Source organism: Rattus rattus, chromosome 6 (assembly GCF_011064425.1).
Source record: "Rattus rattus isolate New Zealand chromosome 6, Rrattus_CSIRO_v1, whole genome shotgun sequence".
Lineage (NCBI taxonomy): Eukaryota > Metazoa > Chordata > Mammalia > Rodentia > Muridae > Rattus > Rattus rattus.
Genome location: NC_046159.1, coordinates 158,821,437 through 158,965,615, shown reverse-complemented (window position 1 = coordinate 158,965,615; position 144,179 = coordinate 158,821,437). Strand labels below are relative to the sequence as shown.

At 41.0% G+C, this 144,179-nt stretch overlaps 2 protein-coding genes and 1 pseudogene across 2 annotated transcripts; 2 read left to right on the top strand and 1 right to left on the bottom strand.

Moving 5' to 3' along the window:
- The first annotated feature begins 25,146 nt into the window (after positions 1-25,146).
- Positions 25,147-125,173, top strand: Ube3c (ubiquitin protein ligase E3C). Its single transcript, XM_032907206.1, has 23 exons — positions 25,147-25,215; positions 37,062-37,115; positions 39,756-39,830; positions 40,656-40,802; positions 45,271-45,386; positions 47,243-47,400; positions 49,128-49,281; positions 49,601-49,821; positions 50,655-50,806; positions 52,942-53,129; positions 64,300-64,386; positions 68,235-68,392; positions 68,548-68,780; positions 76,266-76,370; positions 77,827-77,914; positions 80,441-80,538; positions 82,617-82,749; positions 91,822-92,069; positions 103,754-103,966; positions 109,336-109,524; positions 109,644-109,710; positions 112,725-112,855; positions 123,271-125,173. The coding sequence occupies exons 1-23, from the start codon at positions 25,150-25,152 to the stop codon at positions 123,439-123,441; spliced, it is 3,252 nt and encodes a 1,083-aa protein (XP_032763097.1). The 5' UTR covers positions 25,147-25,149; the 3' UTR covers positions 123,442-125,173.
- On the bottom strand, positions 31,282-31,490 carry LOC116904247 (DNA-directed RNA polymerases I, II, and III subunit RPABC5-like). The gene has a single exon (XM_032907205.1). It carries the CDS (start codon positions 31,488-31,490, stop codon positions 31,287-31,289), a length of 204 nt encoding a protein of 67 aa, XP_032763096.1. The 3' UTR covers positions 31,282-31,286.
- Positions 53,571-58,342, top strand: LOC116903649 (annotated as a pseudogene).
- Positions 125,174-144,179: the final 19,006 nt, after the last annotated feature.

Below are 144,179 nucleotides of genomic sequence, written 5' to 3'. Positions count from 1 at the left end.
TATCTGTTGTAGGATTGGTAAAGATCTTTTCCCAATCTGTTGGTTAAGGCTAAACTTCTAAGTCTGATGTACTATATGCAGATCATACAAGATGAATATGAAGACACACACATTGGTTGTGCCCAAAAGGAGGAGCTGAGTTGCAACTGAGGGTGCCCCTTCACCAATGGCCTTCCATGGCATCTCACGGTGCCCAGCCTCAGCTGCTCTTCATGACCCCTCCATGCCTTCAAAACCAGAACCACCTAGTTGACTCTTATCAAGATCCTTCCTCCAAAAAAAAAAAATCCTTCCTCAGGGGAACCTGGCCACCCCTTCATTCAAGATGTTCTGGGTCTGTAAACTGGCTCAAGTCTGGAAACTGATTCACTGACTGAGATTGCCTTTTGTCATGATCCAATGTAGCCTTTCTTTCATTTGTTTGAGAATTTTTCTGTTTATACAGATCAAACAGATAAGCAGTAGGATTCCTATCTATTTCATGCCTGGAAACACCATGAGTGATTAGCCAGTACCAAAGGTCCGAAGGAGTCATGCCATTATAAATTTCACCTCTCCTGTGCTGGTCATTATGGGCTATGACATTATAAACATTTTGTCTATGCTGCATTATAACTACGATCACCTTGTCTCTGGAGATTCAATGCTGCCACTTGGCCCTTGTTACCTTGGGGCCCAATTAAACCCATTGCATTTAATTCATCTAATTGAGCAGCAGCATCTCCAACCCTAAGATCTGGCAGAAGGAAAATGGTAAGAACAAAACTCTTCAAATGTGCTGGTCCCCTCTCACCAGTTTGCATCTGCTAGGATTCGTGAAGGGCATGTCTTCTGGCCTTCCCATTGTGGAGGATTAGGTTTTACACAACATATTCACTCTAGCATTGCAATTTCCCTAAGCCTTAAAATCCCTTAGTCAACACTAAGCCAAGGGATATCAGGTATCTCCAACTCCTTTTCAGTAGGCCATCATTTGATAAACGCTTCAGCCAGCCATTCAAACAAACTTCTGACACTTTTTCTAAACTGTGTGAGCTTCCATATTAAATCTAGAATCTTCAGAGGGCCCATGTCAATAAACTCAGCCTGATCTGTTTTATGTTCCTTCCACCGTTATCCCACACCCCTAAAATCCATTCCCACACACATTCCCCAGACTTCTGCTTGAATGAATTAGCAAACTCATTAAGTTCCTTAGTAGTATAGCGAATTTCCTCATGGACTACACTTCTTTTCTCCCCTCTAGGGGCCTGTTTTGCCTTGAGTCTGGTTATGAGTCTAGAAGAAACTATTGGTGGGCCTTGAAACACATCAACATTGTCTTGTCTGGCATTTTCTTCATTGAAAGTCACTGCTGGTTTATCAGACTCTGAGAGATTAATTTCCTCATGGGGAAGAGGCATCATTCCAAGGGGTGGGGCTGAGAGCACTACTCCCTTAGGTAGCTAGGAGGAGGGTCTACAAGCCCACCCCCCTAGTGACACATTATTAAGTTAATTGTTTCAGATAAATGTTGTAGTAATGCAAAGCTGACATAAAAGAATCTATACTGCTTTGCAGTGAGCTATTCTTGTTAGTATTATTGATTGATTGATTGATTGATTGATTGATTGGGGGTATCTTGTTAGGGTTTTACTGCTGTGAACAGACATCATAGCCAAGGCAATCCTTATAAGGACAACTTTAATTGGGGCTGGCTTTCACATTCAGAGTTTCAGTCCATTATCATCAAGACAGGAGCATGGCAGCCTCCAGACAGGCATAGTGCAGGAGGAGCTGAGAAGTCTTGATCCAAAGGCAAACAGGAGAAGACTGACTTCCAGGCAGTTAGGAGGAGGGTATTAAAGCCCACCACCACAGTGACACACCTACTCCAACAAGGCTACACCTAATAGTGCCACTTCCCGAGCCAACCATATACAAACCATCACAGGGGGGTTGTGTATGTTCATGTATGTGTTCACATGTGCATCAAGTGCACATGTGTGGTACATGTGAAGGCAGAGCTCAAGACTGAAGTTTTTTCTTCAACCACTCTCCAACTTATTTTTTGAGTCAGAGTCTCTCATTGGCCTCTCAGTGAAGGACCAGTGTTAGCTCTACAGCCAGGATACTGCTTACACTGGTTAGTTTTTATCAACTTGACACAAATAGAGTCACCTGAAAAGAAAGAATCTCAATTGATGAGTTACCTCCATTAGACTGGTCGTGGGCACACCTGGTGCATTTTCTTGATTGATGTGGGAGGTCTCAGCCCATTGTGAGTGGTCTCACCCCTGGGCAGATGATCCTGGGGCATATGAGAAAGTAGGCTGAGCAAGGCATGAGGAGCAGGCTAGTAAGCAGCATTCCCCCATGGTCTCTGCTTCAGTTCCTTCCTTCAGATCCCTGCTTGGCTTCCCTTGATAATGGACTTTTAACCTTTAAGCCAAATACATCTATTCCTCCCCAAGTTGCTTTTTTGTAAACTATAGGTAAAGCAGCATGGTACGTGTGCTGGCAATCCAAGTCAGGTTCTCATAGTGCACTGGAAACACGCTACCGACTAGACCATCTCCTCCACTCACCTATCGTCTGTTTTGGAGGGGGTGGGGTGAAGGAGTGGAGATCACTTTGAGACAGGATCTCATGAAGCATGGGCTAAACCTTCAACTCACCATGTAGCCAAAGATAATTGTGAATTTCTTGATCCTCTTACCTCTACCTGCCAAGTATTGGGATTAATGATGTGTCCCCATCACCCTGGGCATTTTAAACTTTTCTTCTTTTCATTACTCCTTGTTGATAGTTATTCATTAAGACGTTGTTGTGGATGGAAAAGCAACTAGATCAAACTTTGTTTTCAGATATATAGCAAATTTAAGGTTTTGCTTTCCTGTCTATGACTGATGAAACCAGAAAATAAATTTTGCCTAAGCATTTTAGCTTTATTTTACTGGTAAGTATGTGTCACAAAGAATTGAGAGGCCAATGTCCAGCGGATGCTTTCCCACTGATGCCTGTAGCAGCACTGCTCCTGATACTGAAAACACGGCAGGAGGTAACTCAAGTGTGTATCAACAGCTGAATAGACAGACACTGTGGCATGTCCATACGTAGTGAAATGATTCCATGTAAGGCAGGAAGAGACCTCTGAAACATGCAACCACACTGGCAAATCCCAAGACATGATGAGGGAATTAAGGCAGCTCTTTATTAAATATTAACTACTAAAAAAGCAGACATAAGAGTCAAATTCTGCATAATTACACTCATAGGATACCCAGACTGGTCAAGTTCAAAGACTGTCACTGGTGGAAGGGAAATTGGGGAGTTAGTATTTTATAGGTAGAATTACAGTTTGGGAAGAGGAAACCATCCTAGGGGTGTATGTATGATGGGGACGAGTGCAAGGTAATATGGCTATACACAATGCTACTGAGCCACACATTTTAAAATGGTTAAAATGCAGTCAGGTGTGGTTGTTGCCCCAAATGCCTGGGAGGCTAGCACAAGATCACTTGAGCCCAGGAGTTTGAGGCCAGCTTCAAAGCAAGAGTGGTGTTTGTACCGGAACATCATTGGAACAGTGCTCCACATGTCTGTTCCTCAGTTTCATTTTCTTGTTGGAGTTACAGTTTCTCCAGGGTATTTCCAGCTCCCTGGGCTGTTCAAGGACAACTTCATGAGGAACTGGCACCGTAGCCAATTTGGGTTTCCTAAGAAACATTGCACCTATCCATTTGAAAATTAAGGAAACCCTGAAGTGGAAGGCAAAAGCTGCAATCATTGGGCTGGGAGAGACTGTTCATTGGCAGATGGTGGCTCTTTGCTGTGTGATCCAAATCAGCATATCACCGCACACCAAGATTTCTAATGTGAATTGTAACAGTTTGGTAGTTTGCTTTATTTTCAATTTGCAAATTATTTTACTTTCACAATTGCAAGTTATATTTAAGCACCAGAAGTTTATAAGTCTCTTTATATTTATGTAAAAGTGACCTTACAATAGCAAGTCAATAGGGACCATAGAAAATTTTAATTCTCCCTTTAATGTGACCTGGTGGACAATGAGGCTGTCTCCAGGTCCTCCTGTTTGTGCTTTACTGTCCAAGTAAGGAGTTAGGGAGGAATCAACCAATCCTCTGATGCAAGGGTCCCTTTGGTTAAGCCCCAGCCAAAGTATGTGGGCTTTCCCAGAATATTGACGTGGTTTGCAATGGGCTCAGGATACCATGGGAAGAGAACAGATCCAGGAGGGTATGGGCCTGCTCTGGACCTTCCATTAGACCTGGATATCCTCACTCTCTCCCTTCCTGAGATATGTAGGTGAGACCTGGAATCACAGTTGCTGTTTTACAAATGTGGGAAACAGGGGTTGGGGATTTAGCCCAGGGGGAGAGCGCTTGCCTAGGAAGCACAAGGCCCGGGGTTCGGTCCCCAGCTCCCAAAAAAAAAAAAAAAAAAAAACAAATGTGGGAAACAGGTGAGAACAGAGTGTGGCCTTTCTGGCCATCTCTCCTTCTAGAGTTCCTAAGTCCCTTTGTTGATTAGGTCTCTCTGCTGGAAGGGCCAACCCCACAGATTAATGGCATAAAGAAACAAGAACTTGAGTAGGCCCTTAGACTGGTTGGTCACTGTTTCATCAGCTTCATCTGGGGCCTCTCAAGCTCAGCAATCAGCCCATCAAAAACACATCCATGCCCCTACCATGGGTGCCCTTGTGGATGCCTAGGATTTCTCCAGCATAACTGAGTTCCTAGGACTGCTCTTCTCTACCTTACTAATGCTTTGACGATTCAATACAGTTCCTCATGTCATCCTCATCTTCCAACCATAAAATTACTTTGTTGCTACTTTATAGCTGTAATTTTGCTATTGTCATCAAGTAAATATCTGATATGCAACCCCCAAAGAGGGAGAACCATTGTCTTAGGAGGAGAATGGAAGATTCTCCCTACTGTCTATCTCAGACAAAGTCTCATGTAGCCCAGGTTAGCCTCAAAGTCATTCTATAGCATAGGATGACCTTGAACTTCTGGTCCTTCTGCACCCGTCTCCTGAGAGCTGGGATTACAGGCATGCACCCCTACAGTCTGTGTAGTTCTGGGGTCAGAGTCCAGGGCTTTGGGTATGCTAGACAAACACTGTACCAACAGAGTCCCAGCTCTAACCCTGGTAAACAAAATTTTAAAGATTTTTGGGTCAAAAGTGAAATTAATAAATAATAAAATTGTCAATCCTAGTACCTAAACAATAGTTGTTTAAATAATAGTTGTATAAAAGTTAGGGAATGGAAAAAAGGTGTGAGGACAACCAGGGTTGGGACATGGTAACATGTGTCGCTGTCTCACCATACTGAATCATCGATTGTTACAGGGATTGAATAGTTAAAATAAGATGAAAAGTAGTAAGTAATTTTGAAGCTGTGAAGTTCTATCCAAATGATGATGATTGTTCTAGTTCAGTATTTTGACATTCAAAACCAGAATGGGAATGCCGATTATACACGTCCAGATGGTGTCTCCTGGCTAGTCCTGTGCCGGGAGTGATAGACAGCATGGCTCAAGGCTCCTGCAGGGAAGGAGGTCAGATATGGCCATTGATGTCAATGCTTTATTTTCAGGTTAGAGAATGGCACATTGGAACTTCATATTTTATCTTTTTAATCATTTATATGTCTGAAGTATTTCATTATAAATTTGAAAAAAATCAATCCTGGCCCTGCCTTTCCAGTTAGTTTATTAATGGCATTTGGCAGCAAGAATAGCGTTTGGATCCCTTCCTATTAACTGAGGAGTTTTTAGCATATTGGTCTTGTTAGCTAGGTTTATCTTTGCTTGTTAAGTGGCCTGTCTGTGGCTCAGCACTCACAGAGGGTGCATATAGGTCTTTGTGGATGTCTGTGGCGGGTCACTTCCGCTCTCACCTCCCAGGCCTTAAACTATTTTACTTCCCTTTCTTCCAGTGGTTGTGTGATCCTGGATGCTGTGAAACAAGCTTTGGCAAAAGTCTGCAAGCAAAAGTGTTGTGTGCGGCTTTGAGACAAAGCATCCAGTGGCTCCCAGACCACAATGTTCTTGTCCTTTTGTGGAGAGCTGTCACCTGTATAAAGGTGATAAGAGTCTCCAAATCCAGGCAGCTAGAGTTCCTGTGTCCATCTGGCAGTTACCTGTCATGGGAAGTAATTAAGCCTTACAGAAGGCTCTGTATGAAGACCACTAGGCTGTCGTAATTCTGAGTAGCCATAGTTTGGGAGACTTTACACCTACACTTGACTTAGTGGGTCCTGACCGGTTCCTGTTATGCAATCCCTAGAATCTGCTGCTGTTTCTCAGACGCTTGTGACCTGGTGCTGCACATCCTTTACGCTAAGCAACCCAGTGAGAGAACACCCAGATCTTGTAATCCGAATTCCCTTGCTCAATCACTTTTGTACTTGTGGATCTTCTGCCCCTTAGATTCAGACTCCTAAATTGAATGCACTTCCACTTTTGAATTGAATCCTGAATTTCTACTTCAGGAAAGCATTGGGCCTGTGGACATGTTTTAAAAGCTCACCAGATTCACATAGATAATATTTTTTTATTTTTACTATTTACTTACTTACTTATTTTATTTTTTGAGACAGCATTTCTCTGTGCAGCTCTGACTGTCCTGGAACTTGATCCATAGACCAGGCTGGCCTTGAAATCAGAGATCCGCCTGCCTCTGCCTTTCAAGTGCTGGGATTAAAGGTGTGTGCTACCACCACCGGCTAAGATTTAACCACACCTATAAACTGTCAAGCATTAAGCTGGACTCTTTAATAAATTAGGAACAGGTTATCATCTAGAGTAACACTTGACAGGTAGGTCCTAAGGATGCCTGATGTGTCCCCGTACTGACTCGTTTGATGTCAACTTGACATAACGTATAGACATCTGAGAGAAGGGAACCTCAACTTGGAAAAAATGTCTCCAAAAGACTGGACTATAAACAATCTTTAAGGCATTTTCTTAATTAGTGATTGATAGAGGTGGGCACAGCCCATTGTGAGTGGTACCTGGGTTGTATAAGAAAGCAGGCTAATTTAAAATGTGTGATGCATTATATACATGTACATTAATATATAGATTTATAAGTGCATAAGTTTATATTTATATATGATAGTGGAATGATATCCCAGGTCCATGTGCTCCTCTGTCATTAAGCTAAGTTCTCAGGGCTACCCTACATTTTTTTAATTTAAATTAGTCTATATAACTAACTACATCTGTTAAACAAAAATCATGGGAATCTTGAATCTTGAATCTTGAATTGAATTCCTTCACTAGATACCAACACACCAAACCAAACCAGCATGAACTCACCCACACTTATTGCCACATAATCCAAATGAGATGGTCGAGAAGGAGACACCAGAACAGACTTGTTTTTCCAGAAAACAGAAGATCTCAGTCTCTGTGACACAGAATCAAAGCAAAATCCCTTCTAGTGACCTGAAGAAACTATTGTCAACCCATCAGCTTTTTCATATGATTCTACTTCCTTGTTCCTGTTTTACAAAACCCACTCTTCTGTTACTACCAAAGGTAAACTCTTTTTATTTTGTAGAATAAATATTGACCCAGATTTATAAATTGAAGACAAAAATTAGATATTAGATACACAACAGAAAGAAAGAAAGAAAGAAAGAAAGAAAGAAGAAAGAAAGAAAGAAAGAAAGAAAGAAAGAAAGAAAGAAAGAAAGAAAGAAAGAAAAAGCAGGCTAAGCAAACCATGATGAGAAAGCCAGTAAGCATCACCCTTCCACAGCCTCTGCATCAGTTTCTGCCCTGCTTGAATTCCTGTCCTTTGGATGTACGGTGATATGGAAGTGTCAGCCAAACAAATCCTTTCCTCCTTGTCTTAGTTAGGGTTTTACTTCTGTGAACAGACACCATGACCAAAGCAACTCTTTTAAGGACTACATTTAATTGAGGCTGGCTTACAGTTTCAAAGGTTCAGTTTACTATAATCAAGCCTGGACCATGGCAGCATCCAGGCAGGCACGGTGAAGGAGGAGAGTTCTGCATCTTCATCTGAAGGCTGCTAGCAGAATACTGGCTTCTAGGCAGCTAGGATGAGAGTCCTAAAGCCCATGCTTCACAGTGACACACATTTTCTAATAGTGCCACTATCTGGGCCAAGCATATACAAACCATCACAAGTCTCAACTTGCTTTTAGTCATAGTGTTTTAGCACAGCAGTAGTAACCCCAACAAAATAACACCCAAGTCTTTAATTCTATAACAACAATGGTAACCTTAACAAGACTAACAAGACAACCCCCAACTCTTTTTTTTAAGATTTTTTTTTCAGAGCTGGGACCAAACCCAGGACCTTGTGCTTGCTAGGCAAGTGCTCTACCACTGAGCTAAATCCCCAACCCCAGATTTATTTATTTTTATGTGAGCACACTGTCACTGTCTTCACACACACCAGAAGAGGGCATCGGATCTCTTTACAGATGGTTGCGAGCCACCATGTGGTTGCTGGGAATTGAACTCAGGACCTCTGGAAGAGCAGTCAGTGCTCTTAACCGCTGAGCCATCTCTCAAGCCCAACCCCCCCAACTCTTTAATATCAGATTAACCTGTCTTTTTTCCTCTTTTTCTTCCCTCCTCCTCCTCCTCCTCCTCCTCCTCCTCCTCCTCCTCCTTCTGGGTCAAATGCTCTGGCCAGTGGCCTATGATGACCCTGAGTGTCCCATATTCTCTCAGACTTAGCCTGTTTCTAGACCATTATTACCACCACTGGGACAGACTCTCCCCTGGGGTCTCACTCTCAGGGCCTCTATTTCCACCTGCACCAGGGTAGTTCAAGACTCTAGAACTGACCGGTGGGTTACATTCCTTCCTAAGAAACTATGATGAGAAGCAGCTTAGTCCCTCCCTCTGTTCCCTGCCACCCTGTCCATTTCCATACTGCCCTGTGCCACTGTGGCCTCTTGGAACAGTGAACAACACACTCTTTACTAGTGGTCATTGTCTTAGCCACTAACCTACTTGCCCTTGAATCACATCTCGAAGAGTGCCATGCCTGGCTCTGTCCACCTCATGTATGCATAACTAGGACCTCAGGAGATCTGAGCCACTGAGACCTTGCTCAGTCACCATCGGCCTACCACATGGCCTGGGCACACACAAAATTATTTTCCCCAAAGTCTTGAATATTTCTAGATTTCAGCAGCTAGTGACTATTTTAGCAACCAATGCTGCTTCTAGCCTTGGCTCTTACATGAACTCCTTGAATCATAAGAGATTTACTGCCCTACCTCTTCTGTATCTCAATTTAATGAAAATGTTAAAGATACTTTGATGGTCTTATACCAGTGTAATTTTAAATAAAATGTCCTCATTCTTTGGCAGACTCTGCCACCCGATGTTTAACTATCAGAAAGTACTTAAGTGAAGTGCTATTTCCAATATTGTGTAAAGACAATCAGTATGTTTTATAGCATTTCTCCCCTCCCCCTCAGAGTAAACAAAAAACTGTTTTGTGGGCATCTTTGAGACAAAGCCTCATCTCTATTGCTAGAAATTGAATGCAGGTTTTTGATGGGTTCACAGAGATGTATCTTGAGTGAAATGCCAGGCCCTGGAGCTATTGTGTCAGCTTTGTGTTCCAGCTATGCAGTCTCTTGCTTAACTCTTTTTCTGAGCTTTCTTCTTTTTAAAAGGTGGCAGTCCTATTAACATCCTAGGTGTGCTGTTAGGGAGAAGCAAGTGACAGTAGCTACAGCCTTAGTGGAGCCTAGCATGACTCCAGAGCTCCTGCCTTGGCTTTGATTGATTCCCTGCTTTGTTTATCTTCTCCACTTCTCTAATTACTTCTAGGTGACTTTGAGCAGAAGCCTGTGCACATCTTCCCAGAGTGCTATGTGCTCTGAAGTTCAATGCAGTGTTTGCTCCTTGATGGTCCTATATTCCAAAGCAGGTGAAGCAGTATGGGGCACTTGTGCTCTGGCCATCTGTTCCCACACATGGAATGGCTGCCAAACACACTCTTAATTGGCTAGTCTTTTTAAGTGATTAAAATTTTGTTGAAGTCAAGGTATAAAAATAGTATTAGTACATGTGGTAGTTTGAATGAGATGTCCCCCATATTGTCAAGTATTTGAATACTCGATCTCCACTTGGTAGTGTTATTTGGTTAAGCTTAGGAGGTATGACCTTGCTGGAAGAACTATGTCACTGGGGACTGACTTAGAGGTTTCAAAAGCCATGCAACACTCTCAATTTGACCTGTCTCTTTCCACTTCCTGCTTACAATTTAAGATGTGAGCTCTCAACTCACCATGTGTGCCTACTGCCATTCTTTCCTACCATGATGGCTGTCTTTGTTAGGGTTTCCTTTGCTGTGAAAAGACGCTATGACCAAGGCATCCCTTATAAAGGATAACATTTCATTAGGGCTGGCTTACAGGTTCAGAGGTTCAGTCCATTATCATCGTGGCTGAAAGCATGGCAGTGTCCAGACAGACATGGTGCTGGAGGAGCTAAGAGGTTTACATCTTCATCCAAATAAAACTAGGAATAGACTAGCTTCCTGGCTGCTAGGAGGAAGATCTCCAAGCCTTCCCCCCAACAGTGACACACTTCATCCAACAGGGCCACACGTACTCCAACAAGAGTATACCTCCTAATAGTGCCATCCCCTGGGCCAAGCATATTCAAACCACCACAATGGCATCCTAATCCTTCCCAAACAGTACCTACCAACTGCAGATCAAACATTTACATACATGAGCATATCGGAGTCATTCTTATTCAAACCACCACACTCTACAGGCTTATGGCAATATCATAATGGAAAATGGATTTAGTCCAACTTCAAAGGGCTCCATAGTTCCTCAGTCTCAACATTGTTTGAAAGTCCAGAGCCCAATGTCTCTTCCTAACTGTAATCCCTAGTGAAATAAAAAAGCAAATTACATAATTCTAACACACAGTGGCACAGACTACATATTATTATTCCAAAATGGAGGAATGTGGGCATAACAGGGTAAATATTGGGCCAAAGCAAGATTAAAATCCAGCAGGGTAGTAGGGTTGTTGTGGCAAACCTAGCACTCAGGATGCAAAGGCAGGGGGATCTCTAAATTTGACGCTAGCCTGGTCTACAGAGAAAGTTCCAGGATAACCAAAACTGCACAGAGAAACCCTGTCTCAAACAACAAACAAACATATCAAATCCAGAGATGCAAACCCTAAATCCTGTAGCTCTGTGTCTGATGTCAAAGAGATTAGACGGCTGTTCCAGCTTTGCTGACTATAATACACTTCCCTCTCTTGGGTTGGTTCCACTCCTTGTCTGCAACTCTCCTTGGCAGATATCCCATGGCCCTAAACAACATCTTGGCATCTCCAGTACAATTCCAATTCACACCATGGCCTCTAAGGAGCTCTTGATCTCTAAGGGCCTTTGCAAGGGAGTTCCCTGCCACACATTGCCTGACCTCAACAGCTCTCCTTAACCTCTGGGGAAGAGTCTTGTGGGATAGGCAGGAGAAAAGTTTGAAGGAAGAGGAGGAGACAGGAACGGAAGAGGGGAGGGGGAAGAGAAGCTGCGGCAGAGACAACATGGAAGCTGATGTTAAAATTTCATGCTGTACCCTTACAGGTTGTTATAAATGTTCTTAAGGGATGGATGTGTACAGGGCTTTGCATGTTTAGGTGGGCCATTATATCTTACCAATTGGACCAAAGGTTATTGTGTTGTGTGTTCTTTCATGTGCAGATTTAAGAGAGTGTGTAGCGGCTGGTCTGGGCAGTCACAGAGTTGGGATGTGTGTTTCTGGCATGGAAACCTTGGGAACTAGATAGGTAGAGAGATTGCTGCCAGGCTCAGAGAGAGGCCTTCGGCAGTGTGGTATGGAATGGAGCAGAGCGGGTGAGAGGCTTTGCTGATTCAGACCAGATATCTAACAGATATCTTGGGGCACTGCGGTGATGGACCTAGTGGGGGATAAAAAGACTGTTTTATTTTTTATATTTCTTACAACAACAGAGTCCACAACCCCTCTATTTGTGTATCTTTCATGACTCTAAAGTCAGAACCACATGGATGACTCTATTCAACCACCAGAGCTTGGGTGAAGCCTGGTACCCTTGAGTCTCATTTGTAACAGCTTTGGTGTTTTCGTTGTTTTTTAGGAACAAAAATTTCTCTAGACCTATCCATTTCACAAGTTGGAAGCTTAACTAGGTAGGGTATGGCTCTAAGGATGCCTTTCCCTTAATTCCAAAGTAGATCAGGCCTCACCATAATTTCAGGATCTCTTTTAGCACAGGCTTTGGCTCCAACATTCAATTTCCTGGTACTCTTTTGCTCTTCAAACTGTACATTTTGTGTTTCCTTTTTAAAATTTTTTTTTTTTAAGTTCTTATTTTATATGGATGGGTGTTTTGCTTGTATATGTCTGTGTATCACACACATGTAGTACCCACAGAGGCCAGAAGAGGGCACTGGATCCCCTGGAACTGGAGTTACAGTTGGGCGTGAGCTGCCTTGTGCTGGTCTCTGGAAGAGCAGTGAGTGGTCTTACTACTGTATCATCTTACAGCCCCTTTCTTTCTGCCCACCTTGCTCTTTTTCATTGCAGAACTACAGGAGCGTGATCACGAATAAACATTCAACAGAGTCAGTAGTAAGCTGTCTGAAAACCTCCATAAAGAAATGAGTCTATTACTTTCCAATTTAGCCTCTGGAAAATCCTTAGGACAGGGCAAGAAGGAAGCCAGATTATTTACCAAAATACACAGGAATTTCTCTAGCTGTGTTGCTGTTAAAGTCCTTGCTTCTCTCTAAAGCAGCTTTTGAGCTGGGCCTCCACAGTCCACAAGTCCCATAAATCTACTTCTGTCTTCCAAGATGCTCCTGAGATTGCCCATTAAGCTTACCTGCTTTCTTAGCCAAAGTCTCAAAATCTTCCACATCCATCCAGAAACAAACAAGCTCCCCATCCCCCAAACCCACATAGTCAGGTCTGTCATTTGGGGCATCAACTTATATATTAGTTTCTTTCTATTGCTGTGATAAAGACACTTCATGAAATTCACAGGCAAATGGATGGCACTAGAAAATATCATCCTGAGTGAGGTAATCCAGTCACAAAAGAACACACATTGTATGCACTCACTGATAAGTGGATATTAGCCCAAAAGCTCAGAATATCCATGATACAACTCACAGATCATAAGAAGCTCAAAAAGAAAGAAGACCAAAGTGTGGATGCTTCAGTCCTACTTAGAAGAGGAAACAAAATAATCATGGGAGGTAGAGGGAGGGAGAAAAGAGGAGGAGGAGAGAAAAGGGGTCAGGTGTGGGAGGAGACAGGGTTGGGGGAGGAGTACAGAGGGTCAGGAAATTGAATGGAGGTGCATAGCTGTGGGGGATGGGGAACTGGGGGTAGCCACTAGCAAGTCCCAGGTGCCAGGGAAGCAAGAGGTTCTCAGGACCCAACAGGGTTGAGATTAGTCAAAATACCCAACAAAGGGGAGATAGAACCTGTAGAGACCATATCCAGAGGTGGTTAGGCATGGCCCCTGGTTGGGAGATCTCAAACATTTTATCCCAGAATTGTTCCTGTCTAAAGGAACTGCAGGAACAAAGAGTGGAACAGAGACTGAAGGAAAGGCCATCCAAAGACTGCCCCACTTAGGGATCCATTTGCAGACACCAAACCAAGTCACTATTGCTGATGCCGAGAATCACTTGCTGACAGAAGCCTGGTATAGCTGTCTCCTGAGAGGCTCTGCCAGCACCTGACCAATATATATATGTGGATGCTCACAGCCAACCACTGGACTGAACACGGACCCCAATGGAAGTGTTAGGGGAAGGACTAAAGGAGCTGAAGGAGTTTGCAACCCCATAGGAAGAACAACAATATCAACTAACCAGACCCCCCAAAGCTCCCAGGGGCTAAACCACCAACCAAAGAGTATACATGGAGGGAACCATGGCTCCTGCTGCATATGCAGCAGAGGATGGCCTTGTCTGACGTCAATGGGAGGGGAGGCCCTTGGTCCTGTGGAGGCTCAATGCCCCATGTAGGGCAATGCTAAGAAGACAGTGAGGTGGGGGGAGGGAGCACCCTCACAGAGGCAGAGGGAGTGGGATAGTATGGGGGATTTGTGGAGAGGAAACCAGGAAGGGGGACAACATTTGAAATGTAATAAATAAAATAACCAATTAAAAAAACCCACTATGACCGAGGAAACTTTATTTTCTTTTTTTCTCTCTTTTTTAAAATTGGGTATTTCTTATTTACATTTCAAATGTTATTCCCTTTCTCGGTTTCCTGTCCATAAGCCTCCTAACCCCTCCCCTTCTATTACGGTATTCCCCCCCCCCATCCACCCCCTCTTACCCCCACCAATCCCCTACACTGGGGGGTTCAACCTTGGCAGGACCAAGGGCTTCTCCTTCCATTGGTGCCCAGCAAGGCCATCCCAAGGAAAGTATAAAAGAGGGTTTAGTTGGGCTTAAGGTTCCAGAAGATAAGGTTTATGAGGGTTAAATGAAGCATGGAAGCAGGTAGCTAGAGCAGCAGCCTAGCGCTCACGTTTAGATTCACAAGTAGGAGGCAGGAAGGTCATGAAGAATGTCATGAATCTCAAAGCTAGCTCCCAGTGACACAGCTTTTCTAACAAGGGCAGATTTCCTAATCCTTCCCAAACAGTTGCATGTACTTGGGACCAAGCTGTCAAACACGAGGGCATTTTCATTCAAAGACCACAATGGCTGGTCTTATTGTATGACTTTGACAGCTCTAGTGGACAGGTAGTTGGGCACAACTTGAGTGGCTATGGTGTAGTAATTTCCTCAGAGTTAAAACATTGTATCCCTGGAGGGAGGTTCCTTAAGTCTCAGAAACTTATATATTGAAGCATTCAACTCTGGAGGGTGGCTTTTTAGGACTTAGGTGGTGGGATGGTAAAATGAGTCAGTTCGTAAAGGCACTTGCCTGACAACCTGAGCTCCATCCATGGAAGGGGAGAGCCGATTCAAGGCCAGCCATCTTGCATATTCCACCAACATCTCAAGACAAGTGTGTAAAGATTGTCACTGATTGCCGTGGCTTCTAAAGGCCAGCCTCAGCTATTGGAGACAGTTGGTACCATAAGCCTTAGTGAAGTAGCCTCCCAGATGCTGAGTATGGTATGCTCAACCATAGCAACAGCAACCACTGAGGTGTAGAGAATGTCAGCTAAGGTTGCAGCTTACCAGTTGGACGGCAACTGGAGCCACCTAAAGAAGGCTGAAGGCTGAATAAAAAGAGAATCTTTCGGCTCAGTGGCCCAAAAGGTCCAAGAAAGCTGTCAAAGTATCAGACAAAAGGTTTCAGTCTCCTACCTGAGGTCAGCACAGAACGCTGGAGATCTCTCTACCTGCTGCGTCCTCTGTGTGCCCACTGCTCACTACTGTCAGACATCAGAGGAACTGAAAGCTTCCAGACACCAGCTCTTGAAAAGTTTCTCCTAGATCTCTCCAGCTTCTATCTAGAGGAGCAAAAGGAACATGGGCCACTGATTTGTGGCAATGGTTTGTGCTCACAGAATTTCTCTCTGTGTCTGGCTTACTTCACTTCGTGCAGTGACCTCTAGGTTCTCTCATGTGGCAGGATCCTCTTTTTAAAAGTTGAACACTGAGTGCTGAGCAGTGGTGCCAAGAAGCAGAGGCAGGCAGATCTTGGAGTTGAGGCCAGCCTGGTCTATAGAGTGAGTTCTAGGACAGCCAAAGCTACACAGAGGAACCCTGTCTTGAAAAACAAACAAACAAACAAACAAACAAACAGTTCAATAGTGTCTTGATGCACTCATCTACTGGTGGGCATTAGTTTTTCCCATAGCGTATATAGTGCTGCAATGAACACAGGTATTTCTCTTTCTTTTCAAAACATTTGTTTTTTTATTTATGTGTGTATGTGTGAACACATGCATATAGGTACCCTGAGAGGCCAGAAGAGGCAACACACTCCCCTGACACTGGAATTACAGGTTTTTGTGAACTGCCAGATGTAGATGCTGGAAACTGAACTTAGGTCCCCTGGAAGAGCAGCAAATAAAGTGCCACTGAGCCTCAAGAGAAGTGATTTCTATGATGGAGCTGACTGCATGGCTTTTGGTTATGTACCCTGAAATGGGCTTACTAAGTCATTTGGTAATTCCATTTTTATTTATCTTTTTATAATGTATATGCATACAATTTTATCTGAGACCAGTCTTTCTATGTAACTGTGGCTGGACTGTAACTGCTATGTAGACCAGATTGGCCTCCGATTCACTGTGCTCTCCTGCCTCTGCCTCCTGGGTGCTGGGATTAAAGGCGTGTGACTCCATACTCTGCTCTGCATGCAATTTTCCATAATGACTGCACGTATTTGTTTCTCCACCTGTGTGTGGCTCCCTGCAAATTCTTACAGCTGGCAGAAAAATGAACTGAGAGAGAGGCAAGAAGGAAATCCTGCTCAGCACAACTTAGTCTGGTGGGTTGAAACTTTTAGAGACTGTCTCTGGACAGTTTACTTTGGACACATTTAAGGACAGTACACTTTTTGGGAAAACTAATTTCCTGGAAGCAACAATCTCAATCCCAAGTGTGTAATAAAGCTTAAGGTGTGATGTGGCCTCCACCGTGAAGGTGACTGGATCTATAGCTTAAGTTTGAATAGATAGCATAGAGGTCACCAGGCTATAAAGTATGCATGACATCTGCCATAAAGATTGTCCTCTTGACTAAAATGCAGGGCTCAATATAAAGGTATAGGGAGAGAGAGTCTGGGATAAATATAACAATGTAGGTGACTCGGGTGTGGAATGCTCTACAGATAACACAGTTTATCAGGCTATTAGCAACATCACTCCCAGCCTTGGGGCAGGGAGGGGGGGTGCTGGCATATGTTTCCCTTCCACTGAAGAGACAAGCCTGTGTCTTTAACAGTCTTGGTTTCCCTAGTGTTTACCTGTGAGTTTGTGCCTTCTACACCCACCAACAGTGTGCTAGGTTTCTTCTCTTTACACTCTCACCAGTACCTGGTCACTTGTTTGTTGTTGTTGTTGTTGTTGTTTTTGTAACAGCCTTCCTCACAAGGGTGGTGGGGTGATGTTCCCGAGGCGAGGCTTTGATTATACTTCCTGGCAATGGTACTGAGACCCTGTCATGTTCCACTTGAACCATGTCAATGTCCCTCCTGAGGGCACAGCTCACACTCATGTGTAAAGCTGTAGTAAAAGGGCACCAATGTATATATCTACTGATCAGTGTGCTGTATTAAGTTATGACAGAGCCATATGGACAGGATAGGACTCAAAGAAGATATAACTATTAGTACAGTAAATTTCTAGGTACTTTATCAGAGGACATCTGTGGTACATATCAAAGCTGGAACCTCTGGAAGAACAGCCAGTGAGTGCTCTTAATCACTGAGCCATCTCCCCAGCCCTACCTATAGTATATTTTGATATAAAAAAAAATGGGAGGAAAGGGAGAAATATAATCTCATTTAAAACAGGAAACTCCTATAGAGATAAGACTTTATATATACTAAAGGCCCTATAAAAAGATCCACCTACATCTTAGTGCTTAGAACTGAGAGTTGTGGCAGGAGGATGACCCTGAACTATCTTCAGAAACCTCAAATAATCGTAGAATCTCACAAGAAAGAGGCAGAAAGGTCAGTCAGAGGAAGAAATCAGAAGACAGACACAAGGAGCAGAAAGGTACGACCAATGGAAGGGGCCTCAGATCTGGAGCACAGGAGTCTCCTAGAAGTTAGAAGAAGCAAAACAACAAATTTACCTTGCAGTCTCCAGAGGCAATTCTGTAGCCATGTAGTCTGAGCTGTGCAAGACTGTGGCCTCCAGAATAGCAATATCATAAAAGACTGTTATTTCAACAGCTAAGTTTGTGATTATTTGTTCGCATGTTTGTGTGTGAGCAAGAGGCTGTGCTTGCCTGACTATACGCATGTGTGGAGGCCAGAGATCAATACCTAGTGTCTTCTATTGCACTCAACCTTATTTTTTGAGACAATGTATCTCATTGAGCCTGAAATGTATGGTGGGGAGCGAGACAAGGAAGCAAAGCAGCAAGCAGTATAGGAGCAGCAGGAAACTGAGTGGTCATATCTTTAAACTCAGACAGGAAGCAGTGAGAGGTAGAAGCAGGGTGAGGCTACATACTTTCAAAGGCCACCCTTTTGTGGTATACTTGCATCATCAAGGCCCCCACCTCCTAAAACTCCTCAAACAGTGCCACCAACCGGATGTATGACTGGTGCTTGCCAGCCAGTTGTTTAACACAGACATATATGTAGGGAAAACCACGTAAGTGTTCAAAAATCTGTCCTCTGAGAGGCATTTCTTGTTCAAACCACTGTCTCACAGACTTCCATACACTAGAAAAGCTAGGGCTCTTCAATAGGGCTCCTATTTATTTGATTTGATTTTGAGATAAGATCTCTATGTAGCTGTCTTGGAAGTCACTAAGACCAGACTGGCCTCAAACTCACAGAGATTGTCTCTGTCTCCTGAGTGCTGGGATTAAAAGTGTGCACCACTATGCACAGCTTGTGATAGTTCCCTTATCTAGCATGTATCAGGCTCTTAATCTAATATTTCCTCAGTACTAAAGAAAAAAAAAGCAAAAGCCCACAATAGTTTAAAATGGGCTGAGAGAAATTCAATAGAGTTTGTATTGTTAGAATAAGGAATATAACTCAGCCACAGTAAGGAATGTGTTGCTGTAGAAATAAGCCTACAGGAAAATCAGGGTTGAGAGTGAAGACACAACCAGCTGCAGAGGTGAAAGGGCAAAACCAGATCCAGAGAAGGAAGTGTGGATTCAGGTCCACATGGGGAAGCAGGTAGACCAGGGGACAGCAGTCGGATAGGCTGTATCAGTAGTGAGGGACCGAGCCACGCTGGAACCCTGCAGAAAAATGGGAGTTCTCTGCCTGTTGATCTTTCACCCACACACTAGGAGTCAGATTGGTAGAGCTGTGTCATCACAGTGCTAGGTGTCTACCACTTTATCAGATGGTGAGGGAGTTACATCCTTTCTGCTGTCTGACACATTGGGTAAGTTCATAGACCTGGTTCTCATATGATTTTAATCACCTACAGTCCAAATTCACCCTCATAAATTTATAAAATGACTTTTTCTACTCCCAGGAATAATTAATTTATGAGTCTGTGTTACATCGGAGGTATCAGACAGATGGTGGTGTTTGTGCATTCACTCAGGCCACAATCATCCTCCACCCTCAATCCAGAGTCAAAAACTGCTTATAAAACCAAACCAAACCAACAAAACACCTTACACAATACGGAATAACTTAGAGGAAGGCACAATCTGATCTCCAGGAAAGTGATTACGGATACTGGTAAGGGTCACTTTTGGTATCTGTGATCTAGAGACCTGGAGGGTCAGGTGGTGTGATTCAGCTTGGACCAGAGGCTAGGGGCTGATGCAGCCCCTCCAAGTAACCATGAGCCTGGAACTCCAAGATGTGGACGACAGGAGATGGGCTTCCTGGCTTGAGAACTAATAGGATCTGCCCTCCCTCACCCCTTTGTCAGACTTGCAGTGGCTAGAGGATGCCAGCCCACAGAAGTGAGCAGATCTTTAAACTGTCCTGTTCAAATGCTAATCTCTCCTGTAAATGCCTTCACAGACACAACCAAAATAATGTTTTACTAGCAGGCAACATCTGGACATTCCTTAGCATCTAGAAACATAAAATGAACCATCCCCATATTCTATACACATCACCTGGCATGCAGGTGTAAATAATTTGTTATTATTTTAGGCTACATTAGAATGTGTTATTCTGAGTCAGATACACACATCCACAGCATGTTGCAAGAATACTGCTTGCTACATAAGCGTGAGGACGTAAGCGGGATGCGTTTGTAATCTCAGATGTCTTGGAAATCCTGAATCCAGTTTCTGACTATGATTATATCTTAAATCACCATGGCCCAATATCCAAACCAGGTGACACTGCATTTATATAGTTATCGGTTGTTTTCTGTACAACTGATATACAAAGAACGACTCATGCTTTGGTTCCTGAATCCATGAGACTGTGTCCTCAGCGCCTCAGTGTAACTCTGAAAGCATGGATAGTACTGAACCTTATACATACAGTGTTTTCCACATACTTGATGGACTTGCAAGTTTTCCCTAAAAAGAGGCATTTGACAACCTCACAAGCATTAAGTGAAAACTGATATAACAAAGATGACTACTAAATGTCTAGTGAGAGGGAAACAAATACAAATGTGGATATCAAATGAGGGCATCATTCAGGTTATAGGAAGAACAGTAAAATTTCATCCCATTACTTAGAAAAAGTACCCAACTTAAAACTACTTGTGAGTTTTCTTTTCTTAATAATTTATTTATTTATTTTATGTATACGAGTACATTGTAGCTGTCTTCAGACACACCAAAAGAGGGTATCAGGCCCCATTACAGATTGTTGTGAGCCAACCGGTGGTTGCTGGGAATTGAACTCAGGACCTCTGGAAGAGCAGTCAATGCTCTTAACTGCTGAGCCATCTCTCCAGTCCTCTGAGTTTTTTTTTTTTTCAACATCTGGAACTTTCCATTTAATATTTTTGCCATAACTGACTTAGGTACCTGAAATGATGTACAAGGAGCAGGTGCCTACATTTAATGCTTACTGAATATTTTTGAGCATACCCCATGATATCACTAACATAAACAAGGTAACAACACATTCAATGTCTCCCCCAAATAGTTCTGTATCACCCAAATTGACTTGGGCCACCTTGTCACATATGTACTTTTGTGCAACCATTATCACAACCATTGATTTTCTTGGCACTAGGGACCATTGAGTTCTCTTCTACCCTGTCTGCAACTTGCACACCATGGCTCTGTTCTAAATGGAATTTCATGGAATGTCACCAGCGACCTTTGGGCACTAGTGTTTTTCGTCAGTGTAACATCCTGTCCTGGAGGGCTATCTCAGGTGTTGTGCAATAGTTACTCTCCCTTCGCTGTTTGTTTGTTTCCAGATTTGGGCAATTATAAAGCTCCTGCAAGTGTCATGTGGTTTCAGTCACAGCCCTCCTTGCTTTTGGACAAATGCATTAGAGAACAATTGCTGGTTCATATGGTGAGAATGTGTGTTTAAATCTTTATTGGAGAAACTGCCAAGGCATGTTGCAGGTACTTCTGCATTTATTCTGAATTCTTAATCGAATGAAAGGTCTGTCTCCATGGACTCCTTAGTGTGTGGTAATGTCACGCCATCTGTTAAGTAGGAGCCTGTGTTTATAGGTTTTTGATCTACCTCTTCTCATGGCCTTTTAGTCATTACATATTTATTCAGACAGTACTTTGGGCTCTGTCACTTAGTGCTGCTGCCAATATGAAACCTGAGGTTGGCAAGATGATACAGCAGTAAATGTACTTCCCATCAAGCCTGATGACACTCTTGAAACCACATGGTAGAAGTAGAGAACAGACTCTTACAAATTGTCCTCTGACATTCACATATGTATATATGTGTATACACACACAGAGCCAGTGAGAGGGGGGAGATAGGTAGATAGATATAGATAGAGAGCTGGTAAAATGATTCAGTAGGTGAAAGGTAAGTGTACTGGTTCCTTGTTACTAAGCCTGATGACTTGAGTTTGATTCCTGGTACCCATATGGTGGAAGGAGAGACAAATTGTACTGTGACCTCCACATCATGGCACTCACCCTATCTCAAAAACACTAAATAAACTAAAATGTAATACTTTTTTTTTAATTAAAAAAAGGGGGGGTTTGGGGATTTAGCTCAGTGGTAGAGAAGGCCCTGGGTTCAGTCCCCAGCTCCGAAAAATAAAAGAAAAAAAAAAGGGAGGGTGGCTTGTGTGGTGGAGTACTTAGAGGCAGTGGATGGAGGATCTCTGTGAGGGCCAGGCAAGCCAGGGCTGTACAGTGAGGCCTTATTTCAAAAACAAAAAAATTAAACTGTGCTGGAGACATGGCTCATCAGTTAAGAGTACTTGTTACAGAAGTACTGGGTTCAGTTCCAGATGCTACATGGTAATTCCATTTCCAAGAGATCTGATGCACTATCTGGTACCAAGCCCACATGTAATGCACAGCATACATGCAGGCAAAATATTCATACATATAACATAAATAAACCTTTTCAAAGAAAAAACAAAAAAACATGAAGATAATGTTTTCAATCATGTGCACATGATGATACATGTATATGTGATATATTTATGTACCTGTATATGTCATGCATACACAATATACATAGCATATATGTATGCAGAACATACACTATATAATATATACTTTGCATGTATATGACATATATGTGGATATAATATATATTTCATACATGCCATGGCATATATTTGTATATATTTATCAAACTATATGTATATGCATACTGCTTTATGCATATGTATACATGTGTATATGCATGCATACATAATATGTATTTGCATTGCTTTGTATGACATATATTTGTATACGTATATGTTATATATGACATAGATTCATTTACATTGTTTTGTGTACATTTGTTTGTGCTTATGTATATATAATAGCACATGTTTTTATACATTTTAGACATGTATGTAAGTGTATAGATATATGATAGGGTATATTTGTGAGTTATGTATATATTTATGATGCATTTATACATTTGGCATGCATTTATATATATTAACTATTCATATATAGTGTTGTATTGACTGTTGTGTGTATTTGTGCAGAACTGGTATCTTTTTTTTTTTTAATCTTTATTAACTTGAGTATTTCTTATTTACATTTCGATTATCATTCCCTTTCCCGGTTTCTGGGCCAACATCCCCCAACCCCTCCCCCCCTCTAGATGGGTGTTCCCCTCCTCATCCTCCCCCCATTCCCACCCTCCCCCCAAATATCACGTTCACTGAGGGTTCAGTCTTGGCAGAACCAAGGGCTTCCCCTTCCACTGGTGCTCTTACTAGGCTATTCATTGCTACCTATGAGGTCAGAGTCCAGGGTCAGTCCATGTATAGTCTTTAGGTAGTGGCTTAGTCCCTGGAAGTTCTGGTTGCTTGGCATTGTTGTTCATATGGGGTCTCAAGTCCCTTTAAGCTCTTCCAGTCCTTTCTCTGATTCCTTCAACGGGGGTCCCATTCTCAGTTCAGTGGTTTGCTGCTGGCATTCGCCTATGTATTTGCTGTATTCCGGCTGTGTCTCTCAGGAGAGATCTACATCTGGTTCCTGTCAGCCTGCACTTCTTTGCTTCATCCATCTTATCTAGTTTGTTGGCTGTATATGTATGGTCCACATGTGGGACAGGCTCTGAATGGGTGTTCCTTCTGCCTCTGTTTTAAACTTTGCCTCCCTATTCCCTGCCAAGGGTATTCTTGTTCCCCTTTTAAAGAAAGAGTGAAGCATTCGCATTTTGGTCATCCTTCTTGAGTTTCATGTGTTCTGTGCATCTAGGGCAATTCAAGCATTTGGGCTAGTAGCCACTTATCAATGAGTGCATACCATGTGTGTTTTTCTGTGATTGGGTTACCTCACTCAGGATGATATTTTCTAGTTCCATCCATTTGCCTACGAATTTCATAAAGTCATTGTTTTTGATAGCTGAGTAATATTCCATTGTGTAGATGTCCACATTTTCTGTATCCATTCCTCTGTTGAAGGGCATCTGGGTTCTTTCCAGCTTCTGGCTATTATAAATAAGGCTGCTATGAACATAGTGGAGCATGTGTCTTTGTTATATGTTGGGGCATCTTTTGGGTATATGCCCAAGAGAGGTATAGCTGGGTCCTCAGGTAGTTCAATGTCCAATTTTCTGAGGAACCTCCAGACTGATTTCCAGAATGGTTGTACCAGTCTGCAATCCCACCAACAATGGAGGAGTGTTCCTCTTTCTCCACATCCTTGCCAGCATTTGCTGTCACCTTAGTTTTTGCTCTTAGCCATTCTCACTGGTGTGAGGTGAAATCTCAGGGTTGTTTTGATTTGCATTTCCCTGATGACTAAAGATGTTGAACATTTCTTTAGGTGTTTCTCAGCCATTCGGCATTCCTCAGCTGTGAATTCTTTGTTTAGCTCTGAACCCCATTTTTTAATAGGGTTATTTGTCTTCCTGCGGTCTAACTTCATGAGTTCTTTGTATATTTTGGATATAAGCCCTCTATCTGTTGTAGGATTGGTAAAGATCTTTTCCCAATCTGTTGGTTGCCGTTTTTGTCCTAACCACAGTGTCCTTTGCCTTACAGAAGCTTTGCAGTTTTATGAGATCCCATTTGTCGATTCTTGATCTTAGAGCATAAGCCATTGGTGTTTTGCAGAACTGGTATCTTAAATGTGTATGTTAGCTATATATCCATGCATATGTTGTGTGGTATAACTTACAGGTGTTGGTGTGTATTTGTGTATCTATGTGTATGGTGTACATTTATGTGTCAAATGTGTGTTCAGAAATACTTTTGTTCGTGTGTAATGTATTATTCTTCTCTGAGTCATGGTGCAAATTCTCTGCATTAGTAACCTGTTCCCCCTCACATCTAGTTGGACGGTGGGTGTGGCCTCTTCTGCAGGTTTCCTGTCTCCAGTAATGCGCGCGACCCCGACCCCGACGGCGTCAATGGGGGAGGGGGGTGGAAATCGGCTGGCGGCATGACGCACGCGCGGAAGAGAGGTGCGCCCGGCGGAGCCGCGCACGCAGGCAAGCACAAGGGCTGCCGGGAGGAGCACTGTGTTATTGATGATGACGCCAAAGCCGGCGCCGGCATTCGCAGTGGCTGCTGGGAGGAGCGCTGCGCCGTCGATGACCGGACCGCGCGCGTTCACGGGACCGCGCGCGCAGTGCGGGCGGTCACCATCTTGGTTCCGACGGCAACGCGGTGCAGGCTCGAGTCTGAGCGCCCCTCGCTCGGCGGCGGCGCGCCGTGGATTAAGCAGCGTGGACAGGCCGGCCTCCAGCGTCGCCGCGCTCGCGCCCGCGTGCAGGGCGGAGAGCGCTGAGCCGCAGGCGGGGCGGCGCGGGACAGCGAGGCCGCGACCCCTGCCGGGCCCCGCCCAGCCCGCCGGGCCCGCCCCGGCCGCTCTGTCGCCTGCCGGGCCGCGCAGATGGGATAGGCGGCGAAGATGTTCAGCTTCGAAGGCGACTTCAAGACAAGGCCCAAGGTGTCTCTCGGTGGCGCGAGCAGGAAGGTGAGGCAGTGCGGCCCGAGGTGTTAACCGAACCCGGGCCTGTCAGCACCCGGGCGGCGCTGCTCCGCAGTTCACTGGAGCGAGCTCCGGTCGGGTGCGGCTGCTGTGCAGTCCTGACAGGTCTGTGAGGAGGCTCCAGAGGAGCGCTGTCGAGCCTCGAACTGAGTGGCTGGGTCATTCATTGCGGCCTCGCCGCGCCTGCCCAAGGGCCGCAGTTTTGCCCTGGAAACACGTGCACCGGCAGTCTGTGGCTGGGGCGTTACACGGTTAGCTCTCCAGCAGTGCGAGGCAGGTACTCCCCCCTACCCTCGCTTTAAGAGCTCTTTACAAGTTATAAACTTGATATGCCCGCTACTCACAAGCTCGGAGTTCCCTGCCCTCAAGAACAGCTTAGAGAAGAGTCCTTCATGTCTATGAAGTGAGAGGGGACAGGTAGGACAAGGTCTTTGTAGCCTGCGTCTCGCTTTAGTCTGCCATACTCGGAGCAAGCAATACAGAGTTGTGCCTGCCTGGGGCCTGGGTCTCTTCTGGATCTTTCCCTTGTGAAGGTTTTGACACTGCTTGGCTTTCTGGGACAGTCTGAAGGATGAGGGCAACCGGCCGTAATGCTGTAGGCAGAGTACCGAATCCAGACAGGATCCCTAGAGTTAAAACGATTTTTTTTCTTTTAGGCAACATTTTAAAGCTTTATTTTAAAAAAATTATACGTATGAGTGTTTGTCTGCATGTAACTATGTGCACCACAGGCTTGCTTAGTTCCTGCAGAGGTCAGAAGAGGGTTTCGGATCTCCTGGAATTGGAGTTAAGAACAATTGTGGGTTGGCATGTGGGTAGTAGGAACAATACCCAGACCCTCAGCAAAAGCAGTAAGTGACCTTAACTGCTTAGCCATCTCCCTAGCCCTTTAATGTAAATTTTTGTCTTTTTCCTTTTCCAAATTATTGTATGTGCAAGAGCAGTGCTGCTGGGCCTTTGCTCCAGCCTCATTTTATAAAGGATTTTTATCTGGACACATCCATATGTAAATGATCGCTCCTGATAAAGAATGTTCCTGGCATTCCTATCCACCGTTGTTCTTCACCAAGGAAACTGCTTTTCTGACCTGTTACTACTGATCAGCTTTAACTGTTGAGCTTGGTATAAACTAGGTCAGATGAAGTGGGTGCAGCTTGGTCAGCCTTTGTGCTTTGCTTCTTGAGCTAGATGTTTTCTTTGATAGATTCTCCCATCCCACTGTGTCCCCGTTAGTCAGGACATGAATAAAACACAATTAACCCATTCTGGTTTCCTTGGGTGCTTATTACATGTATCTTGGTGGATGTTGCTTACACATGTGTTCTTCTAGTGCACATTGCCCGTTGCTTCCCTAGCTGATGTGCTTACTACCCTACAACCATCAGAGTCATCAGAGGGCACTGTTGACTCACATCCTGGCCAATAAGTGTTATTGAGAGTCTTTGGAATTTTAGCCATTCTGGTATATTTGAAATCTTTTCCTTCTTGAACTTAGTGGAAAATTGTTTGTTTAGTCTTTTCCTTTTTTAAAGTTAAATGAATATTTTTATGTTTATTATCTGTAAGAGCTATACACTGGAAAAGACATGATGAGTTTATAGTCTTGTTTTGGGGAGATAAGATTTACACCTTGAAAAGTTATGGTGTAATAGTGACTGGTTTTTTGTTTGTTTGTTTTTGTATTTCTCTCAGACTAATACAGAAACACAGAATTGGTTGATTTAGAAAGGTGGGAAGTAGGATAGGAAGTTTGAAGCAGGTGTGCGGTGGGTTCCACTGCTTTAGTTCTAGCACCTTCTACTTGTATATTGTTATATTTGAGACAGGACCTTATCCTGCAATCCTGGCTGGCCTGGAACTCACTGTGTAGCCCACGCTGGTGTCAAATTTATGTACAGTCCTTCTGCCTCTGCCCAGCTCCAAGTCTGTGCTTTTGAAATCAGGATACATCCTGATAGAAGACTATCTTAGCAGTCATTTGATTGCAAGTACAAAAATCCACTGGAACTAAGTGCAGAAAAGCAAATGAACAAAAACTGCCCAGATTCCTTGCGACCAGCACCAAGGTAGTTTAGCTCAGCTATTCTCTTTGAGTTGCATTCCTGACTTTGCCTCTGTATATAGGCCTGTCCACTTATTTCATTCTAGCCAAGCAGTGGACATGTTTCCTGGTTGAGTGGCTTGATCTCCATACCTGAATGTCTGGAGAGGAAATCTTGGCTGGGTCATGTTTTCTACCTTTGAGCTGAGTCTCAACCTTTGAGGGATGAGGAGAGGGAATCTTTCAGCACAGATGATTCCAGGTGTGTGCTTAAGCTAGGGGAAGACTCCAGGGGAGCAGAGCTTGAGGAATGAATGCTGAAGTTCCTGTGGGGTTCAGGCATGTGTGGAACCAGAGGAATCTGAGTAGACATGGGGTATGAGTGAACTGGCAGCTTAGTTGCTGATTCAAGTTTGGGACAGGAAGTATCACACCTTGGAAACCTAAGGAGACTGATGTCTGGGGGAATGAGTTTATAGAAGGAAGAAGTGGGCCAGAAGTGTTGAATGCTGAATCGATGCCTCCAGATAACAACATAATCTAGATTTGAGACTGGAAGACTGTGACTAGTGAGTGTGTCCCTTAAGGTAACAGGATCTGAAGTCAAGACTTCAGTTAGGTGAGGAATTGAGGGGGTGTACAGTGCCTCTCTGTAAAAGACTAGAAGATTGAATGGATGGCAGGGAGAAAGAATTTGAAGTCTGAGGAAGGTTTGGGTGATAGGACAACTTGACCAAGTTTTACAGAATGGGACAAGGCAAAATGAGGAGAGGCAATGAATAAAAATACAGGGAAGAGGGCTGGAGAGATGGCTCAGCAGTTAAGGGCACCCGACTACTCTTCCAGACGTCCTGAGTTCAATTCCCAGCAACCACATGGTGGCTCACAACCATCTGTAAAGAGATCCGATGCCCTCTTCTGGTGTTATCTGAAGACAGCTACAGTGTACTTATATATATAATAAATGAATAAAAAAAATACAGGGAAGAGCCTGGAAAGACCAGGTGTATATGGTTGTGAACTACTTTCAGATTGAAGTGAGAGTATATGTGGGTGTAGAAAAGTTGTAGGTAGGAGGAATGACTTTAACATTACCTTTGCAAGTTTGCACAGCTACTTAATCTAATAGTGGTAGTTGAATTATAGTCATTTCAATGTTTGCTCATTGCTTTATCCTCCAAAGCAAGCTATAGACAGTGGAGCAAGTGGTAGAGTCCCCATGTGTTGAATTTGTTCCTGTGTAACATTGTCCGCTGAAGTCTACAGGGCTCTGCATCTTAGGATTCTGATAAATGATTACTATAATGACCTAACCCTAACCCAGCATCATACAGAATAGTTCCCATTGCCTTTAAACCCCATTGTTCTCAGCCTCGACACTGCCCTTCCTCTGCTTACCTTTGTCAATTCTGTCTACATAGCGTTGCTTTCCCCCAAAATGTCAGTGTTGGAATCCTAAAACACAGCCTCTCAGAACAACTTCTTTCACTTTTATATGCATTTTAAGGTTCCTCCATATCTTTCCATTGCCTTGCTAGCTATTTTATTTCAATCTTAAAATAATATTTATCTTATGTGTATGGGCATGTGAGTGCCAGAGCATTCCTGTGGACATTGTGTGGAAGTCAGTTCTATCTTTCTTCTGTGTGGTTCCAGGGATCAAACTCAGGATGTCAGGTTTGGCTACAAGTACCTTTACCTGCTGAGCCATCCCACCAGCCTGCATCTTATTTTGTATTAATAGTATGCTACATACATTAACAATGGTTTAAGAAAAATGGGTAGAAAAAAGTTCTCAAATATCCCTTCTATTTACTGCAGTCTTTTTGGTTTCTGTTATTGATGTTAAAAACATTTTCTGTGGGGGGTTGGGGATTTAGCTCAGTGGTAGAGTGCTTGCCTAGCAAACACAAGGCCCTGGGTTCGGTCCCCAGCTCCTAAAAAAAGAAAAGGGGGAAAAAAAAAACATTTTCTGTGGTTTGACTTTTATATATTGTCTTTTCTTTTCTTTTTTTTTTTTTTTAAATATAAGCTCTCCCTATGTAGCTGAAGCTGGCCTAAAACTTACTACTCTCCTACTTTAAGCTTCTCATGTGAGCCACCACACTTAGACCTGCAAATTGACCTTACACTTAGCAGCTTGCTTATGTTTTGTAGCTTGAAAACACTTCTCCCATTTAATAATATTTCATGGTATGTACCAGTTTGTCTTATTCAGCTGTATTGAAAGACTCATGATTGCTTCCAAATTTGGGGCAATTATGAATAAAGCACTAAACATTTGTATGTATAAGTTTTGAATTTGGGTAAATATCAATGAGTACTCTTTTTATTCATAATATTCCTTTGCAATGTTGGGTGGGGACTGAACCCAGAGTGTTGTATGTGGTAGACTGTATCTCCAGACCCTGGTTTTTTGAAACAGATTTTTGATAAATATCCAGGCTGTCCCTTAACTCAAGATTCTTCTGTGCTGGAATTAGATGCAAGTGCTAGGATTTTAAGTGCCTTAAGTACACCACCACACCTGGTGTATATGTATGCCATATGTATGTTTTTGATCAGGTGTCTGAGTTGTTTGATTTCTTACTGTTAAGGTCCTTATTTCCATTTTGTGAGTGCTGTAGATACAAATCTGTTTTCATATGTTTTCTGTAAATATTTTTTCACACTCTTGGTTCTTTCATTCTTTTAATGATGTCTTTCATAAAGCAGAAAATTTTACTTTTATGAAGTCCAATTTATCTTTGTTTTCATGGTTTAGGTTTCTTTTTTTTTTTTTTTTTTTTTGTTCTTTTTTTCTGTGTTGGGGACCGAACCATGGTTTAGGTTTCTGATAAGTCTAAAATTTCTTCACCAAAGTTATATCACCCAGACTTTGTCTTATTTCTTTTATCTTATTTTTTAGTAGTATTAATGAGCTTGTATTTAAAAGTCTCTAATCAAACTTAAAGTTTCAAGAAAGATAAACATCACTCTTGCACATATTTATGGAGCACAGGGCCATTTTAGCACATGCAGAGTATGGAGCTTTGCCGGTCCCTTAGTTATTGGCTGGCTTCTTCTAAATGCTATTGAGGATCAAACTCAAGGCCTCATAAATGTGCCAGGCAAGTGCTCTAACACTGTTGTTATATTCCCAACCATCTTCCTCATTTAAAAAAAAATTGTTCATTCATTTTGACTTTCAAGACAGGGTTTCTCTGTGTAAGAACTCTGACTGTCCTGGAACTCACATCTGCCTGCTCTGCCTCCTGTAGGCTGGAATTAAGACAAGCACCACCAGCACTGTTTGTCCATCTGTCTGTCCTTCCTTAAAGGATTTTTATTTATTTATTTTATGAGTATACTTACACCTGTCCTCAGACACACCAGAAGAGGGCGTTGGATCCCATTACAGATGGTTGTGAGCCACCTTGTGATTGCTGGGAATTGAACTCAGGACCTCTGGAAGAGCAATCAGTACTCTTAACCACTGAGCCATCTCTCCAGCCCCTCTTTTACTTTTAAAAACAAAATTTTCACATTCTTTGTGAAGTGGCACATGATTGGAAAGTCGAGCAATTTCTGGGTGTCAGTTCTATCGTTCTGTCCCATGGATTTCAGGGATAGAACTCAGGTTACGAGGCTTGGAAGCAGGCCTTCTCAGGCACTCTCAGGTACCTGAGCCTTCATACTGACCCCTTATTATTTTCTTATATTTGGAGCCTGTGAACCCTTCTCTTCATGAAGTCTATAAGTCTATAGTGTATTGTCACCACCTAGAACTTGTTCTGTTGTCTGTTTTTCTCTTTCCTTACCATCTGTTCTTCTGTACTAGTTATAATTTCCTTTTTTTTTTTTTTTTTTTTGTGATGGTTCTGCAAAGGTCTTTACTTTTAGTAAAGTTCCTTCCAGGGTGACAGGACTTAGCCACAGGGCCACAGCCAGGCAATACACCCACATCCCCCAACACCTTAGTTTGAATACAGCATGACAGATTGCTTGGCCAGCTGAGGAGGGGAGGCTCCAGCAGTCACTTCTCTAGGGGTGCATAGTTCAGCAGTTTCTCAATCAGGTCCACGTGTGCGAGCAGCATGCAGCGGCAGCAGTAACGCTTCAGGTCCAGAGTGTCCAGGGCATCCCCCTCGGTGTACATGGCCTGCAGCAGACCCAGATAGGCTTCCCATTTGTTACTAATGATCTTCCCGCAGGTGAAGCAGCAAACTGGGATGATCATGGCAGCGTCTCCAAATTTACTTTTTAAAAATGAAATATTTGTTGGGTTGAAGAGATTGCTCAGAGGGTAAGAAAGCACAGGTTCAATTCCCAACCCCCAACCTGGCAGCTTGCAACCATCCATAAATTGACATCTTTTGTGGGTGCTAGGTATGTACATGGTACACATACCTAACATTGAAGCAAAACACCCCACACATAAATACACCTAAATTTATTTACTTACGTCTTTTATTGTCTGTGTGTGTTCACCTGAGTGTATATATGTGCACTAAAGCTTGCAGGAGCCTGTGAAAGTCAGAAGAGGCATCAGACCTCTTCTCCCCACAACTGAAGTTAAAGATGTTGTGAGCCTCCATGTAGGTGCTGGGATTGGAACCCAGGACCGCTACAGGAGAAATAAGTGCTCATAACTGCTGAACTACCTCTCTAGTCCCTGCCCTGGACTTTTTTCTTTTTAAAGCATTCATATGTGTGAGAGAACTTAACCATATTTGTCTTTCTATGTTTGTTTTATTTCATTTAACATGTCTTCCAGTTCCACCCATTTTTCTTATAGATAGGATTTCATTCTTCTTAACTGAATAATATTCCTTGTGTATGTATGTGTACCACATTTCTTTTTATTCATCTGGGATAGGCACCTAGATTGGTTTCCTTCCAGGCCCTTGTGAACTATGCCACAATAGGATGACTTGTAGGCATTTTTAATATGCTGGATTTCATTTCCTTTTGCAAAATGTGATACATGGTAGTGTGTATGTGGTAAACCTGTACGTAATTTTTGAGGAACCCCTACACTGATGTACATAAATGGCCGTACTAGTTTACATACCCACCAACAGTGTATAAGACTTTTTTCCTGTCTTTTCATTAGCATTTATTTATTCAGTCTTTTGACAATAGTTTTGTAACTGGAGAGAGTGTATTTGTTCGTGAGTTTTTTAAATTTGATTTCTTTATTTTTAATATATATTAGAATTTTGCTTCCATGTACATGCCTTCTGCTTATGGAGGCCCAAGATAGTGTTCGATATGTTGAGACTGGAGTTGGTGGTGTTTGTGAACTGCCAGGTGGGTGCTGGGAATCAGCCTTTGCTTCTCTGAAAGAGTAACCAGTAATCTTAGCCAATGAACCATCTCGTCAAAACTGATTTGTATTTCTTTTTTGGCTAGTAATTGATAGTGAGCAGTTTTTTACTTTTTTCTTTTCTTTTCCTCTTTTGTGTTTTTGTAAGTTTGTTTTGTTTTCAAGACAATTTCTCTGTGTCTAGCTATCCTGGAACTTGCTCTGTAGATCAGGATGGCCTCCTAACTCAGAGATGCTTCATCTGTCCCTGCCTCCTGCCTGAGTGCTGGGATTAAAGGCATGTGTTGTGAGCAATTTTTTCGTATGGTTGTATTTTGAGAACTGTCTCTTTAGATAATCTGCCCATTTTAAAAATTGTATTTTGGATTTGGGTAGACTTTTTTTTGGAATGTATATGTTCTGAACATTAAACCTTTGTCAAATATTTCTTCCTTTTCTGTAAGTTGTTGCCTCTTTTTGTTGATGGTTTCTTTTGCTGTACAGAATTGATTTCATTTTATTTTAATAGCTACTTATTTATTTTGGATATGTGTATAGCGTTGTGTAGCAGTGTCCTTGTATTGGCTTGTTTTGTGTATCAACTTGACACAAGCTGGAGTTATCACAGAGAAAGGAGTCTCCCTTGAGGAAATGCTTCCATGAGATCCAGCTGTAAGGCATTTTCTCAATTAGTGATCAAGGGTGGGAGGACCCATTGTGGGTGGTGTCATCCCTGGACTGGTAGTCTTGGCTTTTATAAGAAAGCAAGCTGAGCAAGCCAGGGGAAGTAAGCCAGTAAGTAACATCTCTCCATGGCTCCTGCTTCCTGACCTGCTTGAGTTCCGGTCCTGACTTCCTTGGGTGATGAACGACAATAGAGAAGTGTAAGTTAACCCTTTCCTTCCCCAACTTGCTTCTTAGTCATGATGTTTTGTGCAGGAATAGAAACACTAAGACAATCCTAAATAAAATATTCCCATTCTAGAGGAAGGGTCAGTAAGGTGAGGGAAATAAAGAACTCACAACTCTCAGGAAGTTTCTTGAACCTATAAGATGTACAAGGTCCCTGTCTTAGTTAGGGTTTTACTGCTGTGAACAGTCACCATGACCAATACAAGTCTACAAAGGACAACATTTAATGTTGGCTTACAGGTTCAGAGGTTCAGTCTGTTATCATCAAGGTGGAAGCATGGCAGTGTCCAGGCAGTCATGGTGCAGGCAGAGCTGAGAGTTCTATATCTTCATTTGAAGGCTGCTAGCAGAATACTGACTTCCAGGCAGCTAGGATGAGGGTCTTAAAGCCTACACCCACAGTGACACACCTACTCCAAGTCCACACCCACTAATAGTGCCACTCTCTGGGCCAAGCATATACAAACCATCATCGTTCCTTGCTCCTCAAGGTTATATAAATATTAAGGAGACTTTCTAATTTGTTGAGTGGCCTACATGTCCTGCAGAGCACTCCAGAGGTGCCACTTTTGTGAAGGTCCATGATGGATGAGGTTTTTGGTAAAGCAGCTGTCTTTGAGCTGTCCATATTTTTGTAAGCAATCTAGTAAACTAATTGGTTCATCAGTTTGTTGGTAGAGTTGGGTTTATTTGTTTGTTTGTTTGTCTCTTGTTGGTATCCAATCTTGAGTGAATAGACATTTGTTCAGCTTCTCCAGGAAAAGTCATACAACAGTGTGTATATGTATGGTGTGTGTATGTAGGGGGTAACAGTGAATATGTGGAAATCAGAAGATAACTAGTTTGAGGCAGGGTCTCTGTTTTTGTTGCTTTGCTGTGTATTCCAACCCCTTGTTTAGTTTTACATAATCCTGTTTGTCCACTGTTTTTCCTTAAGATTTTTAAAAAACGTTTGTGTGTTTTCCTGCGTGTATGTATGTACTGCATGTGGGCTTTGTGCCTATGGAAGTTGGAAGAAGGCTTCAGATCCTCTTGGTGTTATGGATGGCTCTGAAACATGAAGGTGCTGAAAAACAAATCTGGGTCCTCTCAGAGAACAAGTGCTCTTACTTGCCAAGTCATCTTTCCAGCCCTAGTATCCTATCTTGTAAGAACTATTTTTGTAATTTTAATTTTAATTTATTCTGTATGTTTTGCTTGCATGTATGTTTATGCTTCATATGCATGCTTAGAGCCTGCAAAGCCAGACAAGAGCATTGGATCTCCTGGCATTGGGGGAGCCTCAGGGCATTTCCTTTGGAACTTGCTTATTTCTGTTTGCTTGTATATTGCACTAGACACCTGTTACCCTCAGCTGTCCCTTCTGCAGGATGCTTTCTCTCACTGACTCTTCTGTGAAGCAGACAGTGTTCCACAGAGGAAACAGTCCTGGGTAATTGAACAGAATGCATGCGTATTGATACCCATCAGCAAAAGGATTTTTTTCTCTACATAGTGGAAACTGCCAGAGCCCTTCTTTGTTCATGAGGATGCCAGGTTTCAGGACTGTAGGGTTTTGTCTGGTTTATATTGTTTTGTTTTAGTTTTATTTCTAATCCTTCTATCTCCCAACTGGTAATGTTACATACAGTTTGGGAGCTGGGATGGGGTGTGACAGCTCAATTGAAAAAGTGCTCCCCATATAAAATTGAGAACCTGAGTTTGATCCTCAGTCATGGTAGCAATGAATAAGCTTGCAATCCCAATACTGGTGAGGTGGAGATTGACTGATCCCTGGGACTTGGTGGCCAGCCAGCCTAGCCAAATCAGGGAGCTCTAGGTACTACTGGGAGACCTTTAATCTGCAAAGGCAGGTAGATTGTTGTGAATTCAATGTGATCTTGGTCTACATAATGAGATCCTGTCTTAAAACAAAGAACAAGCAACCAAACAGACAACTACCTCAAAAAAAACCCAAGGACAGCTCCTATAGAATGATACCTCATACAACCCCTATTGATATTTAATTTAATTAAAAATTATCTTACTAGGTGTGGTAGTGTATATTTTTGATTCCAGCGCTCAGGAGGCAGAAGCAGGTGGATCTCTGTGAGTTTGAGACCAGCCAGGCCTACATAGAGGGAAACCCTGTCTCAAAAAAACAAAATTAACAACTAAGTTATTTTGGTAGTACTGGAAATTGAGTTGGGGACTTCATACATGTTATAATGGCAGTAGGATATATATCTCCAGCTAGCCTCACCAAACTTTTTTTTTTTATAAGATGAATTCTCACTAAGTTACCCAGGCTTGCCTTGAATTTACCCTCTTGAGTAGCTCAGATTATGGGCCTTTGTCTGATCTAGTTTAAAATGTAATTTTAAAGGTAATCTATTTTGTTCATGTGTTTATTACAAGTGTACATATTACACCCTTGAGATATAAAGTCTTTTCTTCAAATAAATGCATGTACTTTGTCTTTGGTAAGACTACCAGAATAGTCACATTGTGTCTTCTGGGCTGTTCTAAGCTGGAGTTGATGGCCCCTGAGGTTTTATTTTGTAATGTTTGTTTCTCTGATACTTGGGTTGGTGTCTACAAGTTTTCTTCATTGTGATTTGCTATCTTTCCCTTGGTAATTGTGACTATCGCGAGATTGAGGCCAGGGAAATTCTCATTCCCACGCTTTGAGGAGTTGGTATTAACATGCTTCAGGGGTTCTTACCTGCAGCAGTTACTGCCTGGTGCTTAAGACTGTTCTGTCGATTGACTAGTTGTAGTGAAGACTGATCCCCACCCCTCCCCTCTTATTACTTATTTGTGTAAGTACAGAGTCATGGAGATAGACCTGGTCCTATGGATTAAAATATAATGTCTATCATTCTTGTGTGATGTCACTTGAATCATGAGAGAATGTTGGAAACTAAAGCTGGTAGATAGGATCAAGACATAAATTCAAGACAGGAACTGTTATGGTGAGTGTTGTAGTTGGCTACCACGTGCTATGAGGGATGTTGAGTGTGATTTGAGAGCAGATAGAGTCCACTAGTGGAAAGCTTGTGGAGTTAATGTTGAACTTGTGTTTAGTTGCCTATTCAGAGTTTGGTTGTATAGAAAAGTGGAAAAGATTAGGAGCTCAATTTGAAAAAGAACAGTTTTTGATAGAGATACTATTTTTCTAGCTTTTCTTTGTCTAAAGAATTTAAAAGGCCAATTTCAAGAACAACTTTTGGTAAAAATGGGGAATCTTTTAAACTTTAGTAATGCTTTAAACTTTAAACTTTAGTAAGTTTAAAGCAAATCGTCTGGCTTTTGGACATGTGGTAGATAAAGGCTTATTTGAAGTTTTCTGTGCTGAAACTATAGTTCCCTTTAGCTTTACATATAGATGGAGAAGCTTAGTTCTATATATTGTGTTTGTATGTCAATGTATATGCTGATTGTACAGTACTCATTTGCATATGTGATTCTCCATATGCCAACAAAAACAGGGAGTGTTAACTTTATGTAGATTTTTGGGAATCCTTTTTTCAGCCACAACATTCTGTGATCTTTGTATGATGATGTTTTCAGGCTTAAAATTATCCTGATCTTATCTCTCTTTGGGTTTAGGAAGAAAAGGCTTCTCTTTTACATCGCACTCAGGAAGAAAGACGCAAGAGAGAGGTAATGGTTTTGATTATTTATATTACTCTTTATAAACCCATTTTCTGTAGTTTTTTTTTAAAGTTTGTGTTACGTGTACATATATGTATGTTATGTATGTTTATCTTTTGCAATAGTTTTAGATGTGTTCAATTTTTCCAGTAAGTTTGTCATTCTTGAACCACTGTAGGAAGATAGACTTGAGACTGAGTTCTGGGTAGAGAGATGGAGGGTTTTGGTTATCTCCTTTGTTTGTAAGGTTTTCAGAAGGTCTAGAAAGGCTCAATGTACATTGTTCACATTACTTCATATAATTGTTTTTGTTTTGTTGTTTTGTTTTCTTTTTTTAAAGATTTATTTTTATTTATATGAGTACACTGCAGCTGTTTTTAGACACACTAGAAGAATGCATGAAATCCTGTTGCAGATGGTTGTGAGCCACTATGTGGTTGCTGGGGAATTGAACTCAGAACCTCTGGAAGAGCAGTCAGTGCTCTTAACCACTGAGCCATCTCTCCAGCCCTGTTTGTTTCTTTTTTAATGCTTGTTTCCTGTCCTTCCTGCCAGCGTAGACATGTAGCCTAGGCTGGTTTCAAACACCATTTTCTTGCCTCCTGGATTGCTGGAATTGCAGTTGTGTGTTATTAGTGTCTGATTTTGATGTTACATCTTTTGGGGATAGTTTCTTCAAATACCTCTGGTGGTTAATCACAACTTCATTGTAAGGCCTGCTTTTCTAGATAAGAGTTTTGGGTCTTGTTATTTTACTTGTTTGTTTGTTTGTTTGTTTGTTTGTTTGTTTTTGAGACAGGGTCTCTCTAAGTAGTCCTGGCATGGGTCTTTGTAGCCTTGGCCATCCTAGAACTCTTAGATCTCCCTGTTTCCACCACTGCCTTGGGTCTTATTTCAACAATTCATTCCTGCATTTAATAGATGTCTGAGAACTTGTGGTTGTTAGGTACTGTTGTGCTTGCTGGACATACTTACTAATGGTAGACAGATAAAGACCTCACTCTGTGGTGCTCACATAACAGCCAAGGACTAAGATGGTCTTGAGGTCTGTTAAGACCACTGAGTCATTACTACTCATTGAGGATGCAGGGGTAAATGGGCACTGAAGGTAGGATCCTGAGAGAAGGGCAGTGTGGATGTGAGTGATACTGAAGGCCTAGAGGTTGCTGCTGTGCAAGCTGAAGAAAGAACATTCTTAGTAGCAGAAACAAATTTCCAGCCTCATCACTGTTGATATTTTCAGCTAGGACATTTATCTGTGAGGTTTGTCCTCACAACAGCTTTTCTTAACTCCAGTTAGGAAAGATAACCAACCAGTTGCACAGGTAAACTCACCTCAGTTGATACTCAAATGCTGTACCAGGAAAGGCATTTTCTTGTTGGTGTTTCCCACTGAGGAAGTTCTGTAGTATGTCTGACACTCAGCTTCCTATGTTCTTTTCTCTGTGTTTTTTCTTTCATATATCTATGATGGGATTGTAAAATGGTGGTAGCTATCTTGAAAACAGTGTCATAGAAATGTTAATTTCATCTTAGGTTTGTACTCAAAATATGCAAGCCTATTATCTTTCAAAAAGATGGACATAGTGTTCATAGCAGGACTGTTCATAATAACCCACTGTGGAAACAGAGCAATTGCCTACCAACTGATGAACAGATAAACAGAATATGAGACCTGTATATGATGAAATCTTATTTGGCCATAAAAAGAAATGATGTGCTAGCACATGCCACAGAGTGTATGAACACTAAAAACACCATGCCAAGTGAAAAGGATCAGAGAAAAGACTGTGGATTGAGTGATTCCATTGTATGAGATGCACAGGCTAGGAAACTCTATTGAGAAACATGAATAATGGCTTGGAGGTCTGGGCAAGGAGTGAGGGTAAGCACTAAAATAGGTAAGGGGTTTCTTTGTTGGAACGATGAAAAGCCCTGAAATAAAATACAGTGCCAGATGATGGTATGCATAGCTTTAATCCCAGCACTCAAGAGGCAGAGGAGGCAGGCAGACCTCTTAAGTTTAAAGCAAGTCTGGTCTACAGAGTTTTGGAATAGCCAGGGCTATACAGAGAAACCCTGTCTTAAAGATCAAAGCAAAACAAACAAACAAAAAAGATGGTTGGTAATAGCTACATAATTCTCAGTGCATTAGAAATATATTCAATGATGGGAATTGAGAGATGGCTCAGTGTTCAAGAATTCCCAGTAATCATGTTGGGCAGCTTACAACCACTTGTAACCACAGCTCCAAGGGATCCAGTGCTTCTGGCCTCCAAGGATACCTGTACTGACTGAAATGCACATACCCACATATAGGCACAGAAATAAAATATTAAAAAATAAAAGTGCTGGGCATAGTGACTCATGCCTTTAATCCCAGCACTTGGGAGGCAAAGACAGGAGGATCTTTGTGAATTCAAGGACAGCCAGAGCTACAAAGAGAGACCCTATTTACAAACAAAAATAATAATAAAAATTAACCATTAAAATATGCACTTAAAAGAATGAATTTTGTGGTTTTTGGGGCACATAGCTAATTACCAAAAAAAAAAAAAAAAGTAACTAAATGTCATTTTTTATTGATTCTAACCAATTACTCTTTCCTACCTTCTTTCCTAATTCTTCTTTCCTACCTCCACTATTTAGGAAGAAAGGCGAAGATTGAAAAATGCAGTGATAATCCAGTCATTTATTCGAGGATATAGAGACAGGAAACAACAAGTAAGTTTGTACTTAAACTGAGGAGTGGACAGGAGAGATGGCTCATCAGGTAAAGGCACTTGTGGCTAACCTTGACAACCTCTGTGACTTCACACGGTAGAAGGAGACAACAACTCCTCCAGCCTTCTCATAACATGTCATAATATAAGAATACCCACACACATAGAAAATAAACAACATCAAGAAAAATGAATTGGATGTGGTGGTACACTCCTAGCACTGGGGAGGTAGACACAGAGACAGGCAAATCTTTGCGAGTTCAAGGGTAACCAGGTGTATATAGTGAAAGCTAAGGGCTATCCTGTCTCAGATAACAAAACAAACGAGGAGGAGGAAGAGAAGAAAAAGGAAAGAAAAGTGAACCAAGATTTACTTCAAGAAAAAGAAAACTGAGAGGGAATTAGAAGGCTGCATAAGAACTTATTTTAAATACAGTATTTTTTTGTGTAAGTGATATTTGTCTTATATGCATTTTTGCATGCCTATTTTATAAAATTTAGTGTTAATAATAGTATTTTCCTAATAAATATTTTTGTTTTTTTAAAGACTTATGAGTAGGTGAGTTTTGTTTTTTTTTAAGGAAATTTTAAGTAAGACAGCTGGTGGTTACAAAGAAGAAAGGAGGAATGGTTTTGTTGGTAGATATTTTAGATCTTGAAGCATCCCAAGTTAAGTTTTTGTTACTAGCTTGTTTTTAATCTTTAACTGATGGTCCAGGAACCACTTCTTAGTTGTTGGTCATCATACCTATAAATCACTCAGTGCATATTTCTATCACAAGAACTATAGAGAACTTTGTTGACGTATGACTTCTTGTACTTCTAGTACTTCATCCAAAGAAGTGCATTTGACCAGTGTGCAGACTCGGCTCAGCCTGGTGGCACCTTCTGCCTTGCTGATGGTCCCAACCTTACTCTCTTGGTAAGGCAGCTTCTCTTCTTTTACAAACAGAGTGAAGACTCCAAACGTTTGGTGAGTATAGATAGATTTTTTTACTTAGCTTTTTTTTTTTAACCTATTTTCTATCTCCTTTTTGGGGGGTAGAAATGGTGAGATTGGGATGCCAGATAACTTCTCCCTAAGCCTTTGTGAGCTTTTCTTTTCTTTTTAATCCATCTTTAACAGATGACCTCGTGTTGATGTGTTTTACTTTTAAAGTCCATAATCATTTTTAATTGATTTCTTTGTTATAGAGCTTTTGAATGTTAATAAGGGTATGCCACATTCTGTTAGTGTGGTCTGATTTCTTCTATACATCAGCCTCTTTGTCCAGCTGCTGTGAAGTGTACCCTCAGTATTGATTGCATGCATATATAGTAATATTTTACTATCTGTTTTTAAATATAGCATCTCTTTAAAAACATTGTAACCCATTTTTCTAAAATACCGGAGGCTTTTGTTACTGCTAGTGATGGATAGGGAGCTGTTGTGTCAGTCGACTGTGTTTTTAAAAAGTGGAACTTAGAGTTAGGTGGATGGTTCATATCTGTAATCCCAGCACTTGAGTGATGGAAACAGGATCAGGAATTCGAGGCTAGCCTGGCCAACATTAGACGTTTCCAAAACAAAAACAAAAACAACTTTATGTAACCTTATGTTCTGTTTGCCCCAGGAGATACTATGATATTTGAATATAATTGTTAGGTTAGACATTTTTATTTATCTGTAATTGAATTTTCCAAATTGCATTAAAAGGAGATATACAATGAAAACTCCTAGGCAGAGCCCCCAAATGGAACAAGTCTAAGGCAGAGGGCTACTTTATAGCATACTTAGAGTTTTAACTGTAGACCTAGCTCTGCAGCCCGAACTTGAGCTAGGCTGGGGCATGAGAGAACTTTGTGTAAACTGAAGCTGATCAAGAAAAGTACAACAGGAGCTGGAAAAAAGGCCCAGTGCTTTAGAGTATTGAATACTCTTCCAGAGAATCATAATTCAATTCCCAGCACCCACATTGTCTCTAAAATGTCTGTAACTAGTCCCAGGGATCCAAGGGCTTCAGGCGCATACAGAAGAACCATGCATATGAAATAAATATTTTTTTTAAAAAAGGAAAAGTAAATGTCAGTTAATTTACCAACTATTCTAGACTTTGCTTCTGGGCAGCTATCTGGACTCCTGTTTGAAGTCCAGGAGAAGAAGAATAAAAGGCATAGTAACAGGCCAAAGAAAGATTGCCAAGGAGCAGAAAACATGTAGGTGTTGGGAGTTCTCCAGAGTACCTTGGTGTATGAGAGCTGTTTTTTGATCTGGTTCTAAAGAGGCATGCAGAGATTTGCTTTAGAAGCTGGCAGTGAAACCTTGGAGTGAAATGGGGGGATTTAACCCCAGCCCCAGACAAATGTAAAGCAAATCCTGAGTAGAGAAAAATGTCAAACACAGTTTATAAAAGAAAAGTGAGTTTAAAACAGATGTGATGATGAATGCCTGTGTCAGCAGTATCTATCTATCTATCTATCTATCTATCTATCTATCTATCTATCTATGGATATGAATATATATGAATTATATGGATATCCAATAAAACTACATATAGTTTTATGACATATAAATGTTAATATATACAATATATGATATAGTTTATTATTAAATATTTCCCCCTCTACATATGTGTGCACATACACACACACACACACACACACACACACACACACACACACACACACTTGTTTTTTTGAAACAGGATTTCTCTGTGTGGCCCTGGCTGTCCTGGCATTTGCTCTGTAGACCAGGCTGTCCTCAACCTCACAGAAATCCATCACTTGCCTTTGACTCCAGAGTTCTGGGATTAAAGATGTGTACCACCACTGCCCAGCAACTATATTTCTTTCTTTTTTTTTAAAACTATATTTCTTATTGTGATTTTAATATGGTCCTCTGCCAACACAGTAATGTGCTTTTTTTTTTCTTTCTGGAATATAGTTTACTTTTAACTTTACTTAAGTTAGTACTTGCCTCAGTTTTTTATTGATTGGTTTTCTTGAATCTCTTGATCTCTTCTACCTGGTGGCAGTTCTATGCTCCATTCTTCTCACAACTTTTCCTAAGACTTGGGCTGTCCCTGCCTTCATGCTATTCTTTCTAGCAGTCTTAGGCCTGGTGTTATCCTGGGGAAACCTTTGCTGTGTTTTACCTGATTCCTCTGTCTCGTTTCTTGGCTTATTGTTTTGTACTACTGATATTCATTCATTCTTGGTTAGCATGTAAGATACATAAGGACAGTTTGGGGCTCTGGAGATAGAGCTCAGGATAGAGTGCTTACCTCAGTTATGTGAGACCATCCTGTCTTTTTTTTTTTTTTTTTTGAGCTGGGAACCGAAACCAAGGGCTTTTACTTTCTAGGCCAGCGCCCCTCCACTGAGCTAAATCCCCAACCCCCCATCCTGTCTTCATTAGGGTTTCTGTTCTATGAGGGACAACTTGGGAGGAGTTTATTTCCATTAACACTATCATATCATAGTTCATCATTAAAGGCAGTTAGGTCAAGCACTCAAACAGAACAGGGACCTGGAGGCAGGAGCTGATGCAGAGTCTATGAAGGGGTGCTGCTAACTGGCTTGCTCCTTATGGTCTGCTTAGCTTGCTTTTTTATATGTAGAACACAGAACCACTTGTCCAGGGATGACCCCACCAGCAATGGGCTAGGCCCTCCTTCATCAGTCACTAATTAGGCAAAGGCTTGCCTGCAGGATCTTAGGGAGGTGTTTTCTCAATTGAGTTTCCTCTCAGATGACTAGCTTGTGTCAAGTTACATAAAAACTAGCCAGCATACATTATCAACATTACAGAAACAAACACAAAAAAGCAAAATAGTTTTAAGTTTTTATTCACTTGTCTTTAGTAAATAACAAAAATTAAGCAAAGTAGTTAAGTGTTTTGGACAATAGTATATCTGTCACTAGTCAGATTCAGGGATGACAAGATAACATAGTGGGTTAAAGGTATTTGTGTCCAAGCCTTCTGACTTGAGATGGATTCCCAGGAGCAACATGGTGGAGGAGAGAACTGACTCCTACAGTTACTCCAAACCGTATACACACACCATGTACACATACAACACATAAATAAAAGTTTTTAGAGAAGATTGTCAAATGTAGAACAGAAATGAATTCAGACAGTGTTGGAGATAGAATAGTCCTAGTGCTTTGAAGCTTTAAAATTCACTTCAAATACCTAGTTAATAAGGTAAAACTTTATTACTTGGAGTTCCTACAACTTTTTTCTAGCTTTTTATCCTGTATAGTTTTTTTTTTTTCTTTTCTTTTCTTTTTTTTTTTTTTTCCCCCGGAGCTTGGTAGGCAAGCACTCTACCACTGAGCTAAATCACCAACCCCCTGTATAGTTTTTGTATGTCTTATTTTTATTTGTTAATAAGAGTCACAGAATTTTAGATAGCCATGTGTCAGGTAATGTGGAAGGAAGGCTTGTGTATCATGTCGATTCCCATGAAGATGGACAAGGGTGGCCCCAGGTGCCTCAGGAAACTCTGTGTACTGACACATAGAAACTGACATTGTGTGCCACAGAATTACTTCCTCCTAGCTTAGGATTAACTAGAATTTGCTATAAAGATACTTTCCTATTATTTCCAGTGTTTTAAAAACATATTAAAGAAATGTTTACATTAAAGAGAAACTACTTAAACATAATAGTCAAAGAAAAGCTCATTTGATATGTTCATAACCCCCTGCAATTCAGAGTAATCTACTTTCAAACAGTATAAATAATAGGTCTTATGAAAACAAAATACAAGTAGAGAAAATAAAAGAGAGGCCTTGTTAGTTATCGAGCTCTCAGAATCATTTATGGCAGCCACATGGGCACTGTTTACAGGCGAGCCTTGTGAACACATTGACAGAATCTGACATTCCACTCTACTTAACTCACAGGCCAGCGATTGTCTCTAAAAGAGTGGACACCTCTACCCAGTCCAGTTATGTGATTGCCTTTGGACTGAGGCCATGTGATTGATTGCCTTCTTATGAGGAGTGTGTGGGACAAATTTCCCTTTAGTAAATCAGTATATATAAAATAAAAACAACAAAAACCTAAAAAGTAACACATGGAGTTAGAGAAAGAAAACCAAAAGACAGGATGCTGAAAGAAACTGTAGGCTGGCACAGGAGGGCAGAGAGCTCAGGGACTTCAGTTGACAGCTATATTTTCCAAGTGTTCTTCTGGGTGCATTGCTGACTTTTGCATGTGAATTATTGTTTCAAGTAGAATGAGCTTTATGTATTCTTTGTTTAGCGACTAATGTAATAATGTAAATTAATATTGATGTCTTGCTAAGAATATCCTGACTTAGAGAAATTGTTCCTTATTAAGTTTCAATTAGATTTAAATGTGGAAGCTATGTAAATACATTTTTAGTATTATCTAAATAAGCAAGCAAATGTTTACGGATTAAATGTTGTATTTTTATGTTTTACTCTTACAGATATGGCTTTATCAGAACTTAATTAAACACAGCTCTCTGTTTGTCAAGCAATTGGATGGATCAGAAAGACTGACATGCTTATTTCAATTAAAGAGGTTGATGAGCCTCTGTTGCAGGTAAGTTTTGTCGTAGTTGGAAACTTAGAGAACGTGTGAGATATCTTTAGGGTTTAAGTGCTTTGGGAAGCAGTTTTGTTTTGATTTATTGGTTTCCTGATTTTTTTTTTATATGTGTATGGGTGGTTTGCTGTGTATATGTCTGTGCACTATGCACGCACATCTCTGGTATATACAGAGGCCAGAAAAGGATGTGAGATCCCTGGAACTGGGCTTACTTATGGAGATAAGCCATCATGTGTGTGCTTGGAACTAAACCCAGTTTTCTGGAAGAGCAGCCAGCGCTCCTAACCACTGAGCCATCTCTCTAGCCCCAAATCAGTGCTCCTAAGAGCTGTCCTCTAGCCTATAGTTTTCTGATCTTTTGTATGTATGTATGTATGTATGTATGTATGTATGTATGTATGTATGTATGTATGTCAGCCCAGGCTGGCCGTGTATCTTTCCTGCCTTGGCCTCCCAAGTGCTGTAATACAATGTAGATACCTTTGTAGGAAGATGTAGATGTTAGTAAGTACTAGGGGGTGAGGTGGGGGATTAAAAAGGAAAAGAGAAGTTATGAGGTAGCCTAATGGGAAGATCTTAGTGATCTTGGAGGTCAGAGCCAGTGCAGATTTTTAAGCATCTTGCCTTTGTATGAGCAAGTAGGGAGTCAAAGGAAATTTTCTCCTAAAATTGTCAATATAAGAGTAGAAAAAAAGGGGGTTGGGGATTTAGCTCAGTGGTAGAGCACTTGCCTAGCAAGTTCAAGGCCCTGGGTTCGGTCCCCAGCTCCAAAAAAAAAGAAAAAAAAAAAAAAAAAAGAGAGTAAAAAACAATGCCATATGAGGTGCTCATTGCCTACTGTCTTAAGCCAGCAGTTCTTTTTTGTTGGCTTGCTTGTTTTATTCGAGACTGACTATATAGACTAAGGTGGCCTGAGCATTAATAAAGGTGTGCATTACTATGTGCTCTAGTCCCCAGATACTTCCATATCCAGTTTGAGAAAGAAGGGTGGCTCTACAAACTCCAGGACCTACAGATATTATGAGTAATCTGTGAAAACTGTAAAGATTGGTGTTGCTTAAATGCAGAGAGGCTAGGCACTTGGGTGGACAAGCCCAGTAGGAGCTCAGTAGTAGGCACTGGGTGAAATGCTGAGTCCAGTCTCAGGTTCCTGCATTATAATCACACACAGAATCTGTAAGAGTACCATTTATATCTACAACCAGAACTGCACCCTCCAACACTGGCCTCCAGTATATGCTTCAGTGACATTCTGGAGATGACTAGAGTGTAGTGGGAGGGGTGAATCTGAAAGGTAGGGGCTACAGGATAGTCTGAACAGGCAGTAGTGAGGCCTAGGGTACTGGTAAAGGGGAGTTTAAAATACACATGAGTTTTCAGTAGAGCCATTTGAAATGAATAGGAGAGCATCAACCTTGATAGGACTGCATGGATTGTGTTTGCTTTCTCTTCCTGGATGAAACCTTTGCTTTGAACATCCTGTTTAGTATTTGGTGGGAGCCATGGCTCTGCTCCCAGGAGCCAGTTTGGAGCTGTCTCAGGTATTCATTTTTCCCTTGGTCTGATGTAGCAGTGGAGTGTGGGGTGGCAGGACCATCCACGAAGCAATAGATGGAACAGATTGAAGGTAGAAGTTGGGGGAAAAAAAATCATACCTGGTCTTGAGGAATTAGCCGTGATGGTACAGAAGGAAGAATTGAAGAAGTTTGAACATTGTTGGTTGAGCCCCACCTGTTTTCAGAGACCGTGGTAGTGGTGCAATGGCTCACAATCTTATCACAGGACTTGGAGGAGTCAGGGAAACTGGCAACCCTGGCTTTCTCGTAAGTGTGTAAATTTGTTTTTAACAGGTTGCTGCAAAACTGTAGTGATGACAGTTTGAATGTTGCACTTCCAATGCGAATGCTGGAGGTGTTTTCATCTGAGAATACATACTTGCCTGTTTTACAAGATTCTAGCTATGTGGTGTCAGTGATTGAACAAATTTTGCACTACATGGTGCACAGTGGTAAGTGGGGAGGCAGACCTGTGGAGGTGGGCATCATTGTGGAGGCATGGCCAGGCTTGTGTGCTCTTGAGGAAATGGAACTACTCTGAACTAGACACTATGATTGTCAGAACAGAAGCTGTGTATGTCTGTGAGTAACAGCAGCAACTGAGTCCAGTGTTGGTCTCAACCTCTGGAAATGCAGAAGCCTTTTCACTGCCTCTACTTAATAATTCTTTGTTTTAGAAAAATAAACAAGTTCATCTGGTTAATCTTAAAAGGTTGTTGGTTGTTCTTGAAAGCCATAAGTTACTTTAAAAAATATAATAGTTTGCTTTGTTGAAATACAAATACAAATACACACACGCATATATGTGTGTGTATGTGTGTGTGTGTATAATGGACTCTAGCTGATATAGATTAAAGCTACAAACATTTAAAATCTTATGCATTTTTACTGTTTGTTTAGCTTAGTAAGTGTAATCAATCCAAAACTTGGTTTGTTAAAAATTTTAGAAAACTACTAATGCAGTAAAAATTATAGTGAAATTTATATAGTTTCATTTTCTAGGAAATAGATTGATGATGGCAGTGAGTTTGAATGAACTGATGGTCCAGTTCAGGCTAAGCATTTGATGAGAATTTTGCTTTTCCTGTTTTCTAAAACTTTTAGTAAGATAACCATGAGCTGTGCCTTCTTTGAAATATTTCTAAAAATAAAAAAAATCTAAAAATCTTCCACCAAAACTGCTGCTTCTGTTGTGTACACTGGCATAGCTTTCTTTCGGTTTTAATAAATGTTGGTATGGTGTTCCATACATTTGAGCTTCATTCTCAGTGATACTGTGTATTTAGATGCTTTCTACAGTTTAGTACAAAACTTAGCACCCTAGACATGCCTTTGGTTACTATGTCTAATATACACAAAAGTTTTACTCCATTTTTCATAAAAATTAGTTCACAGTTTTATAGTAAAACTGAGCCCTCCCCACAGGCTGGCTTGTGGTTCCACTGGTAACAGCGTGTGCCAGGCAGAATTGGAATGGCTCTCAGCCATTCTCTTCTTGGTTCTGATTTTTAAAACAATCATAAGATTGCCACCCAGACATTAAGTACAGTTAAGGGTGGAGAGATGGCTCAGTGGTTAAGAGCACTGACTGCTCTTCCAGCGGTCCTGAGTCCAATTCCCAGCAACCACATGGGGGCTCACAACCATCTAATGAATGGGGTCTAATGCCCTCTTCTGGTGTCTGAAGACAGCTACAGTGTACCCACATACATAAAATAAATTAATCCTAAAACTAAAAAAACAGTACAGATAACTTACTTTTAGTAGTTAACTAAGCAGTGAACATGGGAGTTTATGGGTCATTCAGGTTTCAGCGAAATGACTGTGGTTGGATGTGGTGGCTCATCCATGTTACCATAGCACTCGGGAGACTGAGGAAGGAAGATAGCTATGAGTTTGATGCCAGACTGAACTACAAAATGAGACTGTCTCTTTCTCCTCTTTTAACCCATATACCCTTATAAAGATATTTGAAATTGATGATGACATTTGAGATGGCTCAGTGAATAAAGGTACTTTCTGCCAAAAACTTGATGATCTAAGTTCAATTTCTGGGTTCAACGAGGCAGAAGCACAGGTTCTTTCTACATTGTTCCCTGGATCTCCCCAAAATAAATGTGCTTAAATTTTTTAAAAGTATTTCTTTATCGTAATAAAAAGGCATCCCCTTTTTTTTTAGGATATTATAGATCTCTCTACTTGTTGATTAATAGCAAGCTTCCATCAAGTATTGAATATTCTGATTTATCTCGAGTTCCTATGGCAAAAACGTTGCTGGAGAATGTCCTAAAACCATTGCACTTTACGTACAGCTCCTGTCCTGAAGGTGCAAGGTGGGTGAACAGAGACTGGTGGTTTATTAGTATGTCTTGGGTCACAGTGTGGAGTGTACTTTTCTCTGTCTTGCCTGTGCCTAACATACATTTTAATTCTGATGATCTGGTTATTTATTCTTTAGTACCTGTCAGTGGAAAAAGGATTATCTTAATAAAAAAGATATAAATCAAATTCTAGTCTCTACTGAATGATTAGCTTTATTAATTTAGAATATAGATTATTTACTTAGAAAGACATATGAGGAAGTGATTTTTAACCTGTGATTGATTTGATGGGTAGTATGTGTTGATTCTCTTGAAATCCCTTCTTTTCCAGGCATCAAGTTTTCTCAGCCTTCACAGAGGAATTTCTGGGAGCACCTTTTACTGATCAGATTTATCATTTCATCATTCCGGCCTTAGCAGATACACAAACTGTGTTCCCTTATGAGCCCTTTCTGAATGCATTATTGTTACTCGAGAGTCGAAGTTCAAAACGGAGTAGTGGAGTGCCGTGGCTCTTCTATTTTGTTTTAACTATTGGCGAGAATTATTTAGGTATGAAATATAAAATGTATCTCTCCTAACTCCCTGTAAAGGCAGCTGAGCAGATGAGCTAGGAAAAGACTGTGTAACATTTTTGCAAGAATTTCACAAATTGCTAGAAATCTTGAAAATCCAGGCTCTTTTTCTAGTTCACATGATACAGTTCTATGACCAAGATACAAGTTTGGTTCTGATACTGGCTGCTTGGAGAGAGGGACAGTTACTATAAGTTAAGGCCGAGTCCCATGAAAGTGCCTGCACTTTAGACTGTGATGCATAAAATGGTTTGTTACCTATGCTTCTGACCAGATAATAAAAACTGGGGTTCCCTTATGAGCCCCAGTTCCTTCAACCTGATAGTTTACTAGAGTCTGAGAAGTATGTTGAGCATTATATCATACAGGTTACAACTGACAACTAGCAGTGATGATATACTAGTCAGGATCTGAGGGGAGTTGGTGGTGCTTGAACACTTCTGCACAGGGCTCAGAACCTTGTTTTAGTTTCAGTAGCCCTTCTGATCACCTCTCCATAGAAACTGGGGTTTGGTTTAAACATAAAAGTCTTGCATGTTCATCACTTTAACTGTCTAGGTAGTACCCCCACCTTTACTGTTTTTAAGCCTTCAGTAACTTCTAGTAAGAGATCAGTGGCTGTTTTCCAGAAGGAGCTTACAGGAGTGACCAGAGATACAGCTGGTGTTTTGGGTCTTAGGTTCCCAGAGACAAAGATCAAATACATTGCATGTGCAACAATTTGAATTTGATTAAAACAGTAAGGCCTGTTCTCTGATGAGGAAAGCGATGCCAAACTGTCTGAAGTAACAAACTGATTGTCTTTTCAAGGAGCGCTCTCTGAGGATGGCCTGCTGGTTTATCTGCGCGTGCTTCAGACCTTCCTCTCTCAGCTACCTGCTTCACCCACTGGTGTAGGCCGTCCTGATTCCACCAGTGACTCTGAGGATGATAATGAAGAGACTGACCAACCCACCAGCCCTGTAAGCTACTGTACTAGACATACTCTTCTAGCTTCTCAGTCTTAGTTCTGCAGCCAGGGGAGCAAGCACCCCTGTTAAGCTAAATTGATTGGCCCCAAGCCCTTTATACCCATATTTCTAAATCTAATTCCAATCCAAAATCAACCGGAGTGGCTCAGGTTTTCAACAGAAGTGAGAAGTAAATGCTGTGCTCAGATAGCTTCCTCATCATTGCATGACCGCCCTCAGCTCCCTTTGAGAGGCTAAGGAAGTAACATTGTATACAGTCTGTTTCCTTTCTATGCTAAGATGTGGGTATAGCTTTGTTACAGAAAGCACTTCCTGTGGCCAGGGGCCAAGATTTAGGAACAAAAGCATATATAAGTTTCCTGCCTTACTGCTCTTTAAAACTTTAAACTTGAAATTTGTTTTGTTACTGTTTCCATCTATGGAAAATGATAGTCCACTTTAGGTCTTCCTTTCCCCATAGTACACAATAGCTTGGGGGAAGAGGGTGTCCTTTTATCCAGTTTTACGCTCTTTCTCCTGTACTGGAGATTATTCTTCCTTCCTATACACATCACACTTCGGTTGAGAACTAATCGTCCAATTCTAAATAAGCCAAGAACCTTCATTTCTGGGTCAGATTTTTTAGCCTGCCTTTTTTGTTTGTTTGTATTTGTATGAGTTGTTTTGCTTACATGTCTCTGTGTGTACCACATGCATCTAGTGTTCTCAGAGGTCAAAAGCAGATGTCCCATGCACCAGGGACTGAAGTTAGAGATATTTGTGAACCATCATGTGGGTACTAGGAATTGGACCCAGGTCCTTTGAAAGAGCAGCTTGTCCTTTTAACAGTCCTCTCTCCAGTGCCCCTTTTCAATTTTTTTTTTAAAAGACAGGATCTCAGTGTGTAGACTATATAGTCCGGGTTGACCTTGCACTTACAGACATCTCACGTTTCTGCCTCTTAGATCCTGGAATAACAGGTATGGGGCACCACACATAACGTTTTGGGGGGCTTAGGGGAAGAGCACAAGGTCTCACTGTGTGGCTCTGGTTGTCTCTAAACCTGATAAAGATCCCCCTAATTCTGCCTCCTGGGTGTTGGATTAAAGGTCCGCACTATCATATACCTGCTAAAGCTAGATTCTTAGAATTCACTTATTTTGTAGGATTCCACTCATGGCTTTGAGTATGCTGGGTAAATGCTCTATCTCTGAGCTACATCCCTAGCTCATCTGAGTCCTTTTTAGTTCTTAAGAATTTAAGTATATTTTGTTGGTGCTTAAGGCCCAGTGGCCAACACCTAAGAATCCTTGTACTTACAAGGCAGAAGTGGGCAGATCTCTGAGTTTACAAGAACAGTTCCAGGACAGCCAGAGCTACAAAATCCTGTATTGAAAAACCAACCAACTAATCAAAAAGAACTACATGATGGCACTAGGACTCTTGCCTAACAAATGCTCTAGGTCCTGGGTTTCATTCCTACAGTGTCCCCAAGAAAATGAAAAACAAAACAAAACGAAACGAAATAAAACCTACTTTGGAATAGGGATAGATAGATAAATTATCATCATTTTACTGAGTTGGTAACTTGGGACAGTTTGTCAATAGTAATCTTGTTGGGCCAAAATGATAGTCACGTTTATTTTATTGCCCTTTCTCCTGATACTTAACTAAGTAGATCTTAATTTAATTGTAGGATGTTTCCAAGGTCAAAGTTGGTTTATAAGCTAGCTTACTCCTATAACCTTGGGAAGTTGAGGCAGGAGGATCTCATATTTAAGACCACCCTGAGTACCTAGTGAGTTTGAGGGCAGCATGAACTGTATCTAAACCCCTCTTCCCTCCACTAAAATGAATTTTTCTTAAGATGTAAATGCTTTAAAGAATGCTGAATTGTAGACAAAGCCTGAGGATTCATAGTTGCTATATTACCATGGTAACAGAGTTGATGCCTGACGGTGAATGTGTCTCTAAAAGCATTAGAGGTTTGTTAGTGACTGTAGTGGGAGGTTAATGGGACATGGCTAACTTTTTGATAAGGCTCTATGTTTTCTCTTCAGAAAGATGTAACATGACAGGTGACTGCTGGGTAGGCAAGTTGCAGCAGCACTCCACTCACTCAGACTCATTTTTTCTGTTGTCTTTAGGAGGATGGCAGGGTCTCAGCCCCATACATTACTGAAGAGTGTCTAAGAAAACTAGATACGAAGCAACAGACCAACACCCTATTGAACCTGGTGTGGAGGGACTCGGCCAGTGAGGAGGTTTTCACAAGGATGGCTTCTATCTGCCACACATTGATGGTGCAGCACCGAATGATGGTGCCCAAAGTCAGGCAGGTCTCTTGGGGTTGGTGTGCACAGGTTGGGAGCGTGCCATCTCTCTGATTCATGGCTTGTGAACCGGGACCTGTTTGTCTATTTTCTTATAAAAGAGGACACAGGATACTAGACTTGCCAAACCCTTCATAAAAAAGAGAGTCTATTTTCTTTTTGGAACCATTTATTATTATTATTATTATCCTTCCTGGCACTGTATGAGATACAATAGCAAATTAGTTCAGCTAGTTTTACTTGTAGTAGTGTCTTACATATGAATGTTTAGGCCTCAACATTCGTTTTAAAATTTAGATTCATACATATGTGCCAGAATGTTGAATTTCTTTTTAGATTTTTTTCATAGTGTCTTTTAGTCCATGATACCTGTGGCAAATTACTATAGTCAGTTTAAAAAAAAAATCTAAGACACATTAAGCTTTTGGTGATGGTGGTACCACATGACTTTAATCCAGCACTTGGCAGACAAAGGTAGGTAGTTCTCTGTGAATTTGTAGTCAAGTTTAGTAGAGCAGGTGTTAGACTCAAAGGCTCCTCACCTTGATTAACACAAACCTTGTTTTGGATGGTAATTGTTGGACATATGCCTTGGTTGTGCTTCATTCCAAAGGTGTTTAAAGGGTAAAGCAACTTTCTATGTTGGGCCAGTTTATGAATACAGCCTGTTCCTTTGAGCTGCTATTCCAGAACTTTTTTATGTTTTAAATATAGTAAGGTTTTAAATTTTAAGGTAAAATTTAAATTTAGATTTGTTTTTTGCAGCTTGTGTAACAGCAGACAGACATAGGGACTTTAACTGCTTTCTGTCTTTTTTTTAAATTTGTGTGTGTGTGTGTGTGTGTGTGTGTGTGTGTTTTGAGTATTTTCTATTTTCTGAGCTGGGATTGATGGCTTTAATTTTCATTTAACATTGGTCATCAGGATTATAAAGGTCATCATTGGTGGTCCTTTTTACACTGGTAGAGATTTCTGAGACAAGCATGGTTATGAAGAAAAGAGCAAGAACTCTGTACATAAGGACACAGTTATGCAGAAAATTGGAGAAAAGGATCACTGTAGTATTCTATGTTTATATAAAGAGATTGACTGTACTTAGAAAAACTGAGGGAAGTGATAGCTAGCTGGTATGTTCAGAGGTAGGGAGAACTCTTTAACTGTAGTTTTATGTTAAGTTTTGCTATCAGGTCATCTACTTTCTTTTCCTTTGAGATGGGTTTCTCTGTGTAGTCCTGGGCTGTCCTGGAACTTAATCTGTAGATCAGGCTGGGTTCAGTCTTATGGAGATCCTCCTGTCCCTGCCTCCCAAATGCTAAAATTAAAGATGTACATCACCACTGCAGAAGACTGGTCTTTGCTATTTTTAAAATATGAATAAATACCATCTGACTAAATTATAAAGGTGGCAGAAGACAATGCTGCCTGAGATCTGAAGTTAGTGAGGCAGTATCAGCAGAAACATGAGGTGCTCCAGCCTTCCCCTTCTCGCAGCACAGAATGGACCTATGGAAGTTTACATAAGTGCTGCACTGACATGAGCTTCCTGGCCTTTGTTTGAATACCACTGCCCATCCAGTCTGCAGAGCTGCTTCTCTTGATATATACAGGTGGCCAAGCAGGCCCCTCATCAGCTTACTCAAGTTTGCCTGCCTCACTTAACAATTATAGGCCTACTGTGTATTTCTTGAGACTTATAGAAAGTATCTATTTGCTTCTGAATCAGGCTAGTACCCAGACTAGAAAATGACTCCAGCTTCCTGGCAGCTATATTCACTAGTTACCAACCCAACCCATGCTCTTTTATAGAGCCTAACATCAGTGCAGCACCCATCAGAGGGCAGAAGCAAACCAGATCTAGAAGAGCTACATACTATTATGCAGTTATTCTTATTCTTAGTAAGTTCATTAAAGGTCTCAGTGAGGACTGTCTGGCATTGGGAGGTTTGTTTTTTTCTGCTAAAGTCTGGCTTATCGCCTCAGTGTATAGAACGTATATAAACAGCGGCCTGATGCAAAACAGCATTGCTTTGGCTGGATTCACAAGACTGTTCCCCCTATATTATCCTGACCTCTTTTACATGCTTTCCTTCATAGATACTGTATTTTCATTCTATTTGGTGGTAGTTTGTTTTTTAAGTACTTGGAGGCTTCTCTTGCTTAGTTTCCCTCAGGTTCTTTTTCTGTTTTCACTAATCGTTTCAGCTGCTACTCTGGCTCTTAAATTTCTGTCTTTCACTTAATAACTATAGAGCTCGAAAATCTTGTTGACCTGCTAGAGCCATGTCATATGTAACTTAATTGTGTTGTCCACTAGGAATCCCACATCTCCCAGATACTTGCTTTCTTCCTCATCCCAGTAAAAATAGGCTCATTTACTTTGCTGTGGCCGAACATTGAACTACTCTCCCCTGCACAGTGTAAGAGCATAAGTAAACTCAAATCTTCAACCATACTAGTCAGTGTGGTTGAGGATCACTGCACAGACAGCAGATGAGACCAAGCCCTTCCTCATAGGAAGCCCATTGCACACACTTGTCCTAAGGTTCAAGTTGGATGTATTTTCCTTAGTGAGCCCTATGCGTGTTGAGGCAACATACTTTGTCAGAACTTAATTCTTTAGGCTATCTTTTGCCAGATAGATGGATTATCAAAAGCAGAAATAGTTTCGTAGTCTTGCATAAGGCTTACCTGTGGATCCTATTTGTTTTCAGGACAGTCTCACATTCCTTGCATTGTTGCCTTGCAGGGTCATCTTTTCTTCAAGCATTATCAGTTACCTTCCTAACTTTACTTTTGTTTACTGAATGCTTTTGCCTAAACACCCTTAATCACTGGCTTGTTTTCTTTGATTCTGTCACTCTGTGCACTTAATTTAATCTTTTGTTTATTAATGATTGTAATTCATATAGGTATATGCCCAGTGTCTTCTCAGCACTATTAACACTTCTTAACATTGCATGGGCTAACTACATTTTGCGTTTTGTTGTATATGAGGCATTAACTATTATATTGTTTGCGTGATTTATAAGTATTTCCATAATACTGTGAAAAAACAGTAAGGGTATAACTGGAGATATTTTATTTCTTTGCCTATGATTTTTGTGTCTTTTAAATTAGGTATTGTGAACTCCTTATTCTTTAAATTTTACATTCTATTTCATGAGTGAAGATCATATAAAACTAATAAACTTTTAAACATTTAACAATTCTATTTTGGATTCATGTAGAGTTTAAGCAAATTTCAAATAGTTTATTGTTAGATACAATAATTAATAGAAATAAGACTTTTGTCAAAGTTAGCACTGTGTAGTAATGTATTTATTATGAATTTTGAAACTAAGTATTCTTTAAACATTTATGAGAATTACTCTTAAGACATAATTGCCATTGTGGTAGCACATGCATATAGTGCTAGCACTGGAGAGGTAGAGGCATGAGGATCAAGAATTCAAGACCATCCTTGGCTCTGAGACCGTGCTTTCAGTAGAAAAAGAATGGGAAGATTCGGCTTCAAGCGATACTCTTCTGGGAAAATGGTGACTCCCGCTCACCCTCGAGTCGCCTGCCATCCGCCCTGCTGGGAACCCAGCCTGCTATGCCATCCGCAGCTGCAGCTGGTGCACCATGTGCTCTGCAGTTTCGAACCCCCAGCTCCTCTGAGGACTTGGGATAGAGCCGCAGGAGAGGTTGAGGCACCAGGAGAGACTTGTGCAGTAAAAAATTCATTTGCAAATTGCCTGACAAAGGTAAAAAGATCTCCATTGCCAAACTGAAAGCTGCCATTTCAGAACGTGAAGAGGTTAGAGGGAGAAGTGAACTGTTTCATCCTGTTAGTGTAGACGGTAAGCTAAGGCCAAAAGCAAACATAGGAATTGATAGTGACATAGACAAGGCCCAGAATTCTGACTTGATGCTTGATACTTCATCATTAGTTCCTGAATGTTCCTCAGTAGACATTGAATCATTTAAAACAACCTCAGAAGCACAGGGACCTCTACATCTCACTCACAAAGGCAATGAGACTTTGGAACCTGGCTACCCGCTCATAGCGCAGCAGGCACCCTCATCTGAAGTTAATGTGCATCTCCCACAGCACCCTGTTTCAAGTCAAGTGGAAGAGATTTCCAGCAGCATCGACAGCAAAGCCAAATTACTAAGTTGCAAAAGATCACAGTTGGAGACCAGAGTGAACCCTCAGAAGAAAACACCAGCACTGCAAACTTTCCAGGACTGCAGAATGGGACTCCTAAGAAGCCTCATTACATGACAGTGCTAGAGATGCGAGCCAGAAACCCAGTGCCCCCCTCTCATAAGTTTAAGACCACCAACGTGTTATCCGCACAACAGAGTGACTCTCCAAGTCACTGTCAGAGAGGTCAGCCTCCTGCTTCCTCAGAAAAACAGTCATGCAGGGCTAGGCTTGATGATGTCACAGCAGCAGACCTTCTTCTGATCCACCACCTGCCTGCACAGCTGCTCTCCTTAGAAGAGTCGCTGGCCCTGCGAAAGAACAGAAGCAGAATTATGAGGAGATGCAGGCAAAGCTCGCAGCACAGAAACTAGCAGAGAGACTGAATATCGAAGTGCAGAGCTACAATCCAGAAGGAGAGTTTTCAGGGAGATACCGAGAAGTGGGGATGAAATCGATGCCTAGTTCTCGGATGAGTGCTGAAGATGAGTGCTGGGAGATCCCGGGAGCTGACTGTTGAGCTCACATTGTCTCATTGAACTTCCTGTCAAGAGCAGTGTCAGACCTTGTTGAGGGACAGCAGTTTTTTAAGTTGTAAAAGGTAGCTACAAAATAAGAGCCTAGTTCGTCTTTCAGAAGATGATCTTCACATGCTTGAACAGTTTTGAATATTTGAATATTGTGTTTGGCCATGTTGTGTTACAGCTTTGCAGTAAATTGTGCATTGGTCTGATATTTTGGTGTGAGTAGAGCAAACTTTTTCTTTACGATAATTGCTTTTTTCTTACTTGTTCTCTTATCAGATAGCATTGCTTACACCCCTTCTGGTAAAATACTTTGTTATCCCAGGTACTTAAAGTAAATCAGGAAGGCCTGGTTCTCTCACTCAAGAAATAAGGGAGCAGTCTAAAGAATGGTATGCATGCTTGTATGGACATGTTCCTGAAATGCTGGATATGAAATACTGCAGACAACACTCAGAAACTTTGCAACCGGTGTATCTGCTACTCCTGTCTTTTCTTGGGGTGACTGCTGTCTTTTTTTTTTTTTTTTTTTTTTTTTTTCTTTTTTTTTTTTCGGAGCTGGGGACCAAACCCAGGGCCTCGCGCTTGCTAGGCAAGCGCTCTACCCTGAGCTAAATCCCCAACCCCTGACTGCTGTCTTCCTATGATGAGGTTAAGGAGTACATGGAAGAAGTACTGGGTGGGGAGGGTCTTCTGAGCTGGTATGGGGAGCTGCTCCTGGCTGCCCTCGGCTTGAACTCATTGCTGTCTTAGATGATAGGTTCCTGTACAGGATACTCATACTTGGTAAGGAAACCAGTGTTTTTCTAAGTGTTATAGTTGAATTGTCAGTATATTGCTTTTTTCTTTTTTAAACCCAAAGAGGTGTATGTTTATAGGCTGCAGAAACCTCAGTCATGTATGTACATACACATTTGTGTTGTTTAAAATAATTATATGATCATTTCCAGCAAAGATAACAATATGTTATCAACAAGCCTTTGTCTATTATGTGGAACTTGTAAAGAAGAAATACCAGTCAAAGCAAGAAAAAAAAAGAATGGGAAAAGAACATAAGTGAATTTGGAAGAATTGTGCACCAGAGTCATTTTTTATTGCCACCCCATTTAAAGTTTAGTGTTAACGAGTGGTAAAGACTTGGGAGCACTGGGTGGACAACATCTTGGGTGGTGAACACGTCTCTAGTCAACTAATCAGCTGTATTGGGGGGTAGCTGGGTGTGTGTTTTGATTATTGTTTGAGACAGTGTCCTTTTATGCTCCCCCTCTTGATTTATTTTTATAATTATGTTGGGGAGAGGTGCTCAGGGAAGCCAAAAACGGGTCAGATTCTCTGGAGACAGAGGTGGATGTAAGCTACCAGTGTAGCTACTAGGATCTGAACTTAGGTCCTTTGCAAGTGCTCTTAACTTCTGAGTCTTCTTTCACCCTTAGGGTTTTGTTTTCAAGGCAGGCTTGAAGCTTCCCATGCAGCCCAGGTTGGCCCAGAACTCACAAAGTTCTCTGATTCCCAAGTACTCAGCTGTGAGTTGCCAAATTTGGCTGGGAAAGTATGTTTTTAGAGTCTACTAATCTTATAAAAAGAAAGCCAATTAGTTGGAAAGGGAAACTGTCTGGACAAATTATGAGTTTGGTATTGAGTTGTCAATCTAACACAGCTGGGTATTTAAAGATTTTCTTTAAGCTTCTAGTTTGTGTGTGAAGGTTTTCAGTAGCTCATTCAAGATGAACTGTTTTACATTTTTTATTATTTCTGAGGATACTGGGAATTTGCCTATCTCAGAGGTGAATTGTTATAAATCTTATTTTAATACCTCTTGGCCAAGAAGTGATACTGTCATCAGCAAAATGCAAAGAGTGGCATTTCTACTTACATGCTAGAAGGATTGCAGATGTCATCCTATGTTTCTAAAATCTATGAGGCTGCCACAGAGGGGTTTTTTTTGTTTTTTTGTTTTGTTTTGTTTTTTATCTTTATTAATATCCTTATTAACTTGGGTATTTCTTATTTACACTTCGATTGTCATTCCCTTTCCTGGTTTCTGGGCCAACATTCCCTAGCCCCTCCCCCTCCCCCTCTAGCTGGGTGTTCCCCTCCCCATCCTCCCCCCATTACCGCCCGCCCCCCAACAATCACGTTCACTGGGGGTTCAGTCTTGGCAGAACCAAGGGCTTCCCCTTCCACTGGTGCTCTTATTAGGCTGTTCATTGCTACCTATGAGGTTGGAGCCCAGGGTCAGTCTTTGGGTCAGTCTTATTATAGTCTTTGGGTAGTGGCTTAGTCCCTGGAAGTTCTGGTTGCTTGGCATTGTTGTTCATATGGGGTCTCGAGCCCCTTCAAGCTCTTCAGTCCTTTCTCTGATTTCCTTCAACGGTGGTCCCGTTCTCAGTTTAGTGGTTTGCTGCTGGCATTTGCCTATGTATTTGCTGTATTCTGGCTGTGTCTCTCAGGAGAGATCTACATCCGGTTCCTGTCAGCCTGCACTTCTTTGCTTCATCCATCTTATCTAATTGGGTGGCTGTATATGTATGGGCCACATGTGGGGCAGGCTCTGAATGGGTGTTCCTCTGCCTCTGTTTTAAACTTTGCCTCCCTATTCCCTGCCAAGGGTATTCATGTTCCCCTTTTAAAGAAGGAGTGAAGCATTCACATTTTGGTCATCCTTCTTGATTTTCATGTGTTCTGTGCGACTAGGATAATTCAAGCTTTTGAGATAATATCTACTTATCAATGAGTGCATACCATGTGTGTTTTTCTGTGATTGAGTTACCTCACTCAGGATGATATTTTCCAGTTCCATCCATTTGCCTGTGAATTTCATAAAGTCATTGTTTTTGATAGCTGAGTAATATTCCATTGTGTAGATGTACCACATTTTCCGTATCCATTCCTCTGTTGAAGGGCATCTAGGTTCTTTCCAGCTTCTGGCTATTATAAATAAGGCTGCTATGAACATAGTTGAGCATGTGTCTTTGTTATATGTTGGGGCATCTATGCCCAAGAGAGGTATAGCTGGGTCCTCAGGTAGTTCAATGTCCAATTTTCTGAGGAACCTCCAGACTGATTTCCAGAATGGTTGTACCAGTCTGCAATCCCACCAACAATGGAGGAGTGTTCCTCTTTCTCCAGATCCTCGCCAGCATTTGCTGTCACCTTAGTTTTTGATCTTAGCCATTCTCATTGGTGTGAGGTGAAATCTCAGGGTTGTTTTGATTTGCATTTCCCTTATGACTAAAGATGTTGAACATTTCTTTAGGTGTTTCTCAGCCATTCGGCATTCCTCAGCTGTGAATGCCACAGAGGTTTCTTAAGAGGCCAGAGATGCCTTGGGTAAAAGCCATGTCCTTTCTCTATTCACCTCTGTGCTTTCATGTGTCCAGAAGCACTGGTTTGAGTTTGTAAAATTGTTGTTCTTCCCTAATTAACTTACAAGGTTGTTACAATGAATATAGTATAAGATAATCTGTCTCAATACATAGAAAGAATAAGTCACTTCTTTACCTCTTGGGAATAAATCCCTAAAGTAAATTATCTTTAGTAATTTAATTAAAATGTCTAATCGTTTGTTTTATTATCATTGCTCATTGAATAAGTACAAGAATCCCAAAATTAACCTTAAATATAACTTGAACTATGTAGCCATTAAAATGATGTTTCAGAAAGATGTTTAATTTTAGTAGCATTGCCATAAAATGATGTTTAGGAAGAACATCTAGTATAAAAGTATGAACAAGCGTATATAACAGAGCAGAATATTCTTATTATTTCTGAGTGGATGAAGTGAAGTAATTCTTTATCCTTGTTCTGTTTTGACTTTGTTTTTTTCTTTTCAGATAAAACTCAAATGAAACATGCATTTTGAAACAAAATTGGTATACTTTTTAAAATTTTAATTTCTTATGTTTTTGGTTTTAAACCTAGCCTTTAACAGCTGAGCGATCTCTCCATCCCTAAATTTTAATTGCTTAAATTCTTAATTGAATCAATTTTTGATTGAAAAGAAATAAAACACAAAATATTGCCCATTAGAATGTTTTCATGTAGAAAGTTTGTGGGTTTTATTCCCTATTTATTTGGGAATAGCGCCATTTGTATATCATGTAGTGCTTGAGAAAGAAGACAGACAACCTGTGGCAAAGAGTCAGATCTCCTTCCACTATGTAGGTCCTAGGTCCAACTCAGGTTGTCAGGCTTGGTGGCAAGCACTTTTACCTACTGAGCCATCTTATTGGCTCTTTGGAAAGCATATGATAACTACTTTAAACATCTCAGAATCAAGGTGTATTAACATTCCTAATTTAGCTCTAATTTTCAACAGTATGATTTTTTTTCTCTTCATTTTTTGTCATACTGTAGCTCAGACTATCTTAGAACTTATTGTGTGGCTTAGACCAGTATCAAACTTGATGCCAAGCTTTCTTCCCCAATGTTAGAATTACAGACATGAGCTACCATACCCAACCTGCTTTTTACGTTTACCTTTTTCATTTAGTATAGTCTTTTGAAGTAACTTTTTGAGGAAAATAGTCCCAGGAGACAATGTGCTTAAAGGCTTAGTTAGTCTCATGGGTTTTTTTTAATTTGTTGGGTTGTTTGTTTGCTTTGAGACAGAGGATTACTATGTGGCCCTAGCTAGCCTAGAACTTTCTATGTAGACCAGCCTGTCCTCAAACTTACAGAGACCCACTTGCTTCTCCCTCTCAAGTTCTGGGATTAAAGGCATGTACCTCCATGCCTGCCAACATACATAATTTTAACATTTTTCATTGCTTCCATAGGATTTTTTAAGATTTCAGTGTAATTTTGAGTCTCACCCAGGTATTTCTCAATGTGGAGTTAGTCAAGTGTTGATACCACTTCATTATGAACCTTTGAAAGAAGTTTTTATAAGTTTATAATACTTTTGAGGTGGGTAAGATTTCTCTTTCTGATACAACCAGATTGTGAAGGGCACTTGTGATAGATAATCTTAATAGAGCATTGCCACTTCAAGATTTTTATGATTTTTCAGTGTTGGGGAACAGGTTTAATATCCTAATTCTCAGGCAGCCGACATGGCAGACCTTCAGTTCTTTGTGTTTGTTTGTTTGTTTTGGAGACCAAGTTTCTCTGTGTAACAGAGCCCTTGTTGTCCTAGAATTTGCTTTGTAGACCAGGCTGGCCATATTCTTCCCTGGTTGCACTGGTATGTTTGTTTAGACAGGATTTTGTAATCCAGGTTGGTCACAAATTTATGAACACTAGGCTAGCCTCAAATTGCAAATCTGCATGCCCCTGCTTCCCAAATTGCGGAGATTAAAGTGTGTGCCACAACCCTACCTGGTTTCACTGTTTTGTTTTGTTTTTATGAAATTTTAATTTTGATTGTATGTGTGTACATGGTGTGTATGGTAAAGCACTTAACCACTGAACTATCTCTTCAGTTACATTAACATTCCTGCAAAATTTAGTCAATTAAGTATAATCAATTGAAACATCTTTCACTAGCATAAATTGTGGTACAGATTACTAGTTTTTTTCGTTTTTTTGTTTTGTTTTTTGTTACTTGTTTTTTAATCACCACACTTTCCACAGGAGGAACAAGAGGCATCTGGAAAGTCTCTGGGCAGGTGGTTTGGTTCTAAGATGGTCAAGCAGAATTAACTCTGTGCTTGCTCTGCCACAAACTGACTTGTGGATATTTGGATTCTCTGCCTCTTGCTTTGTATGTTAGGCTCAGTGTATGATAGGAACAGAGGAGCCATAGAAAGGACATGAGATTACAGTGTTGATATTTAAAATAAACATTCTTCTCTTGTGATAGTGCTGCCTTTACACTTTTATCTCATGTTCATTCCTATTGTATCTTTAATTCCATTGTAAAAAAAAAAAAAACCATTGTTTCATTGTGCTTACTCATCCAGTTATTTTCCTATTTTGTTCTAACATGCAAGTAATTCAAATTCCTGTCTTACCAACATGTTTTTCTACCATCATAAGTCTGTGTTTTTGTTGATTTCATCTCATGTGGGGTTTGTATTTTTAGATTTAAATTTTGTTTTCTGTGTTTTTTGTTTGTTTGTTTCTGAGACAAGGTCTCATGTAACCATGACTGGCCTTGAATACTTGGTCTTTCTTCTTCCCAACTCCTAGGATTAAAAGTATTACTGTATTTTAGTAAGCCATATTGTGAAGAGGGCAGCCTAAGCTTGAGTGAAAGTAGCCATATGTCCTCAGGGCTGCTGGATCTTGGACCCAGTCTCAGGGCAATAGATGAGAGCCAGGCCATCCTGCAGTTGAGGTACATGACTCTTTTCATTTCTTTACCAATGGGATCTATGTCAGATGTGAGCTTTTGTGTATTAATATGAGTTCTCTAAATTGTGTACTGTCTTTACTGTATAGTTGTATAGCATTGTTTTTCTAAGTAATGATTTAAGTGAATAATTTCTTACTCTTCTGTTTTTCTTTTCTTTTCAGGCTTCTCTACAGTTTAGCCTTCAATGCCAGGTTTTTGAGGCACCTCTGGTTTCTCATCTCTTCGATGACAACACAGATGATCACAGGGTATGTGCTACACAGGCTTACAGATTGAGCCTAAGAGCATGGAAAGTGTCAACCTAAAAAAAGGGTTGTAACTAATTACTGCTTACTCTTGTTCTGTCATGTTAGAAAGGTGTATTCTGAATGGCCTTAATTCACAAATACATACCCTCTACCCCACCCCACCCCAAAAGAAAAATTAGTGCCTAATTTTACAGTTAGATTATCTGTAAACATTTTTTTTTTTTTTTTTTTTTTGGTTCTTTTTTTTGGGGTTGGGGTCCGACCCCAGGGCCTTGCGCTTCCTAGGTAAGGGCTCTCCCACTGAGCTAAATCCCCAGCCCCTGTAAACATTATTAGAATGTGGCTTTATCTGAAGGGAAATTTTATTTTCAAAAATTCAAACACTGGCGTTTTTCTTTTTGAAAATTTATTTCAGTTTATGTGTGTAGGTGTTTTACCTGCATATATGATTGTATACCACATGTGTAACTTATACCCGTAGAAGTCAGAAGAGGATATTGAATCTCCTGAAGCTGGTTGTTGTTAGCTGCCTTGTGGATACTGGGAATTGAACCCCAGTCTTTGGAAGAGCAGCTAATGCTGCTAACTGATAAACCATCTTACCAATTCCTGATCCCCTGACCTTTTTTTTTTTTCTTCAAATAAAGCAAAAAGAAGCAGGGTTTTACTTAGTGCAGCTAGCTAGTAGCTTGAAACTTTAAAGTCCTGTGTTAGCTTCTAGAGTACTAGGACTATGGGTGTGCACCCCTTATATCCAGAAAAAGCCCTTAATGGTAAGGAAATTTCCTTTAATGCTTTTATGTTTAATTGAATCTTAATGATTCTTATGTGAATAAGAGTTTTTCTCAGCTCACTGTGGCTAGTGACACTCATGAAGGCTGAGTGACTCATCTGGAATCAACAAAGACTAGAGACACCTAGGTTAGATTCATACTTAGAAATTTAAAATAAGAAGTTTTGGTACATTTTAATTCTTCTGACTTGACCTTTACTTTCATGAACAACTGTTTACTTAGGGCAAGAGGAGATTGGAGATCATTAGAACAGGAAATTATCATTGACCTATGAGTACCCCAGCTTAGCAACAGAGATACTGGTATGGTCTGTTTGATAATTTTCTGTTTGTTTATGACATTTGTCTTTTGGTGAGGAAATGGAGTCATGATGTGTGAAAGAAAAACGATACTGTTAATTACATTAAATTATTAATACTATTTTACAGTGGATAAGGTTGGAGGTTTTTTAAAGCAAATTTTAAAAGGCAGTTGAGAATTTTGAATTTGTTGCTTATTTAGTTTATTAAATAACTTCCTTCCAGGAACCTAAGCAATGTATTAATATATTCCCACTTAACACCTTATCATACTACTTTCAAGAGCAAAATTAAAAATGAAACACCTGATATTTTGAAAATGACAGTAAATTTAGTTTGAAGATAGTTTCACAGCAAGACTAGCTCAGCAGGTCCCAAGACCTTTGTCAGACTTGGGAGTCCGCCTCATCATCTCATTAGTAGCCAAGAGGTTCCAGACCCAACTGAGATGCAGTCTGTCCCTCACTCCAAGCATACAAATCTAGGGGTAGGCAGATGTTTTTAGTGGGTTTGTTTTGTTTTTCTAAATGGGGTTTCCCTGTTTAACAGCCCTAGCTGTCCTGGAACACTCTCTATGGAGGGCTGGCCTTGAATTCATAGAGATCCACCTGCCCTTTCCTCCCAAGTGCATGGCCCACTGGCAGATGATTTGCAAGCCATGGTCTTATTCCAAGTGTGTTCTTTCCAATATTTCCCATTGAAACGAGGCCGTTTGGTTTCTGGCTTACTGAAGTTGAAGCAACTGGCAGCCAGCAAACAGACCACTGTTCACCAAAGGTAGCCACAGACTACTTCACTGTGATCACTGCACTGAGGGACTTAGAGTGTCTGTAACAGGAGATTATTCAGCAGGAAAAGCTGAAAACTCTTTAATGAGGAGAGGGACTATTCTCCACAGACAGGTGCAAATCCTTATTCTGAGGGTGGTCACAGGTGGCAGGGATTCATATGAAGTTCCATTGGTTATCTGTTATTCAACTAGCTTTTGGTGTCATACCTATCAACCTTAAATTGTAGACTCTTTGGTTCCAAGTCTCTTGAGATTGACTTGATTTCAGAAGGATAATTGAGTAGATGTTTCTAAGTGTCTTGTGTTTCATTTGTCCCTGGCTGCAGGGTGCACTGGTAACTCTTCTTCCAAATTCTACTTTCCATCATTCAAGTGAAAATAATTAACTTCTTTTGCTCACCTCATGAAATTAAGGAAAGAACAAATAAGTTAATGCTGGTTAACAGCATTGTTTGCCTGTATGATTTCGAGGTGGCTTACGGTAATGTAAGGACCAGGATTCACAGCAGGAGTGATTTTTCAGTGCTAATCACTGCTTAAATGTGGAAAATACTGGCCACACAGCAACTGTATAACACTTGTTCTCTTACATATTACATACTCCTTAGTTATGTGATTTTTGTGGCTCTGCATTGATAGGCCTGAGATCTAAAGGGTTATGACCATTATCTTTACTAATATCAAAAATATATGGCAGTGAATTAATTACTTTTGTGTGTCTCAGGAGAATTTTTGTAAGTGGCTTCGTAGCACAGTAAGGACTCACTTAGAAAGTATATGCTGGGTTCTCTTCTCGTCGGGTTGGGCAGGAGACGAAACCACTGTTATACATGCTTAAGTCAGCTCTCAGCTTTCCTGACTTTGGTAGTGGAGTAGGACAGTATTTCTGTCTGCATGGAGGCAGTACCCAAGGAGCCTGGAAGACGGCATTGGCTCCTTTGAGAGTGGAGTTACAGATTGTTGTGAGCTGCAGAGAGCTCCTGTTCTCATTCTAGACCTTTTCCTGAAGGCAGCATCAGGCAGATGCCTCATCTGCATCTACTTCACTCACCAACCCAAACCCTAGCACCCCCAACCCCTGGTAAGAACAGGCAGATGTCTACTCTGCCATCCTGCATGTATGGTGTTAGTTTCTCCAACTTCATTCCTGCTCCTGTCTCCAAATACAACTTTTGGGAGCTGGGAGTGGTGCTGCAGACCTTCAATCCCAGCAGAGGTAGGTAGATCTCTTAAATCCCAGGACAGTCAGGGCTATCTTGTCTCCAAAAAACACCCATAACTTTTGTGGACAATATCTACAGAGAGTCTAAAGGGGTGTAATAGATACCCATGAGTTTATCTGCAGGTCTCATTGCAAAGGGCACACAGTGCTTTCTTGTTTGGAAAGAGCTATGTGTTCCATATGACAGACTTCCATGAGAGAGAAAGGAACCAATCACAGCTTGTAGCAACTGAAAGTTTTCTACAGGCAGGCAAGGGAGCTACTTATAAACATGGACAGAAGAAGCAAGGCCCCAAGGAGTGGAAGATGAAGGTTCTAATTTGGCTTCAAAGTAGAGGTGTAATAAACCTACCTGTAAGCAGGGGCTAGGTAAAATGTTCTGTCCTGCTGCATATATTGGTATCTGTTAAATGGAAGTTGAGGGAGAGGGGATAGTTTCCATGCAGGAACCAAATCTTCATCTCCAACTCTCCAGCGCTTTGGCCTGGGACTCTGTCCACTCTCAGTAACTGCCTTTTTCCACAGGTGGCAGGGACAGGCACACATCAGAAAGGCTGGTCTGGTGGTCTCTCTTGTCTTCTCTGGTGCCAGTTACTAACTTGTGTTGTCTCTGGGGGAACTTTTCCTTTTTTAAGTAGTTTCTTTGTTGATGTAAATTTATTTTCATTGAGTATATTATCTGATGTCTTAATTCCTAAGCCTCATCTTAAAAGCTGTTTTGTTTTTCCCTGCCTTTCCTTTAGGTCTATGGTGCCGTTGCTTCAGGTGATATCAAGGGGTTCGCCCATGTCTTTTGAAGATTCTAGTCGAATCATCCCACTCTTTTACCTCTTCAGCTCCTTGTTCAGTCATTCACTGATTTCCATACATGACAACGAATTTTTCGGTGACCCCATAGAAGGTAAGAATTTTGAAAAATGGGTTTGATGGCCTATCAGTTTTTAAGGGTAATTGAAAGGCTTTTTTTCTTTTTTCTATTTCTTTTCCCTTTGCTGTGTGTAGTGAAAAAAACAAAACAAAACAAAAAACCACTGGTTGAAGATTGTGTTGTTTTAGTTGTAGGTCAGAGACAATTATCCATGATGCCTTTCACTCTGGAGGAGTTAATCCTGCTGTCAAGATGCCTTCGAGATGCCTGCTTGGGGATCATCAAGCTAGCATATCCAGAAACAAAGCCGGAAGTTCGGGAAGAATATGTCACCGCATTTCAGAGTATTGGGGTCACTACTAATTCTGAGATGCAACAGTGCATACAGATGGAACAGAAACGATGGGTTCAGTTGTTCAAGGTACGTGGCATGTCAGAATGGATCCAGCACAGATTTGTTTTTGTTTAGTTTCTTTTAGAAGAATAGAAATTTGGAGGTTGGTTTTAGGCATAATTTTAATCTACAAAACCTTTAAAGAAAAACCTTATCTTTATTTTATATCTGATTCATTTTAAAGCATTGCTTTTGTGCTTTTGAAATGGCTCATTAAATAAAGGTTCTTTCTACCAAACCTGGAGACCTGAACTAAGTCCTGTATCACACACAGTAAAAGGAGAAAACTGACTCTCAAACATTGTCTTCTGACTTTTTAGCAGAAGGTGAAAAACAAAACCCTCATAGTTATCAATATGTAAAATGTCTTAAGGCTATCCTTGACAAGCTAAAACAGTAATAAAGGGGTTTGGGGATTTAGCTCAGTGGTAGAGCACTTGCCTAGCAAGCACAAGGCCCTGGGTTCGGTCCCCAGCTCTGAAAAAAAGAAAAGAAAAAAAAAAAAAAGTAATAAAAAATTTTAAGTGTTTTCATTTTTATTTTTCATTAAAAGAAAAATCTTGGTAAAAATTATTTTTAATCTTTTATAAGATGGAATCAAAAAGGTAGAATGAGTCAGTTTTTAATGCATGCTGTATATAAATTACTCCAGAATGAATTCATTTCTAACAATGGAAAAAAAAAGTTATGGGGTACCATGGCTGGAATGCTGGCAAGAGTGGGTGATGAGGTTTAAAAAAAAAAAAAAAGAGCAGGAAAAAGGTGCTTGACTCTGACCCCTATGCAATTTCTGCTGCAAACACATCTAGTCAGCTAAAATTGCTCGTTAAAGGGGAGCAGAAGAAATGCATCTTCCAAATTGAATGCTAGATTTACAGGCCGTTTAATACCAGCGACCTCTCAAACACTAATGTTCCATGAGAGTCATCAGCTGTCCCTTCAGGTCTTTTATCACTGCTTTTGTCAAGCTATCTGTTTAATTGAAAGAAGTTAATTGAATGAAAATGATCAACTAAGTTTGTATTAATATTGCTAATGGAACTTTCTTCTTGGCCATGTTTGGAGAACGATGTCAAGCTAGACTTTAGGAAAGACCCATTAATGCTTGCACTTAACCTGATGGGCTAATTAAGGACTGCTTATTCATCTTACAAGTCCATGAGAGTCTCTCTGCAGCCCATTCTGCCTGATTTTACAACACATTTCACTTAGAAGCATAAGCATTAGCAGTAGTGAGAGTAACTGATAATGTTTTGATTGCACAAATACAGGCCTAATGCATCACTGAATTCATAATTTGTGCAGACTGGTGTGATACATGTTTGCACAATTTATTTTAATCACCTTTTTCTCTGTATTTCTAAGTAAACCTTAAAAGTTGCCTGCTGAGCCCTTCCTTGAAGATGGGCTATCTTGCACCTTTTCTAGCTGTCTAGAATAAACTATCTCACCTACTTCAGACTTGGAATGCTTGTGTAAGTGTTCATGGATTTGAACCATATGGTAACATGTATGTTTTCTTATCTATGGGTAATTAAGCTCTGGGTTCTTTGCTAGTAACACTTCCCTTAATGTAGGACACCAGGTTTTGTGTACACTGGAAGATAAAATTTTACTGTTCCTACTGGATATTTTATAATTTTGTATGACAGTCTTTGGGGCTTAGAAATATCTGAAATTAATAATACTACATGAGATTTTTTTTTATCCTGATCTTATTTTGTTTTGCTTAAACATTAAATAAAGATTTTGTGGAGCCAAATGCAATAATGCATGCTAGTGATCCCAGCTCTCAGCTTGCTAAGAATGATTTACAAGTGCTCTAGTGAGTTCAAGGTGAATTAAGCAAGACCCTGTCTCAGGGAAGAGGTAGGAAATCCTGCTTGGTACGTCTTTGTGTCTGACTACCACATTTAATGGGCCCTAGCAAAGGCAGTAGGTCAGGGAGGCAGGCCCATCTACATGCATTGTGTGCTATGGTAGATGATTCTTGCTCTCTGTTGTATATGGAAGTGAAAGAGAAAGATTGAACTCAGGGCTTTGTAAGCATAGACTGTGCTACATCTAAAATCCTAACACTTTGCTTTTTTTTTTTTTTTTAAATATTTATTTTATACATATGAGTATACTGTAACTGTCTTCAGACACACCAGAAGAGGGCATCAGATCCCATCACAAATGGTTGTGAGCCACCATGTGGTTGCTTGGAATTGAACTCAGGACCTCTGGAAGAGCAGTCAGTGCTCTTAACCGCTGAGCCATCTCCCCAACCTTCCCCCACTTTTTTTGATATGGGATGGGTTTAGCTTTTTAAATTGTGTTTTAACAAAGACCTTTGACCTTAGAATAGAAAGAACATGTACCCCACCAATTTTACACCACCTGCTAGACTCTATAGTCTAGAAATCATACAAACCAGTATGACTCATGAGTGATGATCAGCTGCTGTTAGTGTTTCTTTCTTTCTTTTTTTTTTTCTTTTTTTCATTTTTTCTTTTTTTCGGAGCTGGGGACCGAACCCAGAGCCTTGTGCTTGCTAGGCAAGCGCTCTACCACTGAGCTAAATCCCCACCCCACTGCTAGTGTTTCTTATAGGAGAAAATGACATTTATATCAAATAGGGTGTTGTCACTTTTTCCTAAAAGCAAGCATTGTCTGTCTGTTCAGTGGTAGTGATTCTGTATGGGAGGTGTTAACTGTTGTCCCTGTACAATGTCTGTACCATTTATGTGTACTTCAGTACCAAATTAATTTGAAGCATTCACAGTAAAATCACCAAAGGGGGTAAAAAGCATTTGCCATTAATTTCTTGCTTTTTGTTGACTGACAGAATTGCAAACACTGAGGCTAGGCTTTTTACTTCAGAGCAGACCATTTTCATTTTCCAGTCTAAGACCATCTTGAATTGAGAGGCTTTGTTGACTGGTTACAGAACATAGAATCTAATTGCTCAAAGTCATCTTTACTTGTCACCTTAGGAACTGAGATCCATTTCTAACCTCTGCACCAACACAGTTAAAACATGTAATGCATTTATCAACTTTATAAGCTTCTTCTTTTTTTTTTTTTTTTTTTTTTTTTTTTTTTTTATTTTTTTTTTTTTTTTTTTTTTTAAAGATTTATTTATTTATTTTATGTATGTGAGTACACTGTAGCTGTCTTCAGATACACCAGAAGAGGGCATCAGATCTTATTACAGATGGTTGTGAGCCACCATGTGGTTGCTGGGATTTGAACTCAGGACCTCAGGAAGAGCAGTCGGTGCTCTTAACCACTGAGCCATCTCTCCAGCCCCCTATAAGCTTCTTCTTGAAGTATAATTTATGGCTATAATCACTTTAACCCCATGGAGAAGCAGGAAAACTTACTTGCTATATCTTTGTACTTGGCTACCACATTTAATGGGCCTTAGCAAAGACAGTGGGTCAAGAAAGCAGACACATCTATATACATTGCCACATAGAAAGGAGAGTGTGCTAGATGATTCTTAACCTCTTGATTGTTGCTTTATATTTTCCATTTGAAAGAAAAAAATATTCTGGGTGTGGTAATGAACCTGGTACATCTCAACATTTGGAAGACTGAAGCAGGAAGATTGTGAGTTTCAGGCCAACCTGAAATCTGTACACATTTCTTAAAACCTAAGGCCAGTTTAGTCATGGGACAGAAAAACAAAATTGAAACTTGACTTTTAGCTTCCTCTCTGCTAACTAGCCCTCATACTATATATAGACTTAGTCAAAAGGGCATATCCTGTGCCATAGTGGGAAAGCTACTGCTCTTTGCTAACTGAACATAATGTATAAAATCACATTACCGGGGTTGGGGATTTAGCTCAGTGGTAGAGTGCTTGCCTAGCAAGCCCAAGGCTCTGGGTTCAGTCCTCAGCTCCAGGAAAAAAAAAATCACATTACCTTTTAAATACCAGCCTATAGAATAGTGCTGTTGTCAGCTTTGGTCAGAAAGCTTCTCGTTGCAGTGATCAGCAATTAGTTCCAGAGACTTATAACTGGCCAAATTACTAAGAATAAATGACTCATAAATGGGACAACCATACCTGTCTTAGGGTTTCTATTGCTGTGAAGAGACACTATGACCATAACAACTCTTATAAAGGAAAACATTTAATATGGGGCTGACTTACAGTTTAGAGTTTTAGTTTTGAGTTTTGCCATTATTGTCGTGGCATGCAGGTGCTAGAGAAGTAGCTGGGAGTTCTACATTCACATCAGAAGGCATCAAGAAGGGAGTGCCACTTGGGCCTGGCTTGAGTATTTGAAACTTCAAAGCGTACCCACAGTAACACACTTCCTCCAACAAAGCCACACCTACTCTAACATACCTCCTAATAGTGCCACTCCCTGTGGGTCTATGGGGGCCATCTTCATTCAACCCATCACAATATCCAAGGCTGTGGCAAGAAAGGGAATAGGTGTGGAATGCTGATTTTTCAGGCATGATGTGGCTGCTACATTTTTTTAAAAATTATTTATTTATTTTATGTTGTGAGTACACTGTAGCTTTCTTCAGACTCATCAGAAGAGGGAATCGTATCCCATTACAGATGGTTGTGAGCCACCATGTGGTTGCTAGGAATTGAACTCAAGACCTCTGGAAGAGCAGTCTGTGCTTTTAACTGCTGAGCCATCTCTCCAAACCTGGCTGCTGCACTCTTGAACTCATATCAGCTATGCTTGTCTTCACAGTGTTAGGTCCTTCAATAACCTATCATTGAATGGGTAGGGCTCCTGAGATAAGATTTAAAATAGGCAATTCATGAAAGGGAGAAAAATTTCCTTCACTGTTATAGCCACTGGTAAGGTGCTCATGATTCTGTAACCTATCATCTGTGCTCCTGTTAACAACTGTAACAAATCTTGCTGGAATACACACACTCACACTCCCCCCCTCCTCTCTCTCTCTTGCGCGCGCGCTAAATCCCCAACCCCTACTTATATTTTTTTAAAAGTTGTTTCATATTTATGTGAAATTAGCACTTGAAGATGGTATAAATGATATGTGTTTACACATTTATTTGGGGGAGGAACATGCTACAGCACATGTATGAAGGTTACAATACAGCTTGTGAGAATTGGTTCTCTGTGGGTCCATGTTCTGCCTCACCGCAATTGCGGTTTATGAACATAGCTGGGGAGGTGTTAGGCTACAAATATAGCCTAAGATGGGTACCCCAGCCTGGATGAGAAATAGGAAGGCAGGCTGATGTTCCCAAACTCCTGGATACCCAGACACTGCTGTGAACCACAAGGAGTCAGGATTGAGCAGTGGATTGGCATTGAACCTGGGGCCCAGAATCTGGTTTAAGTCAGGGGTGAGTTGTCTGGAGTGCGGAGAGGTCTTCTGTAGGAGACTTAGGTTACATGGCTCTATATGACGAAGGCTTTCCCCCACATCAGTTCTTGATGAGTCCTTACTTGTTCAAAGTGTTTATTGATAGTGGAAAATAGTTGTATACTTACTCAGGGTGGACCAGAGATTAAATATCTTTTTCAGGAAGGAATGTCCAAGAAGGACACTTATGGGCTAAACCCTAGGGGTCAGCCCATCTAGATACCTCATTAGTATGCAGAACTTTGTGCTCTGTGCTACCTGGCTTCCTGATCCTCATGTTGGATGTCATGATCACATGCTCCAGGACAGGATCCTGGTAGGGAGTAGATGAAATGCCTACTGTTCTCAGATATGAGAATTTACTGTGGTTTCTGAATCTATTCAACCTTCCCAGTTTTTGCCTGATGACACAGTTCCACTTGCCTCACAGTTCTCTACTTCTGTCATGTGGTTCCTTGGGAATTAAGCTCTTGTCAATCTTGGTAGTAAGCATCTTTATTTACTGAGTAATCTTGCCAGCTCTACAAAGCATATTTCTAGATTTTTTTTTTTTGTTTTAGATAGTACTGGTAGATTTCTTTAATCTTACCAATTACTTTTGATCCCAGATCAATTCCTGAAAACTCTCAGGTCCCTAGGTAATTTGTAGGCCATCTTCCAAAGGAGCTAAAGCTAAAGGAGTATGCCAAAGCAGAGCTAATGCTTTAAGAACATTGAAAGGATACACATAGCTGTGATGTTGCAGTTGGAGAGAATGGCCAACCTGAGAATTACACCAAATAGGAGACTGTAGAAAATTGATCAGCTCTAGAGGCACAGGCACGGTATGTGGGGAAAAATAGAGATTTATTAGGATGCTGATTCACTCACATCTTTCATGTGGTATTTCTCAGAAAAACTAATTCAACATAGTAACAAGATGAGCTTCATTACAGCCCATGTGAGCTATACACTGCCAGGATTCTGTCTTAAAAATTCTAGCCAAGGGACTAAAGAGATGCTTAATGGTTTTGAACACTTGTTCCTCTTGCAAAGGACCCAGGTTCAGTTTCTAAGCCCCACAAGGTATCTCACAACCACCTATAACTTGAACTCCAGGAGATCATGTGCTGTCTTCTGACTCCCAAGGATACCAGTGCACGCATGGTGCGCATGCACACATGCAGCTAAAACACTCATGCACATAAAATAAATCTAAAGAGGGTGCTATGAAAAAAAAGAATTCCAAAATGTGGTCACGCAGGCATGTAATCATTGACACTTAGGAATTAGCAGGAGGATGTAGACTGAGCTGTATGAGACCTTGCTTGAAAAAAAAAATAGAAAACAGTTTTACTCAGTTTATAATAAGTAAGTGTGTGGGTAATGTGTTGTGTGGTAGCTACCCCTAGAGACAGAAGAGGGCATCAGATCCCCTGGAGCTAGAATTAGAAGTGTTTGTGAGCCACTTTATATGAGTGCTGTGACTGAACTTGGATCCTTTACAAGAAAAGGGAGTCATTCTTAATCATTGAGCCATCTCTCCATTCCTCAGACCCTAGCTTCTTGGGCTGCTTTGCTGTGCTGTGCTGTGCTGTGCTGTGTGTGCTGTGCTGTGCTGTGCTTTGCTGTGCTGTGCTGTGCTGTGCTGTGCTGTGCTGTGCTGTGCTGTGCTGTGCTGTGCTTTGCTTTGCTTTGCTTTGCTTTGCTTTGCTTTGTGTTTTCCTCCTCTTTGGTTTTTCAAAGTAGGGTTTCTTTGTGTTACCCTTACTGTCTTGGAATTCTATAGACAAATCTGGCCTTGAACTAGCAGATCCACCTGCCTCTGTCTCCCTGGTTCTGGGATCAAAGGTATGCGACAGCACCCTGTGACTCACAGGTTCCCTTCTTCTAGGAGAGAACTGACCTTTGTTTATTTGTTTGTTTGTTTGTTTGTTTGTTTCAAGACAAGGTCACCTGACCTCATTTTTAAAGAGTGTGTACACTTAACGTTGCTTTTCTGTTTCTTTTGGTAATCAACTGGTTCTTCCAGCATGTTCTTGTAGTCCCTAAAGGAGGCTTTTTCTCACATCCATTTTATCATGTAGACAAACACCTGCGTCTTATCTGGTTAATGGTGGCATGCTCTGTAATGTGTTAGTCACTGAGTTTGTATGACACTGCCCTGTTCTTTCTCTTCAGGTTATCACCAACCTAGTGAAAATGCTGAAGTCTAGAGACACGAGAAGAAATTTCTGTCCTCCAAACCACTGGCTGTCAGAACAAGAAGATATCAAAGCAGATAAAGTCAGTGGAAAATTTCCCTAATACTTTTCATTACAGATAGGTTCCTCAGCTTTTGTATTTAAAGGGAATGTAAGCCTTTTTAAATGCTCTAACTCTTCACTTAACTTTGAGGATGTATCAATGTTTTAGGCAATGCTAACTCTTAGTCAAAGGACAAAATACATAGCAGCAGCATTGGCTTAGACAGTATCCTGATAATCATTATCTTGATAGTATTGTTATTGCCTCAGGTTGTGTTGAAACACAATGATTTCTATTGGAGTTGAAAACAATTTCAGTTTTAGTATTCCTACCAATAAAAGTATGTTCATTAGTTAAAAGAGATAGGTTTTATCCTAGGTTGTTTGAACGGGCAGACAATTGATTATTGCTAAGATTTGAACCTAAAGCAGACTTAGTCTTCCAGATCATCAGGAAGAGTGCACATTAAGTGCTCTCAGAGAAAGTCATGAATGATATATTTTAGAATCTTTGAGAGTGGAAGGCAGTCAGGAGATAGAAGTGAGACAGCGATATAGGTGCAGCAAGAATCCAGGACAGGAGTGCATCAGGACATTGGAGGTATGACTCTGTATTCAGGGACAAGCCATCTTCAAGTTGAACCTGAGGCCTTTAGCTCCACCCAGTGACAGTTTGCAAATGGTCAGCTCTTGCAAAGTGAAGAGCTCCAAGCCCAGATGGATGACTCTAGGCAACTTTTCACCAACACAAAAGGACTTTAGCATGGTGGTAGTTCTAGGTTTGAAGTGTGGTGACCTGTGACCACCACAAGAGGCTGCTGAGGCATGCAGAAAGGTTAGGAACCCCTGAGAACCTTCCTCCTAGACATGTACACTGTCCAGAGAACTCTGAATAACACTGAAAATAGCTGCATGGTCTGGCCTCATATAGTAACTCTACAAGTTCATAGCGGAAGAGGAAAAGAACTCTATTCATAAATTTTATAGAATATGAAGGAGCCATATCATTTTGAAACTCTTCTTGAAAGAAATAGTAAATATTTGACATGCCTCTCTAAGGCTATCAAGGTAGTAGTGATGTCTTCCTGTTTATGCATTTCTTCCACCTAATGGGTATCATATTTTGTGGGTTCAAAGAAGGATGTAACATGCCACCACACACATTGAGCTTGTTGCTCTAACTCTCTTCTGGTATCTCTGCATGTAGTGAGTACATTACAGACCATAAACAAAAGCTTATTCCTTTATTGAAAAAAAATTACAAAGACCAAAAACTAAAGAATTAGAAGAACTTACAGATTAAAGAAAAATCAATTAATTTAAAAAATTTGTTATTTTTAAATGCGATATGCTTTGTTTCATAATTATATCATTGTTCAAGTATTCAAAGCTAAATTATGAGAGCATGATAGGCAGCCTGGACTGAACAAGAATAGACCGTCAGCTCCTTAGGTGCTGGGACAAAAGTAAGTGCTGACAGCAATTGGTTCCCATAGGTTACCCAGCTCTATGTACCTGCATCTAGACATGTGTGGCGATTCCGGAGGATGGGCAGAATTGGCCCACTGCAGTCCACCCTGGAAGGTAAGTTCTCTGTTTGTACTTCTTTTCACCAGGACGATACTCTGTAGCATTCACTCCTTTTACTGTTAACTCTGTGATTTCTGCTGAACACCACACATAGTATCTTCATCATCACTCCAGTAAAAGTCACCTTGTGTGACCCTGGTAGACAGGTAGAAAATGATTGTTATCTCACCTTTTCTGAAAGGTAGGGCTCTAGGGCACACAGCAAGAGACACCTGGGATTCTGTGGATCATAGCTGTTTCTTTTGCTCACTCTGCAAAATCCCTTTGAGTAGTTATGCCATGTGAAGAACATTTGGTTATTTTGTTAGTCTTTGGTGAATATGAATGTAGCTGCTGTTATTACCAGTGTGCAAGTATGTGTGAGCATAAATAATGGAAGAATCTTAAGTCACTGCAGCCATGCGCTTACCTGTATAAAAAGAAAAGAAAACTGCAGGACTGTTTTCTGAAGTAGCTGTACAACCTTACATTCAGACCAGAGATACTCTTTTGTGCACTAGTACTTTGTATCTCAGCCAGCACTTGGGATTGTCATGTTTTGGTTTGGTTGGTTGGTTGGCTTTTATTTCTTTGACACCAGGTCTCACTGTGTAGCCTTAGCTGGTGTAGAGATTTATCTGTCTCTACCTTCCAAAGTACTGGAATTAAAATGAGAGACCAAATATTTTGGGTTTAGACCTCATCTTAGGGAACCTGACCTAAGTTTGAACTCAAGTAAACTCACAGGCTGGTACCTACCACCAGTCTTCAAGTTAAACCTCCAGCCCCAACAAATCTGCACCACCAGTTTATAAGCCCGCCCCTGCCTAACAACCACCAATCTAGTGGAAAGCAGCATTTAAGATTGACTCCCAGGGCTGGGGATTTAGCTTTAGCTAGGCAAGTGCAAGGCCCTGGGTTCGGTCCCAAGCTCTGAAAAAAAAAAAAAAAAAAAGATTGACTCCCAACACCAGGCAGTTATGCTAAAGCCCACAGTAGCTCTCCAATCAGATGCTTGCCAGGCTAGACACACCTCTCACTGCTTCTATAATAAAGCTTTGTCATGATGAGGCTCTTTGAGCTTCTCCACTGGAACTGTCCTGTGGGTTGATGGTGAGTTAAACCTGAGCTCGGGCTTATAAATAAAGACCCTTATGTGATTACATCGAATTGGCTTCTGATTGGTCCTTTCGGGGTTCACAGCCGCTTCCTGGTACTACAAAAGGTGCCCCAGGATGCCCTCCTGGGGTTGTTGTTTTTTAAAAGATTATCTTATGGCTATGGCGTGGCCATTGCAATAATGAATAGTGGCTGTCGTTGTCTGGCTCTTCGCATACTGGCATGGATGAGGGGGGAAACTCATAGCTTCACAGTGCCTCAGCACTTAACATTTGGTGAGGAAGTAGGAGTCATTTTCTTCAAAAATGATTGACTGCCCATGCTCCAGTAAATAACTTCCTACGTTCCTATAAGAAATGCTGGTTGAACTCAGTAGATCACCAAAAAAATTAAAAAAAAAAAAGCAGCGTGAAAGTTAATAGGGAGACCAGTTGTGTGGTGAGCAAGAGTAGGAGGAAGATAAGAGGATAATGGATCATGAGTGTGATTACCATACACTGTGTACATGTGTGAACTGTCAAAACTTTTTAAATTAAAATTTAAATGAATTTGTCAAAACTTTGTTCTTTAATTAAAATTTAAAAGTTAAAAAGGTAGAAGGCCTACAGGGGCTGTAGCAGTGATGAAGCACTTGCTTAACCTTGCCCTCACCAGCTAACTAATAGTATTGAGTGTTTTGCTTGTTTAGTTTTAATTATTGCATTTGGAGATTTTTTTATATGTTATGGATATAGTTTCTTTATCTGTTTTAAATTTACCACTCTGTGGCTTGTCTTTTTTTTTTTTTTTTTGAGACAGGGGGTGATTTTTCTAGAACTCACTCCAACTCACAGATATCCCCCTGCCTCTTCCTTTGCTGGGATTAAAGGTGTGTGCCACCACTGCCCAGCTATAAAGGAATCTTAAACTGTTAAGAATTACCCAGATTTTTCTCTTTTGCATTCAAATGAGTTTAAAGGGGTTGACTGTGATTCATTGTACCAGACTGTTTTCTCACTATTGAGAAAGAACAGGTTCTAAGTTTGCTATATACCAATATAGTCCCACTAGCTATACAGCTTTCTCTTGGGCAACTTTTGACATGCTCACATACCCATCCTCTAGGAAAAAAGCAGCTTTTCAGGAGCTTCCACTTTAGTCCTGTCATCCTGAGCCTCATAGCTTGAGTGCTAGCTATTTTGTGAGTGAGCGTACAACTGAAGATGGTCACCCTTTCCCCTCTGCATTTGTATCGCTTTACCTGACTAGAATGACTTCCAATTTCAGATTGGGCCCAGAGGGTATGTATGTTCGTGGATATAGAGATAGATGGAATCACTAGGTTAGTTCAGATCCTTAAAATGACTTTAAAAATCCTGATTTTAGTAGCTGGCAGTGAATGGAACAGATGGACTAATTAATGAGTTTCAACATGTGTTGCAGTGGGTCTGGAATCCCCACCCCTGTCTGTGTCTGAGGAACGACAGCTTGCCATCCTGACAGAGCTGCCTTTTGTGGTTCCATTTGAGGAGCGAGTGAAGGTATGCCATTCAGACCCTGCGATGCTGACTGAGCACAGTTAAAAAGTGAATGCACCACTTTTTGAGATCTCCCATTTCATTCTTAAAATCCAGCCAGATGCTTCTCTGTATCCATGCTTTCCCTTGTAGCTAGCTGAGCAGCCTGTTAGACTAGAGAGTTCTAATAGTGGGACCTAATGAATGTTGTTTAAATTATCAAAGTCTGCATTGTTACTAAAAATGCCAGTATTTTTGTAAAGGTATTTTGTTTACATTCATTAAAAAATTAGTATGACCATCACTACTTTGAAATGATGAATGGTCCTTGCCAGATGATTTTGAAAAATGTTTAAAAGTTTGCATATATGTTTCCAGTTTAATTTGGACTGTTCTGTTTATACCAGAAATTTTCTTGAAATTGCTAGGTTCTTCTCTTAGGTACTGGCCAAAAAATATTTTCCAGGCCTTCATTCTTTGTTCTGGGGAAAAGCAAACAGACCAAAAAATGGTCTGACAGACCTAGAGGTTCTAACCATCCTAATTCTGGGACCCTTTAATACAGTTCCTCATGTTGTGGTGACCCCCCCCCAATCCCACCACCACCAAACAATAATTGTAAGTTTGTTACTATTAAGAATTGTAATGTAAATATTTTTGAAGATAGGGATTTGCCAAAGGGATTGCCGCTCACACTTTGAAAATTGCTGCTCTAAGTGTTCATAAAAATAGCAACCCCTGCAGTGCATGGTGACACAGGCCTTTAATCCCAGCACTTGAACAGGCAGAAGCAGGTGGAGTTCTGTGAGTTCAGAGGCCAGCCTGGTTTTGAGAGCTGTTTGCCTGTTTCTAAAAGCAGAGAAAAAGTTTGCCTGCTTCTCTGAAGCAGAAAGAAGAAAATAAGTCTGCCTGCCAGGCAGAGTCAAGGTAGGTCAAAGCCTGTTGGCAGATTTACTGGCCTGCTGAGGTATGGAATGATAAGAAGGAGGTGCACTTGAGGGTCAAGGGGAGGGGCTGAACATTCTGTTAACCTTGATGGAAGGAACAGGGAGGCCATTGGATGGGAACAATGTCCTGTGTGTATTTTAAGAGTTGTTTCTGTTAGCTTGGGCTTTGCTTCCCATGGTACTGTGAAATACACAAAGGCTAAGAAAAGTAACTCAAGGCTGCTGGCTGCTGCTACTGTGGTATTGACCAGCAGTCCTTCCATATCTAACTTTTGGCTTTGCATCTTTTTCATGCCTTTTCTATCTTTAATCCTCGCTCTCCTCTCAGAGATTAGTGCTGGCAGACCCAGCACAGCCAGGGATGTTGCACAGAGAAACTCTTGTCTTGGAGTAAAAACAAACCAAATAAGCAAACAAATGCCAAAACACCATAGTACCCAATTCCTGAGCTCTAATGTACTTCAACATTATAGACATGTGAATTTTATTCTTGAAGGAAGCTTCACTTCCCCCTAATAATAATTTTGATAGTTTGCTCGTGTGTGTACATGTGTATTCTAGAGTTTGTGCAGAGGTCGGAGAACAACTTTTAGAAGTTCATTCTCTCCTATCATGTAGGTCCCAGACTGAACTCAGGTCATAACTCTTAGCAGAAAATGCCTTACATCTCAACACCCTCCACTTGTCTAGATTTTTAAGAAATATTTAATAAATGAACACATACTATGACATGAGTCTTTCAAAACTTACTGTAAACAGGGGAAACAACTTTAGAAATACTTTTAAGGGCTGGGGAAATAGCTGAGTGATTAAGAACTCTGACTGCTCTTCGAGAGGTCCTGAGTTCAATTCCCAGAACCACATGGTGACTCACAACCATCTGTAATGGGATCTGATGCCCTCTGCTGGTGTGTCTGAAGACAGCTACAGTGTACTTATATATAATAAATAAATAAATCTTTTTAAAAAAGAGAAATACTTTTAAGTACTCTTTTCTTGAAAAAGTTAATATTTGCTACCTTGTATATAAAAACTGATGTCAGAGTTTACAGAAATAAAGTTAAGACATATTTAGCAGTTTTGTTTAGATTGTTTATACTTACACCAGCAAGTCTTTTTGGCTCTAATAACCTTACAACTTACTTTTTTAAAAAGATCTTTCAAAGGTTGATTTATGCCGATAAGCAAGAAGTTCAAGGAGATGGGCCATTTCTGGATGGAATCAATGTCACTATAAGGAGAAATTATATATATGAAGATGCTTATGACAAACTTTCTCCAGAAAATGGTAAATACATATTTTTTTCCTCTGTGTACCTGTATATGTTAGCAGAAACTGGGGAAATACTATAGAAAAATAGCAATTATTGCTGATCATAGTGATGTACACCTTTAATGTCAGTACTCTCAAGGCAGAGGCAGGTGGATTTCTCTGACTTTGAGGCCACCCTGGTCTACATATCAAATACCAGGACAGCCAAGGGTATATAGTGAGCACCTCTCTCAGAAAGAGAAAGTTCATTGAGTTGATGCTGGGTGTGATAGTACATGCATGCCTTTAATCCTAGTAGTAACTAAGAACCAGGGATTTGGGCGTGGGTGTGTGGGTGTGTGAATCAGCCTATCTTTCTTTCTCCTCCCTCCTCCCCTCCCTCCCCCCTCCCTCCCCCCCCCTCTCCCCCCCTCCCTCTCCCCTCTCCCTCTCCCTCCCCCCCCCCCTCTAAGGAGGGAACTTAGGTAAGTATTTTACCACTGAGCTGAACTCCCAGCCCTCTGTATGATTTTTTTTAACTTAGATATAGTAGATAAAACTTAGTAATATGAGCTATCAAGTAGTATTCCTGAAATTGATAAGTATCACAACAAGCATTTTAGATTACCAATTTTTTCTTTTAAAGGTAACCTTTTGCCTTCATTATGTTATATCTTCTTCATTTTGCTATCTATAATTCCAAAATTGCAGTTAGCACCCATTTCATTCTGGTGGTGGTGGTGTTCTTGAGACAGGGTCTCTATATAGTCAGGCCTGTCTTGGGAGTCATAATACTCCTGCATCAACTTCCTGAGTGCTATGATAATGGCTTTGTAGTCTCTTTTTCATATACATGTGTGACCAGTTGTTGGCCATATTATATTAAAATGTGCTGTTGCAATATGTATTTATTTTTAAGAAGTGCTCAGTAACAGTACTTGAAGAAAGCTGGATTTCAACTATCTGAAAGCCAGTGACACATGTTTTATCTTCTTTTAATACTTGACACTCATGGTTAAATGCTGTATTTCATACCAGTGGTCTTACATATAACCAGTGTTTGATCAGTACTCAGAATAAAAGCTTTGTCACCAGATTTAAATGAAAAATCATAGTTGTTTCTCTTTGAAGGGAGCCATTTAATTTTCTCTAAGGAAAATCTCAGTTTGTAATAATTTCACTGCCCAGCTAAAGAGCAAATGATGTCAATTAGATTATAGTAGAAGGAAACTGGAGCCAGCAGTATCCTGCCTGCTGTACTCAGCAGGTGTTCTTTTACAGAACTTATATTTGTCATTTGAACAGTGTTTTCTCAAGCCCCATGTGTTGAACCGTTTCAGTTCAGGTCTGAGATCAGGATTTGTTTCCATATATTATGGATCAGAGAGATGAACATAGGTACCTGGGACCTCTAGGAAAGTATTCTCTCCAAAATCTAAGCATCTCTTCTTTGGAATCCTATAGCAGCTCATAAGTCAGTCCTCATTCTTACTGTGTGATCTAACTCATGTGCCTCTCCCATTTACCTTAGCTAAGCACGCTCAGCAGATGTTCAGGCAGTACCTATTGAATGTAGCTGAGTCCAGGGACATGTAAATGATTGTCATGGCAGGAAGGCTGATGGACTTTCTCAAGAGGTGAAATGGGAGCCAGAATGTTTGGGGAAGTTGATGGGTAGGGTATGGGGCCTATGTCTAACTGCATACCCATCTCTGAGGCCTCTGTAATGTTGGAGTGTATGTGAACTTTTCAGCCAAAGCGACTGCTGTGTACTTATAGGCTATTTTAGTCGAACTTAAAATTTTTCAGGACTGATTTAGTTCTTAGGAATAAAGTATTTTTTAAACCATGGATGAAGGTTATGTAATACTTTGCTAGACAGATAATCTCAGGATATTTAATTTGCTTACAAGAAAAGGTTTGGACTGCTGTATTAACTGTTCATTTACATAAAGTCAATTGATGTGATTATTTCATTTAACATATAGTTATTAAAGTCAATTCTTCTTAAATGTAACTTTTATTCTCCTGAAATAATTGTCATATGGAGGCTTACTGCCTTGTCTGCTAATGTAGGTCGAGTCCTGGAAGCTTCTAGCTGCCATACAATCTTATCTAGGCCTAGAATGTGTCAGCCTCTGAGACTTATTCAGAATAAACCCATCCTTTCTAGCTCTTTCTAAGCTCTGGCTGGCTGGTTCATCTCAGCTGTTCTGGCTCGAAGTCTGGCTTCTCCCTTGGCCTCTGCTTGAGTTCCTCTGCTTGGCCTCACACTGACTCTGGCAGTCTGTCTTCTGGCTCCTTCTATCTTCACGTGTGTCTAGCTTGTTCTCGCTCTTCAGTCTGTCTCTCTGTAATTCTCCCAGTAACACTGATTCCTTTCTCTTTATTCACTTCTCAAGTAGCTTCTCCTTCCTTTCTCTTCTCATGACAGAGGGGTATTACATGTTCTGTCAAATCTTTCTCTGATTTGTCACTTTGTCTGCCACTCAATTAGATATCACTTTTGTGTTTAATTTTTCTTACTTTTTTTAAATTAGAAATTTTTATTAAATTAGTAAATTAGCAAAAAATAATAAAAACAAGAAAAATTGATTGCACAGAAAATAACTTTGAAAACATAGAAAGCATGGATACCATATCAGAATATAAACCTATAGAGCGTATATGATGGCAAGAGCTATATAGCATGGTAATATTAAAAATGGATAGATAATTTGCATTTCAAAACTGAAAATATGAAAGTACAAAAACTGCAACAAAGTTGTATGTAGAAATCAAAATATAAAAGGGGGGACCAGATGTATAGAAAGGTGTGATTTAAGCTCTAACATATAAATAAGTAAAGCTACTGCAGAAGAAGATTGGAAAAAAACTATTCAAAACTATACATGAAAGTTTTCTCAGAATTGTAAAATAGACATTCTTAAGCTATTTAGACCAGTAGCTCATATCCCAAAATGTCTCACATATTACAACATGCCAGACTCTCTAAATACCATCAGTGAATATGAACAGTCAAGAGAGAGATAATGTTTTCTAAGCCAGAACCCAGCTTCCCCACTTTGCCATGCAGCCCAGCTTTAGAGAAACAATATTACAAATCAGAAAAAAACAAAATTAACATTTTCATTTAAGTATTCCCTAACAGGAAGGCACATGTGCTACCATAATAAATGAAAAAATAAAAATTAAAAAACAAAGGGGACTAAGAGAAAACAGAGTCCATTGTAGGAAACTTTTAACAACCAAACAAAATCCCAGGACAGGAACAGAAGGAAATCTCAGCATGCGGCTCTCAGATATGTACAATGAACCAAGGAGAATCTGCAGATCTGAGAGGAGGAAGGACTACTACTTAGGGTGTGAGGGTGAGAACCGGAGTCAGTTGAAGGATTAGCTGCTAAGTCAGCTATGGAGACAGGGACTTTACAGTTTCATTAGAGTTTAGAAAGAGAATTTTGTAAACTCACAAATGATGAGAATGTCCTCTTTCCAGCACTATTAAACACTACAGGAAATGACAATAGAAATCATCCCAGAAATGAAGGAGAGGGTTGAGGAACATGAAAATTAAAGGTACTGTGGATGGAAGGCTTGAAATTCCTTCATCCATTTCCAGGGAAATTTTGATTTTATATTTAAAGAAAAATATATCAATATAATATGCAATAGTGTCTTTTAAAACAGGTGGTTACTCTCCACTCAGTGATCTTTATAATGCCAAGGAATAAATCTAAAACTCTTCAAGTATTGTTTCTCCTATGTTCAAGAGGTCTCCAGTCAACTCAAGAGCTCAGCATATGAAGCTGTGGCCTTACTGCTAACAGCCTGAAAATGTATGTTACTAGTGTTTATTTTCCTGTAACATTTGTGGCTTCAGTTATGTTATCATTGTCTACATATCTGTTTACATGTAAAACATTAAATATAAGCCTTACTAACATGTTGTAGTGGCACAAAGACTCTCATTTACAAATCACTTAGTTCTAGCACTGAATCTGGTAATTTACTGTTTTGAGGCATATCATTATTGATGAATTAGTTCCAGTCACAGAATAACATCAGAATACTGTGTTTCTCTTTACCTTTTAGATCTCTTCTATTATCATTATTTCATCTAAAACAGTTTTGTCTCATATTTATCCAAGGTTTCTAACTTCTCATGTTATAGTGCCAATTCATGGGAAATTAAGGTATTTTGTTAAATTTTATATTGTAATTACATTTAAATACTGTTAGTGAGTATGACTAGCAGTGTAAGGTCCCCATGTAGAGTGCCTAGTCTTACAGTGAGGAGACCTGTAGGACCATGGTGATTATAGAGAGATAGCTCATGTGTGTTGCAGTAAGAGCATAAACTGAAGCTCAAAAGAAAGATAAAGATTAATTTCTTGCTTCTTCTAGGGTGTAGTCTTCCCTTCTTGTGTTGGAGTTTTCCATCTACTATCCTTTGTAGGGCTGGATTTGTGGAAAGATATTGTGTAAATTTGGTTTGTCATGGAATATCTTGGTTTCTCCCTCTATGATAATTGAGAGTTTTGCTGGATATAGTAGCCTGGGCTGGCATTTGTGTTCTGTTAGGGTCTGTATGTCATCTGCCCAGGATCTTTCTAACTGTTGAGAAGTCTGGTGTAATTCTGATTGCTTTTCTGGTGTGTTGGGGTATCCAGGACTTGCTGTGGTGGGAGAACTGGATTATGATGATGCCAAGTTACTTTGGTTTCTGTTGCTTAGGTTCTTGTGCTTGCCTCTCCCAACCTAGTTATCTCTGCTGTTAGCTGGTCTTGCTGTCTTTGACAGTGGCTTGACTGTAAGCCTGTGTGTCAGCACTCCTAGGAGACCAGCTCTCTCCCCGTGGGATTTGGGAACCAAGAGCTGTGGTACAGAGTCAGCTCTGAGCACAGATACTATCCCAGACTGCTTTTCTGCTACTGGCTCCGGGAGGGCCCCTCTGAGCAGAAGTGGCGATCTGGCCTGTGCTCTCTGGTGTGTCAGCTCTCCTGGGATACCAGCTCTTTCCCAGCGGGATCTGGGCACAGAGAGCTGTGCCACAGGGTCAGCTCTGGGCATAGACAGAAACCGGAAGGATCCTGCCCCGGACTGTTCCTTAGTCCTTGCATCTTGAAGGCTCCGGGCAGATTTCTCTGAGCAGAAGTGGTGGTCTCAACTGTGTTCTCAGGTGGGAGTCCAACTCTCTCCCTGTGGGGTCTGGGTACCAGAGAGCTGTGGTACATCGTCAACTCCAGGCACAGATGGCTAGACATCACTTTCAAACATGGGTGCTTCCTTCTACAAACTTAACTTTACCTTCGTTGTTTGGGATTAAAGTTGTGTACTAAGGGTGTGTGTATTCTAGCCAGAGGGACCAAAGGTATATGCCAAGGCTGAGAGACATCACACCTAGAAACAGATTTTTTTTTTTAAGAACACAATCTGGAGGTTCACAGTGTGATGAAATATATTGAAACAATTCTTTATTGACGTTCATCTCAGAGGTTTTCTGAACAGTTTAAGCTAGCCACTTACATAGTCGATGGAGTGGAGCTTGGAGAAGCTAGTAACAAATGTTTATAGACTTCACCTCACCCATGGAAACCATGTGCATGTTGCAGTGTTACAGAATTCTACTATAGAGAGAATGTGGAATAGTCTTCACCCATGAGTGCTTTGAGGACTGTGGGATTGTCTTGTCATAACCTCTGGTCCTGTACTCTCAGTAACCTGCAGCTGTGGGAGTTGGACAGTCTGTAGACTTGATGTCATTTCCTGAGAATACCTTCTTCAGGAAGTTGGTGTTATTTCATTTAATGGGCAGAATTGAGGACATTAGTTAAGGATAAGTTTTTCTTAGATTTTGTTTTCTTCCACTAAAATCTTAAAATAAAATCAAGTTGTACCTAGAAACAAGTAGTGTCAAGATACCCTGACAGGCTAGATTTTATGCTGAAAATATTTTTATTCAATTATATGTTCTGATTTTCATAAGCAGCTTTCAGAAAGACCAGAATCCTTGACAAGTTATACTATGAGGATGGCCCTAGAAATACTCAGTGTAAGTTCTTTTGTATTGGTCCTAAAGTTTAAAGGAGAGGTTCAAAGTTGACTAAAGGCAGCAATTTCTCATTCGGAGAATGAGAAACTTTTGTGAAATCCCTTGCAGTAAGTGTAAGATCTTATGTGTGGTAGCAAATAAATATTCCTCTTTCCTTCTTAAGATTGATTTTTTTTTTCAGAGAATAAATGGGCACAAATATCAAAATACATATTTTTGTATGGGAACTCTTAAGATTTTTTTCCCTAGGAGTTTATTTCAAACTTCATCAACATCATCATCATTATTACATTATTAAAAATTTGTTTTCAGAGGGAGTAGTGTAGTGCATGTGCCACAGTGTATGTGGGAAGATAGAGAATTCCCTTCATTAGAGATCAAACTTAAGTGGTCAAGCTTGGCCACAAGTATATTTACTGAGATACTTCACTAGCCCAGCCTTGGTAGGTTTTAAAATATCTTTTATTATTCACATGGCATTTTATCTGAAACTCTGATAAGTTTTGTTATTATTGTTGGATTTGAGGGCAAACGTTAAAAATACATGAGTGCAGGTTCTGTGTGAGGCCACACCCTTCAAGATAGAGTTGTAAGCCACCTGACATAGTTGTTGGGAGTTACACTCAGTTCTTTTGTCAGCGAAGTATGTGCTCTTTTTTGTTTTGCCTTTTTTCAATATATTTCTCTGTATAGCCCTAGCTATACTGGAACTATGACCAGGCTGGCCTCAAACTTTAGGGATCTGCCTATCTCTGTCTCCCAAGTGCTGGGATTAAAGGCATGTGCCACCACCACCCGACTTAGTGGAATGTACTCTTAAACCCCTGAGCCACCTTTCCAGCCCCTTATCTGGAATTTTTGTTAACCATATTTCATAATCAAATTAACCAAATTAGATGTAAACACCATGTTTGTGATTCTTCTCATGAATGTAGAGAAGACCACAGAGGAGCCTACCTGGATAGACAAGAGCCATTATAGTGTTACCATGTTGATTAAATAAGTCATCCTTAGCCTTATAACAGCAACTAATGCTCTTTTTAACCTCAAAAGTTATGCAAACTTCCCAGCATACTTTCCCCAATGATAGCTACTATGCTACTCCTAGACAAGATGAAGAGCAAGCTGTAATCCTGATAAAGTAGATTTGTTTGCCAGATTCCTATGAGAGATTGGGGCATGTCCCTACTGTGGGTCCAGGGAGTACCTTTTCTCTTGCCTGCTCTGCAGGTGGCAAAGGTGGTAACCTTGGTGATTAGTTCTGTATCATATGATATCCTTTATCACTGATTCCTTTCCTAGTCTTTGGACATGTTAGTTGCTCCTGCCCCTCTTTTTTTTTTTTTCCGGAGCTGGGGACCGAACCTAGGGCCTTGCGCTTGCTAGGCAAGCGCTCTACCGCTGAGCTAAATCCCCAACCCCGCTCCTGCCCCTCTTGTGGGAGATATTTAACTCTTTTCGTGTAAGCTCAATTCTCTTTGGGGGATAAGGGTTGTCTCTCCCAGCTGCCTATGTGGTTAAAAATTTCTGATTATTCCATATTAGTTAATATTAATAAATGGCATTTAACACATTAGTGTCTCTTTAAAATGACATTTTAAGTTTGTTCATTTGTTTGTTTGTTTGGTTGGTTGGTTGGTTGGTTTTTAAAGACAGGGTTTCTCTGCTTAACACACTGGCTGACCTCGAACTCACAGAGATCTACCTGTCTTTCTCCGGAGTACTGGGATTAAAGTCAGGTACTACCATGCCCAGCTTGGGTTTTTTTTTTGTTTTGTTTTGTTTTTTTTTGTTTTGTTTTGTTTTTTTTGTTTGTTTTTGTTTTTTGACATTTTGTTCTGCAAAATGAGGTTTCCTGAAACTTAGCAAATAATTTTTTGTTTTGAGTTTCTTGAGACAGGGTCCCTCTACATATCCCTGTCTGGAACTCTGTAGACCAGACTGGCCCTGAACTCACTGAGATCCTCCTACCTCTCTCCCCTTAGTTCTGGGATTAAAGACATGTATTCACTGTGCCCGGCAATAAATACTTTTTTTGTTTTTAATCAGAGAAACCTTTCAACACAGAGTCAGTGACATGAAACTTGGTTCTTTTGAAAAGAAAGGAGATACCTGTCGTCTTCAGAGTCTTAATTCCTGTTACATAACAGAAACATCCTTATCAAAACTTAAAAGTCTGCTGTGTGAAGTGTGTATCACAGCTGTCAGAGTGATAAACACACTTGGGCTTCACATATTCAACAGAACTGCCTAATGTATACTATGTCCTTAAAGTCATTAAAATCCAGCAAAGGTGGGTAGTTAAAGGCTCAACTAATTCTCAGATTGAAGGCATGGAAGTAAAAGTTCACATTTACGTGTCCAAAAGCCAGGATATTACTATAGGAAATAAACAGCTATATATATATTTCCACCACAGGTAGATAACAGAGTGGTGCAAATGATCTCAGTAGTTTGCTTTTTGAGCCTGCTGTGGAAACTGACTTGGGTCCTTTCAGATCAAAAGGACAGTATCTTCAGCTTCTACTCAGGCTTGTCTTTGTTTGAAACTGCTTTGTGAATCATTTCAGTGATGAGATCTATGATGAAGTTGTTAGGACCATCCCCTCTTGCCTATCATATCACTCTTGTTGCCGCCAAACTGTATCTCTTTAGAAAAAGTCTCTTTCCTGCCCACCATGGGCACCTTGTCCATTGCCTAACTTACCTCTTCAGAGATGGTGGGTTGTCCTTATTAAGAATCTTCTCCCACTGGTCCACTAACCAACCATCTCCTGTGTGATAAATCCATAGAAAAGAGTTCCCATTGTAGGACCTGGGAAAATTCCCATAAATTTTCTTGGTTACTCTTATTTTTAATGGAACCTTCTAAATAAAAGTTTATTATTTCTGGTTTATGTTTATTTGCATTTTAAGTAACTTTGATGTCATTGTCTCTTTAGAATTGCTGGTGTGTTGAACCATAAATCTTAAAGGTCACTGACTGATAGTCTTGGTGCCTTTACATAATACTTTCTGTAATACTGTTTATTTCATTGCTTTCTTTTTACTAGAACCTGACTTGAAAAAACGGATCCGGGTGCACTTGCTCAATGCCCATGGCCTGGATGAAGCTGGCATCGATGGTGGTGGTATTTTCAGAGAGTTTTTAAATGAACTACTGAAATCTGGTTTTAACCCCAACCAGGGGTTCTTTAAGACTACTAATGAAGGGCTTCTGTACCCCAACCCAGCTGCTCAGATGCTCGTGGGAGATTCTTTTGCAAGGCATTACTACTTCCTAGGCAGAATGCTTGGAAAGGTAATTTTTATATAAAATAAGGCTCAAAACAAAAGATGTCATTTTACCGTTTTATAGTTTTCTACACTTTATTGATTATCGTTATTCAAAATTGATTTAAAAAAAACCATTTTGCTGATCCCTAACTCGTAATTATATAGCAACTGCATTTTATCATCATCATAGATCATGCATGGGCAGTAGTTGAATTAAAATATAATTTCAGCACTATAAAACTACAGATAGAGTAATGTATTTATTTTTGTTTGGCCTTTTTTTTTTTTTTTTTTTTAAATGTGTGCATGAGTATACTTGGTAATCGATGTCTTTCTCCTTTGCTCCCTACCATTCTTATTCTGTGAGGCAGATTCTTTCACTGAACCTAGAACTAGTTGATTCTGTTAACTATCAAGCCCTGGTTTTCCCCAGCTCTCTGGCAGTGGAAATATAGAAGCATGCTTCCATGCCTGGCTGTTTGTGATAGTGTTTTGTTAATGTGGGTGCTAGGAATGGAATGCCTTCTATAAACACTTTACCCACTTAGCCATCACCCCAGCCCCAAAAGTAACTATTTTAAAGTTGTTCAATGTGATTTAGACATGTTACATGACTGGAGAATATGCAACTAAAGGCAAATCTTCAGGTTTAATGGTGAAGTGTACAGAGTATTTCCTCGAAGTCAGAGACAAGACAGGGCACGCTTGGCCCTGGGGAATCTGCACTGCAGCTGCTTCCTATAAATAAACCTTCATCCTAGCAGAATGGAGTTGTTAGTTTTACTGCTTACTCATGTCTTTAAAATGTGGGGTTTTTATATACAAATATATATTAATAATGTTTATTTTGTTTGCTTACTTGCATTTTAAATAAAAATGTCAGTTACTGTTAATTGTGGAAGAATGTGTCTAGCAGGCTGTTCTAGTAAAATCAGGAGCTGCCTAAAGTGTCTTAAATGAGTGTGTATTTGAGCTCTGATTTGATCCCATGGAACAAATAACTGTTTTGTAGTGGAAGGCATGGTGTATCTGCCATTATGTCCAGTGAATCTCTGCCGTCGGGCTCCTTTTTTTTCAAGGTTTATTTTTATTTTTAACTGTGTGTTTGTATATGGATAGTGTATGTGAGTCTGGGTACTGTTGAAGACCAGAGGCATTGAATACCTCTGAAGCTGGAGTTACAAGTGATTGTGAACTGAGTGACATGGGGACGTGAACTGAACTCAGGTCCTCTGCAAAAATAGTATACTGCTCTTTATCACTGAGCCATCTCTCCAGCCCTGTTGTCCAGCAGTGACTACCCAATTTGTATTAGTGTATTGGCACATGCCTTTAATCCCAGCACTCAGAAGGCAGAGGAAGGCAGATGTGAGTTCAAGGACAACCTGGTCTACAGAGTGAGTTCTGGGAGAGACAAGGCTACACAAAGAAACTCTGTCTTTTTTTTTTTTTTTTTTTTTTTTTTTTTTTTTTTTTTTTTCCGGAGCTGGGGACCAACAGGGCCTTGCGCTTCCTAGGCAAGCGCTCTACCACTGAGCTAAATCCCCAACCCCAGAAACTCTGTCTTAAAATACTAATGAAAGGAAGAGAGAAGAAGGTAGAAAAGGGAAAAGCCACCATGGGTTAGGTGAGTCATGAAATTACGGCCATGAAGGTTGGCCAATTAGAGTTAAGAGCTGCCCAGATAGAACATGGCAAATTACAGCTTAGGGTTATTGATAGAAAAGTAGAATTCTAATAATACAGAAGGTAGATATCTGCCCAGCTCTGGTGCTGATTGATCTGGGAACTGAATGATCAACGGCAGGGTAGACGTCCCCAACTGAGAGTAAATATTTACTACAACAACATATTGACACAGGAAAGATTTTACTCCAGACTCAGTAACTCAAAACTATTATGAGACTCAAAACTAATGAAAGACCCCCGGAGTGGGGAGACCCTCACTCAAGTCTTGGGATGACGCAACCCCCCAAGAACTCACACAAGACCGTCCTTGTTGTAATTGCATGAGGTTTATCGATAGCAACCAGTGCACTGGGGTCGAGACTCGTATCCCACGCAGGGGCAGTGGAGTTCGACCCCGAGAGGCTGGGAGAAGAGGTTTTTAAAGGGAGAAACCACAACCTGAGGGGGGAGGGATGGCGTCATAGAATAACAGTGAAAAATCACAAGGAAGAACTCTCTGTCTCCCAAGATTGTTTCCTAGGAGAAGCTGTCTCCTACTTCTCAGATTGTTTAACTTCATGGTCCGCTAGTTCTTAGGAGACGTTGTTTCCTGCTTCTCAAAATTGTTCTCTAAGATTTATGGTCAGCTAGTTTCTGGGAGAAAGCTGTTGAGCTGGCCAATGTAATTATCCATTCTATAGCCCTAGGAGAGGCTTCTTGGGACATACAATTCTGGGGCCTAACCTGTTTTCTTTTTTTTTCTGCTCTAAACTTTGTGTCTAGGGGGGCAACTTTAAAACTTTTATCTTTCACTACTATAACTTGAGGAACAAAGTACCCAGCCTGTAGTAGGGCAGCTAAGGACTCAACACAGCTAAGGGAGGAGGTGGTTCATCTGACCTCCCTTCTTCACCTGACCCACTATGGCAGAGTTCTGCCTGCTTCTGCCTCCTGAGTGCTGGGATTAAAGGCATGGCCCAACATGCCCAGCCTATGTTACAGGTCTTATAGAGGAAAGATGTAGCATATTTGGTGATATATCAAATAACATTGTAGTGTACACATAACATACCAACACATGACACTTAGCACCAAGCCTGATGACCTAAGTTTGATCTCTGTATTCAACATGATAAAAGAAGAAAAACAACTCCCACAAATTGTCCCCTAGCTTCCATATGCGTGTCATGGTATGTGCTTCCTCCCTAAATAAATAAGTGTAATGCAGAATGTGTATGTAAAACTCCAATATCTTTAGCTGTCAGGCAAACGCAAATAAAAGTACATTGAAATAGCATCCTATCCAGTTAGAATAGCTACTATTGAAAGACATAGGAGACATGGTGACTCATGCCTATGATCCCAATACTTGGAAGACAGGATGATTATTTTAAGTTCCATACTAACCTGGGCTATGGGAGGAGGGAGGGTGAAGTGCTTATGAGAAGGGGGAGGAGTGCATAGTTAGTGAGGATGTATATATGGACTCTAGAAGTTCCTCAAAGAATAACTACAACTCTCAGGTATGTAAGCTCATTCTTATAAGGCCTAATGTATTCCCAGAGAAAATAAAGTCAGCATGTCCTTGTTGCCTATATTGGTGCTTAACATAGAACAGATAAAGTTCTAAATGATAGTATACACACATCATCATGTAATCATCATCAAATAATATTCAGCTACAAAGAATGAGGTCATGCCATTTGCAGGAAAATAAATGGGACTCAAAAACATTGTGTTGAGTGAAATAGTTCAGACCCAGAAAAACACATACACATGCACTCTGGTATGTGGAAGCTAAAAACTAGTTGTCCTGAATGTAGAATGATATAAAAGGTAGGAAAAAAACAAGAATAGATGAGAGAGACTGGATTTGATCATTGAACACTGTAGGCATGTGTAGAAATATTCACTCTGCACCCCACTCATATGTACAATTAATACTTGTTAACCAAAAGTTAAAGTTTAGGGGCCTGGAGAAAGGGCTCAGTGGTTAGGAGCACTGGCTGCTATTCCCAGCAACCACATGGTGGCTCACCACATCTGTAATGGGATATGATGCTCTCTTCTAATGTGTGTGAAGACAGTGACAATGTACTCACATACATACATACATACATACATACATACATACATACATACATTCATACAATAAATCTTTTTTAAAAATTATGCTTTTTTTTTTTTTTTTTTTTTTTTTTTGGATCTTTTTTTTGGAGCTGGGGACCGAACCCAGGGCCTTGCGCTTCCTAGGCAAGTGCTCTACCACTGAGCTAAATCCCCAACCCCGGCACATGCTTTTATTCCAGCACCTAGAATGCTAAGGCAAGAGTATTGTGAGTTGAAGACTAGCTGAACAAGACCTTGTTTCAAAAGCAAGGACTTGGCACATAGCTCAGTGATCAAAAGTTTGTTGATCCCTCAAAACTGCAGAATAAAAACAGAAGTGAATAAATTAAATCATTTTTAAAACTGTAGCTCCTTGAGAATGGTGGTTGGTTTAGTTCCTCAGTTTTCTGCATGGGAATTCCTCAGGGGTTTCTGAAATGTCTATTTACTGTCTGATTGTAAGTGGTTAACTTTGCATCAGGGCATCTGCATCCAAATGAATGTACTCGTACAGAACTAATAGCATGACACCTGAACGTTAAATCTGAAGAAGAAAACCATCTATTGATTGATTATAGTATTTATTGGATCATAATATATTTAAATTTTCTTAATGCATATGTTAGTGATTGTTTACTGTGATAAAGTGCACAAAGGTCTTCAGAGCAGCTTTGCACAGGAAGAATTACCTCCTGTCACTGGTCACTTCTCAGTTAAAAGTTCCATTAGCAGATGGTTCCTGACTGGGCTGTGGGTCATGGCTGCACTTTGTTGCTTGTAAATCAGGCTCTAGACAGGGATAAGTAAACAGCTTGGGATGTGGTCGTGTCATGTTGGACTTTTTCACAGATAGAAGCACCTTAGTCCATTTAAGCCAATTAAGTTCAGAATATTTATTGGAACAAATCTTTTATCGTATTTGAATTCTACTTGAAAATTTCCCCTTGATTCAGAATATTGATTTAATTGGAACAGAATGCCTATAAATCAGATTATTTGGTAATACCATAGTAATATATTTGAAATTTTTAATTAGCAGATTGTGTAACTTCAGCATGCTTTATAATTGTGTATTTCAGTAGAGTAAGTATGCAGTTAATGTATCATAAAGTGAGCTGTTGACAGTTAGCAGTTGATCTTGACCTTTCTGGAAGCTGAAAAAATTTATTCTTATATGTCATTAGTGTCCCTTAGAAAATGCTCTCTGAGTTCTGAGGCTTAAATCTGTAAAGTATGAGATGAACACTTGAACCCTTGCTTGCATCATCCTTCATGTGACACAGCTCCTCTCCTCTGCAGTCATCTTTGAACCTAAGTATAGTACATTGTATCCCCTGCCTCATCCACTTCGATCAAACCAAGGTTCTTGTCTTTCTTATGATCTTGACAGTAGCACAGGCCTTCCAAAACTAAGACAGAATCTTTTACACCATTTAAATTTAGTGACTGTGCCAACCATAGTTGCGTACACCTTTAGCCCCAACACTGGGAGGCAGCCTCAGGAGGATCTCTTGAGTTTAAAGCCAGCCTGGTCTACATAAGCAAGTTCCAGGAGTAAATAGTGAGACCTTATCTCATTGAAACAAAACAACAAAAACAATGGCATGGCACCTATGTTTTGCTCTTAAACAAGCTCATCTTAGAAAGGCAGCTATAAGTAGTTGAGTCCAATCTCAAGTGTAAGTTAGAGAACTTCTGATCTTGATTGCTTGTGTTTAACTTTGATATTATAAATAGGTAGAGCTAGCACTCAAATGGGAAAGCTAGGTAGAGGTTGGTGACGGTGGAATCACAACCCTGGTAGTGTAGTGCTGAAAGGGAGTAACATACAAGGCATTTGTTGATAGTCAAGGGATAAAGGAACAGGATAGGAAGGAGTCTGCCTGGTTTGTTGAGAACAGAAGGCTAGAGGTGGTATTGGCTAAGCTAGGGAAAGTTGAGTAAGAAATTACTCTAGATACCTGAGGCATGTCTTAGGGTTTAGATACCTTAGGCAGACACTATTCAAGAACAAGGTCTGGACTGAGCTGCAGACTGGAAGGGATGCACACAGAGGGTGGAACTTGGGAGCAAAGCCCCATGGGACAACAGAGTTCCACAAAAGAAAGAGAAAACACGGATAATGCAATGTTTCAGAAGCCTGATAAAGATTGTCTTAAGGGAAAAGAGGATAATTACTATGTGATGTTACTGATGGGTCAAATAACATGAGAACAGAGAGAAGAGATGACTTTGTCATTTATCAATATAGACATCACTTTGCATGGGATGGAAGCAAAGCCTGGGCAGATGGTCAAGGAGTATAGCATCATTGTAGCTAAGGTACACTCTGTGCTCTGTATCTATGACTGTCATCTGGGAACTACTGTGTCCATTGAGACTAACAAGCAGTAAAATGAAAGCCATTTTCTTTAGCACTAGACAAGCAAACTGCTGCTCGCACCCTCTGCATGAAGTACAGACATAATGCTTTGAGGAAAGAGTATTCTCTGCAAGATTCCATTGAGGTATATTCAGTTCAGGTGTTTGAGAATGTGACTTGAGGTCTGTGTTTAGAAGAAGACAAAAAGACAGGCAGGGTGCTAATAATTCTCAATGTTTTCCCCCAGAGTATGTCCATAGGTAAAAGTAGAAAGGCTTGAGTGAAGTCATGGGAGGTACACTTCAAAGGGAATGGAAATGAGTGGATAGAGCCCATGTGGGAAGGAGGCTGATGACCCCAAGGATGACCCAAAAATAGTAGCTTCACCTGGGACATGGTAGAAGTCTATATGTCCCTTACAAGTAGCTTGCAAGCGTCATTTTGCCAGTTCCTCAAATTTGATGAGCTAATCATGAGAATATCTCCCCAGGGAAGCATGGGTTGTCAGTTGACTGAAGTCTTGGTTAAGTGAATCAAAGTGGCCACGAACTAGAGGCAAGAAAGCGTGAGCTGGGCCAGCCTGCAATACATGAGACCCTATGTCAAGAAACTAAAGAAAAAGAAATGATGAACTGTGTGTAAACAAACTAAAAGCACAGACAATGACCACAGGATCCCATCCTAAAGTCTGGACTGTTAAGAAAATCAGGAGGCTGGGGAGATGGTTCAGCAGTTAAAAGCATTCACTGTTCTTGCAGAGGACCTATGTTTGGTTCCTAGTACCTGCCATGGTGGCCCACAACTATTCGTGACTCCAGTTCTAAGGCATCTGACTCCTGACCTCTAAGAGCACCAGCACACACTTTCAGGCAAAACACTTAGACACATTAAACAATAAGAAAGGAAAGGCAATTAGTCTGAGTGGAGGAGGGAAAGAGCTAAGAAGGAGAAGGGGGACAGAGATTAGCATAGGCTGTCAAACCCAGAGTGTGAAGGCACTCTGGGTGAGGGTCAGTAGAATAGGTTCAAAAGACAAAGTAGCCAAGGTGAGCTAGTGAGTTGGCAAGAATAAATAGCTAGAATGTTAGGTGGTGGCCAGTTGAGTGATTGAAGTCACCAAAGGTTGTCACAGGACTATTGGAGTAAAAAAGCGTTTGTTTTTTAATTTTATCATCATTTTTGTTATGAATGTAATGTGAAAATGGGTGCATGCCACAGTGTACTTTTGCAGGTCAGAGGCCAACTGTGCCACTGTGGGTTTTGGAAATAGATGTTGGGGTTACAGGCTTGTATGGCATTCAATTTTACCTTCTGAGCCCAGGAGTGAGAATCTTGAACTAAAGAGGGCTTGACAGTGCTAGCAGGATGCTCTGAGCCCTGGCCCAGTGTAACTATCACAAGGAGAATGTATATTCTGGAAATAACAGTGCCAAAGGGACATCTTCAGTTCTGTCTCCAGCAGTTAAGATGTGAAAAAGACATGAGACACTGGGTATCTTTGTCAGGCACAGAGCCATGTACAGAGCTGGTGCTGTTCTTTGCTAAAGTCAGCACTGGATATGCATTGGATTCTTCAGTGATCCCTGAATCTTAGATGTGAAACCAGAACAGTCCACAAAAGAAAAAATCAGGTCTAGAGAGGGGATGCAGTGGTTATGAGCACTTACTGCTTTTGCAGTTCCCAGCATGCATCAGGTAGCTAACAAACTCAAGGGTGCAGTGCGAAATATATGTACAGTCCCACACATACATCTACATAGAACTAAATATGTTAATTTTTAAAAAGGACATCAGTTGGGGTTGGGATTTAGCTCAGTGGTAGAGCCGCCTAGGAAGCGCAAGGCCCTGGGTTGGGTCCCCAGCTCAATAAAAAAAGAACCAAAAAAAAAAAAAAAAAAAAAGGACATCAGTTGATTTCATCAAAAGTTAAAGCAGTTGTGCCTCTAATAGCAGTAACCATTTGAGATCATCTCCCCTCCCCCCATTAACCCCATGGCTGTTCCTGGTCTTGAAATAACAAAACAGTCAGATGTGTTCAATAGCTTCTCTAGTTGCACATCCACTGGATCAGTAATGAGCAATTGCACTCGTTGAAACTAACATTCATACAGGCAACAAAGTGGGGCTCAGCATCTGGCGCATTAGGCACGGTTCAGTTGCCAACCCCAGCTCTAATTCAGTGTCGGGTAGCTGTGTGGCCTAATGCTACAGGAGTTGGCTGTGACTGAAAACCAAAGAATATAAATGAGTAAATGGCATGCAAATGTTTTGTTTTTTAAGCTATGTGGTTAGCATGATTAAAAATAATTAAAATTATTATCTGCTTGCTTATTTAGGATGGCTTTAAAGCAAGACATCATTTCCTATAGTTTTTAGATTAAGTTATAAATGTTCACTTTAGAACTACCTGAAGATTGATAGAGATGCATTTGAAAAGCATTATTTTTTTATTGATTCTTAATGTAGTAAATTACTGAAGTTATTTGGCAGCAAACAGAAGTAGCCTGTACTGTGGCTCACATTTTTTTCCTGATAGTCTCAATTTGCATTGATTACATTGAGACTGCACTCACTTATATTAAAAGGTTTCTACTATAATTAATCCTTTTCATTTCAAACCATTTTGGCACAATTTCTAGCTATAAACATTCGTGAAGTATATAACTGGAAAATACTGTACAAGCTTTTCTATATACCTAGCTTTTTTTTTCTTTTTCTTTTTTTCTTTTTTTTTTTTTTTTTACTAGGTTGTTTTTGATATGTTTTTAGGAATAAGTGTGGTGCAATGGGCTTGAAAATGCTAAGTGGATTATTTTACATAAAAATAGACAGTTTTAGAGTTATATAACTAACCTGTATTTAGAAAGTACCTTGATTTATGCTTACATTTGTATCTCAGTTGCATACATTATGGAAATTTAATTTATAATCCATTTAGCTGATGTAGTCATAGTGTTCAGTGCTATCATTTATTAGTGCTTGTATATTAAATGCTCTAAAGGTTTAAACCTGCCTTATGTAAAAAATTATACCTATGCATTTACATTTTATGAGTCACCGTGGGATTTCTGCTTAAAATTCAGGTGACCCTGATATATTTAACGAATTTCTCTGGTTTATTGTTACTAATGCAGAAATGGCAAACAATGACCTTCTATATTGAACATCCAATGATTTACACTCCAGCTTGCTTTCAAAGTCCACTGTGTAAATGAGGACTTTTTCCTAGTACATGAGGATCAATCATGCAGCTTTATGCAAAATGTTCTCCTTGGCTTTGAACTCATCTTTCATTTAGAAGTATTGGTTTTTATAAGTGTTCCAGGTTAATATTATTAACTGTTGTTTATTTGTTGTCTGGGGTTTTGTTTGTTTTGAGAAGAGTTGCCCATGGGGGAAATCGTGTTACATAGTTATCATTGCCTGGACATGATGCTGGCCTGAGATGTAGGAAGGGAGCACAGACTCAACATGAGCACTGATATCTGAGTTGGACATATTCTAATAGGGGAAAAAAAATATGGAGGAAGACTTCTGTGGCTCCATAGGAATTGGTTTCTTAACATGTTAAGTCTTAGCAAAATGAGTCAGTCATGGCCTGTTTGGTATGATGCTTATGTTTATGAGTGTTCAAGAGCACCAACCAAGCTGTTAATCAAGGAACTTGACAAAAATTGGCTTTGGTTTCCAAGTTTTCCTGTCAGAATAAGACACTAAGAGTATAGTGATGGGTTTGTTTGTTTGTTTGTTTGTTTGTGGAGTGCTCATCTGCCGTGGTGCACATGTGGAGGTAAAGTTCTCTCATTCCACCACATGGTCCTAAAGATTAGGCTTGGCCATAAGAACCTGAATTCACCACCTTGCCACAGCCTCTAAAAAAAATTTTTTTAACTCTTACCACGCATTTCTCAGTCTGTATTGAATTTTACAACTGTGAACCATTCGAATATTTACTCTGTGGCTTGAATCTCTGACCTGATGTTGGAAACCTTACATAATTTTACTTCCATTTCTGCTAGGGAATCTCTGGAGATCTACATAGTAATTCATTAACACTAATTAATCCACTGGGTATCAGGAAGAGCAGCTTCCAGCCACAGTGAGATGCTCACTGCCTCAACCACCAGGGCCAAGATTAAAAAGCTGGCAATACTGACAGGTGGGAGTGTGAGTGCCAGTCCTCACACATCATTGGTGGGAGGAGAGAGGTGCTAGCATTTTAGAAACTATTTGGACAATGTCTTCCTTGTGCTAGCCACCTCTATGCTCTGCTCCTAAATACATGTTCATGAAAGTTCATAAGTAGAAATACCAAACATGTCCATCACCAGGTAAATCTATCACACCACAGCAAATGAAAGCATCTGCAAAACCTGGTGTGTGTTGTATTATTATGAGAAGTCTTAGGAGTGATGAAACTTAGATCTGCAGAGGGAATTCCCTGGATTTACTCAGGTATAACCGAGTAAGAAATTCATTAAAGGGGCTGGAGAGATGGCTCAGAGGTGAAGAGCACTGACTGCTCTTCCAGTGGATTCAGGTTCAGTTTCCAGCAAACACATGGAGCTCACAGCTGCCTGTTACTCCAGTTCCAGGAGATTGGACACCCTCACATAGACAGATATGCAGGCAAAACACCAATGCATATAAAATAAAAATAAATTATTAAAAATTATCAAATAGTCATGCCAGGTTTATCTATACTACAGTGTTAATAATTGCAAAAGTAACCTACAATGAGGACATATTTCTTATTTTTACCCCTTTTTAGGGCATGTAGGTGTGTACCATATGTATTCAAGAGCTCAACACAGAGGCCGGATGATTTAGAGCCAAAGTTATAGGTAGTTGTGAGCCCCCTGATGTGGGTGTTGAGAATAGAATTTGGGTCCTCTGGAAGAACAGCAGTCTTCTGAACTGCAGAAGTAGAGTGGGCAGCTGTATTCACAGTACTGATGTGACCACATCTATAGCGGCTAAAGAATCTGTTATAGATCTAGCTTACCCAGTCTTTGAACATGCCCTCAATTGGAAATATATAGTCAAGTTTAGTCCCAAAATTCAATGGCCAGTGTCTTTGTAAGATAAAGGGAAGATATGAAACAAAGCAGACACAGCCCAGATGCAGAGGCAGGAAGTAGAAGGATGCAGCTGAAGCCATGGATTCTAAAGATGACCAGAGCTGCCAGGAGCTTGAAGGGGGAGTGAAGGATCCATCTGAGAACTGTGAGACAGCACTCTGCTTTGTTTAGTTTCCTGTTCGTGTTCACTTGGTGCCTAATATAGTATAACCCTAGACCATTCATATCTGGCTGTTTGTGCAAAACATTTGCTGACCTATTACAATAGGTACCTTGAAGGATTTGGCTCTTAGAAATCCCATTTGGTATTAGCATTCTGGTTTCAGCCCTGGCCTGGCACATGGTAAATGCATTGACCTCACATTATCATGGAGACAGGGCCTGCCTCTTGGGACTCTGTCACTGTTGAATTAGATTGTGTTCTGTTATTAGAAGTATACAGATAATATTGACTGTTAATCCCCTGTCTGCCCTTTGGTCTGTCTGAAGGCTCTATATGAAAACATGTTGGTGGAACTACCCTTTGCTGGCTTTTTCCTGTCCAAGCTACTGGGAACCAGTGCAGATGTGGACATCCACCATCTTGCCTCATTGGATCCTGAAGTCTACAAGAACCTGCTTTTCCTCAAGAGCTATGAAGAGGATGTGGAGGAGCTGGGACTGAACTTTACTGTGGTGAACAATGACCTTGGAGAAGCCCAGGTAAGCTGGGGAAACATTTTATCTTTCATTGAGAAGGCATTCCTCGTGCACTGTCACCATGGCATTGTCCTCAATTGGATAAAACATTAGACTGGAGTTTGGCAGCAACAGCAGCTCAAGCTTTCCAGGTCACTCCTATTCTCAGCATCTTTGCAGGGACAGTAAGTATACCCTGCCTAACAGTCCTTTCTTCTCTGAATTGTACCCCTAGTTGTGCTGTAGCTGTAGCTTCTCTCATTTCCTTACAGGGGAGTGACTAGCAAACCATCCTTCCCTCACATCTGTCTATAGATGAAGCTGGCTCTTCTCAAACACACAGATCTGCCTACTCTGTCTCCTAGGTGCTGGGGCCTCATGCCTGACACAAACCTGTTTTTCCTTTCTTTTTTTTTCGGTGGGTGGTGGTGAGATAGGGTCTTACTCTGTAGCTCTGGGTATCCTGGCAATCTTTATGTAGACCAGGCCAGCCTTAAACTCTGATCCACCTGCCTCTGCCTCCCAAATACTGGGCCTAAAGATACGCACTGTCACTGCCACCACCACTCAAGATCCAAACTAGTTTTCTTGATACCAGCTTTATCATTGTAGAAGTCACCTTTCATAAAATGCATTCTCTTGGGATATATTCAGAGTTGGTAGGCATCACTTTAGCCAGTTGCAAAATATTATGTTATTCTTAGGAAGAAACATAGTTTTCTCTGCCTGGCCTATCTTCTCTGGTATTTCCAAAATTTAGAAAACACCTTAAAAATACTTACAAAGCCATACATACCGTAATTCCAGCCCCAGGGAGGCTAAGGCAGCAGATCCATAAATTCTTTTTTTTTTTTTTGGAGCTGGGGACCGAACCCAGGGCCTTGCGCTTGCTAGGCAAGCGCTCTACCACTGAGCTAAACCCCCAACCCCCAGATCCATAAATTCTAAGTCAGGTTGGGCTATGTCCAGAATTTGTCTCAGCAAAGAGGAGCAGAAAACATACCTCAACCTCACAACTGGATCATTACTAACCCCCCAAATGAAATGTGAGTTGAAGCATGAATTATGAAATGTGAAGTATTAACAAGCATGACTTAAAAATTGCAGTGGGAACCCTTCTGTGCTATCAGTTCATGCTAGAGCTGGGAACCAGACCCCTGCCTGTCCTAGGCCTATAGAGGCCCTGTGCCTCTGAACATCATTGGTAGCCTTTGATATAGAACAGTAATAATCTTTTTCTGAGTTCAGTAATTGCATTAGTTGTTTTTCATTTTGTGATTGTTTGTTTGTTTGTTTGTTTGTTTTAAGACAAGGTCTTACTATATAGCTCTGAACTTACTATAGACCAGACTGGCCTCAAACTCACAGACCTACCTGCCTCTACCTCCCAAGTACTGGGATTAAAGCTTGGGCCACTGCACCCAGCAAATTTTATTCTTCTAAATTTTCAGTGTTACTTGTTTGTTTTCTTTCTTTCTTTTTGGTTTGTCGAGGCGGGGTTTCTCTGTGTAGTCTTGGCTTTCTTGGAATTAACTCTGCCTTGAACTCACAGAGATCCACCTTATCTCTGCCTTCTGAATGCTAGGGTTAAAGGCCTGAGCCACCACTACCCAGCCTGTCACTTGCTTCTAATATAGGTTTTTCAAAGGTCGTCAGTGCATGAAATACGAGTAAAGTTTTGGTTTGTATTCAACATAATAATAACAGGATAAGTCACTGTATTTCAAACAACTAGAAGAAAGGAGTTTGTTTGCTTTTATCAGTGAAAAAAATGATAAATGTTGGAGATATGTTTAACCTAATTTAAATGTATAGTAGCATAGGTCACAGCATCACATCACATAGGAACCCATAAATGCATTCAGTTTTTGTTTTCATGAAAAATAAATTTAGGGGATTGGAGAGAAATTTCAGTTCATAAAGTGTTTGCTGTTTAATCATAAGTACCTTTAATTTAATTTAATTGTACTATCATAAGGATGTTTTCACTGTACAGCCGATATGTGTGTGTGTGTTCCTGTTGCCATGTATCTTGGTAGCATAATCTCTAGTTAAGGTTTCTGTTGCTATGATAAAACACAAACCAAAAGCAACTTAAGGAAGAAAGGGTTTATTATTCATTTTACAGCTTATAGTCCATCCTAAGGAGTAAGAAAGAGCAGGAACAAGGAAAGAACCCAGATGCAAAATTGATGCAGAGGGATGCTGCTGACTTGACTGGCTTGCTTCTTGTGGCTTGCTTAGCCTGCTTCTTATAGAACCCAGGACCAGCAGCCCAGGGATGGCACCACCCACAGTGAGCTTTGCTTTTCCACATCAGTAATCAATCTAGAAAATTCTCTACAGATCAGTCTGGTAGGACATTTTCTCAATTGAGGTTCCCTCTTCCCAGATGACTCTATCCTGTATCAATTTGATATAAAAACTGGTCAGCATGTATGATTAGTACTGTGAGGTACTGCTACCGAAGACAGCTGCTGGTAGCATAGAATGTTTCACTGCATTAAGAAGTGATAGGTGGAGGCTGGAAAGATAACTCAAAAGTTAAGAGCACTGAGTTCAATTCTCAGTAACCACATGGTGGCTCACAACCATCTGTAATAGGATCCAATGCCCTCTTCTGGTGTGTCTGATGACAGAACAATGTCACATATGTAAAATAAATAAATAAATCTTTAAAAAAAAAAAAAAAGAAGTGATAGATGGTAATGTAGGAAGCACAGTAGTAGAGCAGATTTAAGGGACTTCTGCAGAAGTAGATAAAAGCAGGCAACCCTCTGTGCTGTGTGCCACTATTCCTCTCTGTAAAGTAGCAGTTCTGTTACCAGGGTATTTCCTTTAGTGTGAGCATTATGCCTGTTTACAGGAGGAAAATGCCAAGTGTATAACCAGACCATAAGTAATGATGAATAGTTGGGCTGGAGTCAGAGGCCATGATTGGAGTCCTTGGTTTTCTTGACTGTGTGACCTTTGACAAGTTGTAGGGCCTTCCCTGTTGCAGGAGAAGCTGTGGTATTGTCACAACTGACACTCACAAGGGCCAGAGGAAGACACCTACAAGGAGAGCTTCCCTATGCTGCTTTTTTGTTTGGTTTGGTTTTCATTTTTTCATCGCACTGCTGTAGTGGAACCCAGGATCTCGTAATGCTGTCATTTCTTCTCCCGTTATACCTGTGACTTCCTGTTCAGTCTTCAAAGGGTGTCTTAATGTACCCATCAAACCTAGAATTGTGCACATTCGGGTGACTTTTAAATGAACATAGATTGAACCATGGATATTTAGATTTATCCTGAGAGAGGATTTTAAATTAAAGGTAGTATTTGGTGTTTTATAAGTTACTAGAAATTCCACTATTAGATGATTGGTGGTCTTAGAAGTCCTTTTAACTGAAAACTTGATTGTTTCTTTGTCTTCACATCCTACAATCACATTATCATCTATTACCTACCTTAATCCATTTAAAGGAAGCGGTGTTTTTATATATGGAAATATAATAGCCAGCCTCAGAAGGTCTGGTTAACAGATGAACTGTCAGCTGAATACAAGCAGAGGAATTAAGGTAATGAACAGTCCTCACTTAGCTTGGAGACAATGGCTTGAAAGCCCATTGTAAGATTTGATGGGTCCCAAATTGAGAAAGCAAATTAGTAAGAAAAATCGAATGTCTAAAATGTGAAATAGTGCAGGAAGAGAATCAACCACATTTATCATTGAAGTTTAAAGCTGCATAACTTTGATAAAATGGGAAGAGCGGGGTACCAGATATAGGTTGATTTAAGTAAAGTTCTTCACCTCACATTGAAATATCCTTTATGTAAAGTCATAAAACTTGGAGGTATAGAAAACACTACTCAGGCAGATAGTATGTTCTTGTTAGACTAGAAATATAAAAGAGCCATGAAAAGAAAGTAGAGTTGGGGGAAGATAGTGGTGGTGCCAGTAGTTCTGTGATGTACAATATAGGCACCCTTATAGCCAAAACTTGCCTCTTGCTCCCCAGACACAGAGCTGTTTCAGGCCATCAATCTTAGTTCACTAGCAGTAATGCCATTGTTAATGTGGAAATACAGAAATGTCTTTGCTCCTTTATTTTGTACCCCACCCCACCCCTGGACACCATTATGTGGCTCAGGATGGGCTTTAATTAGCTGACTGTCTTTACTTTCCAAGTGCTGAGATTACTTACTTACTTACTTATTATATATTCGTTACCCTCAGAATAGGTAATCTCCACTAACACCAGAAATACATTTTTTTTAAAGATATATTTATTTACTATATATGAGTACACTGTAGCTGCCTTCAGATATACCAGAAGAGGGCATCAGATCCTATTACAGATGGTTGTGAACCACTATTTGGTTGCTAGGATTTGAACTCAGAATCTCTGGAAGAGCAGTCAGTGCTCTTAACCACTGAGCCGTCTCTCCAGCTTTTCTAATACGTAGTTATAAGCAAGGCATTTCAGAGCATGCTCTGATAGCTAATGCTACCACATCTGCGGTAATCTTTATATGTGAAAGTTGACACAGTCACAACATACCTACTGCTGAGGCAAGAACTCATCTTAAGGTGAGAACTGCATTTCCACTGAACTACTTTCACACTGGCCCTACCATGACATTTAAAGAGCTATTTTTCAGATTCATTCTAGATTTAGAAACACAGTGCAGCCAGTAGGTGGTGGTGGTACACACTTTTGTTCACAGCACTGGGGAGGCAGAGGCAGGGCCAGGCCAGTCTCTGTGAGTTAAGGATAGCCTGGTTTACAAAGCAAGTTCCAAAACAGCCAGGCCTACAAACAAAGAAGCTATTGTCTTGAAAAACAAGATAAATAAAATAAAGGGGAAAAAACAGTGTAGCTGTAAAGGGGGTGTATGTGGCATTTTTGTTTCACCTTTTTCTTTATGTTTTGGTTTGTTTTGAATTTTATTTTTAACAGAGTTTTCTGTGTGTAACTCAGGACAGACTAGAACTCTTCCTACCTTAGCTTTCCAAGTGGTGGAGTTAATAGGCGTGTCAGTCAATATATCTTTCTCCTTCCCTTCAAAATTATTTACCACTGTCCTTTAAATCAAACGTTCTACAACAGAGGCAACATTCTAAAAAGACTAAAGGAAGTATAATGACTGTTTGCTCTCCAGAATGAGTACCTTATTCTCTCTGAGACTAAAATGATGCTTTGATTCAAAGTGAAATTGTCACAATTCCATTATTTCTCAGTGCTAGTTTAGGACAGGATGCTTAACGATGGGAAAGAAACAAGGTGCTGCCTCTTGTCATAGCTATCCCATCATGAGCCTGTGCTGCTGGTGTATGTTGGATTTTTATTTTCTAAAACTTTTGTTTTCCTGTTTTCACACCTCTAGAGCCCTGTGCTTTCTGTTTACAGGTGGTTGAACTAAAATTTGGTGGGAAAGACATCCCTGTAACTGGGGCCAACCGAATTGCCTACATCCACCTGGTGGCTGACTACCGACTGAACAAGCAGATCCGACCGCACTGCCTAGCTTTCCGACAGGGCCTGGCCAATGTTGTGAGCCTAGAGTGGCTCCGAATGTTTGACCAACAGGAAATTCAGGTGTCATGGTTACTACTCTCAAAAACACAGTTGTCTCAGGAAATAAAACACTTTCTGAAAAATATTCCTTCAGGTTTACAATTTAACCTTACCTCCTCCCTCCCCCCCCCTCCACCCAGGTATTAATTTCTGGTGCACAAGTTCCTGTAAGTCTGGAGGACCTAAAATCCTTTACAAACTATTCAGGTATGTAGCACCACATTAGACTGCCTTTCCCATAGGTCAGTTGTCACTGTAACCTCTCATATATATATCCCTGTCTCTGCCCACCTTACTGTGAACTACTATTCTCAATCACTTGCACGGCTACCAGCAATTACAGTGTGAGCCTTTTTTCAGTTTTATAATTTTCAGCAAGTTCCAGGACAGCCAGAGCAATTACATAAAGATACCCTGGCTCAAAAAACAAACCAAACAGACAGTGGTAGCTTATACCTTTATTCCCAGCACTTGGAAGGCAGAGACAGGGGGAATCCCTGTATTCCAGGACAGCTAGAGGACTGCACAGAGAAATCCCCTCTCAAAAAGCAAACTAAAAACAAAGAATGAATAAAAGAAAATGAGGTAGAACCCAGTGGTGGTGGCAGTGCACACCTTTAATCCAGCATTTGGGAGCCAGAGGCAGGAGGATCTCTTGAGTTTGAGGCCAGGTTGATCTGCATAGTTCCTGGACAGCAGGGGCTAAATAGGGAATCCCTTTGTGAAAAATACAAATACAGTGGCCCTTTGTGTAGACAAGGGTTTTATTGCATGACGAAGATTAAAACATTTGCATAAAAGTCTTAATATGGGAGTTGGGGATTTAGCTCAGTGGTAGAGTGCTTGCCTAGCAAGTGCAAAGGCCCTGGGTTCGGTCCCCAGCTCCGAAAAAAAAAAAGAAAAAAAAAAAAAGTCTTAATATGTGGTAGATAAAAAGATTTGAATTCCCAAGATTTGACTGCCCTTCCAGAGGTCCTAAGTTCAATTCCCAACAACCACATGGTGGCTCACAACCATCTCTAATGGGATCCGATGTCCTCTTCTGGTGTGTCTGAAGACAGCAACAATACTCACAGTAATTAAATAAACAAACAAACAAGCAAATAAATCTTTTTTTTTTAATCGTTTTTTGTGTTTGGATGTTCTGCCTGAATGTGTATCTGACTTAGTGTTAGATCCCCAGGAACTGGAATTGTAGGTAGTTGAGAACCACCATGAATGGTGTAAGAATCAAACCTAGATCCTCTGGAGGAGTGGCCAGTACTCTACATTGCTGCACCAAATCTCCAGCCCCCATTTTTTAAAAAAAAAATTTAGGACTATGTATGAGCAGGCATGGATGCACAAAAGTGCAGCAACATTTTTGTGGTCAGAGAATAGCTTGTGGAAGTCAGTTCTGTTCTTCTAATATGTGAGACCCAGGAATTGAGTTCAGATTATCAGGTTTGGTAGCAAGTTGCATAGACCCACTGATCCCCAACATGGATGAATCTTGAGCTCATCCATTGTGCTGAGTGAAAGAGACCAGACCACATAACAGATACTAGATGATTCTGCTTATGTGAGGCACCTGAAAGAGGCTTGCAGACTCAAAGGAGACTGAACTTGAAATTACTCTGATAAGGAGACAGGGTGTGGGGGTCCTGTTTGAGGGGAGACTGATGGCTACATGGAAAAATAAATGTGATCAATACTCTTGAATTCTCACAGAAAAGTGGTTTAAATGCTGAATTTTATGTTGTATGTTTTACCACAAAATAAAATTTAAAAGAATCTAGGGCTGAAGTATGACTCAGTGTGTAAAATGTTCTTGCTGCTGGGCCTGAGAACCTAAGTTTGATCCCAGGGATCCACATGATAGGAAAAGAACTAAGACACACACTAAAGAAAGAAAGAAGCAAGTGTACTTTTTAAATTAAGGAAAAAAAAAAAAAATCAAGCTCGGTGTAGTCCTCAAGGGGCTGACCAAGATTTCTGTGTTAAAGGCAAATCTGGACTGTAAATGAGACCAGGAGACAGGTGGAAAGGGAAGAGAAGGGAAAAAGAGAAAAGAGAACACCCAGCTAGAGTTCCTGTGTTCAGTTAAGAGACGCTTTGTATGCACCATCTGTGGAATAGAGACAGAAGATCAGAGGTGTCTGTAGGAACTTTGTGAGAAAAATGAAAATGTTCTAAATATCAGTGTGCTGGTGATTCTAAACTTACTAAAAATCACTTAAATTTGCATTAATGGTGTGTGCATTTTCTCTTCTGTAATTGCTGTTGCTCTAAACCTGAACTCTAATCTATAAAAACAAATAATGCCACAGGTCATAGCGTCTGCATTCTCCAGTCATATGTTTAGGAAAATGCCATCATTCTGACCTTTCTTTGCTAAGAAATTGCCCTGAGTTGTTTGCCTTCTCTTCTACACTGAGTTTATACCTTTAAGGATCCCAGCTATTCCAGTAAATAGATTTAAAATATTACCATAGTCATTTTGGTGCCAATTAATGCACTTAAGATGTCTTATTGATGTTATATCTATAGTGTATTAACAATATATGGCAATTATTTTAGTTTTAGGAAGCACTTAATGAGATTAAAAGCTATACGTAGCAGATAGTACATTTTAGAATTGTGTCTAATAACAATCAGGGCTGGTTGTCAGCCATAGTCTGAACCTTATTATCTATCAGAAGGAATGGCAATAAATAGACACGGAGATCACATTGGCCAAATGCCTGGCTCTCTGAGAAATAAGGCATCAGTGTCTACCGTTTTTTAGATATATAGCCTACCAGATGTCACTTCCTACTCAAGAAAGTCTATTCCACATGTTGTTGGTTTCTAGTGTTTGCTAGGCACCATTTCATGCCCACTCCATCATGATCATACCTACCTTCTACAAAGGACCAGAGGCAGGTATCTTTTAGTTTGGCTTAGAAAACCTACTCCTCTATCTCATAGGCCCCTCAAAACATTGGTGTCATACTCCCAAGTTGTTACTGCTTCTTCTACATTGATTTGGGGTAGGGGGGTAGTGTATTTGTTTTGGGTTTGTTTGGGCAGTGTTTCTCTGTAGCTTTGGCTGTCCTATACCTTAATCTGTACACCAGGCTGGCCTCAAACTCACAGGGATCCACTTGTCTCTGCCTCCCAAGTTCTGGGATTAAAGGTATGTGCCACCACTGCCTAGCTTGGTTTTATTTTTAATACATCATATGTTCGTTTTGTCATAGGGGGCTATTCTGCCGATCATCCTGTCATTAAAATCTTTTGGAGAGTTGTAGAAGGTTTTACTGATGAAGAAAAACGCAAGTTGCTCAAATTTGTAACAAGTTGCTCTCGTCCCCCTCTCCTGGGTTTCAAGGTATGCATCTTCCATGCCATTTTCTTTAAAACCATACAGGTCTGGCTACTATATGGTTGTTGTCTTTTTGTCCCATTCTAAGTACTAAGTGCTGTAATAATTGTATTTAGGCTTGTGAAGTCTAGAGAGCCTGTGTTAAAATAAGCTGCCTGCAGTTATAATCATCAGCCTTGTCAGTCAATGGTGATCACTTTCCACTCTGAATTGAAGAATACACAACCTAAAAATGTTGGTGTTGAGATGAGCAGAAGTAGATTTTTGGTCATGACTGTTATTACCATTTGCTTTACATTGTCCTGGCCTTGTTTGATTACTTCTGAAAAGTAATTACCAAGCCTATAGTTTTTAGTAATTAAAGTTATTTGGGGGGTGGGGTGGGGAAATGGTTCAATTAGTAAATATTTACGTGCAAGCAGAAGGACCTAAATCCAATACCTAGTATCTACCAGACAAGGGGGTATATGCCTTTAATCCCAGGACTCTAATATCTGTGGGTTGGAGACCAGCCTGGTCTACATAGTGAGTTCAAAGCCAGTGAGAGCTAAATAGTGAGACCCTGCTGTCTTCAAAACAGAATAAACAAACAGGTACTTAATACTCATTTGAAAAAAACTGGTCCTATATAGCACTAGAGAAATGGAGACAGAAAAAAATCCTTGGAGCCTGCTAGCCAGCCAGTCAAGCTAAATTAGTGAGCTTGAAGTTCAGTGAAAGACTGTTTCAAAACAGGAGTAGCAAGACAAGATGACTCAGCAGGTAAAGTCACGTGCTTGACTACTTGAGTCTAATCCTGATTCAGTACTGTGCATTTGTGGTTTGTTTGTTTGTTTGTTTGTTTGTTTTTCCAGAGCTGAGGACCGAACCCAGGGCCTTGCTAGGCAAACACTCTACCATTGAGCTAAATCCCCAACCCCAGTACTGTGCATTTGTAATGTCAACACTCCTACAGTACGTTGAGACTAGATGTTCTTCAGTAACTAACCTAGGTTACACTATGCTGTAGAAATGAGACATTCTGCTTTGAAAAAGACTGGCAGGAGAGAATGTACTCCTTAAAGTTGTCCTCTAATCTCAAATACACCACACACATACACATACACACACACACACACACACACACACACACACACACACACAATTTACAAATTTAAATCAAGTGGAGGGCAATTGAGAAAGTCACCCAATATCTCACTTCCACATGCATACCCATACCTACCCACAGAAACATTCCACACACAAAAATGTTGCTTGAGAGACATTTAATGATATTTCTTGTATTCATTATAAAAAGGATAAAGCAGCATTTATATTTAATAAATACATAGTGGAGATAGCAAGACAGCCCCACAGGGGCTGTTCATAGCTCACTGGGAAAAACACTTGCTGCCAAAACTGACAACTAACCCTGAGTTCAATCCCTAAAACCTATGTAATGGATGGAAAAGAATTTTTATCACAGCCCTTAGGAGGCTGAGGCAGGCAGATAGAGTTATATGGTGAGGTCTCAAACACAAACATAGCTCAGCTCTGTGTGTGTGTGTGTGTGTGTGTGTGTTCATACCCACACATGCATGAATGCATACATGAGGAACCAGCATAGTTACTCAGTGGTTAAGTTACTGCCACGCCTGGTGTACTGAATTTAATCTCTAGGACCCACATGGAGGAAGAAAAGAACCAGCTCCCACAAATTGTCCTAAAACTTCAGCACGAATGTAGGAGGCAAGAACTACCAGCCAAGGCTGTCTTCTGCCATCCCCCACATATGTGCTATGGCAGCAAAACTGGAAAAGACTTTCTTTGTCTACTTTAACCCCTTGCCTGGCCATATTTGCTCGGTAGTCCTAAATCATTTCAGATTAGGGATATCTTTCTTTTTCTTGTTACATATTTTACTCCATGTTATCCTAGAATAGAGGCAGTCCTGTAAGTTACTACAATTCAGTGGTCAATAGTAGAAGAGTTTGTCTATGGTGCATTTACGGTGTCTAACACACTAGTGTAGAGTCTCGTTGTGCGGACTACAGTTCCAAAAGCACTAGAAAGCTTGTCAGAAACAGATACTCATAGGCTCTTGGGACCAGCTGCTTCACACTGCTATGTGGAACCAGGCAGCCATGTTTCTAATCAGTTTCAGGTATCTGAGGCTTGGTGAAGTTATACCACTTGTCCCTTAATGACCCCTGTAGAATTTGTCTTCCAGATAAGGATCCAGTGTAGTGACATGCATGGGCATGGTATTTTTTCAATTTTGTTTTTTGTTATTAGATGGCATTGCTCTGTAGCTTAGGCTTACCCTTGAACTCACTTTTTAGCCCATACTGGCCTCAAACTCTTTAGTCCTGCTGCTTTGGTCTCATGAATGCTGGGATTGGACCTATAGTACCTTAGCAAGTTAGATGTGTCCTTTAATTCCTTCTGTGTGTTCTGGACAGTTTGGTTAGGTATAAACAGTTCTTTTAAAAGTGTTCTATGGCGGGGGTTGGGGATTTAGCTCAGTGGTAGAGCGCTTAAGGCCCTGGGTTCGGTCCCCAGCTCCGAAAAAAAAAAGTGTTCTATGGCATCACCTCAAGCAGTGTGCTTAGGACAGGTGACAGCATGGGTTGTGGGGTCCCAACCTGGAAGAAGGCCAAGGGTCAGCTAGTAATAGCCACCATGAACTGCAGATACTCAGACAGATAAAAGAAGCAAACTACTATAGTATGATCAGAAGACTGAATTCCACCACATAAAACACTCTTAAAGCCAGAGCTATAAAGGTAGATTTGGGGCCAAGGCAGAAGGAAGAGCTCATTGAGGGTGCAGAAATGGTCCAAACCTGCATAGTGGGGATAATGGCACAAATGTAGCAATTTGCTAGAATCATAGGTTTAATGGCTAAGTCCTTAAGTAAACCAATTACAGTTTACTAAGCTGTTTTTAAAAATGGACAGTGATAGTTCAGCACAGCATCTTAGTTAATACTCAAGTGAAGATAGGAAGGTCTGCACAACTGCCAGGAGCTCATTTTTCACAAGAAAAAACTCCACACTGCTGGGTTTGCCGACAGTGAGCAATAAGAAAGTTCTGTTCATTAAACAAGTAGGATAGAAATCATATGATTCTTCCAAGTTACTGGAGCAGGGTAAACAACCAAATACGTCTTCAAGAGTAGAGAGTAAAGACAATAAATACTAAGTAAGCTGGAGAGATGGACCTAGCAGTTAAGAGCACTGGCCACTCATGGTGCCCAGAGCATGACTATGATGTCATAATTATCTGTGTGACTCTGCTTTCAGAAGATCTCCTAGCCTCTGCAGGCACTGAGCAATGTGTTTCACAGACATAATTCGGGCAAGACACCCACATATCTAAAATTAAAATAAATCTTGTAAAGTATTAACATTGGAGGCCAGCATGATCTACAGAGTGAGTTCTAGGATAGCCTGGGTCCTAGAAACTCTGTCACAAGAACAACTACAATAAAGTTGTCAAGAATCATGAAATAGAAAGTATAAAAACAAGATAAACATGAAATGTTCAATAAAGAATATACCAAGGCTGAACTCACCTAGGAAAGGAAAAACTATATGCTAATGCATGCCTATAATCCAGCACTTCGTGAAGCTAAGGCAGGAGAACCAGTTGGTAGTTCCATAGCAACACCCTGTCTTCCAAGAAAGCAAAGAGTTCCATAATAGTTTTTACAACTGTTGTGTCAGACTTCAGAGTTAGCAAAGCATGCTGACATTATGTCTTCTTCCCAGGGTGGCTCTGAGTGCTCCAGAGCACATAGGTGGAGGGGGTGTGGGGGTGGGGACAACATAGTTCTGATGGACTGCAAATAGCAGGAAACTCACAAAGCAAACACCTCTGTGTCCACTTACTGAGGAAGAGCAGCATTTGCTAATTAGAGCTAGTGTGTTTAATTCATGGAATTGTTGCAGACAAAAATCATTAAATACTGTAGAAAAATTGTTATCATCAGGCCACGCAGTAAATTGATGATTTTTTTTCTGAACTAACACAAATTTCTGTTGTATTATATTTAATTATGTATAAAATGGTGCCCCTGACTCAGATTTCAATAAAGAACTTTTAAGATCCGAAGTAGGAAACTCAATTAGCATTATGAAAGAGATAGTAAAATATGGTGTTTCACTGTCCATTTACACAGAAACTGCTGACCCTGCCATCAAATCTTTTGTCTTGAGTGTTTTCTGTTTTCGTAGTGTTATTATTTTTGTTTCTTTTGGGGGCTTGAGAAGCTGGCTGCCCCTGTATACTCAGAACTGCCTATTTTGGAATGTAATGAATGCTTCTTGGTTCTCTTTCACTTCCTATTCCTTATGAGAGATTCATAGTGGCACAGTAAGCTGTAATTACAAATAAGAGAATGCTTTGTTCTTGTTCGTAGTTTGTTTTTGTTCTGTTTTGCTGTTTTTTGAGAAAGGCTATATTTCAGCCAGCTTCTGTTTCACTGAAACAGAACTTCAAGATGTCCAGGCTGGCCTGAGATTCACAGCAGACCTGCCTCAGCCTTTTTTTTTTTTTTTTTTTTTTTTTTTTAAGATTGATTGATTGATGATTGATTTATTATAAGTACACTGTAGCTGTCTTCAGACACAGCAGAAGAGGCATCAGGTCCCCATTACAGATGGTTGTGAGCCACCATGTGGTTGCTGGAATTTGAACTCAGGACCTCTAGAAGAGCGGTCAGTGCTCTTAATCACTGAGCCACCTCTCCAGCCCCCGCCTCAGGCTCTTAAGTGCTGGAATTTGCAGGTGTGTAACTCCACACTCAGGCCCAATTAGAGTTTGAATATTATATCTACACATAGTTCTTAAAGTTTCTTTTTGACAGGGCAAGTAAGCAACTAGGTCGTTTGTTTGTTTGTTTGAAACATGGTCTCTATTATATAAGTCAACCTCCCAACTGCTTAGACTAAAGGCATGTCCTACCATGCCTGGCACATCTAGGTTTTTATATGGCCCTTGACAGATTGCGTTCTTACTCAGTGAGGAAACAAACGTTACTAACTGAGTACGTTATACCTTGTGCCCAGTTTCTGCAGAGTCCACTGTTACAGTGGGAATGTTGTTTAAGTTTTATTCTCTGTTCTGCTGTAATGGCTGTAAGATAACTACTATTTCTTACATTGTTGGATTTGTTTTCTTTCTAACAAAGCCTATGGTTTCAACAGAGCAAACGGGAAGCAGTGGTTAGGTAAGAGAAGAAAAACATATTCTTTTCCATTCAGGCCATTGTTATGTTTTGTTCACTCATAACCTGCTACTTTTATTCATCATTTTCTTGAGCTGGAGACACAGCTTACAAGTAAAGCACTTGCTTAGCCTGTGCAAGCCCTTACCTCCAAAAAATAAGAACCATTTTTTTCATGTGTTAAATATTCTTTTAATTTGGAGGAGGTTCGGTGTCTTAGTCAGGGTTATATTGCTGTGATAAAACACCATAACCAAAAGCAACTTGGGTAGGAGTCTGTTTGACTTATGGTTTCACATCACTATTCATCATTGAAAGAAGTCAGGACTAGAACTCAAGCTTGGCAGGAACCTGAAAGCAGGAGCTGATGCAGAGGCTATGGTGGAGTGCTGCTGGCTGGCTTACTCCTCATGCTTTCTCAGCCTGCTTTCTTACAGAACCAAGAACCATCAGCCCAGGTTTGGCCTCACCCACAATGCGTTAGGCCCTCCTCTATCAACCAGTGATCGAGAAAATGCTCTACTGCAATGGTTCTCAACATCCTAATGCTGTAACCCTTTAATACATTTTCTCATGTTGTGGTGACCCCCAGCCCTATTTTCTTATTGCTACCTTATAATTATAATTAATATTAATATAATATAATTTAATTATTAAATTAATATAAAGTAAGTATTATGTAATTAAATTAGTATAAGTAATATAATTAGTTATGAGTTGTACTGTAAATATCTGTTTTCTGATGGTTTTAGGATAACTCCTATGAAAGGGTTGTTTGACTGCTGCCCTGTAGGCTTGCCTACAGTCTGATCTTATGGAGACTTTTTCTCAGTTGAGACTCCTTCCTCTCTAATAACTCAAGCTTTGTGTCAGTTGACATAAATAAAATTTAAGTCAGCACAGAAGCTTCAAATGCTAGGATGACAGATCACAACTATACTTTTAATGAACATCATAGTGTCTCATCATGTGGCCTTAAGTAATTTATCTTCACTCTAGTCACAGCACCCAAAGAGCAGAGCTCTAAAATCCCTGTAACCAGCCAGATGTACAGGTACCAGTTTGGCCCCCTGTGCCTCACCTTGTTGATGCTTGCAATGAGTGGTGAACTAGGCAGACATCTGATATCTGTCTATCCAGGCTGGGAAAATATGCCAGTTCGGAGCACTCCCTGCTTGTTATGTGTTGGAAAAGAATAGTCACATCTCAGGTATAAAATGGTACCTGATGGGTTGGTTATTTGTACCATTCGGCCTTTCTTTCCTTGGATCTCAATGTACAGGTCTGCAGTTACCATCGGCTTAGAGCAGATATGTGTTTAGCCTACAGACAATATAATTGTGAGTTTATTCACACAATTGTTGTTGGGTGTAGAGATGTACCCGTCATTCATCCAAGCACCTGGGAAGTAGAGGCAAGAGATTGGGACTTAAGTCATCCTTTACTGCATACTGAATTCAAGGTCAGCCCAGAAAGTCACACACAAAAAAGTAGTTTCTTTACAGCCTCATGTATGCAGTGTTGAAACTGTATGTGTGCCTATCAGCAGTCTGTGTGCTCCTATGCAGTAGGGTGGAAAGAACCACTGTATGACTTGGGCAGAGTCATAGGACATGGTAACAGAGTAAAGAGGAAGGCACAGAATAATGGCTGTGATGTGCTGATAGAAAATGAGAGAAGAACGCTTACTTTCTTCTTTGCATTAAATGCCAGTGGACGTATCTAAGGGGATCTGGGTATCTACAACTAGAAATGAAGGGTTCAGTGTTGTACCTTAGAAGTAACCAACATGAAGCTGGAAAGATGACTTAGCAGAGGACCCAGGGTCAGTTCCCAGCACTCACATGGCAACTCATCAACCATATTTTAACTACAATTTCCAAGGATCCAACTCCCTTTCTAGTCTCTGAGGATATCACACATGCATATGGTACATATACATACATGCAGGCAGGCAATCATTCACACATAAAATAAAAATAAATGTGTCTTTAAAAACAATAATAACCAGCATTCACTGTCACATCTTTAAATAGCATTCATTAGCACCATCCTGTCCACATACCCAGTAGGATAGACAAAGTACTCCTAGAAACAGGCTACATGTTCTTGACTCATCTTATGCTCTTGTCTGTAACATGATTATATGGGAAAAATGTTAGAAACCAACAGGTTTGCTCAGTTTCTATGTTTGGATTTTCCTTTTTTTTCTGCGGATCTAACCATTTACTCAGATCTAGTTGGAGGCAAGGTGGGAGGGGGAGACTTATCCTTGTGCTAAGATTGGTTTGTGGGTCCAGCACTCTGATCACTTCTAATCAAGTGATACTAGTAGCCACTTGTGACTATGGCCATTCTAAATGAATATCATTTTATCACTAACTGAAACTTTTCTGGTCAGCTATTAGGTTACATCAAGAAATGATTTGTACAGAAGAGCTATAGTAAAGTCCTCAGTGTAAAAGTAATTTTTATTCACCTGATGTAATTGTTGTCTCTGAGACGAATATGCTCACCCTTTCTTGTTCTTTCTGAACTCTGGCTGGCTGGTTCAGCACAGCTGTTCTGGTTAAAACTCCTCTCCAAGAAGACTAATTCAGTATGGCTTTTCTCTGAGCTTTCACTGAATTGTTCTACTTGGCCTCAAACTAACCCTGGCAATTTGTACTAATTTTCTGGATCCTTACTCTGACTTCAGCTGCCTCTGCTGACCTGCACTGAACTGCATGAACTCACTAATGAACTCAACTCCACTGCACTGCACTGCACACTTACTGCACTTACTGACTGAACTGACTTCAGCTCAACTCAACTGCCTCTCCCTACACTCTCTTTTCTCCTATGCTGTTCTCAGGGGAGTTGAACATATTCTATTTTATCAAATCGTTCTCTGATTTATCACTTTGCCTCTCAATTAGACAACTTTGTTTGGAATTAAAGGTGTGCGCTAAGGGCATGTCTATATTCCAGACAGAGTAACCATGTTGCTGGATTAAAATTCTTCTACACCCCAGAGATGTCCCTTTCGTTGAGTATCAACTCTGAAGGGTTCATTAATACCTGGAAGCCATCCACTGTGGTCCTTCATTCATCATACAAGTTCAGACTATGTTGCCAGTTCAAAACAAAAATAGAAACAAAAAATAAATAAATTAAAACAAAACATTAGTGGGGCTGGTAAGATAGCTTAGTACCTGCCACCAAGTCTGATGACCTGAGTTTGATTCCTAGGTGCCACATAGTTGAAATTAACTCCTGTAAGTTGTCTCTTGGCTTCCATAGGTGCTCATGGTGTGTGCGCATACACACATACATTAAATTTAATGTAATTTAATTTTTTTTATTTTTTTTTCCAGACAAGATTTCTCTGTGTGGCCTTGTTTATCCTGGAACTCCGTTTGTAGACCAGGCTGGCCTTGAATTCACACACGTTTGTGCAGCTACGTCCAGAATAGTGGGATTAAAGGCTGTGCCACCACTGCCTGGCTCAATTTAAAATGTCTAGTAGCTTAAAATAATGCTCGTTCTGTGACTGAGCAACCGGTGATAGGTCCCTCGGGTTACTTGCTTTTTATCGAGAGATTGTGCTTGGCTTCCATTTCTGTCATGTTGTTTATGTGTGTTGTGACACATCTACATGGTTTCTAAGTTTGGTGTGCCTACTGAAGTTCATTTGAAGTGTCCAACTGATCCTTGCTGTCCCCTCTCTCTTGAATGTTTGTTCTCCCTCCCCCTCCCCTTCTCTCTTGCCCTCCCTCCCTCTATCCCTCCCTCCTTTTCTTTCTCTTTCCTCTCCCTCCCTCCCTTCCCCCATCCCCCTCTCTTTTGAGATGGGGATCTTACTCTGTAATGTGGCCTGACCTCAAATTCTCAGTTCAGTCCTAGACCTGTCTCAGATTCCTGAGGTGGGTATAAGGCTGGAGAAATGACTCACTGTCACTTGATTAGGAGTGGGGCCACATAGTGCCTCACACTGGCAATAACTATAGTTCCAATGACCTGATGCTCTTTTCTGACCTCCTTAGGCACCAGGTTCACATACACATTAAACAAAAATAAATTACTTTTTGGGGAAGGGGGGTAGCTATGGGTGGTAGCACATGCCTTTAATCCCAGGCAAGCATATCTATCTATGAGTTTGATGCTAGCCTGTCTACAAAGAGAGTTCTAAAACAGCCAGGCTGTTACACAGAGAAACCCTGTCTTGGAAAAACCAAGGTGGGAGTGGAGGTGGAAGGGGGTGAAACAGTGCATGCAGCTTGTCATTTCCATTTTACTCTAACCACATCAAGCAATTCATCATTTTGCTACAACTTGGAGCTGAGTCCTCTGTAATTTAAAAAAAAAAAAAACAAAAACAAAAAAACAGGGAGAGGGCTTAGAGATTAAGAGCAGAGAGCCCTGGTTTAATTTCCAGCACCCACATGGCACTTCAGAACTGTCTGTAACTCCACTTCCAGGGGACCCAACACTTCACACAAACATACATGCAAGCAAAACACCAATTCAGATGTACACACTGGGGGTGTGTGTGTGTGTGTGTGTGTGTGTGTGTGTGTGTGTGTGTGTGTGTGTGTGTGTGTCTGGAGAGGTAGCTCACAGGTAAAAGTACCAAGCCTGACAACCTAAATTCAGTACCCCAACACATGTAGTAAAAGTAAAGAACTGACTGCTATAGTATAGTTGTCTGCTATACTTCTATATGTTCTGTATGTACCCACACACAAATATACACAAATATAATTTTTAAAGATATTTAAAACCATAATGAAGTTGAGCAGTGGTAGTGTATGCCTTTAACCCCAGCTCTCGGGAAGCATGTAGGTCTGAGTTCAAGGTCAGTAGCTCTACAGATGGAAATGCTGGACAGTTGGAGCTATGCAGAGAAACCCTGTCTCAAAAAATCAAAAATACATACATACATACATACATACATACATACAGTAACAAAAAAGGCAAGTGTCTAGAGAAGTGGCCCAGTGGTTAAGAGCCCATACTGGTCTTGTAGAGGACCCGAGCACCCATGTCCAGCAGCTTACAACCACTTGTACCCCTAGGTACATGACAGACACACATACATGTACATACACAGAATTTAAGATAAGTACTTTTTATAAGAAAAATATTTTTGAGAAAAGAAGCTTCGAGAATAACTGGTGGGCTCCAGGCTATGCCAGAGTCCTCTAACCATATCCTGTGCCCTGTCTTCTAGGAGCTATACCCTGCATTTTGCATTCACAATGGAGGCTCTGACCTTGAGCGGCTACCTACAGCCAGCACCTGCATGAACCTGCTGAAGCTCCCCGAGTTTTATGATGAAGCCCTGCTGCGAAGCAAGCTGCTGTATGCCATCGAGTGTGCTGCTGGCTTTGAGTTGAGCTGAGCTGAATTGAGCCCAGGGAACTTGATCTGACCCAAAGGCAGCCAGCACCTACCAGACCCAAGAGAGCACTCAGGCGGGACCCTCGGCTCTCCTCAGGCCTTCTATCTGGCATCCCTCCCTTTCTGATTTTTTTTAAGATGGTTTTATTGTGACACAGTCACATACATAGATGGACATTTGCTTTTCACATAACCTAGCTATTGTTATGTGCTATGTGGCTGGTTTAGTAATTTTGCCAAGAAGAGCACAGGTTTTAGAATAGTGGCAACTCAATGAAATTAACCAAAGATGAAGCTTTGGCTTTGCTGATCTGGTTTATATCCCCTCCTGGGTCAGGCACCAGTATCTGTAGACAGAATCTGGGGCTGATACACAGAGCCCCGAGCCACTGCTTCTCATGTGGTTGATTGTTTACAAGCCTAATTGTAAAACTGAAGGTATTTTTTCCTGCTGCCTTTTCCCAAAGTGGTTAGGTTTGGAAAATGGATAACTCTAGTATTATTTTATTTGTGCTTTTTAAGCCATGTCCCCCAGGTGGGAATCGCATGCTTGTCTTCAGACTCCTACTGACCTGCATCATGAGGTTTGGACATGGCTGTGTGGGTGAGAGGTGACTGCTGTCCTCATTGCTCTTTCCTTGTCTCTGCTTTGTGCCTGGGAAGCTTTCCAGGAGGCAGAGAAGGAGCATCCCTATACTTCCTGAGGTACTGTGTCACCTGTAGTGAGTTGGCAACTGGGGGGATGTGGGCACTGCAGCTTTTATTAAAGTCATTTGAACCAAAGTGGCAGGCTGCGTCTCTCCGTGATCCACATGCTCTCCTGGCCTAGCAGTGCTGCCCATCATCTTGCGCATCTTGGGGGGATTCATCCAGGCCTCAGCACCTCTGCTTTCTGCCGCTGTTTTAATAAGACGACAGCATCCCTGGCATCTGTCAGGGAAGAGCATCAGGCCAGGTGATTCTCATTTAGGCACTTTATCAGGGTCCAGCTTGTTGCCAGTTGACCTCAGCTTCTGCAAACAGGAATCAGGGAAGCATCTGGGAGGCTAGCATGCAAGGATCATGGAGCTGGTGAGGACTCCAGACTGCTTCTCATCCAAGTCCAGCATCGTGCCTAGAGGCTCGGTGACCAGAATTAGCAATATGCTTTTAAATGTGGGAAAACTGAATGACACTTTTAAGACAATGACAATTATCAGACAAAATGTATAATTTCTTAATTTGAATAATAAAGTATTTAAATGCTATTTGTAGTCCTGACACATAGGAAGAAATAGCATTTATCCTTGATCTTGTTTTTTGTTTGGGGATATTTATATTGAATGTCCTACATCTTTTTATTAGTTAATTTGTGTATTAGTATTTTAGAATTGACGTATCTGAGACTGGAGATAAATTGGCAGTTTGTTTTTTTTCTGCTGGCTCTTCTGAGCTTATTTATTTGTACGTCCTAATGGATGAATATTTACATTAAATCTTTTCCCCAAGATTGTGTTGGAGTGCTGCCCCAGATCAATGGCCAGTTGTGTTCTGCTGTAGTCAACTTACTTTCCCAGGTCACATATATCTGCAATGTAGGAAGCCACACATCCTGTGATACCTTGAATTCAGCCATTTGGGATCAGTATCGTCTCTGGAATACTCACCAGGAATGAGGTGCTCAGGCACTCAATGGGTCTTATATTAAATTACTGAGAAAAAAAATAAATCTTCCTAAAGGAAGATTCTCATTTCCTCATTGTTCTAGGTGCCTTTGTGTTTGGTCCTATTTTGCTTACTTTGGGTGACTTTTTTTTTCTGAGACTTTGGGCTGGTGGTTGGTTATTATAGGCATTTCTCATGGACTGTTACATGCTTAGAGCTTTGCTTTGGTGCCTGTGAACTCACCACATAAAGTGTTCTCTGATCACATCATAAGCACCAGGTGTATACTGTCACTAGGCACAGCTTGTATGGAGGTACTCAATGTGGGCTATAGTGTACTGCTGCTGGTACCTTGTGTTCATGCTCAGGAGTGCTTGTGGTAAAGTTAAAAGTTTGCTGAAAACAACATAAGCTTAAAACTTTATATTACTCAAATGGAAATTAACAGCCCACTGCTCTTTCACTCACATCTATCTAGACACACAACAGGAAACAAACTATCATCATAGTTACCCCAGATAACACTGCACTGGAGCAGGGCCAGCTGGTTTTAAGTTCAGGTGTTGAATAGTGACCTAGAACAACTGGGGACCCAGAGGTCCAGTGTAGAAGTTCACCAAACACATGAAGGCCTCTGTTCCAGAATCATGAGGGTTGGATGACTCTAGACATGGGCATACTTCAACTGAGTATACTTCACAGATTACACATTTCTACAGGCTGCATATACTAGGTCTATGAATGTAGGCTCCTGCATATACTAAGTCTATGAATGTAGGCTCTTAATGTCTTTTTGCCAGGTTTAGCAGTTGTCACATTTCAAACTTACTGTACTACAGTGACACTGTAATGGTTATCTGTGATCAATAGTCTTGGTTACTCCTATAAAATATTGTTGTGGGCTAGACCAATGGTGACACACCCTCTTAGTCCCAGCACTTGGGAGGCAGAACCAGCTGGATCTCTGTGAGTTCAAGGACAGCCTGGTTTATAGACAATTTCCAAGACAGCCAGGGCTACAGAGAAACCCTGTCTAAAGAAAAGAAAGAAATTGTTTTTGAGACACTATAGCCTGAACTCAGATAGGATAGTGGCTTTGATGTATAAATACCATGTTCTGACTTCTAAAAGTAGTATCCATTGCCTGTTCCCACAAATAGAACAATATTCATGTCAGGCTGATTAATAACTATATAGTGGTCTCTTGTGTGTGAAGTAAGAGTTGTTTGCCTCTTACTTTCAAGCAAGAGATAGAGGTAGGCTATAGTGGACAAGTACTTGTCTCAGAGGAGTGAGGATTTATACCTTAGCAAAAAACAGCAAAAACTAGAAATGATTAGGTTTAGTGGAGTCATGTTGAAAACTACAGTGAGGGCCAGCCGTTGGGACACACACTTGGGAGTTTAAGAGCAAATGCTACAAGTCCTAGGCCAGTCTGAACTATGTAGTATCTAGCTAGGGCTACCTACTAAGACCATGTCTCAAAGAAAAAAAAGGAAATGCAGGCTGAAAGCAAGGCCTCCTGTGCTGCTGTAGAGGAAAAGCTTTTGAACTGAAGTGTTGCTGTGTGTGCAAGGTAAAGGAAAGCAGTAAGGCCTTGCTGTTGAGAAAGGAGAAAGTAACAGCTGTGTGGATTATACCAGCCACATTCTGGCCAGAGGAATAGCTGAGGCCTAAGGAATGAGGTCAGCAGGAAAGAAAAACAAAACCCAAAACAAACCAAACAAAAACCCAGCACTTACCTAAAGGGAAAAGAGATGCTTTATTTTGGAGCCATTTTGAGTGACCATAGCCCAGGAACACCGATTCAGGTTGCCTCTGATTCCATATTCTAATGTAGAAACTAGTTTCATGAGGTATTATAGTTTTACAGAATAAAGAAAGTTGTAAGTCAAGGCAATTTTAAAATACATTTATGGGTACATCAAAGAGGCAAGATGGAGAAAGCTTTTGTATAGGCCCAAGATGCTATATGACAACATTCTTAACTTTGGGGTTGGTGGAAGATAGTGGTCTACTAAATTAATAGATTACAAGGGCTTTTAGCAGTCAAGTTATATTAGTTCAAACAGAAGTGGGCAAGGAATGGCTGTCCTGGAGACCTAGAACTAGCTGAAGATAAGGTAGGTAGTTAGCCTGTGGACCTGAACCATCCAGTCTCTAGTCTTCATGGAAGGCTTGTGAGATGGAAGAGCTGCAAAATCTGCAGTCTGTGGTCAGTCGGACTGAAGGGAAGAAGTGTCTCCTGTTGTGATTGGTTGGTTGGTTAGTTGGTTGGTAGGTTGGTTGGTTGGTTGGTTTTTGAGATAAGATTCCATGATATAGCTTAGGCTGGTCTGGAACTTCTTAGGTGGACCAGGGTAAAACCTCTGCCTCCAGAGAACTGGGATTAAAGGTGAAGCAATAAAATTTCTTTTCTAGAAATTGTAGCCATGACCACCAATTGCAGTGGCTGTGCTAGACAGCAGGGGTTTGTTTAGTTCTTTTATTGACATGCACAATGTGAAATAATCAGTCATGACGTTTTTACATGTGCATCATGTACTTGAACTATATGACATTTTTTTGACCCAATTGGTAAGATATAATTGCCCACTTAAACATACAAAGCCCAGTACCATCCATCCCTTGAGAACATTAATAACAACCTGTAAATACACAGAGTAGAATCTTAACATCACCTGCCATCTTGTCCTGCCATGGCTTCTCTCCTTCTCTCCCTCCTGACTCTTCCTCTCTCCCTTAGTCTCCTCCTCTTCCTTCAAATTTCTCTCCCACCCATCCTTCCTTCTCCTCCAATGACAGGCCTCCTTCTATCCTGTACCTGCCCCTCACCAGTACTTTACAAATTCAATGGAGAGGTGGTTCTGGTGAAGACACCTGAGTTCTGAGTCCTTGACTAGGCAGCTGTCATTGGGGCCGTGGAATTAGCATCAAAATACAGTAACTTCAGGGCAAACCACAACATTAAACCCTATTTGTCCAGTTAAAAAGCCTTTTCACTTATATATTGAGTACAATTACCATTCTACAATTTATAAAGCATATGATATACTCAACACCCAGTCCATCACTATATCACTTAAACAGAACATTCCATTCCAGCTTAAGAAAGGCTTAAAATCTATATCTTGGCTAGCTTGTATACTACCTGATAACTATCCAATAAAATATGTATATTTAGAGTTAAACAGCCTGATAGGCTATTTAACGTCTTCAACCCGGTCAGAAATCTGGGAAAGACCAAATATCTATACACAAAGGAAGCCTAACATGGCTTCCAGAACTGAGAGGTTGTAGAGACAAATCTCCACTAGCACAGTCCCCTGTTAGCAACATGTGAGCACAAGTCTTCAGCCTTCTGGCCCAAAATCAACTGACAGACTCTTGAAATGCAGGTTTTGAAGGGCTGATCACCCTGTCTTGGCAGAGTTTATCAGTCAACTATTCTGCATAATTTGTCCTTTTCTGGACAGTATTAGTCTGCAAATGAAACAGGCAGTTTTGTGTAGTGGCTGCCTAGCCACAAAGTATTGCCTCACCTGGAGGTAGAGATGTTCACATTCTTCATTAAATTCACCAAAGGGTAACTGTTAGGAGCAGATATGTCTCAACAAAAGATAAATAACTTTAAATCTCAAATTTTGTGGATTTCTGACGTTTTTGAAAACCATCTCCCTATATAAGACAATCTGGACTGTTGTCTCCATATCCTAAATATCTTGAAATTACTCTCACAAACTCAGAGCCATGACTTTGCTATTTGAATCTTAACTCACATGTGTAATCAACTCAGAAGTTTGTAATGACAACAATAGAAGGACTGGCTCTAAATCTTGTACTTTTAAACTCTTTAACAAATAAATTCTACATCAAAGCAAAGATAATGATTTTAGCTTAGTTACCAAATGAGATAAATGTTACCAAATGTTCTGTACAATTCAATCTAGCTAATTCCTCCCTGTTAAATTACAACCAATTTTAAATTCCTCATAAAAACAATTTTAGAATAACCACTTTCAACCCCCCAAAGTCCAGGGAATTGGGGCGAAGAATCCTCCATAACTTCTTCAAGCTGTACATGGGCGTTGAGATATCCTTAGGGGTAGGGAGTAGGAAGAATGAAGCAAATGTTGTAGCAGGATGTGTCCTGACTGGACCCAGCTGAAAGTCCTTGAGACCAGGATTCCAAGTAGGCACACTCTGTAAAATACAACTCTCAATACAAAAGTTTAGAATCGAGATATATTTTTGTTTGATTCTCTTGAATAAATTTTTCAGGTGATCTACCTCTATCAAATCTGATCAGTATGGCTCTGTGAGGTTTCCAGAGCCTAATCACATTTTTTAAAAGCACAAAGACAAAATCTTTCTCCCAAAATACTGTGTTCCTTAGTCTGTAACCAGAAAAACTTGTATCTTGCACTCTCTCCCAGAGTAACAATATAACCATAAAACTCAAAGTCACACCCATCATGAAGACTAAAACAATTTTTTAAAAGGAATTAAGTTGAACAATGAGCCTGATAGGCTTTTTACTCTATGACATCAGGAAATTAATCCAAAATTCCCATGGAGCCCACGTTAAGAGAATCTGAGCTTCCTGTGGTGGTAAATATCAAAAGTAACCACAAACCCTCGCTAGCCGGCATCAACGAGCCATATGGCCTTTAGCAGGGTAATTCATAAAACAAACCAAATACCTTCTATCAATTCCAATATCAATAAGCAACATATCAAACCAGGACTTTTGCCCAAAATACCTCAATCTGTTAAGCTCTCTACCCGGAGCCACAGATTTTTCTTTATCCTTAATAACTTCTATAATATATGTCTGCATTCACTCTCCCCGGTGTTACAGACATTTATCACAACTCTCTACTTGGAGTTAGTGACTAATTTTTCCCTATCTAAGTTCCGAACCATAGATGAAAATCCCCAAATGATTCCACCACGTGATTCGGGTAATCTCTGTACTCTCCTTAAAACAAACTTGAACACCTATCAATTCTAAAACCAACAAACAACTTAAAACTCAGGACTTTAGCCCAAAACATATCCATCTGTTAAGCTATATACCCGGAGCCACAGATTTTTCTTTAACCTTAATAACTTCTACAATATATGCCTGCATTCACTCTCCCTGGTGTTACAGACATTTCATCACAACTCTCTACTTGGAGGTAGTGACTAATTTTTCCCTATCTAAGTTCTGAACCATACAAACTCAATCACCTTTTAATAATACCTGTAATTAGGAAGTAGCTTGTCTAACTAGGATTTCAACCCAAAATTCCCGTGGAGCCCACATTATAAAGAATATGAGTATCCTGAAAGACTTTCTAAACAACTTTCTTTAAAAAGCAGCTTTTAATCTCTAACTCTCTGAGCTGCCATTACTTCTCACACAGCAGGGGACCTGCCAGCCCAGGTGGCTTCCCCATTCCTTTGTTTGAATTCCCTTGCTTAAGATATCACATGACTTAACATGGCGCCAGCCTCCTCTTACTTAGAAAATAAAAACTTTCTCTCAACTCTCAGGATTACTAGTGGATTCTTGCCCATCACCTTGGCTCGCCATCTGTTGTTGGAAAAATATAAAAATAAAAAGTATTGTTGGTCTTTTACCCGCTAGGTCTGTACCGCGGTGCCCCAAGATACCTGCTAGATATCTTGACGGAAACACATCCCAGCAGCACACTTTCTTACACTCAAACCCTCACATAAAAGAACACACAACACAACAATCTTTGACCCAATTGGTAAGATATAATTGCCCGGGGTTGGGGATTTAGCTCAGTGGTAAGGCCCTAGCAAGCGCAAGGCCCTGGGTTCGGTCCCCAGCTCCGAAAAAAAAACATATAATTGCCCACTTAAACATACAAAGCCCGGTACCATCCATCCCTTGAGAACATTAATAACAACCTGTAAATACACAGAGCAGACTCTTAACATCACCTGCCATCTTGTCCTGCCACGGCTTCTCCACTATATGACATTTTTATACATTATCCTCTTCTGTCCCTTTATCCCTCCAACTTTTACATTCACTCCATGAGAGCCTGCAGTTATTTGTCATCCTGTGTCTTGATTTCTACCCATTTGCATTTACTCGGTGAACACAGATGTCCAACTGTTGGTGTAGTCCTAGGCTACTGAGAACAGTACTGCTGGGTATGCAGGCACCTCTGCTATATGCTAAAGTGACTCCTTTAGATAGATGTCTAGGATGCCATAGCCGGCCTATAGTTGTTCTATATTTGGTCTTTTGAGGAACTTCCATAGTGGTTTTCATTTCCTACCAGAAGTCCCACATATTCAGCATTTTGGGTTGTTTTGGGGGGGTTTTGGTGGTAGTCGTCACGGCTTGCCTAAGATGGAGTGGAGTCTCAGTGAGCTCTTGTTTGCATCCCTCTGATCCAGGCTTGCAGTCTTATATTTGTACATGTTTGTATTTCTCCTTTTGAGAGCTGTCTGTTCATTTATCCTGTTGTTCAGGATGTTTGTGGTGTTTGTGAGTTCTAGATATTAATACCCTGTCTTATGTATAAGTGGCAAAGATTGTCCCATTCTGTGTGGTGTCTTCACTCTGGTGATTGTTTCCTTTGCTGTAGAGGAGGTTTTTAATTTTATGTAATCCCACTTGCCAATCTTTGCAATTTTTTGTCCCTTTCAAAAATTCTTTTCTTAAGACAGGACCTCTCTACGTAGCCTTGGCTACACAGAGATCCTTCTGCCTCTGCCTCCCCATTGTTAGAATTAAAGTCTTGCAACACCATACCAGGTTTGCTTCTGCCTATTATCTTGAAGGGTTGTCCACTAAGATTTTCAGAGTTGCAAGAGTTAGGTTAAAACCAATCTATTTTAATTTATTTGTGCACAGGCGTGAGAATTATGAACATATTCTACATGTGAGCTTCCAGCTATTTGTTGAAAATACTCTTTTGCATTTCTTTTTTTTTTCTTTTGTTTTGTTATTGTTTTGTTTTTTGTTTTTCTAGGCAGGGTTTTTCTGTATAGCCTTGGCTCTTCTGGAACTTACCAATTGTAGACCAGGCTGGCCTTGAACTCAGAGATCTGCCTACCTCTACCTCCTGAGTGCTGGCATTAAGGTGTGAAGACACTTCTCATTTTGCCTTATCATTAATGCTGACACTGACACTGTTGTCAGAAGTTAGTGGTTGGAGTTGTGCGGATAGGTCCCCAGTCCTTTGTTCTGTTTTGTTGGTCTATACTTCTGCTTCTGTTGTGATTTTTTTTTTAATGTATATGAATCTTTTGTCTTTCTGTATGCCCTTGTATTCTGTGCATTTAGTGCCCATGGAGGCCATAAGAGGTTGCTGGAGCTCTGAAAACTGGAGTTATAAGTTGTTATCCACCATGTGGGTACATGGAACTAAATCTGGGTCCTCTGCAATACCAAGAGGAGCTCTTAACAATTGAGCCATCTCTCAGCATCTGTGTTTGCGCCATTAAGGTGCTGCTTTGTTACTGTGGCTGCAGTATAATCCTGAATGTGTGGTGTGTCACCTATAGCATTGAGCTCTATAGGAAAAGCTGCCATGGCAGTTCTGAGTCTTCGTACTTCCAAATTAATTTGAGGGATTTCTCCCTGTCTCTGTGGAAAACATCACAGGAAATTCCATGGAGACTGCATTGAACTTACAGGCTGTGTTTGGGGATAAGGCCATCCGCACAGAACTCCTGGAATGTCTTCCTTCTTTGTGTTGTCTTCTCTATTTTAGCATTTTTTTTTTCTCTTTTTTTTCGGGGCTGGGGACCGAACCCAGGACCTTGCGCTTCCTAGGCAAGCGCTCTACCACTGAGCCAAATCCCCAACCCCTATTTTAGCATTTTTTAAAAATGTATTTATTTGGCTTTGGTTTGGTCTGTTAGAGACAGAGTTCCAAACTGTACCCCAGGGGGGCTTTGAACGCAGTTCTCCTATCTCCAGAATGCTAAGGTACCGGGTATTGCCATCATACCCAAGTTTTTTTGTAGAAGTGAGATGAGAGCCTGTTGATTTTCATGGGTGTGTGTGTATATGTTTGCGTGTGTGTGTGTGTGTGTGTGTGTGTGTGTACATGCTGTTATTTCATGTCTGTCAGAAATAAGTCTATTGACAATCTTCAAGGTTCTTTAACTTCAGGATCATATTGTCTAGAAATAGGAAATTTTACGTTTTTCCTATCTGGGTCTTTCTGGTTTTCTCTTGCTTGTCTGAATGTAATCCATATGAGGGTGTAGACTGGAGTATAAGACAGCTGTGTGCCTCCATGTGGGTGCTGGAACCCAACCCAAGTCCTCTGGAAGAGCAGGCAGGGCTCTTCACCACTGAGCCGTCCAACCTCCAGTATTTGTTTTTATAAGTGTATGTGTGATATGCTGCATATATTGGGGGGGAGGGTCAGGACGACTTCTTGAAGTCAATTCTTCCACCTTTATTTGGGCTCCAAGGATCAAATTCAGATTATTAGGCCATGTGGGAAGCACTTACCTACTGAACCATCTGAACAGCCTTGTTTGCTTTTTTTTCTTGCAGTGCTGGGACTAAAGCACAGAACCTTAGTTATGGTGGGCAAGTACCCTACCACTGAGCTAGCTATACCCCCCCCAGCCCTTTCTGGTTTGAAACGGTTAAGATTGGCCCCAAACTCACAATCCTCCTGCCTCACAATCTCAAGGGTTGTGTTTACAGGTGTAACTTACCATGCCTGAGTATTTTTGTCCGTTTTATTATTATTATAATTCATTTACCTGTTTCCTATATATGTGTGTGACATACGTAATGCAGCCCTGTATAGAGATCCGAGAACAACTTGCAGGAATCAGTTCTCTTCTTGAATGAAAAAAAAATGAAAGAAAAAGAAAAGGGAAAACATGACTGGTCCAGGGTTGGAAACCTAACACTTCTACCATATAGGTCCCAGAGTTTGAACTCAGGTTGTCAGACTTGGCAAAAGTACCTTTACCTCCTGTGCACTCCTGCCTTTTTTAAAAATATGACTACACTATAGCCATCCACAGATACACCAGAAGAGGGCATCAGATTCCATTACAGATGGCTGTGAGCCACCATGTGGTTGCTGGGAATTGAACTCAGGACCTCTGGAAGAACAGTCTGTGCTCTTAACCTCTGAGCCATCTCCCCAGCCCTATTTTTGTTCTTAAAAGGCTAGTTTATACTATGGTTCAGAGATGATTCCCCAGGTCTGCACACACATTACTTCCAGAATTACAGGATTATATTATAGGCAGGACCTATAAAAGTAACCATCCTCTGCTGGTCAGTAATTAGCAAATGTCTTCCATCCAGGAAACTGAACTCTAAAACGAGTGTGAGGCACTTCAGGTAAAATTCCTGCCTCACTTTCCTGATCTATACTGACCTGGGCTGGGCAAACAAAAGAGGAGACCATAAAAGAATGCAGTAAGTATCTGTGGCCACCTGATGATAGAGGCCAACATCCCAGAAGTCATTAGGTCCACCAGTCCAAAGTGAGTGACAGCTACTGTTACAAAAAGTAGCCTTCTTGAAATGGGTGGTTCCTCCTGGCTCTCTTGGCACAGCAGAACTGCTGCAGGGGTCCATGCCCTCCAGAGGCTCCACACTCAGCGTGAGGTAGGAAGAAAATGTGGTTCACAGTTTCAATGGGTTTAGCCCATGGTTGCTTGTCCTTGTGGCCTTGGGTGGAACGTTATGGCAGCACTAGTGTGCAGAAGAGGCTATTCACTGAATTGCAGACAGAAAGTATAGCGAAAAAGGGCCCAAGGACTTGGTTCATCCCTGGAGATATTCCCCCAGAAACCTGCCTCCTACAGACCTCACCTTGTAAAGCTGCAAATCCTACTAGAATAGCCCAGTAGCAAAGGGCTATACATTGAGCATCAAGGTTGGAGAGTATTTCATATTCTAGTGCTCAGAGTATGAGAACCTCAGGCAGCAGGACCAGGGCATGTTGTATTTTTTGAAATGTGGGGGAAATATCTCACCAGAATTCACACTCTGATGTTTAATCCCAGCACTTGGGAGGCAGAAGCAAGTGGATTTCTGTGAGTCCCAAGCCACCTAGTCTACATAGTTCCAGGACAGCTGAGACTACATATACCTGTCTCAAACAACAGTAAAGGCAGTATTGTTTAGTTGGTAGATAGAGTACTTGTCTAGCATGTGTGATCTCCAGCACGATATAAACTTGAGCCCTCTGGAGGTGAAGAGGAGCAGTTCAAGAGCATCCACGGCCACACAGTGAGTTCAAAGTTAGCTTAACCTACTAGAGACTATCTCAAAAGAAAGAAATTTATTCTTTCATCCTTTCAGAGATTAAGAAGCTGGAGGCCTAGGTGTCCGTGGGCCACAATCCATTCTCTGTGGCTCTGAGAAGAGTCCGCATTTTGTCAGCTTCTTGTGGCTACTATTTACCTTGATTTGAGAGGCCAAATCACCCCAATACCTGCTTCCATTTGTGTGTTGGGGGGGGGGAGGGAGACTGAGATCTCCTGTGCCTGTTTTCCTATAAACTATGGTGACAGACATACACATCTTCATGCCTGCCCCTCTCTTAACTCTGTATTGATTCTTTGTGAAATCCATATCGTGCACCCCAATCTCACTCATCTCTCTGTCCTCTGCCCTTGCAACCTCCTCCCCAAAGGGGTGAGGGTGGCAAAATATACAAAAATAAACAAAAAATAACAACAAACCATCTCCTCATCGAAGCGGTCATGTACTTGTCTAGTATGTGCAAATATTCATTGGGATAAGGCATTGGTCTGGTTCATGGCCTCTGGTTTCTGTTATGCTGCTAATACTGGATCCTCACCAGGACTCCTCTTGGATATCCTGCTGGATGCCCTGTATCATAGAGATCCTGCTGCTTTGGTTCTGTTATACCGGCTTCTTTTCATGCTCTAGCAGTTCACAGATGGAGTAGACATTGGAGTGGGCCATTTCTAGGCCCTAGATGGCAGCTGAGTTGATCAGCCTGACAGTTCTCCATCCCTGCCCAGTAGAGGGGTGGCACCTGGCCTCACTCTTAGGAAGACAGGTATCTACTAGAATTAGATCTCCCACCCACATAATCCAGAATGATCTCATATCAAAATCTTCAATTACATACCCAAAGTTCCTTCCACCAAACACAATCTCCTTCATAGAGCTTAAGATGTGGCCATCTGAAAACCAAAGCATGTGACATCTAGGACATGAAAACTCGATTCCAAGCTTGGAGACAAAGGAGCCAAACAGACTGAGGGGAGGGGGTAGTTTCCCAACATGTAGTTTTTAATCCTTGATAATCCTACCCAGGTCATTTCTGGGAAACAAATTGCTTTCTAAGCTGGATGTGGTGGTACATACCTGGGGAGGCTGAAGCAGTTATTTGTACCTAGAAGTTGGAACCCAACCTAGGCAACATGGCAAGACCCCATCTCAAAAAGAAGAAAGAAGATCTTTGCAGTACTAAGACCTTCTAAAGTAGTGTTGCCAAATTTTCCAACTGAGGCACTACAGTAGGCTTCCAGTATGACTGCTGCCGTCACACACTGAACCAGTCACCTACCATGTCAGATGCCCTCCAGGGTTTCTGAGACATTGCCAGGCAGTCTCTCATGGCCTCTGCTGCTCCTTAGGCAGCAACACACAGGTGCTCAGCCCTCCTGGTGTTCTAGGTAGCTTCTCAGCTCTATGCTGACTTGTACACTGGGCCATCCCTGCCTTCCATATAAGTTCCCTTTCTTATTGCTGTGAACAAATCCCTGCCCAAATCAAGGGAAAGAGGGATTTGTTCTAGCTCATAAAGAGTTCAGCCTGTTGTTGCTTGCCACCATGCAGATTGGCAGAGAATTATTGTAGAATATGCTGCCATGAAGAACTCAGGAGAGCCAGCAAAGTGCCAGGAAAGGATTGCTGAGGATGTGCTTCCAGTGACCCCTTCTTTGAACCAGAGCTCATTTCTGTCCCCACCCCTCAATTACGTTAGGAGTCCATCCAAGCTTTAATCCATTTATGGTCAGAACCCTGCATCCTAAAGGGCTCCCACATCCTCACAAAAGTTGTGTTCTACTAATCCAGTCACCTAGATTCATCATCACAATCTTCAATCCCCACACTGTTGTGTTACTGTTCTTTAACGACCCTGATGACCCTGTCCTGTCCTGGAGCTACAAGAGGCAAAGGGCTCTGTCCTCTGTTTTTGCCCTGACTAGTCTGGGAAATCCTCTGTTTGGGGGTGTGGTGGGTGTGGGTATGGGAATCTTCCTGATGTCTTCCGTCTCAGCCAGAACTGAAGCATACAGTGGCACCGAGTGCTTGAGTGGCCTGTTTTGTTTGTTTGTTTGTTTGTTTGTTTGTTTGAGACAAGGTCTCAATACATAGCCCTGTCCTGGAACTCACTATCTAGACCAGGCTGGACTAAAACTCAGAGATCTACCCACTTCTACTTCCCAAGTGCTGAGATCAAAGGTGTGTGCCCTGATCTCAAGCATGGTCTTAATTTGACTTCAACCTCCTCTGCTGTGGCAGTTCTGGTGGTGCCTATAACATCCCTGCCAGCTGTGCACTCTCTGGGTGTGACAGACACCCAGCTTCTCGGAGGCTGAAGTGAGAGATGCTTGAAGCTAAGAACAACAGACTCAACAAACTCTGGCTGAAAAGAAACAGGAAACCCCACAGTTCTTTGGAGGGTTTTGTTGTTTGTTTCCTATCTAACAGGTCCATCTTCCTTCACTTCTTTTTTCAAGACAAGGTTTCACTTCTTCCTCCTCCCACTAGTATAAGTTTTATTATTGTGTCTATTTCATACATTGCCAAGTTCTCAACACATAGAATACTATCTAGTGCACAGTAAGTGCTTAGAAATATTTGGTGAGTGATTGCCCTATTCAAAGATGAATGGCTTTGCTAAGCCCTCTAGATGGCTCAGATGCTTGTATGCAGTCTTTCCCCACTGTGTTGGATCCCAGGATCCTACAAGGCAGCAGGAGAGAATCCATCTGCAGGTCGTGGCATGTGCTCACCTGCACACACATTGACACAACAAATTTAAAGAAAGGCTCTGCTGAGTTCTTTTCAAATTAAGATGTACATGCATTCATGTTCCCACTGATGGGTGCTGTTTTCCACCCATCCCCAAAGCGTATCAGCAGTTCTGACCTGCACAGATGAGTACAAGGAGTGGGTGCATGCACCAAGGAGCCTTCCTAAACCACACAATGCTTGCAAACTCTATCTAAATGGGGATTGTGCCACCTAGTGGCCAAGGTCAGTTAGGATCAGACTAAACAGGGATCGTGCACCACTTAGTGGTCAATAAGATTCTACAGCTTGACAGACACAACCACCACTCTCCAAGAGGCCCCTGCAGCCCCTACCTAGCTACTGCTTAGCAGCAACTGATGAATCATAGCATTTTAATCTATTCACAGGATGAGTAAGCTCATCTTCCTGTGTATCTTCATCTCTCGGTGACCACCAGATGGTAGGAATGTAAGCCTAAGCAGCTCTCCAGGCCAGAAATGGGAACTTGCATCCACACCAGAGAGCACACTGATGTTCTCAGCAGCGTTAGAGAATTCTCCAGGTGAGGCAGTAGGATGGCACTAAGTGGAAAGCAATGGTGCTAACCAACAAATCCTGGCTGCTTCCCTTCAGTAAGATAAGCAGGTTGGGCAGGCACATAGAGAAGATGAGGGTAGGTGGTTACAAGACTGTCAGAGACAAGGAATGACAATCGAGAGAATGTTCTGGGATTCAGTAGTAGTTCTGGTTGTACGACCTTATGAATATTACTAAACATAAAAATTGTTTACTTTTTGAAGTTTTATTTATATTGATTAGTGGGAACGAAATTTATGTGCATGTGGCTGTCAGAGGACTTATGGAGGTCACTTCTTTCCTGCCACCTTGTGGGATTCTGGGATCCAGCTCAGCTTATCAGTCTTTGAGGTCAGAACCTTAACAATAAGCCATCTCACTGGCTTCCCCCACCCCCTTTTGTTTAAAGATAAGATCTTAATAGGGTAAGCCCTTAATCCAGGCATGCTGGAAGCCAGGTTAGGCAGATCTCTGTAAGTTAAAGGCCAGACGAGTCCGGCACATCCAGGGCTGTTACACAGTGAAACCCATTCTTAAAAAACAAACACACAAAAAGTCAGAGTCTCATTCTGTAGCTCCGGCTATCCTAGAACTCATTACTAGACCAGATCAGCCTGCCTCTGCTTCCCAAGCACTGGGATCAAAGTCATTTACCACTACACCTGGCAGCCCTTTAAAATTTCTTAAATTACCTTTATTCATTTATTTAGTAAGTGTGTGATGTATGTGGATACAGTTGTGGAAGTCAAGGGACAAATTTCAGGAATTGGTTCTCTCCACCCCCTGATAGACCCCAGGAACGGAACTCAGGTTGTCAGGCCTAGTAAGAAGCAAGATCCATTTCACCATCTCTAATGTTTTTAAGATTTATTTTTATTTTGTATGTGCATGGGTGTTTTGTCTGCATGTGTCTGTTTCTGAACATGTATATAGTGTCTATGGAGGCCAGAAAGTGGCACTGGATCCTCTAAAATTGGAGTTACAGATGGTTTTTAGCTGCCAGTTGGGTGCTAGAACCAGACTTGGAATAGCATTGAGTACTCTTAACCACTGAGCCATCTTTAGATCCTTTTTGAAGAAAAATATTTACTTTGCTAAATATGGTGATATATGCCTTTAATCCCAGCACTTGGAAGACATAGGTAGGTAGACAAATCTCTGTAAGTTCAAAGTCAGCATGGTGTACATGATGAGTTCCCCAGCCAGCCAGGGCTACACACTGAGATTCTGTCTCTAACATTATATATCATTTTTTAATGTGTATGAGTCTTCTTGTATGTGTATATGTGCATTGTGTGTATACTTAGTGTCTGTGGAGGCCAGACAAGGGCACTCCATCATCTGGAACGGGAGTTATTAGAAGCTTGTGAGCCAACATGTAAGTACTGAGAACTGAACCTAGTTCTTCTGCAAATGCACCAAGTGTTCTTAACCACTGAGCCATCTACAGCCCACACTTCTTTATTTTTATGTATGTATTTATTTATTTTTGAGACAAGGTTTTACGTACAGTAGGCTGGCTTCAAGTTCACTGTGTAATCAAGAATAATCTCTACTCCTCATTTCTCAACCTCCCCTGTGCTAGAATTTCAAGTGTGTGCCACCATAGTCAGTTTATGTGGTGTTGGGCGTCGAACCTAGGCTTTCCTCACAGGTAGGTATTGTACCAACTGAACCATAGCTCCAGCCCCCCCCAAAAAAGTATATTTTATTTTATTACTTTTATTACATCTTATTTATTGATTATGTGTATGTGGGGCACTGGTTGTGGGGGATCTTCAGGGTTCACTTGGGAGGTCAAGGAACAATTTTCCAGAATCTGTTTTCTCTTTCTATTATGTGGTTCCTAGGAATCAAACTTGGGACATCAGCCTTGGAAGCAAGCACCTTTATATGCAAAGTCATCTTGTGTGCCCAAAACCGTATACTTCTGAATTGTTATATCTTGATAAAGCTGATTTTTAAATCATATTTGTGAGCTGAAGAAATAGCTCAGCATAATGGCTCTTCTTGATCTTCCAGACAGCCTGAGTTCAATTCCCAGCACCTACACAGCAGCTTACCAATAGTCTATACCTCCAATTCCAGGGGATCCAATATGCTCTCCTGGTCTCCATGAGTACTAGGCATGCGCTGGTATACAGACATACAAACAGACCGCCTCAATCAGAGTTTCTGTTGCTGCAAAGAAACACCAAGACCCAAGACCAGAGTAGCCACCAAGATGGTTGAAGTGGAACAGCAGAAGAAACAGACCTCCCATAAATTCACTACCACAGCATGGACCTGGACCAACTGCTAGGCGTGACCTGTGAGCAGCTGAGGCAGTTGTACTGTACCCACCATGAGCAGCGCCTGAAACATGACCTGAGCAAAGCGAAGAAGGCGCCACCCATGGAGAAGCCGGGAGGTGGTGAAGACCAGCCTGAGAGACATGACCATGCCTGAGAGTGTAGGTAGCTTGATGGGTATGTACAACAGCGAGGCCTTCAACCCAGTGGAGATCAAACCAGAGGTCATGGACCTAGGCCTAGGCAAGTTCTCCATAACCTTCAAGCCATGAAGCAAGACTGGACTGTTATAAAAGAAAGAAAAACCAAAACCAAAGAGCAGGCTGGGGCGGGAAGGAGAGGGTTTATTTGACTCACACTCCAGTATCATTGTCTATCATTGAAGGAAGTCAGGACGGGAACTCGAGCTGGGAAGTATTCTGGAGATGGGAGCTGATGGAGGCTGCTGCTTACTGGCTTGTGTCCCCTTTCTTGTTCAGCCTGCTTTCTTATAGAACCAAGGACCACCAGCCCAGGGATGGAACCACCCACCGTGGGCTGGGCCCTCCCACATCAATAACTAGTTAAGAAAATGCCTTACATGGGCTGGAGAGATGGCTCAGTGGTTAAGAGCACTGACTGCCCTTCCAGAGATTCTGAGTCCAAATTCCAGCAACCACACGGTGGTTCACAGCCCTCTGTAATGGGATCTGATGCCCTCTTCTGGTGTGTCTGAGGACAGCTACAGTGTACTCATATATAATAAATAAATCTAAAAAAAAATGCTTTACAGCTGAATCTTATGGAGGCATTTCTTAATTCTGGTTCCTTCTTTTGTGTGTCAAACTGGCATAAGACTAACCAGCACACAGGCAAAACACACATAAGATTAAAATGTTTTTTAAAAATTCCATTGTTTTAGGGCAGGAAAATAGGTCAACAGGATTTGGCTTAATGATACATGCCTTGGGTGAGCAGGGCTCTGGGTTCTGTGTTAATACTACACACACATGTATGCACATGCACACCATCATGAAAACGGAAATGTCCCAAGGAAGGGAAGCCTGAGATGACACAGAAGAATTTGCAAGCTACATGTCCTTTTATTTTTATACATACTGGTTTTCTGTCTGTGAGTACACACTGTGTACATGGAGGTCAAAGGACAACTTGCTAGAGCTGGTTCTTCTCTTCCATCATTCTGTAAGCCCAGAGAATCAAACTCAAGTGGTCAGGCTTAGTGGCAAGCATCTTAACTGCCTTACCAGTAGCCAGCCCAATGTCTACGATTCTTAAAAGAAGCTTCGAATGTCAGCATGGTGGTGTACACCCATCAGCACTTGGAAAATAGAGGGTTAGTCAGCAGAGCTCAGGGTCATCCTGAGCTACGTAGTGAATTTGAGGGTAGCCCAGTCTGTGTGAGACCATAAAACGGATACAAAGCTACTTCGGGATAAAGACAGAACTAGAACTTGTGAGGGATGAGGGCGGTGGTATCTACATCAATACACATCTAGCCAGAGCAGTAGGAACCATGGTTTTAGGGACTTTGACTCAGGTCTGACCAGAGTTAAAGGCTTCAATGTTGACAAGATCATCTGGACCACGTGTTCAGTGGGCTGAGCTGAAATTTTATTAGAGAAATTTTAATGTAGTTTCAAGCATGAGGGCTAACACAACATAGGCACACAAGAGAAAGCAAAATGCCCAGAGCAGCAGCAGCAGCATATGCTTTCCAAGGGAGCAGCGGAGAAGTATTCCCACGTGCAGGCCTTGGCTCTGAACACTGAACACCTGTAAACGGACTTATCATAGCACACACACTTTAAATGGCCAGTGTACATCTCAGAGTTGCTAAGGTAATCTCTTCTCTTCCTCTTCCTCCTCCTCACCCTCCAGCCTCTTGTGCCCCCCATCCACCACCCACTTTCCATCACGCCTTCAATGGAATTATAATTTGTTAACCTGAAGCCTCTAAGGTTTTAGTTTGCAGCTGGGACCAGGGCTTAGAACAGCTGTTAATTGTGCTGGAATTTTTGCTTAGCTCCTGATGAGGGACTTTTCTTCCTCCTAATGTCTTGTTTTCTTCTGCCCTCTAACTTTTCTCAGCACTCACAGGCACTTCCCTCTTCATAAAGGACAGTATGCCTAAGGCTGCAGACAGAGACAGTCAGAGAAGGTAGCCAGTATGATGGGTAGCCAGCCAGACCTCACCACAAAGAGGGTAAGGACAGGAACCACCAGGGGAGCCCATAGAGTTCTCAAAGCCAGGGAACCTTCTCCATGTCCCCTGAGTGTGGCTAGAACACAACCCAAAGAGCCCCACTCTGCCCTCTCAACAGACCCAAGAAAGGACATCAGAGTTCCTCTCATCCCCTCCGTGGGATTATGTGAGTCTTAGACTCGAAGCTGGACATGAGGATAGAGCTGTTGTATAGGATAATGAGAGCTGGCATGCAGAAAGCTGGGAGGATACTCCAGCCACCCATGCATGTGCAGGGGGAGGTCAGAAGACATCTTTCAAAGTCAATTCTCTCCTACCATATGGGTTCTGTTGGGTCCAAAGGAAACTCCAATTTCCCAAAGGCAGTCCAAATATCCAGAAAGGACATTTCTGAGCTCACCCTGGACTATTGGAGGATTTCTGGTGGTTAGATAAAAGCCAGCGTTCAGGAACTTGTGAAACTGGTTCCCCTTTGCCAAAAAGAGTAATGTTCCTTACCTCTGACAGATGGGCATACAGTGTCTTATCAGCATATCAAAGCACATTTCAGAATCCAGGAAGAGCAAGCATTCTGCCTGGCTATCCCTCCTCTGCTCCCCTGTCCAGCTCACAGGCTTTCCAACCTCAACTGCCCACACTCCTGTTGTTCGAAATGTGCTCTCTCTGCTCTCCTCCTGCTTCTCTCACTTCTCTCTGTTCTCTATCCCCTGCTATTCTCTCCTCTCACCAAGAGTCCTGGCCAGGTCCAGTTTGCTGACCATGTCCAGTCCACATCTCTCTCTGCTCTGGACTCTTTCGGATTTTTTTGGCTGTTTTCTCTCACATATCTACAATAAAAAACCTTCCCCTTGGGGCTGCAGAGATGGCTCGGCTGTTGAGAGCACTGGCTGCTGCTCTGTCAGAGGACTCAAGTTCAGTTCCCAGAACCCACAAAGTAAGGTGTCTGATGCCCTCTTCTTACCTCCATGGGCTCTGTGCGCGTGCACACACACACACACACACACACA

What these genes read in the sequence shown, in the direction of transcription:
- Ube3c (XM_032907206.1), top strand. Translation starts at nt 25,150, where the DNA reads ATGTTCAGCTTCGAAGGCGACTTCAAGACAAGGCCCAAGGTGTCTCTC. An exon ending in AAGAAAGACGCAAGAGAGAG is followed by an intron (nt 37,116 to 39,755) that starts GTAATGGTTTTG and finishes TCCACTATTTAG; the next exon opens with GAAGAAAGGCGAAGATTGAA. An exon ending in CATTTGAGGAGCGAGTGAAG is followed by an intron (nt 80,539 to 82,616) that starts GTATGCCATTCA and finishes TTTTTTAAAAAG; the next exon opens with ATCTTTCAAAGGTTGATTTA.
- LOC116904247 (XM_032907205.1), bottom strand. Translation starts at nt 31,490, where the DNA reads ATGATCATCCCAGTTTGCTGCTTCACCTGCGGGAAGATCATTAGTAAC.